The sequence below is a fragment of the Pieris brassicae genome, chromosome 12 (assembly GCF_905147105.1).
Source record: "Pieris brassicae chromosome 12, ilPieBrab1.1, whole genome shotgun sequence".
In the NCBI taxonomy this organism is placed as follows: domain Eukaryota; kingdom Metazoa; phylum Arthropoda; class Insecta; order Lepidoptera; family Pieridae; genus Pieris; species Pieris brassicae.
Window position 1 is genome coordinate 5,086,240 of NC_059676.1, and position 111,035 is coordinate 5,197,274.

Genomic DNA, 111,035 nt, shown 5'->3' on the forward strand with positions numbered 1-111,035 from the left:
ATATATGAAAAACGTTTTCTTAAAAGCTTAATTATAAACTTACATTAATAGGTTAATAGCTTCAGTATGACGCATATTAAAGCTGAGTATTTGGCATAACTTGGCTACTACTCGTCCAAGTTGTGTAACGTATGGGATATACTTACTGACCCAAAATTACTTGGCAGAGAACGTCTAGACGCATCCTAAGAACGCTAATCAATATTAATAATAGCTGGCTTGCTTATAAATTATTAATATATTATTTACAGCATTTTTTGTTCAAAACACTACTATGTATGAGAAGCTACCCAGCTGTCTGTTCCTGTATTTCCTAATTAATACGACGATAATACGACGGAAACGCACACGCTAATTGTTTAGCAGTGTCTTTTAGTTGTTATCTTTATTTTCCTTAATTGTTCTTTTTAATGATCCACAATATGTATTTATAATGGCTGATATTGTTGGTAATTTCTGTGCCTTTATTGTAGGGTATAGAGGTAACTGAATCACATATATAGTAAAAGTAAGCGCTTTGAGCTTCTCATCAGACAGAGAAACAATGAGCATGTATACACTTGTATTTCCTTTGTATATAATATCATTCAAGTACATTCCATATTTAAATAAATCTATTTTAGAAATTTATCTCTTTTACGGTGACAATTCCTTTTTAACCCGATGACCTTATACACATTAAATTAAACCAGACTTAATTTACTTGAGTTAGACGCATGCGCGTCAAAGGTCGAGCGTTTGCGAATGGAATGATGACGGTAGTTGAACGAAGAGGTCCCTAGATGAAAGTCGCATTGGCACTCCTCTATATCGCGTAAAACTTTCGCCCACGAAAGTATAACTAAGTTATAGTGACCTGACGAAAAGTTTGTAAAATGCGGTGGACGGCGGTAGCGTTCTTCCTGAATGTAATTTATTCAGGTAAGTCTTATGAAAGTACTAGTACTTTTAGTTAATTAAGTCTAGGTTAGGAGCATTTCAAATTTCTGTCGCTCTTCTTTTGTTAAGAACAAATGATATGAGCGCTAATTATTCCATTATTAAATAATTTAACAATAATTTTATTCGTGTGGCCTATTCATTCATATGAAAATAGTGATACGTGTTTGAAGGTTACCGAGATAGTGAAAGATTGTTTTAATAAAACTATCTCCTTGAGCCAAAACGTTTAAGTGTGGTAAGTTTTCAAGTCACGTACGTCTGTCTGAAATAAGCTTACACCAGTTGGGCACTTATCCAGAAATATTTTTGAGATGGTTTCTTATTACGAGAGTTTTGCTACTCATTTTCTCTTTACATGACCTCAATTTTGAATGAATTTTTTCTTATGTTATACATATAATACTTGATCAATGATCATAGCTGTATATGGTTATTTTGAGCTTTCACCGAATGAAAACCTCCTTTTTATTTTTAGGAGGCCCTTATAAATGATCTAAATAATATATTCTTAAGTATTTCAAGGAAGAAATCGAACAAAATACGATATAACACTTCAAATAAAGATGAAAAAAATCTGTAAAGCCAGTTGTATAAATTACAATATTAATCTATATTAAGTATAAATACGCGCTAATCGATTAGAAAACGTTTTTTGCGTAATCCAATTAAGAGCGGATTAATATCGCTCTTTTATCTATTATCAAATAATCGAACATTCAGGAAAATGTAATAATCATTTCATACGAATTGTCAGGTCAGTCGGTATGTCAATTACGGTTCGTTCAACTAATGAAGTTACTCACCAATAAAATAAAATTTCATATGACGCAATAGATCTTTTTTAATTGTACAGTAGATACACGATAAATTGTATACACATAACTTGTTGTATATATTTTCCTTTTTTTACTTATAAATATAGACTTCATACAAACTGAATATTTTATAATTAATACACTACGACGCCTAAGCAATTGCAACAATAATACTATAACTTGATAATAAAGAGATTAATTATAAATTACGGATTAATACTATAGAGTGCTACAAGCGGTCCTTTTTAATATAACAGGGGCCAGACCGGAGGCTCCCGATATTCAGATTACCAGAGCACTTGCAAGTACGTTGCCGGCCTTTTAAGAATCGGTACATTCTTTACTTGAAGGAAATTGTATCAAATTGGTTCATAAATACTTCACGGACAGCTGGTCCTATCGCTAACAAGCGATCTCGTCAATGCAACGTATAGTAAGGAATGAGCGAAGCAAAGGCTAGATAATAAAAAAAATATACAAAAACAGATAATAACTAACTAGCTGACCCGGGCAACGTTGTTTTGCCATGTTTATTATTTCCAGGATGTTTATTATTTCTTAGGGGTTTGAAAGATAGATAGTAAATGTAGATAGATAGATTCTAACACTAACTGAATATGCATAAGAAATTCATAAGCATCGGTCGAGGCGTTTCGGAGGAGTATGGGAACGAACATTGTGACACGAGAATTTTATATATAGAGATGATCTAAGTTAAACATCATAATTCATCATTAGAGTCCAAAAATATTTACAATACTAAGACATATAAAATACTTCTATATTAAATAAAAAGCTTGATTTTAAGTTAAATATCTTGCGATAAGTCCACTGCGTATAAAATCTTAATATCGAAAGTGGATGCTGTTGAAAAAGAAAGTGCCACTTATTCAGAGACATTTGAATATTCTTAAACATGCCAAGAGTTTGTTTTTATAGGAAGTTTAATTTTTTTAACACAACCAATAGTCTAAAACTTTCGTAAAATATTATGAGTATTTAAAATTTTTGAAATATGTAGAATTCTTCGCCCCTTTCAGCTCGAAATTGAGGTCGGATTCAAACAGAGAGTTTAGTATCACTTAAGGTAGGTCTTCGATGGCAATATATAAAGTATACAGAGGTGTGCCTTTTGATAGAAAGAAAATACAACACTGAAAGCAAAACTTGGGATCTTGGGATGTATTAGATTTTGACTCCTTACAAACGTTGTGTAAAACAAAAAACTTGGCGATTAAAAAGAGTGGCGGAGAGTTTATTGCTAGTTTTTCTCTTCCATTCTATGTCCTTGATTTGAGAACTGTCAATAAATGTAAAATTAGAAGCATTTTTTTTTGTCGTTCATTGTATTACTATTACTACATATTTTGAAAGTCTATAATTAATGTCTAAGGTATTTAAGTATATATAAATGACTAAGGTTATTACGACTCCTTAACCTGAGGTCGTATTTGCAAAAGATTAGATAGATAAAGCGTGCTGCTGTCAAGGACAGCACCACGTCCAAGACCCCGTTTTAATGAACAAACTGACACTAGCCTATATAGGATTGATCAAGAAATTGGAAGTCAAAATCAGATAAGGTCACTACATTTCTTCAATTAAATTTAAATAAATAATCTGTAGCCTACAATCAGCGGAGCCTGCCTTTTTCTATGTTTACTTGTGTAATAATGGCGTATATTTTTTCTTTAGCCACTTATCTACTATCCTATATAAGTTTCAAATTATTCGTTAAATTGTTGCTAAACATATTTTAACGTAAGGCAACATCTGTCACGGCGCGGGCGGTCCAGACTCAAGTGCAAACAGTAATAAGATCAGCACACGCTGATAACATGAATATAATTTATAACGTGTTATGTGTTCAACTATAATGTATGCCTCTTGTAATACATAAACTGAAACCACTATTTGTGTCAATAATTCGTATATTTCCTAACGGAAACTGTATTCCTTTTATCGGTATACGTTAAAATGACACATAGAGAATTGCTTTAAAATAATAAAGTCGTAAATAGTTCAGTCGTTAAAAAATAAGTAAGTAAATAGTATTTGTATACTATTTAGTAGTAATCATAGGTAAAAAAAAGAAAAAGTATAAAAATAACTTCTATTATTGTCTTTGGTTATCATAGCTTTTACACATTGAAAGAAAACAATTTTTTTTAACCGCGAAAATAGAGGACACCGTGAGTCATTTCTGCAAAAACCCGTCATCTTTTAGTCGATACCAACTCCGGGGAAATAAATACAGATAACACAATTTTCTCTACAGCTGTGATACTTTTGACATTCAACACCTTTTGTCGAAACGACGGAAAAAAATAAATTTAGAATTATGTCATAATTATTTTATAATAATACAAATAGCTTTAATCCGGTTAACAAAAAAAAAATGTTAACTTCTATTATTGTTATGATAATTCTTTAATTTAATGCCGTGGATTAACTGAAACATGTTATTTGTTTTGTCGTTTAACATTAGACGTCACGTTTGATTATCTTTTATTGAAAAGCTATGGTGTTGGTGTTTGAAATACTTTATACCGTTATTTAAACAAAACAAACTCTTTGGAACTTTTCTTACACCTACATATATTATTACACCTTAAGTCCTTTCTAACCTGTTATCTGAAAGTTTGGACGGGATTAGCATCCAGAAAGGGTCACGCTTCTATCGTGGCAGAATCAAATAAAATACCACTTACCCATAATAAATCGAATTGATGATAAACGTGATAATTGCACAGCAATAAAAATTAACGACAACATTGCAATGGTCACGGCGTTGTGCTATTTTAATTTCCCTCATATCCGTCGCAAACAATGGCCATTGACCCACTTTGGCCTTTATTTTATTGTGCACTTAATCATTTTGCTTCATATAGGGTTTCCCGGAAGGAATTCTGGGAAACGAGAATATTGTATAGCAAAGGGGGCGAAAAATGCACTCCTGAATTATTTAATAGGAATTTGTTTAGCCATCCAAAGCAACTTGATAGCAGGTTATCTTATGTAATTAATTTTTTAAGTAAAACTTCTTTGAAAGAAAACACTTTTTTACCGTATTATTATAAGTTTATAATAATACACTTGAATATGAAACTTTGTTTATCGACGTTGAAAAAAAAATACCGCCACATTTTCCGTTACGCGTTATCTTTTTCTTTTCCCTACCACGGTTGATTCGAAGAGATTCAAAGCCTAAGAAAAATATATTATAACGATAACAATGATAGTAATAAGTCTATTACAATTAATTAAATTCTGTAATAAACTTATTAGTAATAAGGTAAAATGAAATAATTGTATTATATTCATGTCAATGATAATAAAAGCCTTTTGTTAAACTTTATATTATTAAACCAATTTCTGTAAATTTGCATATAGTACATCATTTTTCGAAAAATAAGGTCATAAAGAAGTTTTACTTCTTACGTGTATACACTAGTACACGCACACATTTTGAAGCGTTTGTAGTTAATATAAAAACATACATTTATGAATGATAATTTTATCAAAGTGGTTTAAGAAATCGATGCAATAAAATTAATAAGTTAGATAAAGTTATATTTTAAAGATTTTAATAAGTCAAATTTAAACACGTCAAATCAATATATGATATTTTTGTTTTACTTACCACAATGCTAAAAAAAATATAAACACAAACAATTGGTGTAGATTTCCGATAAAAGCAATTGTCTAAGTCCAAATTTCCTGTTTGTTCTAAATTTGAATTTCCGATTTAACAAACTTTACACGTAAAAAAGATGAACTACACAAAGTATTGGCATTTATGTATAAAAGTTCAATGTACCAGGGCTCGGCTGCCGCTCCCATAGTCCCACTTACGTTTGATGAAAAACTATTAGGCTTGCGAAATCGTGACACGAACAATAAATCTAAATTACTTTGTATTTACTTTAAATTATGTACTAGGTTATTTTTAGAATCAAGTAATATAATACAGTTCATAGCGTAAAATACAGTTCTATTGTTTTGATAGTAATTGTATATACATATAAACTTTATATAGGTATACACCCGTTATACTAAATATATAATCGTTGTCTAGACTTTAATAGATTCTAACGACACCCCAAACATAAATAATAAACTCATTTACCGTCGCGTAATAAGACAGAGTAGCAGCTAGTAGTAGGAACTCTCAAGGGAAGCCAAAACCGATTCGTCATTTGCAAAATTAGTTAGTCACACAAATTTTTCCGTAAACACATAGAAATGTGTTTATTATTTACGGTTCCAATCATGGGTTTGAAGATTAATATAACAGAAAGGCTGTTATAAAATTATTGTGAAACGAGCATGTCACAAGACATTGTAAAAAAACAATCATAAATATCATCAGAAAGAAAAAAAACTATATTGAAAGGAGCTATTTTTGCGCTGATATTCTATCTATAAAGTTCCAAGTACTATATCCGCGCCTATGGGATGGGGTTTATAGAAAGCTTTTATTTTCTAGAAAAGAAATTGCAAATAGTACAATACTTGTTACGTTTCAATCCATTAACGATTCGATCGTATGCAATTTTGTTTTTTTCGAACCTTAGAGCTTTGTAACTGTTTTTTAACTGAATTTTTAAAGTTTCCACCTAGTAGTGGCACTTTAACGATTTCTGCTTCCAATTTCTGTGTCTATTATAATGAACACGTGCTATGCTTTATGGTTTCACGCACGTCGGAGTGGTTCTGTGTTATATATGCCCCGATGCTATATACCTATAGGAAAGGGCCTTTCATAATGGACTTTCAATTAGTTCCTGAGGCTCCGGCGTCTAACCAAACTTTTAATATTTTTAATATTAGTATAAGTATTGGCCTAATGGATTCAGGACGCGACTCTTTCTCCTGAGGTCATTGGTGCACAAGTGGAATTTCTGTTTACGTGTGCATTTAAACTCATACGGTAAGGGTAAATCAAACTAAGCCCCAACAGTCGTCGGCGTGTATCAGTCATCATCTTATTACCTACTTGCCTATTAGGAAACACAAATTGTGTCGACACAGGTACAAAACCGAGGCCCAGACTTAAAAGGAAGCGGTACTGCTATTACAAAATATAGGTATAAATAATTTTTCATCTCTTTTATTGTAGTTTTCTTTCATACTGTGTTTATATTCGATAGGTTCTGTGAACAGTTTTGCATAACTAAAGATGTTTTTAAATCAATATATGGAAACATGATGGGCTGTGTATTATGGAAACTAAAGAATATTTATTGTGAGTGAATTTTAAGAATTTTTACGTTACATCCTATACATATATTGTATTATTACACCCAATACTGAATCGGACATTTGCTACTTTCATCATCATCAGCCTCTATTTGGACGGCGGTCTTTTCACGAATAGTCTCATTTACTACTTTACTGTTGTTTTAATTGTCGCTATTGTGTTTGCCTCGTTCTTTATAGCTATAAAAATTTAATAATGTTGTATAGATTAGGTGGTATTAGATAAATAAAATAACTCTTGGAAGATTGGAATTTTGACACGACTTTATATGGTGACAATATCACTTGTACATTTTTGTATATTCTAAATTATACATGTTTCTATTAAATTAATATAAAAATCAAACTATGTTATTATTATTAGTATTCCAAAGTAATGCCATTCCAATATTCATAATATAATGACAAATCATAATATACTTACAATATACATTGAGTTGGTGAGTTATCTCTCAGTCTGCTGTTATGTATTATGTGTACCCCAATGTATAATCTCCGAGCACTCAAGCCGAGTTAACGACGTGCTTATGTTCTAAGTGATCATTATCAGCGGACGACAAGGCCTATTCCATAATCCACCCTTTGACTTACGTAATCTTCATTTAGACTTATAAAATATATTTCGAGAAAAACTTTTACAAATGTAAGGTTTTAACCAGGAACGAAAGTTTTTTTTTTAAAGAAGGCTCACCGGATGTGATACTGCCGCCGCCGGTGGACATTGGATATTCTTAATGCCAGAGGGCTCACTAGTGCGTTGCCGGCCTTTTAGGATTTGGTACGCTATTTTCTTGGAGGTGCCAAATTGGTAATGCTGTAACGCTCACTATAATTCATACTTTGTCAATCTCATTTCTATTTGGAAGTGAGATTATATTCCGAAAATGCGATATTAACATTAGTACAATATTAACAATTATTACAAACAAATTAACAATCGAAAAATACATTTAAGTTAATTGTATTATTATTCAACAACAATAAGCATAAAACCGATACAATTTAATTAAAAACGACGCAATTATTAGCAGCCATGAATGTTTACATTTAATTATCCAGACGTTACGTAGCTCATGGGTTTCTGCTCTTAATGGGGATTACGAAGCCGTAGTTGTAAAGTAGCTTTTACTCAATTTATCGACGAGTGCATCGAAGGCTGCGTATCCACTTGGAGACTCTGCCTTATACAGGTGACTACGTTCCACGGACGTATAAATAAACTTCGGAATATTATGCATGATTTGGTAAATTATTTTCTACATATTTTCATCACTCGGCAAGGGTGTGCCATGCATTTATGTGGTGGCGCATGCTCTTTATCATGATCTGTGAAACGAATGGTCTGCTCTGTATATAATCTGGTCAATATATTCTTGAAGCCTTGTTGTATGTACAAAAGAATATAAACGATTTTAAAACAAATGGTGTCTTTCACCACTATAATACTTGAAATAGAACTAATTTGAGTGTACGACTTACCTGACTTCAGAAGATAAAGCACTATTTATATGGAAATTGAATTCGTTTTTACAACAAAGTGCCAAGCGAAATTAGAGAATTATCACTAAATAAATTCAAAGCCCTCATTAAAGTAAATTAATCAATAAAGCTTTTTATAAATTTGACGAATATTTAAATGATCCTAATCCTTGGGATTGATTTGCTCCAGTTTAAACAATTTGTATGACTCAAAACTATGCGATTAAAAGACGGCAAATTTCATGCCTGTTCTTCTTGCCTGCTCTACGCCCTTGACTGTAGTAAATGTAAATTTACAATTAATTCAAGTTCTTTTCCAATGTTCATAAGTGGACTTGTTTACCTATATGAATAAAGTTATCTTGAGTTTGAATGAATGAAGGTAAAAACTTTTGGCTTTAACCAAAAACGCCACTTAGATAAGAAAAAACCTAACCTAACGTTATGCACTCGTAACTGAGACAAATATCATTTACAGCATGCATGTAGTATCAGTTTTTTTTCTAAAAAACCGCTTCCTTAATATTACTTGGGATACTACATATAAGTCGTAAAAATGATAGAAAAAAAATTGAAGTTGTTTTAAGGTAGATCCGTGAATTAAATTCGGTGGCGGTTGTTGTATGGCTATCTTCAAATACAACACTTTGTTTCAAGCTAGGTAAGAACTGGCTTGAATTGTTTAAAACATGAACTTATAATTAAGATATTAACATTAGAGGTAGTTGGGTTTCGACGCTGGAGTAACAAAAAACTAACTTGTCCCTTTATGTATTTCCCTATGTTATAGGGCTGCAGGGGTGTCCAATTCAATGTAATTTAATATTCAATGTCAATGTAGAAGTAACCTTATTTATTCATTTTACGTACTCTCGATATTTCTAACGCGGCAAGGAGTCTAGTTCACAGCAATAATTTTCTAGCTCTTTTGTGTGCCCGCCACATTCAGTTTCGGCTGTCGGTCGCCAGTCTCTGAAAACTTATGAATTAAAAACCGCATAAATTTTCCCTCAAATTAACTGAATGTATCAAAATAAATTGGAATATTTATCGACGACCCATAAATTAACCATGTATTGAGAATGTATGTAGTATTCTCTCCACGTTTGCATGTAATCATTTTGCCCTAAAAATATCAGGACGAGTGTACGAGTACGATAGAGCTCGCCGAGTGAAGCGGTTAGACCAAGGATTTCCCATAGGGTCTACCTTGGCTTAAGCTGTCACTTTTGGGGATATTTCAGTATACATACATTGGTAAACGTGTTAAAAATTTAAATAAGGAACACGATTGTGTCTATTTAAACTCAAATACAACGTCATTAGGAACCTTTTTGTTGGTAAATATGTAGATTTGTTTATGTCAATTTATCCCTTGTCCCCCATTATTCAAAACAAGGGAGATTCTCTTCAGAGTTGATAGCTTTTTGAAATATTCATTCTATACGAAGTCTGAAGGGTCGTGGAATTCGTAAACAGTTGTAGGTTTTCGGATGGATTACAAAGACATTTCAACATATGTTACCGATTTCGTGAATTCAATGACAACAAAAACAGTTTGAGAACGTGATCCGACTTTTACTTTTAATATTCATGGAATATCGACTGGCAATATAGAATGTCTCATTAGGAACTTCAATCGGCTTTAGCAAAAGAATTTGTTACATTAATTTTAATGACGTGTTCCCAAAATAATTTTTTGTATTTGAATTCAATATATTACACACATTCTGTGATAAAAGGAACATTTAGCGTTATTTTTTGGACGATATCTTAATAAGAATCGTGAAGAAGCCTTCAAACTATTAAAATCTAATTAATTTTTTGTTATATCATTTGGTTGTTTCGTAGGCATAAACAACTATAAAAATAGTATTCAGTTTGGAGGTGTCGCAATATTTCCAGCTTTCATACAACAAAGTGCACTTTTGACAGTTAAGTTTGTGTCAAAAATATTGACAGCTACCCCTGTGACGTTACAAACAGTACTTGGAAACCATTTTAGTAGATGCTTCTTGCACATTTTGAATGCATTTTATATTACTGTTATGTTTCATAGAACTCTCAAACTCACTCACTCGACTCCAATAAAACATTAACGATTTGAAATTTCAGCTGATAAGTAGAAGTGTAAAAACTAATGAAATACACTCCTTTCAGCAGCAATTAAACAGTCTCAAATAGTGCTTACATTGTGTTGAAAAGTAACATCAGAATTTCTATACGGCGTATATTGATTTAGGTTTTCTTCTCGTGTCACAATGTTCGTTCCCATCCTCCTCCGAAACGGCTCGACCGATTCTTATGAAATTTTTCATGCATCATATTCAGTAAGCCTGAAAATCGGCTACTATCTTTCAAACCCCTATGTGACAACAGGTGTCCACCCTTAAAAATATTTTTATTTTTTGGATACAATTTTTTACTATATTATGATACACCATACAAAAATACATACAACCTTTAAATTTTCACCTATCTACTATCAACCCGTATATTTTATTTGTTAATAAAAAATATGACTTGAACTGTGAGGTTTATATAGAGAAATATTCACAGAAAATTCGAAAAACTTTTCATTTGGAAAACCGAACAGTCTCTGAAGATTCATACCAAAATTGAAAAAAAAATTTAAAAATATGTATGTTTCATTAAATGCGATTTTTATTCTGTAAATTTTCAATACAGCCCTTAGCTCTAAAACCATAATTTAACTAAAGGCAACATAAGAAACGTCTGTATGGTTATGTTATAATAATGTTTATTTTGCTTATGGCCATAACCTTACCGTCGGTTGGATTAATCCTCTCGAAATGGATTGACAAACCCCGATGTTATTACGCAATAAAATTAAAATAGGTCACATACAAAGTAATTTATGATTAAGACACACAATAAATTTGCTACTATGTTTAAGAACAATATGAACAAATAAGCCATCGGCCATACACTATAAGTTAGTCGTTGATTTTTACTTTTTTGTCAGTCTGACGAATTGGTTTCCCTACTATGTATCCTTCACCGTAAGAGTGTTAACTGCGGATATATGGAGGGAAGACCACTCACCAGTGCAAGGCGTTTGTCCGCACCGCAGCATTGCGATTAGCACGTGTAACCACTACGTTGTCTAATATTTGTTTAGTGCCGGATTTATAAACAAAATGTGTTATGTCAGTTTGAATCATATTATGATATGTTTTAGTATTGATATTTTTTTATTTACTTTTTAATAATTGCATTTACACTACTTCAGAGGTCTTTACAATCACTAGAGATCACAATTTCTAGAGATACTTCATTAACGTTTAATTAGCTATGCTCTTACTTACTTACCTCAATAGTCAATAAACTAGATTTCATTAACGAGCCTCAGTACTTACAAAGGAACCTATTATAAATGTAATTAATTATCTTGTTATAAGAAACGATAAAATACAAAGGAAGAAACTCCAAAAAATGACGTTTGATTTAATTTTAATGTTAAGGAGTAACCTCTTTATAATTATAATAAATCTCCTCTTCACGATTTGAACTTCCGTAACACAAAAAAAGGACGTATAATAAAATATTCTTATCATGTCGTCAGTCACTGCAACATATGCGACCTATCATTACCACATTTTTGAAACGTATATACCTGACTATATAATTTCTATATAAGTATTTAATAATATACAAATAAAGAGTATTTACAATATTCTTAACTTACTTAAAAAAGGATAAAATTAAAACGTGTTTTAAAAGTTTGGTCCCTGTGGCAGTGTACCTTTAATGCTGGCAGATATTCCTCGCTGTATTCCGATACTTATTCATTGAGTGAGTAAAACACGAGCTCAGTCATCGGTACTATCTCCCTACTGAAATCTTTAGTTAGCCTGTCACTTTACTCCAAATTTGAGGAAAGACGCTTTAATTGTATTTTTATATTTTAATAATAAATTGAACAGTAATGAGCGTCTCTCAACCGTGCGGTTGTGAGAACAAGAGACTTATCTGACGTTAAATGAAATCTCCGCCCAAAGACACTTCCTAATTCATCTTTACAAATTCTTAAAAGGCCGGCAACGCACTCGCGAGCCCCTCTGGCATTGAGAGTGTGCATTGGTGGCGGTATCACTTAACATCAGGTGAGCCTCCTGCCCGTTTGCCCCCTATTTTATAAAAAAAGGCTGCCAGCCTTTTAAAAATGGTTACACTATCATCTTGAAGGACTAAGACTGGTTCGGAAACACTTCACTGAATAGCTTTTCCGCATAACAGTGGTGGTTGGTGCACGGCAAAAAGTACCTTACGCTAGCCATAGGCGGACCACATCTTGCGGCCAAGACCGCACGGCGATCTGCAGTTTCCATATGAAATTCATATCCGCAATAGATGGACCGCTCGAGCAGTTCCTGAGCGCTCCGAGCAGTCGCCGTGCGGTCGACTCCTTAAAGCTGCCGGACCCACCATACACGGGCCGCTAAGCGGTTGCTACCAACCGCGCGCTACCCCCTCCCCGCTCCCCGCTGAGTACCAATCCCTTACTTACAAATTCATAAAATGAAACCACGGACATTCTAAAGTAGTTGAAAAACTTTTTAGTGTCTTCTCTCAGTACATACAAAGTATGAAATATTCCAAGCTGTTGTAGTATTGGAGTATTGGACGACCACATACTACGGTGTCTTCTACGCCTACGCTTGCGTAATAGTAGTACAAGAAGCAGTGTTTCTTCATCGAAATCAGTATTATTTTGCGGTCGAACACAACTGCTCGAAGTCGTGTACGACTTCAACGCGACCTCTCTACAGCAGTCGATCTCGACTGCAACATCTGGTCTGTCTGTGGCCAGCCTTATTAACTCTCAGTTGTAGAACGTCGGACGTCGAGGTGATCTGTGAATCGTATTCTGCCTTGACGTCCGATGATGAAACTCAGCTGCTCAGCTAATCCGAATAACTCCTCCGAAAACGCTGGGTTTAGTTTTTTTTAGGATCAACATTGTATCTATGCTTGCTAATTTGTAATATAGACATGCCCAGCTAACGAGGAATGTACTTAATTATTATGAAACGTCCTTTCATTGTATTCACATGTTATAATTATGATATGCTTCAAAGAATATAAAACGAAAGCATCCAAGAAGTAACATGCTAATTAAATCCGTCTTTTGTATATTTCATTCTACACATTCCTTTATTTAATATTATCCTACCTGAGTGGAATCTCGGAGATTTTCCTATTAGCTTCTTTAATATACAAGATCAATAGAATTCTAATGTTGGTTTATAAATATATTGGATTTTTGAAATTTTACCTTGCTTTGATCTCGAATCCAGTCAAACTCTGTTATAACGACATCGAAGGGACTAATCATATTTGGTCGAAAAACCGATAGTCGTAATAGCCGATGACGTTGTTATTAAGTACATACTACATATAATTCAGCCGGGACTTTTGATTTTGATCAATATAACCGGTATGTTGTTCTAAACGATGTCTGCGTAAACGGTTTTACTGTCTTACTGTATACAGTGACCTAGTGGCGACTTTTAAACCTAAGTTAACGCGTTCAGATCAGAGCTCGACTTAGGGTAATTCAAAAAAGAGCGTATCAATTCTTAAAAGTGGCAACGCACTCGCGAGCCCTTTGCCATTGAGAGTGTCCATGCGGCGAAATTACTTAAAATCAGATGAGCCTCCTGGCCATTTGCCTCCTGTAACATAAAAATAGTAAAATTAAACAATGTAAGAAAAGATCGACACGTGACAAGCAAAAAAGGCTGATCATATATTTCCCTATAATAGAAAAATCTAAAAAATATATCATATGTAAGGTTAACTCGTGGCGCTATCATCTCGTTTTGATGCCTAATTATCTAATTTATAAATAATTTCAATACCTTATGAAATCCGATTGAAAGAAAAACTTAAAAAAAAGTTCCTTAAATCAATATTTATTCCATTTCACTTGAAAGAGTTTCAATATAATATTAAAAATAAATACTAGAAAACTATATTCCAAGTATAGCTAGATGATAAATGCAGAATTTATAGTAAACGGTAGGTTTATGTACGGAAATTCAGCTTTATATTTTTAATGCGTAATTGTTTATATTGGGGAATTTGCGTAATAGAAAAAAACCTCGGTAAATAAACGTTTCTCCTTCGTGGCTTTAAAGCAAAATTCAATTAGCGGGGAAACAATAATAGTTTGGGTTAAAGTTTGAAGGTGTCCTAATTGCTATCAAGCTGTAACCAATAGTAGGTATTTATTAGTCGCTTGGTTGATAAAATAAAGTATTTATAAAGTTACCAGTGTCTTGGTCTGAATGAAAGATTTCAGACTTCTTTTGTTATAGCCATGCAGTAGACCACAATCAATTTATCTTTATCAAAGTGACTGAATTGTTTAAAACAAATTTCATTTGTCGGATGCAATCTTTCCGTTTAAAAGACAAATGAAGTTTTAAAGATACACTTAAGCGTTCAGTTGGCATGACATGCAAAATAGAGAAATGAGTTAGCATTGCATCTCAAGTTGCATTGCAACTTAAGTATTTGCACGCAAACATGTTCTATGATGCAACGACGCAAACACTTGAAAAGCTTATTAAAAATGTAACGTGCGGAATACATTTATAGCGTTCTCAAGATACTATTGAAATACTTAAGTGTATTTGTATCTATAAAGTTGTTTATATAAAGTTTGTCTTATGCGAAGGAAGTTGCGTAATATGATGCAGCCGTGTCCAGGATAACATTTAGAGACGAACAATTAACTAATGAAAACATACGTTATAATATTAATTTTACAAATTTATTGCTGTTTAAAAATGGAACAGAATATAATTATAACGTAATCAAGATATTCAACAACTAAGTTCATTTGTATGCATTAAATTGTTTATATTCTAATTTATTTATTATTAAGGCAATTAAGTAATGGCCAGCGGTGAATCCCAAAAAAAAAAAAATATATATATATATATATATATATATATAAATAAATTACTACAATACTCGTAATATAACTATTTAATCGGCCAGCTATGAGGTGCACGACAAATAATCTATATTATAGACTTATTGGTAATTGCGAATTTGACTAGTCCGATGTGAGTTATACGATCAAAGCGGTTGTATCTGTAGTCCGCTTCCTTATATAACAGTGTTGCGTCAGAGGGATTCAGGTACTGCTTATGCGAGGCAAAGGGAGTGCAATGTATGTAACAAGGCTTTCTTGTGCGAATGGTGTAATGAAAATAAGGAGTTAGTATATTTTATAATACATATATAAAATTCGTATGTTATACATATAAATTTATTTCGCAAAATACACTGAGTTTTAGTTACATTAAAAACACCTTTACCTATTACGTTTATCTTTAGAAGATTTGTTTAATCGATTAAAGTTATTATGCAATTATGGTGAATCTACGGGATACGGAATGCATGAATAATTTTACAAACCCAATTACAGTTATGTTTTAAGAGTCCTTAATTCTTTAACTATTGTGCAAAGTTCCTAGATCTGGTTCATTGGGGAGCAATTATTTATATAATGGTTGAAGTTTCGCTCTAGAAAATAATTCTGCCTTCGAGAATAGCATTCTACAATACATTATTTTAATTTCATGAGCAGTGCTTACGATAAAATGTTCACTGAATTTTATGCATTAGGTTTAAAATGTTGGAATGAAACAGTTTTAAATGCATGTAAGTATTATGAATAATGTTATTTTCGTATCTGTTACATTTTTTTAAATTTATTTATTTTAAAAGCTTATCTAGTGATTAAGAAGGCTTAAAAAATGACAATGTTGGTGAATCTTTAGACATTACTTTAAAAGTTTACTAATTAATGAGTATTTTTATAATATTCAGTTCTAAGGTTCAATGATATTATGTAACTAACAAATCTATCACTATATTCGGCAGTGAACTTTGAACTTAATATTTGATGGAGAAAGAAGAGAAAGTAACTTTTATGTAACCATTTTTATGTCATGAATCAAAACTCTTTCAAACACTTTAGTTAAATACTTATCTCTTACGATATTAATATACATATATTCTTATATCAATAAATGAATAGTGATCTACTAAAATTTGGAAAAGTTATGTGTTAGCGTATTTTTAGGTAACCTGGGTTGTCACAATAGGCCCCTAATTCATGAATTAATTTAGTATAAATACGGAGAAAATCTTTTATTTACACGGGTATCCCAAATTTATATAATTCACTCATGTGTCTTATGTCAGAACGCCTACATTTTTTACGTAAAATACAATGCTGTTTTGCTTACAAGTGTATAGTTTAATAAAGGCTCCAATTTCAAGCAACAACACAAAAGTTGTACGTAAAATATTGATCATTTACTTATATTGTATAAAAGGCACGATCTTTTACCGTTTATTACATTTGCTGCTTTATTAACAAATCATTTTAAAACAAAGCTCTTTGAACAGTAGGATTTAAAATTTCAGCTCTATTGATGGGCTACGCTACAACATATGAATAAAAAATATCGTACTGGAGAAGTGGCCTCAAATAAATGCGGGAGGGTATTTTAATGGCTCCCTTTATCTCTTTGTTCCAACGTGAATTTAAAAAAGATATATATTTCAATTTCTACTGAGTGAACATATTTGTAAATGCAATGAGCGGACTTAGAAGAACTGTACGTACACATTATACGCTTATGAACGTCAGTAAAAAATTGTCTATAGGCGGCATTTATGTCTATGCTCGTATTTCGAATTGATAGGAATTATAGTACGGATCGATACGATATTTTTTCTTAATTAGGTTTGAATTTGTAAAATAATTCGATACTAAATCATTTGTTCGTGTCTAAATCTGGTGTTTATGGACATTACCATTTTGATAACGAAGAAAATCAGATATCCAGGTCTCTGCATCTTCACAGGAGGTTGATGTAAAAATCTACTAAAACATTTGCTCCTACCCTCAGAATACAAAAAAAAAAGCGGAAACATTTTATTAACATTACAGCTATTGGACATAGACAAAAAAGATCAGTATGAGTCAGAGCTTAAAAAATCACTGAAAAAATTATTCCAATGACTTGATTTTGTCTGAAATTAATTATTAAAATGAAATACCGCATGAACTAACCTAGCCATACTTTATTTATGCAAATCCTTTTTCCTTATACCTACTAGGTATTTTATAAGAGCCCCTTTAATGCTATTAGTGAATCAACGTCTGCCTCAGGCGACGCCTTGCCGAGGTTCGGCGTTGAAAAAGAATATAATAAATAATATGCAGCTGGGTTCCAATATATACTAGCAGTGTACCTATATTTGTTTTATCGGAAATAATATACACGTCCTCCTCTGTGTTCACTTTAATGTTTGTGTGTGACAAATGTAACCGAAGAACATTTGGGGTTTACATAAATCCCGGTTATATAAAATCTATGATATGATATAATAAAACAAACAGGACCTATATATCCAAGAAAAATATTTCGTATTTAGAACTTTTATTACGCAATAAAATCCACCTCTTGAGTTGTGGAAGTCCTGTTGAGTTGCGGGGAACTAAGCAAAAACTAATATCGAAGTAAACAGATGCTGCCAAATTACTTATAAGAATACCCATATAAATCCCGCTTAAGAGAATGGGAAAAATTAACAAGAACGATAAAGTTCTTAATTTAAAATTATTCAATCTTCATTCGATTCGTAATTTAAACCATTCAAAACTCTTGTGTAATACGACATCCGATTAAAATGATGCTGTTCTAAATTTAAAATAATTGTAACTCTATTCAATTCGAAATTTAAAATAATTACTGTAAAACTGGGTGATTAAACAAAACGTAAAACGCTGATGCTAAGTTGTAAAATAAACATTAAACAATCGGATCTGTCAATCATTAAAACACGACATATTTCGCCAAACAACATTGGCATGTAAGTGAAACACCTTTATTTAACCGGGCATCAAACCTCGATCTTTCGTATAAATATGAAATTGGGAGTGTAAATATTATATTTCAAAATACTGTAAATTCATGTTATTTTTAAGTAAAGCTTTGTTTAATGCAGACCACTAAGCCGATAACGAGCACTCAGAGATTTATCGCGATTTAAACTTACCTACATTTTGTTATAGCCAGTTTAATTGGAGCATTTAAACTTTGATGAAAAAACCATTATTACTTTTAGTTTTATAATACCCTGAAATTAACGGATTTATAAACAGAATATTCCTTTCCCAACTACGTGTACGTAAAATTATAATATATAGCTTTTTATTATTCTTAGAATTGTTAAATATCAATTTAAATTTCGCGCCTTCTAAATGACACTCACTCATAATTCAATATTGTCTTTGATGTTCTAAATTACTCTACTCTGTGACATTACGAGATACCAATTTTGTTAATATAGAATAGTATAACTAGTCTAGCCATAAATACTATTACTTAAAAACTTTTCTTTTTTTCCACTTTTTAATTATTTGGAATTTGGAATTATACGTATATTATATTAAAAACTTATTTCGATTTTGCGCCATTTCACATTTTTTTTTGTGTTCATTATCAAATTACAGTATGGAATGGGGTGTTAAAGAAAATAGGATTGCAGTGATCGCCTTATACAAAGTGGGTATGTCGTCGGTCATTTTCAGACACTTCAAAAGCTTGGTATCAGACGTTCGTATATTTTACTATCAACAGATCTGGCTGTCGAAGACCAGAAAATATCGGGGCGGCCGCGTACTTGTTAGAACTACAAAGGCTGTTAATACTGTAAAAGCCAGAATTCGTCGAAACCCCATTAGGAAGCAAAAAATATTTTCGCTAGAAATGAACTTTCCCGCTAAGACTCTGTCGCATGTTATAAAACAAAACCTGAAGCTCTGTACGTACTGCCGATACACAGAATGAATATATATACGGATCAAAACGGCCTCTGTCGTGATACGCAGGTGAAAAGCACAGAAATATCCCCTTTACCGATAAAAAAGGTTTCACGATTGAAGAACACTACTATAGGCAAAATGCTGAATTGTACGCTCACAGTTCTAAAGAAGTGGGAAAGGTAAAACGTGGTCATAATTCTGTGTCAGTGATGGTTTTGTGGGGCGTGTCTTATTAAGGAGTCACAAAACTACATAATTATGAAAAAGGAGTGAAAACTTTAGCCAAAGTGTATCAAGATACAGTCTTGGATCATGTTGTGAAACCTCTCAGCAAAACACTTTTTAAAAATATACCGTGGACTTTCCAGCAGGATTCTGCACCTGATCACGAACTACCCAAGCTTGAAACCAACATTCCGGACTTTATAAGAGCTAAAAACTCTAGCCCGGAACTCTCTTAGATCTTTTAGACTTCAAATCTAATCCAAAAATCTTTGGAGCCATCAGTGGAGAAATTTCCCTTGGAAACAGTCCGTAAACCCATACATTTGTAGCCAAACAGATTAAAGGCATGTATAAAAGCTAAAGGTGGCCATTTCGTATGAAATATGTTTTTATTTTTTGCTGAGATTTTAATAAATATGAAGGTATAAATTTTATAATAATATTACATTACTACATTAAAAAAATGCATTTTCATTTGTAACAGAACTTGGCTCGTCTAGATAGTGTGACTATGAATCTATATTTAATAAATTAGTTAATATTCGTCAAGCTAAGTCCATCAATAAATTTTTTGTCGTGACTTGTAGGCGCAGGAGTTGTTATGGTGCAAAAGTGTGTGCACGAATACACACATGTACATCTCTATTCCATATATATGATGGGACATAGCGTTTACGCACTCATAACGAGGCATTGTAACTAACATCCAGATTTAGGCTTCCATCTAAACTTTAGAAATTATGAGGAAGGATGAACCTATCAGCCTAACAGTGGATACCTTAGCCGTAAAGCTATAGCAATGCTGTGTGTAATGAAATTGTTTATTTGTTTTTTGTCATTAATTAATTGTTTTGTTTTATTTGCAAGCTAACAGTGAGGTTCGGTTTACTGCCCTTTAGCTAATTAAATAGCGATTTGTGCAAACATACTTTCATATTAAATTCGGCTGGGGATATTAATAAAATCAAATATTGGCGAAGGGAAATTTTGTTCAATACATAGAGAGTTCTGCTTTTGTTGATGTTGTGGTTAATTTATAAAATATATTACGAGAAAAGCTTAACATTAAATTTATTAAGTTAATATTCAAACTATAAATAGCCATTTGATGTGGTTTGTTAATTAAAATTTTTGCATTCAGTTATAAATGAACAAAAATTTTGTGATACTACTTATAAAGAAGTACAACTCTAGTTATTCTTTTGGCATTATTTTACAATGCAGAGCAACGATCATGATATGTAAGAATTAGCTCCCAAGTAATATTGTTTTGAATTTTAATAGTTACATTTGTTAGGTACCATGTACGTACAAGTGACCTACTGAAAGTCTAAGTGTCTAAACAGGTACCATGTTTGGGCATACGATATTTTATTAAATGAATAAAACAATAATGGCCTATACATAAATAATACATTCAAAATTAAAACAGTTTTTTAACAATGCAAAGTGTAACTGTCCCTGTGCTTATCAGTTACAGGACTAAGAACTATAACAAACATTTTCAGCTCGTCTCAAATATTTTACTTTTATATTTTTAAACAGATATAAATAAGCAATGAGTTTATGGATTACTTGTGTTCGGTTCTATAGTAAAGGTCAAATCAAAAGCTACTAACGAAAATCTATTTCTCAAAAGCTTTGATACAAACTTACGAATATCATAGGCACTCGTAAATGCTTCAGCCTATCAGCAACTATCAGAACTTAGCAATTGTGGCAGCTGTTGTAGAACTTTATAACAATTTAACATACCACAACCTGTACGAGGTTCAAACTTACCCAATAATTAATTTGAAGCTCATGATATAAAACATTATAGGATTACTTTTGTATTCGGGGTGGTTGCAGAAAACAGATGCTTAGAATTAATTGTTTTTAGTATTATAATTTCAATTGGTATTGTTAATTGTTTTTTGAGTATAATGGTCATTAGTTCGGACAAATGAATACCGATAAATTGATAAATTTTTAATAAAAATGTTTTGTCTAATCCGGTTCGTTATGAAGACTTAGAAGAAATTTCTAGAAACATACACCTGTTTTATATACGTACTAAACGTTGCTCACAATGTATTTCTTTTATCTAGCATTTTAATTAGACACAGACAATAGTTTCGCACAGCTATTATCCGAACGTATGACCTCAGGGTTAAGAGTTGCCTAAATTCTAGAAATAAAGTCAGCTAATACTATTAAAATATGGAATATATGTATCGATAAAATACCTATTTGTACAAATAATTTCCGGAACGGTCGACGTTTATTTATTTTCCGGTCAGGCGGTTTCATTAAAATGTTTTGATAGAATAGTAATAAAGGACGCCAAATATATCGAGCAATAAATTAAATATTATGAGCGTAAACTCGAAATTTTCGACCAAACAACTCACGCTAAACCACAAGTAAAATTATCACGTGAATAAGCTGCCAAAGTTATTTATTAAATATTCTATTTTACAACTGTAAATGAAAACCAAATGGATATTTAATGTTAATTAAACAGTTATTTGTTCTGTAATAGTTAAAATTATTTATCTTTGAAATAGGAGTTAGCAATACCTAATTTGTATGAATTACTGTAATTCAATAGAACTATTTATTGATCGTTATTTACGTGGAACTCAAATCAACGACGTAGAACGAACGAGAAGAATTACGATTATACTTTCCGCCACCACTTTTAATCGTCATATGTATTTGTGTTTTAAATAGTGTTTATAAGGGATAAAGACAAAGAAAAGTTGAAGCGTTGTTATAATTAAAAAAAAATACAAAAAAACGTTTACCTTTATCAGAATGACACAAATTAAAGTTCCACATGTTAACACACTTAGCTTTAACTTAACTTAACCTATGACGTAGTTTTAACCACGAGGTAGAAGATTATAATAAATGCAAAATAAATCACACTTAGCGATCTAAAATAACGAACTGACGTTATGTTATATTGAAACAATTAAAGGCATTCCTTGCTCCAAGCTGAACATTGGGACGTAGCGTCGTAGCAATGTAGCACATAGCGTAATCCGTAGAAGCTCGTACGTAGAGCCTTAATCGCATAGCATTCATTTGGAAATCGTCTCTGAATAGCATCTACGACAATCATATTACATTTGCAGTGTGCTGAATCCATTCCGTGGTTTATACTGTAAAATTATGGCTCTGTATTAATAGTTGTACATAAAATGTTTTATACAAAACAAAAGAAAATTATGAAAAGTACACCCTTTTACATAAAATTTGCACAAACGTAAACGTAATATTTAATAAGAAATACTGGCCCTATTTTATTTTGAAAGAACTCGGTCGGTACTAAGTCGGTCTTTGGCTCGAAGTCTGTTATGATCATCTGTTGGCATCGACCGTCCTGTGACGTAGTGGCGCCGTAGCGTCCCGCCAGGATGTCGCCGATACAGCCTTCGGGATGAAATCTGGCCCCGATCATAATGTAAATTTTGTCTTATTTGAATTTTAAAATTTCTACAAATTACGTATTTAGATTTTCTGAATGTATTTGATTGATTTTAAGCTTTTAATAAAAATAAGAGTGGGTATATGTTTTTGAAGGACATTTATATCCCTAGAGATGTATGACAAACACGCAGCTTGTACATGCAAAACATTGTAACGATAAAATAAAGTATTACAGAATTTTCAATGCAAAGAAATCACATCATTCTTGATGGTATCATAATATTTTTTAATAAAATCACATGACTTTGTGCTGTCCATCCTTATTATGTAGGTGACAGTTGACACCTTAGCCTTCTACTTGTTTATATAGCCTTGAATCCCGGGATAGACTTTTCCCCGTTCCACTGACCTACAGAGGCGTGACGTCATCGGCTCCGTTCCGTCGCGACATGGGGACGGCATTTAGTACCCTCATAAAGAAGTTTATAGTTCAAAACTGTTAAATATATGTTTATACGCAAATAATCTTGTATGTAAACTGCCTTTCTTTTGTATATCTCCCTAGATTTTTATTTATATTACTTTTAATTAACAGAATATACGCCAATATGATTACGTTATCTGAAATAAAATATTAAACATATCTACAACATTTTCGTTCTGTGTGTAATAATGAAATCCTGATGATCTGAAATTAATAATGTATTTTAATTCGAGAATATTAAAAACAATTATTATACATAATTACTTGTATGACTAGCCTCATTAACAATGTATTGGACGTTATCTGAGTTTATAGTGCCTGCTGAGTATTACTGTAGCCTCGCCGGCTAACGATCTTCTAATGATATTACCGTGTAGTGGATGCATTAATTTATATATTTCTTAAGTGTCTAATATTTAAAAAAAAATACGTTCTTTGTTATACAGAATATTTTGCAAATATTGATTATGAAGGAAAAAAACTTCAAAACGCACTCTTTCTGGTTTTTTGTAATCTTAACTACTAATGAACTCTTTTTATGAAACAGTGTCAGCCTACTGGAGGTCTTTATCCCTGAGGTTCGAACCCTGGCTATGCACCAATAGACTTTCTCTATGAGCGCATTTAATACGATGATATATGTATATCTGATTTCACTGATATATAAATCATTGCCGCTACAACCTTTTCAGGTCTGAGCCTCAGACTATAGCTGTTTCATGATGGTTTTTTAATGGAATAGGCAAGTAGGTGACCAACCTCTTTTGCTTAACACATGCTGACGACTTTTTGAGTCTAAGGCAAGCTAATACCCTCACGATGTTTTCCTTCAATGTTCGAGCGAATGCTAAATGCACATTTAGCATTTTATAGAAAGAAAGTCCATTGGTGCACAGCCGGGATCAAACCTACGACATCAGGGATGAGAGTCGCACGCTGGAGCCACTAGGCCAACAGTTCTCTATACTTATATATACATAGTTATATACAAATATGTTTAAGAAGGAACATAATAATAATAAAACATTTACTAGCTTTTTTACATATGACGAATACAATTTGTTTTGCAAGTTGAATTTCTCACATATTGATTATAATGTTTAAAGAACTTTATTTCTCATTATAAAATTATATTTTATTTACTTGAATCTGTCAAAGACGCTAATATTGCGAATTTTAGATGGCAACTGATTAAACAGTTGCACACCCTCATACCCAATCGATTTTTTTGTGACAACCCATTGAAAATGTGACTTATCTATAGAAACGATAAACACTTTAATAAAGTAACATTAATTAATTAGAAATTCACTAACCGTGCTCTTTCCAAGAAAAATATGCAACACTACCTTGCATTCATCGCTTTTAACATAAATTTGCATTTTCTACACGTTATATGTACAGCGTACACACTGAAGTAGATTATTAACTAAAATAACGATAACCTCGCATATGAATATCTTAAAGGCGTAAATTGTAAGTCGAATTTAATCATCATCAAGTGTTCAATTACCACATCAAGGACGAATCTTTTTTTGAATTAAAGGAGAAATGTATCGATTGTGTTATTTTATGAGGATCTGACATTTGCAAATACATAAATACAGATAAGAGGTTTCAGATTTCAGTGTTAAAGTTTACGTAAAATGGAACAATGGATTGTATTGTCTGTGATTCGAATAAAGACCGTATTCACCCAACACGAAAGCACGAAATCATTTCGTTTCATATTGGCCTATCTATCACCCCCATAATCAAGTTCTTCTATAAACCTGTTTTAAACTGTTTGGCAAGCCAAAATATTACTTATTTGTCCTTTTCTAGATAAAAGTGACAAAATATTCCATAAGTCCCTTATCTATTTTCATTACTGTGTAATCACAATATAAGTGTTATTAATAAATATTCATATAAGGCAGAAAGTGTTCAAGCTAAGAGAGTGCAATTAGACTAATTAATTATCTGAGGAATCTTGCATCAGCTACTATGGAGCGTCGATGTTTATCATTCGTCTTAGTATGTAGTTAACAATATGTTCGACGTCCGTGGATAGAGATACTGTGTCCAGTTTGTGTTTCCACCACCCGTTGTTAACTTTTATGTCTGATTATGTATACAATAAATAAAAGTTAATAAGTACAAGTTTTTTTAATATAAATTTTTTAGTATTAGCCCATTATCATCGTTACGTTTGAAAGTATATGCAAATACTTACATTTCAAAAGTACCAGGGCATCATAGAGCGTGAACGGTGCTTGGAATTCCACAACGTCCGGTACGAAACTATCCAAACATTTCAGAGTAATAAAAGCTCAACTTATACCGTTGTCCTAACTGGGAATATATTGCGTGAAACTCTAGGTTAAATGTATGAGAAACTACAAACTATCATTGTGGGGCTTCCTTTAAAAGACGTTGACTCTCTAAAGCTTTCATTGTTAAACCTTAATTATCAAATTGCTTACGATTACATTTCAAGACAAATGTTTTTGCTTAAAACGGTATCAAGTAAGTAAGTCATAAGAGACAAGACAAAAGTACAATTACCTCCAAACTAAGAAGATTTAAATGCCGATGGACTGGGCACATGAGTAGAGGAAAAGACAAATGGAGTAAAAAATTTGACATGGTACCCTGGGGAAGGGCAAAAAAGATGGGCAGACGTCATCAGACAAGTGGCAGGACTGATGTGGATCAGAGTGGTCCAAGTAAGACATGAATGCAATGGTTGGAGGACTTTGCCTGGCAAACAGATCTGCAGAATAGTATTGTCTTTTGTTAATATAGATTTTACACATTAAGGAAACACTTTTTAAACGGATTGAAGCTGTATATTATTATTAAAAACTTATAATTATTTACATAATTTTAATTTTTTTCCGACGTTTAGATATAATAAATGCCTAGACTACAATGTCGGGCCAATGGATGACCACGTTGAGATGCAAATGTAGGACTAGAACTATTGTTGAAGCCAAACTTATTCAGATTCCCCGCTACGTCTATATTTTTTATTTCGAGTGCTTTTTCGTATGAAAGCAATAGACCCAGATATTTCCGAGGTTGAGGCAACTTCCACCCGCGTAAAATGTAGTTTTATTAACTGGTGTTAATTGAATAGTCATCTGATAAATAGGAAATGATTTTGCAACAAAGTCTTAGTAAGACTAATTCATAAATAATCAGTTCCTCTCTCTATTAAACTGCGTTTCTGCTGTGATGAAAAGAGACGTGAATATTGTGTTATCGTAAATATACTTACGTATACAACCACGGCACTAGTTAAGAGCTTAGTTAATTAAATGAGATGCGAAGGACCACCGGATTCCTAGCAAAACAATAATTGTTTCTCATACCATCTTGGCACATAATACTGTTAATTCATTGTGTAATTAAATCTAATATAACATAAATGATCATGCAATATTGCCCTTTACTCTAATAAGTTTGAGGGACTTTCACATCCGGCCATCAAACGCGTTTAATCTCACGTTCTTCGTGGTTTAAAGTGTATGTTTCTATTTGGGTTATTGCTCGTCAATATTCTGGTCATATCCGCTTAAAATTGCTATTTTAGCGTCCAATATCGAGCGCAATTCACTCTCAGGAATATCCAGTAGGCCACAGTTATTCGGCAGCAATGCTGTCAAAACGTGCTGATGCATCCTTGCGCTGAATATGCATTGATTATGCACTGATGAGGCCGCACATGAAGCGTGGAACTTGTTATGTGCATTGTTATTGGATTTACCGAGAAAATCCAAGAGTATCTATTGGAATTGGTCGTGAAAAGCCTCATTACTCGGACTGAAACGGTCTTAATTGACTGTAACTATATCCTAACTGGCTTGTTCATTGAAATATGTATATGTTAGACCAAACTTCATAACTATTATTACTCTCAGTTAAATAAAGTTAATTAACCAATGTAACACAAAATAATTATTAATAAGAAACCTTTTCTTGGCATATGGTTGCATATTTAAAAGCTGAAAACAATTCAATTATAATCAATAATCAATAGTCATCTTAAAATCTGTTTTCCCGTCATTGCAAAAGTGTTATATTGCTTTAGAAAAGGAAGTAATTAAAACAATTAATCAATTATTAATAATTAATGAAATGCTATTCTATCAACCGTTAATATCTTAGCAATCTTCAAATCACGTAATGAGAAACAAAATCGTACAACGACCCCGATTCTGTGAAGCATTCCTCCGTAGCTTACATTAAGTCCAAATGAACAGATCTCAATTTTCTCACAAATTAAGCGCCAAGTACCTTCTAAGGAAAATGGTAATGAAATAAATATATATCCTTGGCTTTTAAATGAGATTTCATTTCCGTGTGATATTGATTAATATCCAATTTAAAAAAGAGAAACGTCTGAGTACGTACGGTTCTGAACCCTACTTGTTTTCGTCCAAATCTGCTGGTTCATTTCAAACTATGCTCAAAATACTTAGTAGTATTGTAAATCTAATATATTATTTATTTAACTATATATATAAATAAATCCCTATTTCCCTTGGTCACACGCGTCACACATGAACGGCTGGACCGATTTTGGTAATTATTTTTTTGTTGTGTTTGTTATAAGAAAACATTAAGAAAATTGCGCGGGCAATTGGAAAATATAGGAATACTTTTGTTACTATTCAAAACTTTTTTTATGTAACCTTATGGCGTTTGACATATCATTGAAATTCATAGTTAAGACAGGACAACGTCTGTCGGGTCCGCTAGTAATAGAAAGAAAGAAAATATTATAATATTTTCTTTCTTCTGCAATTATTTGCAACAAGCCCTTGGGCTATGAGCTAGTTGTTATAATTTAACAAACAATTAGAAAGCTTTGTTATCGCATTTAATTCATGTGTATTATACGAAAAAGTTTTCAATCTTCGAGCAAATTTTTTTCATCTTTTCATTTATAATATTCGCTTTAAATCATTGTATAAAGCAGAGGAAAACCTTTTTCAAAAGTTAATACAATGTTTTTAGAAATAAATCGTCATGACAAACTAGTCAATTGTCAGCTGTCACATACCAACAATGATGCGAAATAACGGCATCAATGTAGTATTTAGTATAATACAAATAAATTTGCTATATTATATATAATATAATATATCAAAGGTGGTTTTAATATTGAAATTAATTATTGAATAGCCCTTTACGTCTCTGTTACATATCTACATAAATCACAGTAAATGGGTTATAAAGGTTATTACGTCGATAGGTTTATGTCAAAGGCAACGATCGCGATTGAGTAGGGTCACATCATAGTTAATGTGACTGATTCGAATTGTATTCGACCTCTTCATTAACGCACCTTACCAGACTATTATATTTTATTATACAGCATTGATCATATCAATTTCTTATAATTTCTGTTTAAGTAAGCGCAATGTAAGCAACTGTCTGATCTCTATATGCTTGACGATGAGTATAACATAGAGGAGTAATTTAGTGAATTAAAATAAAAAAGGGGTGATGTGGGAATAAAATAAATTCTAATCAAACTAAGATAAAATATTACTCTCAATAGACGTTTTCTTAGGGTTCCTAGTACAACGTCCTAGCAACACTTCTATATTTAACAAACAAACAAATACTAAGTTTTTTAAGGACATAACTTTGTTTGTAGCTTAGTAGTTAATTTTTTTTTTGCAACAGCGATAAATTTAAATCGCATATTTAGAGTATAAATTTAATTAATAAAGTGATAATGCTGTAAAACGCCGACGCGCTGTAGTTTTAAATTTCCTTAACACGTAGTTTGAAGCTACAGATTTTGTAATTGTATACTTCCAAAATCGTTATGAACTAAAAACATTTCAAAAATAAAGTTTACAATTATATTCATATAACGTGAGTTACAAAAGTAGCATAGTAGTAACGTTGTATAGTAGAATGAATTCTTTTAATAGTCTTAAAATGTATAATGGATAATGATACTCTAGGAATATAGGGCCATTGTCGGTGTAAACTGGCTTCAATGTATAATGGTTTAATCTTTCATAGTGTCGTTTAGAAAGCGAAAGAATAGACATTCATTTGTTTGCTCTCAATATGCTTAATATAATTAATGACTGTAATAATGTAGAAGGATGTGAATTCATATAGAAGTATTAATAATAATAATAAGCCTTATCAACATACATTAAACAAAAATATATATAAATACAACTTTAACTAAGAAGAGGCCCTGTCGGGGAAAGGCCTTCTCCAATTTGTTTCAGTATTACAGTGTAAAAAATTATTGTTTTGAGGTGATTTTAATAGCATGCTTTCATTTATAAAAGTTATTTAACCACCTCGTAAAGTTATTGTCTATTATGTATAGACATCGTATCACCGTGTCCTAAAATAAAATTATTTTACAGCAAAAGACTTAAAAGAACTCTAGAAAATATATGATACTGACGCCCGCCGCTGTCTGCCCAATACATCATCAGCTAACAAAACTTCATCTTAAAACACGTCACTTATATACTATTACAATCAAATGTAATTGTAAATGCAAATGATTTGTAGTTTTTAAATACCAAATTGCGCAAATAAAGAGCAACATTGGCCCGCGTTCAAGTATTCTAAGAAGCTAGAAGGTAAAGGGGAATTACTGCCACCCCAAGGCGATAGGTGGATCAGTTGTCTTTTACCCTCAGCGGGACAAGACAGACCTTTTTTTGTATTGTTTCGTTAACTATTTCATTTGCGATCCTTATATGAATAACATATCGCCGTAGAACTGTTATTAAGGCGTGATAAACCTTATGATATATCAACCAAATCTACATATTCATTTTATATTATTATCATTATGAATGTGTTCGTAATTAACGTTCTATACCTGACAACTGTTCTATACAAAGAGTATGTTCTTTTTACGTCTGTTTTATCCTATTCAATTTTGTAGCAATGTTTCATATTACATTTAGATGGAAAAACTTAACGCACAACCATAATCACGACCTCAGGCTAGTGAACGTGTAACCACTATCCTAGTAGTGCAGTGTGAATTACGTTTTTGAACAAAACCGAAAGATTAATGGAACTACTCAGGAAATAACGTACCTAGCTGGCTCTAAAGGCGTACGCTGTTTGGACTAAATCCTTTTTTATTTGGCTCGATGTTTTTCGAATAAATTAGAACTAATTCCGCGTGCGGTCGCAGACTTGGCTATAATTTAACTAAAATCCCTGATGCTCGTATGCACGTGATAGCGTTATTTATATACCTCGGTGTATTTAACGTATTTCGTTTGACATTTTTTTAGATTATTAAATCTTTTGGGACTTCTAATCCGGAGCAATGCAGTAACGAATTCTTACCCTTTAGCTTATTTTGACAGATTTAGTAGTGGAAAATTAATTTCCGTATTTTGAAAGCGATTGACATTCATACGTATTACAAATTATTGAGACAAATAAATAAAAAAATATTAATCTGCGTTACACTAATTGTAATTTATAATTGTACCATTTACTATAATTTACCTTATGGCAGAAAAGTTGCGTGTGAAGTGATCGAATATGTAATTAGGAAATATATCCACCAATGTCCAAAGCAATGCCTACAACTCGATGTAGCTGCTGGTATTGATTTCTGAGGAGTAATTATAACTTTGAGGTGTAAGGGTTCAACTAGAATAATTTAACAATTACAAGTAATGTCTTTGGCTTCATGTTTGGTATAGTATTGGCTTCCAAGAAAATGGCTTTGGTCCTAGACAATCACATACAATTTCTATTTAATCACTTGGGAAATACGCTCTAGAAAATCTATTTAAAGTAGACTAAATGAAAACGTAAAACCAACAAGTTTTAGTTTGAACATTCCACGATTTGAGAAGTAAATATTTCAAAGCCACTTTGTGCGAAGCCAATTTCGTTAGAGTCACCATCTCCATTATACGCCTTTGGTAAATATTTAATCAAATCTAAGTTATTTTTGATCCTGCAAGTCAGCGTCTAACTTTCACAGATCTACCAATTCGTCTAAGATCTCGCTTACAAGTGAATATTTTATCGATCAAGCTAAGATTAACTGCTTTGTTTAAACTTCCCATCGATTGAGTGATTTGGTTTAATATTTATTTCCTTATTTTCACTGTAACTTTATACGAATACAATAGTAAACTTATTCATATAAAAAATATATACTTAAACAAGAAAACCTAAACCTTTATAACTAATTATAAATAATGCAATTCTGATGGATTCAGCCAGTGTGCAACTAAGTATATCCGTCCGCATGAAATAATATTCAGGGTGCGCAAATATCTGTTTTATATCGAACACTGTATTAGACTTTATCGTAATATATTTATAGAAACCTTAATACATATTGATTATAAAATATATATTATATTTAAGCTCTTACGTATATAATAAAACAATACTGAAGTACTAATTAAATATGTATATATAAACAAAAAAAACAACTATTTGTTCTGGACCTCAGACTGTACAGATACAGTTTGTAAATGAATCCCGAAACGGATTTTTTTTATAAGAAGCAAATAGGCGCCTTCAGTGATTGACACGCTCGCCGACTTTTTGGGTATATGCCATGCCACAACGCGTGTAAAAATATTAACTATATACAAAATATATCATTTTGTAGTTTGTAATTTATTTTAATAGCTCATCAAAATACGATTAATTGTTTTAAGAGATCATAAAATTTTAATTGTATACATGTTTTATAAAGGGGCTTAATATGTACCTTCTAACTTTTTAAAAGGTCAAATGTATTTAATAACAGTATTAAATAAATGCTTCAATATATTTAACGTCAATAATTCTTATCCATAAATCATTTTATGTCACGGTGCCCGTCACCTCATAATGAATTATTATAATTCAACCTAAGACTAGAAAGAAAAGTATTAGGTATTACAAAAAATTCTTTAGGCGTTCCGGCTTTAATTAAGTAATAATGTACTATACTTTGTTCTATATAAAATGAGTTTTCATTCAAGAAATAGATTTCGCCGTTGTGAGAATGATTGTGAAGAATGAACAAAATTGTATCCTACAACTATGGATGTCTTTACTCATTTTGACACTTCTTGACATTGACAATTGCATAAGTATGTTCTGTATGTAGTATTCTCTATGTAGTCAAGATTCCTAAAATTTAGTAGGAACGTTTATGGCTATGATTAAATATTTCCACAGGGCATTGGAACGGTAACGCAGATGAACTTAAATATGTACAAAATTTTCATCATTTACTGACGTCACTTGTATTCAATGGAAATGGAACATTAACACCTGTCACTGAACACGCATGACGTCAGATTTAATTAAAGCCGCTATAATATTGCGGAACGTTCAGCTTGATACCAAGTTCACATCAAATATATTTTATTACAGATCGCCCCTCATCGAAACTTTTGAGATTAAAATAAATATTGGTAGGTTTTACGATGAGTATTTAATATCTTTGTATGAGATGTGACAAGTAATAAAGTCTAATTTAAAACTACATCGTACTTGCCCAAATTTCGGTCCTTATCGATCTATAGAGAAGGTAAAAACATTACCATATTGTTTGTGAGGTTTAAACGTGAGAGTTAATAGATTTAAACATTGAATTGGCTTCATCGGATTGTCGTGAAAACGTGTTCGGCAAAATACAACGCAGTAACCTTTTGCCTTCATTTTATTTATAGAATAAGGATCAATGGATCTTGAATTGTATTATATGTGATAGTTCAAAGATAATTTTATTCAAATTTTTTTTTTTTGGAAATGGAAAGAAGTTTCTACTCACTACAGCTACTTAGGTTTTCAAAACTATGGATTTCAGGGCACGCAATAATGGAATTATTTTTTGTAGGTTAGAAGATTTGCCAACAAAACACGATGCTTAGTTAGATCGTTTTATCATGTTTTTCATAGTTGATTTAGTGTAACAGGTTTACGTGTAAATATATAACGTGTAAATATGTAACAGAAATATATATTTTTTTTAAGTTAAACGTTGTTACTGAAAATGATGTAGATGAATAAATCGGTACGTCCTTAATACTGGGCATCACACCACTCTCCTCACGAAGTTGTGGACAAAATAAAAACTCATATAGTGGAAGTAGTGATAGAATATGTACTCCGCCATTTTGTAGCGGCGGCCATTTTGGATTGAATTGAATTATGTTGTCATCAGAGCTAAAGGTGCGTACCAAATTTCAGATCAATCCGTCAACAGAAAGGGGGTCAAATTTTAATTAAAATATTTGACCCAAACAGGGTAAGCTAAATATAACCGTTTAAATCTGGAGTCAAGAAAAATAGGACAATAAATTAGTGAAAAGAAAAGAAATAGGAAAGATGTATGTAGATGATTTTGAAACAAATATTGTTCAGATGCGTAATAGATAATTAAAACGTAATAAATAAGCATTTACTAAATAAGGAAATTTGAATTATTCGATTCTATATTTGAAAACAAGATAATTTCTATCAAATTAAAAGGAATTTCAAAGGTAAAAAGACATAAATATATTTCTAGAGTTTACAAAGTTAAAGGTTAAAGCGTATCGAACGTTACGTAGTTACGATAGCAAATTCGATTCGACTTATACTGTATCACAACAAAGAAAAACAAACAAGCTGTAGAAGGATTTCAGACTTTGAAATTGTTTACTAAAAATGTATCACTTTATATCATTGTAATTTAGTACGTTATAATTTAATTACGCAATTCGTGTTCATCACACATTAAACATTCACACATAATTAGGACAATATAGTGAGATAATTACACCAATTAGAACCCGTTTCAGCGGTATAGTGTACTACTGAAACGGTCCAGTACACTAAAGGTCCTGCGACGGACTTTTGAATGCTCAAGAGGACGTTATCGCGCCTTCGCACCTTCTAATAACCAACGTGTCGACAAAAGATTATTTTTTCAGATCTCAACCACAAAATCTATTTTTAGAAATCATGCTTTGTATTGGCTTATTATTTTTTTTATTCCTACATAATTATGTATTTACATTGTACATTCGCGGATGCTTGGCGTGACTTCTTCAATAAAAAGAGGCCATAATGCGATACTGCGGGCTGCTCGATTGTGAGGAAGTTGGCCAGATCTGGTAAGTTAGCACTGCACCTTATTAAGTTCTCATGTCAGATGACCTCACACGTGTATAATCTTTCTTTAACATATTGTTATAAGTATCTAAATGCCCTGATTTTATCATGAAGAATGAATGAATAAAAGGTGGTTGTAATATCTTGTGTTTCCCAACCTTCCACAGATAATCAAACAGCACCATGTTACTAAATTTTTACCAGCTATTGAACATTGACGATGGCGCCTTCACATTTGACCTTTGAACTTTTATCGTCCCACATAAAATCTGATTTTAAATCGAGCTCTTTACAGTCATATAAGACAAAGATTTCTGCGGATTCCCACTCGGCAAGAAGTAATAACCGTCTTAACGACTAAGCCAGATGGCGCAGCCGACTGGTGCATAATGTGCCTTTTTTCAATTCCAACTATTAAATAAATCGCGGGCCGCTATACTTCCAACCACATCTTTCGAGGCTCCATATATAAATGTAAAACAGTATTTTCCCTCGATGCATGGGTATTTCCGCGCGCAGTCTATATTCATACAGATTCACAAAGTTACTTTAAAAAAATTAACAATTTGTTGTAAGGAGGTCGCACCATTGGATCGCCTCTGGCTGGCTGAGATATAAAATATAATATATCGTATAATGTACTTTTTTATAACAATTACGCGTAATTAATGAAAAGTTTAATTAGGAATTTGGCCTACTATGACCCAAAATGTAGTGAAACCATTTTTTTTAAGTTCCGTTAACCTATCTAATAAAGCTGCCATAATATATATAGCTGATTATTTAGATAGAGAAAAAAATGCTTTAATCTCTGTGAAGATTAAAAGTTAATGATTACTTATCGCATATAGGAAATAAAAATAACTTCAGGGATACAGTTGTTAACCTGGACCATTAATAGTATAAGTACGTACCATTATCGTTAATATTATGAATTTAATATAATTATTTTGGTTTTCCAACTTTGATTTTGCTCCCTTTGGAGTAGAGACTGTTGGCCACGGGGTTCAAGTACACAGGCGTTAATTATATACTTAAGTTTAGATCTGGATAATAGTAACGGTGACTCCATAGGTAGTAGATGCTTTGCTAGCTCAACGAATAAGTATCGCAATACAGGGAAGAAATGCTGCCAGCAATAAAGAAACACTGTCACAGAGACCAACAATATTGAATTTGTTTTAATTTTCTATTTATCCATTTTTATGATTATTATTACTTTGTAGGTTAAGAATATTGTAAAGATTATATTAGTTAGTAAAATACTTTTTAATTAATAAAACAGAGCAGCTATTTCTTCTATCGGACATCATGTCTACGAAATTCACCTTATAAACAAGGAACGAAATTTTCCAATAAACGAAATATGTATGAAAACAAACAAGCACGAAGATTATAGTGTACATTGATATGAAGGAATCAATTTCCCGTAAAGTCCAGTTTCAACGATGTAAATATTTATGCATTTCCATGAAATATCTAGTGTACCTATGAATTTGATGTTTCATGCCGTTCCGATGGAGTTATTTCCAGTCAAAAACCCTCACGAGCTCTGAAAAACGTTTTAAAAATAAATGCATTGAGGTGTACACACGAAACGAAAAATGTGTAGTGGAGGTTGAAAAGTGATTTCCCGTCCGTTTTGCTTTAGGGATTCAGTTTTTATGTTGTTGTTAATTAAGTTTTGAGAAACTATACAGTGTCTTTTAAGGAAACTGAGAACAGAATGCAAAAAAAAGTTGTACGCCTATTTTATTATGTTTTGTCATTGTTGTTTTATTGAACTGATTAGTATTTCAACGTATACGTATATATAAGTTTATACTTTATAAGATTTTTTTTGAGGATTTGACGTTATGTTAGTTATAGTTAGTGTTGCATTTTAGTTTGTGTTCTTTATTGTTATTGTTATGAACTTCTGTTGTTCCATTTAGGTTTTCCTGGAAGAAATGCCGTTGCCTAATTACTTGATTTGTTATATGTATGTTTTTTATAAGGTAACGAAGTGTGAATAAAATTAAAATAAATAAATGAGTTATAGCCTTAGTTTCTCAATTATGATCATGACATGATGAAGAAATCGAAGGAGTCGAACGCTAAATTTTAGGCGATTGCCTTAAAGTTATTCCTTTTTTGTTTGTGCTATGAAAGCACAATTTACTGAAGTCAAACTGATTACTATCTGTGGTGTGGTCATCAGTTTAACTACTATTGAGTACAATAGTAACACATTTTGAATTATCATATTAAGCGCTTATCTATATATTACGTAAAGGCAAAAATTACAGCTTTAAAAGAATTGCGGAGATCTAAAATTGTACATAGAAATAAGGTGCTTGAAGCTGTGTTTTATATATAATTTAATAAAATCCTCGGAAATACATAGATGTATATTTTTAATTCCTCATTTTACATTCAAAAGACAAAAGCGCTGTTACTATGACCAAATAACCCTAATACTGTTCAAAATTTAAATCCATTTAATTTATTTTAGTATGACCAAGTTGTCAAACATAAAATGGATTTTAAATTTCGAATGCAATTGACTTGAGTACATTACGATGCAATATCGGTGCGGAATGGCGCCTCCGAATATACCAATGTAAAAATATTAAATTTACCGTGTCATAGGAAAAATTGAACATGCCGTTATTAAATCAGACCAGGTGTGGCATCAATATTGCTTGAATATTTTTAATATACACAATACGTATATTTCAAGTTTTGAGTATGCAAAGCACGGAACTGTTAGAACTGTAATGTAAAACTAAAACTTGGCGGAGTTTATTAAAGTATACGAACAATGAACATAGTTGTAGCTATTATATTTGCAGTATATAATTTTGATAATTTAGATGTTGATTCAGTTGTCTGGGCTAAACGACTTTTTGTTTTGTTTACGTGCATTTGTCATTTACTTTACATTACTTTTTCTCTTATTTTGTTATGGAAACAAAGTGTTTTTTTTTTGGTTAAGTGTGAAAATAGTCTTTATAAACATATTTAAATGAAGCTCGTAAGTTTATGAACGTGATAAACGAAAAAATATCGATTTTTATTCACACATATACTTTGTGGCGAGTAGTATTGGCCTAGTGGTTTCAGTTGCCATTCTCATCTCTGAAGTTGTAGGTACACCAATGGACTTTTTGTATATGTGCGCATTTTAATTTTGCTGTGATGAAAATCATCGTGAGGTAACGGGCATGCCTTAGTTAGGCATAATCACCTTCCTTATTAAGAAAATAATCGCGAAACAATAACAGAAATTTGAGTATCAGACGCAAACGTGGTGCTATCCACTTTAATTTATTTTCATAAACATACAAAGCAATACATTTACTTTAAAAGAACAACCGTTATTTTTCCTGTTTTTCCATTTTCATTAATTCAACGCAAGAAAACCAAAATCACTGCTATCAATCGTTTAGCCCATAGCAATAAATCTGAGAAACCGTAATGTCTATTGTACCTGCGAGAAATTTTAATGGAAATCAGTCAAGTTGAAGAAAATTAGACCGAAATTTCGATCATACTTTGTGGCTTCCTTACGTTATCTCTGCGTAATTAACCTCTCCAAAAGGTACAATAACGTTCAATAATTTAAAAGTATTTTCAATTGTCTGTAAACAATTCCTTTCAATGGAGCCAAATATCATATAAAACATGTAATGAATTTGTTTTTATATGGTATCATGTATTAGTATGTAATAGTACTTGGTGCGCAGGCGGCTTCGAGGGTCTTAGTTTCTGAATCATACCCGCGCTAAATATGACTTTTGTGAAAATAGTTTTTGATTTTCGTTCGTGCTAACCTCTAAAGCTTAGGATCAGTCTTGATTCTGAAGACACGGTATTTCATTTCTGAGACCCTCGAAATCGCCTCCGCATTCTAATCATATCGTATATTGCATTTGTCATAGCCTTAATACCCGAGATGATTATTGTTAAGTCACGGGGATATAGCAGATCTTTGATGGCGCCTGGATGGAGGGAGGTGGTGGGATACACCAACATTCCATCTTCGCTACAAAGTATAATATCTTAATGTAATGAAATAATCCTCTAAACTCTTTATAAACTATTTTAAAACTATTTTTTAATCGACAGCACATACGCCATTTTTAGCTAAATGGTTTTGGACATAAAAATAATGCAGTCATGGCTATAACTCCTGAGACTCGGAACGGATTCTCTACGGTGGACCTGTGTCCAGATCGAATATTCGCTTCTAGTGAATAAAAAGCGAGATTTAAATATCAATAATGTTTCTATCTATACATATTTAGCTGGTTCCTTTTTAGTTGTTTTGGTGAGTCATTTCGTTTTTTAAAAATAATATTAGCTTTCATTGATTTTCTGTTTTTAAATTAAGATTCGTATTGCGAGTTGTCTTGGCTGAGTTGTTACTATCTTTAATTAGAGTAAGTACGAGACAACAGCGGTAAGTATCAGGCCCGTTGCACTATGTTTTTCCTTATTTAGTTTCTAAGGTTTAATATTTAATTCTTGTGCAAATAGTGCAAATAAATAAATAATAATAACAAATACTTTTGTACGTTTGTTAGTATATGAAAGCTGCATAGGATTCTTATTCGTAGTAAATACAACTTTTACCCATAATCCCAGGTGCCCGGGGAGGATTATGGGCGCGTAACAGCTACTACAAAATAAAAGGCTGGCTCGTTAGAACTGGCTTAGGTTTTGTTTTATGTGAACCAACCCAGATGAAGCGATGATTGATTTTCGAAGAATTTTTTAAATACTGTACGCGTATATAGTAGGTATAATTCATGTACATTAGTGATGCATAAATAAAATTGTAGCTAACATTTAACCACACGAGTGTTTTAATACGTACTTAAACATAATTTCGTTTACCGTTTTATCTAATCTTTTAATTGGGATTGAATCGATAACATGAAACTGTATGTGAGTTAGAAAATATAACCGTAAAAGTGTTAATTAGAAAACATAAAATTACTCAAATATCTCTCTCGACAACTCCGCATCTTCATATGACTTTTAGTCTCCGAAAAATTCATGGCCAATTCGCCATGCATACTTATATATAGCCTCCTATTTTGACGTCGGAAAAAACTTGAATAGTGACTCATTCTCCATTTCCTTCCAATGACAGATGACATTGAAAGTAAATAGTGGTAAGTACCTAAGATGGGCTTCTCTCTAAAAACTATAATTGAAACTGTTAAAGTAATTTAATAGAAATAATGAAACATTTCCTAAACCATTGATGACGTTGTAGTGTATTGTACATTTAAGGGTAAATAAAAAGCTGATTATAGACTATAGATTATAGACACAGATTATAGAATAGAAATAAGAGAGAACTATGTTACAAAGCATGATTAAAATTGAACATGATTATGTTACAAAGTATGCAAATCTCTGCAAACTTAATCAAAATGAAAAAAATGCAATAATTGCTTTACAACATAGCTCAAAAACGCCATTTCCCATTTTAAGCTAATAAAATTGATAGAGATATATCTTATACAGGGTAGTATTCATCTTTATTAAAATAAATTAATTTTAATGATCATCACAAATAATTCAGATTGGTTGGACCATAAACTATTCTGAATCTGCCCATAATACAACAATAAGTAGTTTAATGCGTTTAAAAAGTAGATTAGATAGGCGTCCAGACACCGACGAAATACGCCCCACTACTATAACTATATCCTCACTATATACTATAACTAACTAATAACATATGGCAAAGGTTATTTCAACAGCGCAATCAGTCTGCCTATTTCTAGTGGGAATGTTTTCTTGCTTCAGCCAACACGTGAGCTTCATACCCATTTGCCCCTTATTGTATACAATAAGGGGCAAATGTATATAAACCGTATCCTTAAAGGATAGCAAATTGTATATTGCAATATATATGTAATTTATTTACAAATTAACTAGGTACCCGTGCATTTGTTCATACTTTAAAATTCTAAAAATCAAGTTTTTCTTACATTCTTTAAATGCGTGGTTTCCTTAGTCGAGATTCTTGTTAGCTACTTCCATTGTTATCCTTACTTAATTGCTACTTGAATGCACGGTGAACTTATAAACGTAATTATAAGATATAATAAGTGGAAAGTATTATAAAGAAACTTCATATTTTCTTTTCTACCTGTGCGATTACAAAATATATCAGTGTGTCGTCATGTAACCTAACCCTAGCAATTTTTATCCCTTATTGTATGTTAGTTACTTTTTGTTTTAGTTATTAAGAAGATTTACAGCTAACTACATGATGTACTAAATATATATAGATGTACGATAATAAAAACATAACTTATAGACAAGTACTTATGAAAAGGGTGGTTTGCTACAAATAAAATCATTTTAATTCCAAATGGTACAAAGTAAATAACAAAATAAATTAGTTGATAAACTTTTAGAACTTAAAGCTTAAGGTCTCATGAACCAGTAAAGCAGTTGACACTTATCTTCGAACAAAGTGTTTCATTTATTTTACCTCTACCATCCGCCACCAAACTTACTCGTGCCAACACCAAGTTGTCATCTGCTTACAATATTAATTGACACGTCATTAAAATGAGTCCATGGTTATAAAAAATTGTTACTTTAAAGAGTTATAGAAAATAGGATAAGAGTTATACGAGGATATAACCTCGTCAACAAATATATGGATGTAAACATATGCCCATGCTTTATGTTTGATACAATTAAAACAATCAATGGCACAAAAGGTTGTATATTTTTAGGCCTAGACTTATATATATACCTCACCAGTCTGTATATGTTTAATAATTAAAAATCTTTATCCATGACATACTCAAGAAGAAATAAGAAAGTTATACAAGGCTATGAACTTAAAAAATCTGTATGAAATAATGTCAACGTAATTAAAGATCTTGGATTATTACATGATAGCAAAATTCTATTTGATACTCATATTGATAGCATTGTTCGCAAAGCTTATAGAATATTAGGGTTTATCTTAAGGACATCGACAAACTTCACTCAAGTCAAGACACTTAAAACTCTGTACTTTGCCTATTTTAGACCCAACGTTGAATACGCCTCGCAAGTCTGGAACCCACAATATGCCGTTTATAGCAATCGTATAGAACTCATACAAAATAAATTTATCAGACACCTCAAATATAAAGCTAAGACTTTCCTGACTGACTACTTAGCAAGACCATTTTCACATTCTTACTCTCTCAGTTAGGCGCGAGATGGCAGATGTTACATTTTTAATAAATTTAGCTACAGGTAAAATTGACTGCCCTGAGCTACTAAGTAAGGTCTGTCTCCGTATGTATAACAGGACACTAAAAATATGCACCTATTGCACCCACCTAGTTAAAGTTAACACCAATTACAGAGGGAACAGCTTTATGGTTAGGTTAGTGTAGTAAGTTTAACAGTTTAACTTGTAATATTGACCAATTTGCCTCAAGTGTGGTATCGGCAAGGGGAGCTATGACATCTGAGCTCCTCAGTAGAAAAAAATAGTAAATCATAAGTTCTTATATATATTCTTATATAAGTTATACTAAACTGTTAAGAGTTACTTAACCAATTTTACTTAGTTTATTACTTACTCTTAGATATATATTTATTTAGTTTAAATTAATCATTTTATTGTTACCAATCCAGTTAATATTATTAGTACTTAACTATTTGTAAAGATTTATGTAGTGGCGTAAAAATAATATTATATTTAGAAAGTAAGTTAGTAATAAGTTGTAAATCTTTCTCAATAAATAAAATAAATAATCATTTGTTAATCGAATAGGCAAGTAGGCTATCGACTTTTGAGTTTTAGGCAAGCTCACGATGTTTTCCTCCACCGTTCGAGAAAATGTTAAATGCGCCGGGGATGGAACCTGCGATATCAGGGATGAGAGTTGCACGCTGAAGCCACTACGCTAACCCTATGATACAATAAGTTAAATGTAAAACTAATCTTCGAGCTCGGCTTCGTTACAAATATATTAAAACCATGACCAACTGAGCTACGCAAACTTTTATATGAATATTAATGTTATATTATATAACTTCCATCTTCTTCGTCTAAGCAAAAGTTTATGATGGACGAGGGAACGTGCTTTATATAAACTTAATTTAGCCCAGTTAATTCTATTTAAATGTATTATAAATAATATATTATTTAGTTTGGGAACTCCCTATTTATTACAGATTAATTATATTCCAATCCCACATATAGCGTAAATGGGTCTTGGACATATTTAAGTAAGTACTCAGATCAGGATTATAGGAATGTACGAAAGATGTAAGACGATGACGTGCGATGTACTTGGCCAATGGGATGTCGCATATTGGACAGCAACGTTCTAGATAATACTGGTTTGGCATTTTCTTTTAATAAATGTTGCTGCTGACCATCAATGATATACATGTCTAACTTTAGGATTGAGTCCAAATCTATCACGATGGTTGAATTTACTCTAAGATAAATCGGATTGAACACGCAGGATGAATTCAACACGCAGAAGCCACTAGGCCGAAATCCTTAAATAAAGTATTGTGCTTTTCATTGTCATAGACAAACGGGCAGGAGGCCGACCTTATGTTAAATAATACTACTCATCAAAGAGTATGTCCTCGATCATGCTTAATTGTCAAAGGCCCTAAAATCTATAGAAGCTATAGAAAAGCAGGAATTGATAACTTAATCAGTCGGGATTGTTGTCACCTAAATCTATTATTTCTTGTCTCATAGTTAAATTGATTCAGTTTCTTCACAACTTACTAAAAACGGCGTGTGAAACGATATTTGAAGAGACTTAGAAGAAATATTATATAGCAAAAGTTCAAACATTTTATAGGTGTATTTGTTATGCAAATAAAACAATACAATTCCATTTGATACAGAAATGCGAAGTGATCGAATTGCTCCAAGCGGTTTACAGACTAAAATAGTAATATTAGATCATGTACATATCGTAACCAAATAGTTTTAGAAATTTGAAGACACTTTGTTTATTTAAATAAACGTATTATGTAATAGAATATTATTGATATTGATAATCAAACCACAATTATTTTTTCAATAATTTAAAGCGAATTTAAAAAGTATTTAAGTATATTTAAACCAATCAAGGACCTTGACACAATATTTTGTGTATTTATCAAATAAAAACGGCCTTGGTTGTGGGTGTTGTTTGCAAATTGCCGTATCAGTTTCTATTGAGTTCATGACTAAAAAACTATCATTATCTATACATAAAAATGTTGTCCTCGGCGGCTTATATCTATTGCCACTTATACGATACGCGAGTGTATTCGTAGGGACACTAATTGTATAAAATAAAAATAATTTATTGCATGAATATGGTATGTTATGGCGGTACAATCGTAAGTTCGGATATTCTGCCACACATGCGTGCAAAAGAATTCTACATGTTACATTATGAATCATATCAATTAGTCAATTCTTATATTATTTGTATCATACGTTATAAAAATTATATTAATTATATTGTTTCACGCAAATAATTGTTTGTTGAATAATATTTCTTTCCTAAAGTAGTACATTAAGTCGATTTAAAAAAAACTCCAGTTGGAAGATCTTTTAATGATTTTGGTAAATTATTATAAACCTTGATTGATGTTCTTTTACAGTTCCAGATAAATTTTTGGCACAGCCAATTCTCCCCATGTCTACTTTATTCCCGCTGACGTAAAAATATGTAAGTTTTTTGTGGGCGAATAAGGAGAGAAACGTTGACATTCCCGCAGTACAAACGTAGGCGACCCACCACCAGCTTGACGAGCTAATTCAAGGCTCAAGGGTGTTCATGGTAAAGTCCAAACTTAAAGCTGCAAATGAACATATATTAAAATTACAACCCCCAATCTTGGGCCCACCAATCAATCCCGAGACCGAATGATTGAGGCATGATGCTTAATAAACCATTGAGAATGTTAAGTAAAAAACAACGTCGTTTTGTTAAGAACACATATGAACGAATCCCAAAAATATATTTCCTCCAGTGAGACGGTATTTCATTTCAAATTAATTTCGTCAACCGTATACAGGCTGTACTCGTCACGTTTCATATTAACACAGCGTGATGTTTACAACATTAATGCGTTCACATGGTTCCCGCTGTAGGCACTTTGTACATTATGCTTAGCACCAATTTAGCGATGTATGAAGATATTTTCGTGAATCGGGTAACTTAATGGGCTTCCAAAGTAAGTAACCGTAAACTTATCAAAATAAATAAAGAAATTCGACGAAGAGCGATTCGAATCTTCGACGACCAGTCACTTTCGGAGCGGCTTGATCCCTAGGCGTGCGTAAAGATGTGGAATCTCTCTGCATCCTCCAAGAAAAGAGCGTACCAATTCTTCTTTTGCCAGTCCGAGTGTCCAGGGTCGGCGGTATCACTTAACATCAGGTGAGTCTGAACTTGGGCCGAAGACCGTTTGTCTGCAGTCACATAAAAAAATCATGAATATGAGTATAAAATAAGTCAAAACTTTCTTTTTATCAGGAGATAGGTGTTAATATATGAATGTGTGGTGTAGTTTGAGCCTTGCGTGATTTTTTCATGAAAGATGGAACAAAACAAAAGAAAATATTGCTTGAATCTTAAACAAAGAGTCAAACAAACTTTAACCAGCATATAGCTAGCAGCATATAGCATGGATACATTTAATCCAAACATTAATATTTCCATAGTTTAGGTAAGATCTCTACTACTACTACTATATATAACTTCTCAAGTGAGTAGCTTTGACAACCAGAGTTATTCCTCTGATAGGGTTTAAACCGGAACACTTTTTTACAAAATCAATAGATGTAAATGGTTGGCGTCTGGAACATTATGCTCAAAAAATATATGACTTAAACTATTTTGCTTGGATTGAAATCTTTTAAATGCTTTAGATTTCTGTATATTTTTGAAGTTTTAATGCTAAGGTGGTTTGCTCGCAATGTTATCTTTCGTTACATCACATAGTATGATCAGAATATCCGTTAAAATTTATATTTCTATAATTGAACCTTTGAGATATAGCCGTGCGTATTTATTGACATTTTATATGCTTAAATAGTTTAATAAACATATGTTTCTTATTCAGAAAAACTAAATTAGTCTAATTGCCGCGTTCTAATAAAAACATTGATTGAGCTTTTCTATTTCCATCATGAAGTAAATATAATTTGACAAAAAGATACAAAACAATATTAAAGTGAAACTGTGGAGTTTTTATTCATTAAAATATATATATATATTTATTTCATAATTTCATATGATCTCCACTTGCTGCGGTTCTGACATACCTCTCTCGCTTCATCCGCTTTCATGACATGCACCATGCATGCTCGTCGCTTATGGGTAATTGATACCTTGATCTGGTCCAATGTGTACGGTAACGCCTCCAAATGATTACACCTAAGCATTCCCTTTCGTACCCTAGTCACTACGTCCTCGATTAACCCACACGAATCTCACAATTACTTATCGTATCACGCAATTTTACACAACACTACTTCTAATAGTATTTAAATAGTATATAATAATAGGATATAGATATTTATTTCTAAGGTTATATCATCGTGTTTATGGTCCAGTGGAAATTAGTATATTTTTGATATCCTTTAGAACAGATAAAGAGCATATAAGTGTGATTACTAATGCATAACAAACTTCAGAAAATAGATTCTTTAAAGGACTCTACTAAAGTTTTAAAGCCATTGTTTCCGTTTTCCTTTGTTAAATCGTGTTCCTTGTAAAGTAAGAAGTTTCCTTCAATATCTCTGAACTCTGTTATATTTCATTGAAACTAGAATTAAAATAATAAAGTTGTAATCTGAATGAAAAATTAATTTAAAGCGTCTTTACTTCCCTTCTCAAACAGTTCTTTTATAGAATAGGGCGGGCAGGAGGGTCACCTGATGTTTGCTGACCGCCAACATAGGAAACTCGCAATGCCAGAGGGCTCGCAAGGGCGTTGCTGGATTTTTAAGTTTAACACAAATCTGTTTCTTCTCCAAGACTGTAATTTATAACGATAGACTTATTTATCTAACGAGTTAATGAACAGAAACTTTCTTGCTCAGTAAATGATTAACCCGAAAATACTTGAATTCTAAAATTACACTGACCTAGAACTCTTTTAAATTTCCAAGCTAATTAGTATGTATGGTTTTTACTTTTTACATTACCAACTATCAGTATTTTCGCATCAGGAACTTGTATGTAATGTACTTATTGTTCCTGATATATCGCATTTAATCAAACAAACATGCAGTTCACTATCTTTCATTCAAACTTAATATTCTGATAGTTAACTTACACAAGGAGAAAGACTACACGTACAACGAGACTACGTTCATCTACTGACTTGAACTTATTAAACTTTAACATAGAATACGTTGTAGTTCATCGGAGTTTCAACTTTCTAACACTCATACAAACATACTTTGCTCCAATCGGATTTAGCAAGAACATCATGACCCCAAATTTAACTAAATGTTCATTAAATATGAATAAAAAAAACAACTCTATTCACCGTGTCCATCTTTTACTCATTTGTGGTAAATGGGTCATAATTATATACAGATTACAACTTATTATAATAGATTTACAGATAAAATAGTAATGTTATCAGATTTGATATGATTAACGTATATTCATGTCCCACAAAACTACACATTGAATCAATGTTTATGTAGAAACGAAATTATAAACAATCTGCGTTTTTTTTGTCAACATATATCAACAACAACTCGAACTCAATGAAAATATACTAGGTACTTACCCTAAGTTAAGTCGCTTAAAACAGGTAGCTTTTTATATGATGAACTACCTGTTTGTTTAGTGTCATGTAGATACGTGAGAATTGCTTTGCTTCGCTTCACTGAAAGCAATTAACCCGACTCCAAGAAGCACGTAGAACGTACGCGATGGGGGAATTTATATAATAAATTCACTTCAGATATTAACAAGTCTACCATCATTTGCATTTTCAGTTTATTTTAATTTCGTTTAAAATACAAGAAAACTAATATTTGCTTTAATGAATGTATGTAAAAGAAGCTTTCCAAGATGCATTAAACATAAACAATAACTAGTTAAGATAATACAATCGTAACAAGAATCAAATAATGATAAGCTTAATTATGTATTTTCATATTTTAAATCGAGTTATTTAAGTCTATATTCCTCGCCTTTTCATCTATTATAGTTTTTCTCTTTAGACGAGAAGTTAACAGCTATCTCACATACTACGAATTGTTCTACGACGCACCGGCATCACCATGATGTCAAAGTTGAAATTAATAAATGCAATTAAAATTTAAAAAATGCAAATTAATAAAGGCAGTAAATGTTGTAAATAAGATCAATACTGTCATGCCTTCACTAGGAATGAAAACATCGTGAGTAGAACCACGCCCGTTTCACAATACATTTTGAAAATCAGACAGAAAGCTGATCTTTTTAAGAAAAAATAATGATGACGAAATACATACAAATAAGCCAACAATTTTTATGTTATAAATAGATTTAAGAACAATCTTTATCTAGCTAGCTAGTAGTTTCACTTGAGACAATAAACTTATAAGCTCGTCGTAATGTGTTGTCGATAGAGAGTTGACACTTGACAAGGTATTAACTATAACAGAGCTAAGTACTTTACAACCTCTTGAGATTATATTGATGGGATGCGTTCCGAATTGCATGTGCTTAAACTATCTAAAACTAGAGTTCAAAACTGATTTCGAAATGAAAAGAAAACATCAATAGTTAAAAGTTACACCCCGCTTCACTAGATAATATCAGAAACATAAGCATAGATTGTTCTAATGCATCTTACTTATCTTACTTGTCCTGATAAAACCTAGATTTACAAGACCAACGAGCTTGTCGACAAAGATTGTTCTACTTAATGGAGATGTGATCATGTTGAATTCTTGAAAGTATAATCTTGATATGAGATTTTTATTACATCCAACTGTAATATATAAATACAGAGGCGCTTCTTTTAAATATAATCTTGGATGTTAACAATCAGCTATGTCTGAGTGGCGATGGACAACAGTAGCAATTCGAGATGGGTGGTACTAATCCAATTAGTTAAGCGATCTTATAAGTATAATGTATGTTGTTTGGTTAAAGCAGTGTTATTAGGACACTGTGTTTGTACCTGACTCTTAATTTTGTACAATGTTCTTAACAAAAAATAAAAAGCGAACCACACTAACAATAATTTATCTTTTAAAATATAATAATCATTTAAGAAAGGAATAAAGGTGTACAATTTTTTTTCATACGTTGGGTTAAAATTATTTACATAGCATTGACGACTGTGGCTGACATCGAATTAGAAACAATTCATTGTCAGGACAACCTTTTAATTTTACACTATTCTTAGTCCAATATACAATGCAATTATAATATATAAAACACAGAATTTCACTTTAACCTTTCAAAAATAGTTAACGAAATTTTAACATCAAAATTTAGTTGTAAAATCATCCTCTCCATAATAGTGTATTTTAATCTCATGCCTGTGTCGTGAAACCGCGTAATAAACCTTATTATATGAAAGCCACGTAGTTCTCCGAATAATAAATTCATAGCATTAACCAAAATGTCGCAGGAAGCGTGTAAATAAGATATATTATGAGGTTTGAAAGTTATCAGTTTCAGATGTTCCTCAAAATTGTAATAGGGGTTTATTTTACTTAGTTTAGTTAGTACTTTTTTTCAGTTCATTTGTTATGGTATACAATATATAATAATATCTAGTAGCGCTACAATCCTTATATGTGTTCTTAGACATTATCTGTTTTTTTTAATATTTGTATATACAGTTAGGTGGCGTGACATACGTCATGAATTTTTGGGTCAAACTCATGCCGGATTCCACACGTTGTTTGTCTTCGCCGTATGATCATGCATTAATTGCATACATAGAAAAATCCATTGAAGTATAAGGGTTTTTATTATGTGCCTAATGTTATATGTATTGTGATTATGTTTTGCAATAATTACAAGACAATTAATGTGTCTTAATTTAACTAACAAAAAAGGGCTCATGCCTTAAATATAATATATAGATAAAGATAACGAGAATTACGTAACAGCACATCAAAACTGTCGAGGCTAATAAATTTACATAACCTAGTTAGGCCAGCTGTCTCACATTTATCTTAAACTACTATGTAGTCTTGAGTAATAAGTAAATGAATAAACGAATGAACAAGGAAACACTAAAATAACATAATTCTAAAATATAAATCGTAGCTTCTAATTGCTAGAATTCACAGGAAAACTATTGTTTTTAGACAGAAAAGGTTTCATCGCAACGAACAATTGACGGTCGTGGGTCTGTAGTCAATCCAACACTTTGGTCTCTCAAAGTCCATTGTTCTGTGATATTGTCTTGCTTCCATGTGGAAACCAAACCTTAAAAAAGAAATACATTGGATTTTACACAACACTTTTTAAAACAAATTACTAGGTATTGCTTTTATATTTATTTATTTTAACTATTACTAATAATTTATTCTTGGGTAGTTTTCGCCCAGTATTCTTGCTATGTGGGACATGGAACATTACATAAAGTCACGGAAAACATCGTGAGGTAACCAGCATACCTAATACCCAACCACCCGATGACGTGTGTCATGCACTGAAGGATGATCACCTATTAATATATAAAAGATCACAAAACAGATATAGTAAACAGGCCCACTAGTTCTTTGTATAATGAACTCTTTATGAAATTAAACAATTCTATACATAACCAGAACATGGTATTACTATTTCTACACATATCTATATGTGTATATATGTATTAGACATCGCAATCGCAGGTACCATCGCAGGTGCAAATTCTTTATACAGTAAGCTTCGATATCAAATACTTTTACGTTTCTAATATTACCAAGTATTTTACTTCCATAAAAATGTCTAAGAGGGGTATGCACTGTGCACCCTGATTAAATAGCTTCTTTAACATCCCTCCAAACCTCGAAAATTGCGAATGTGTACGTACTTGGCCTAATCTTGTAGTGTTCTTGACTTCTCCACACAGATTATTTCCCTTTTTTTCATTAAAAAAGTTGTAGTTGCTTGAAGTAGTAGTTAGAGAAACGAAAGTAATTGTCTGTCTCGTTTCATCTCAATGTAAATAAAATTTGACTAAAAGAGTGCTTTAGTTCAGAGTAAATTTATAAATAAAATGTTCGTTGTTCAATTACTTCAACAGGTAAAAGGTTATAGTTGACACGCTCACTGGTAAACACGTATGCGGCATTGCTAATGCATCGTTGCCGTGCAAACCGCAACAAGGGACGTTACCCTGAATACAGAATATGTCTCTAGGGAAGTGGAAGTAGAACTTAAAAGCTTTTATTTTAAAATACGAATACTTACTTTGTAAACGACTGTAGCCTATGTAAGCCTGTTTTGTATTCTAATTTCATGTTAAAAACAAAAAGACACAAGATTATGACCACCTTCATTTTTACACCACCACCTACTGACGCCTTTTTAAAAAGTCTAGTCTTACCAATACGATACAATAATTGCCATGTCATATCATAATCCTGTTAGATTTGTTCATGATATTAAGATATATGACGAGTTTAGGGCCTGGATCCGAGCTCATTATTTTCATTATAATTTATTCCTACATGATCGGGGACCTTTCGATGTATTACTCAAAAAGCCTATAAAGTACCTTACTTAATACAAAGCAAAACATAATAATAATATGTTTCCATTGAAAGACTTCAAAATATACCGATAATTTATGTGCACATTATCCGTGTAAATTAGTTATTCACTTGGTTAATTAGTCGTTAACAATTAGCTCTGAGCAATATGCAATATCGTATGATACGTACATAATTGGTAAAGTTAATGAGTGTTAATATAGATTTGAAATATAAATTGTCCTGTCCTTTTCTCTGTGCTAGAGTGGTTAATATAACTACATAAATACTGTTACGTAAAAACTTTTCTTCTTTTCAACTTTTTAATTATTTGAATTTGGAACACGTATATGATTTTAAGAACGTGTTCATTAACAAATTACAATATGGAAGTGGGTGTTAAAGAAAATTGGATTGCAGTGATTGCCTTACACAAAGTGGGTATTCAGCCGTCGGTCATATTCCAGTCACTTCAAAATCTTCGTATCAGCCGTATCTCATATCGTACTATCAACATATACTACAGCACTTCGTCTGTCGAAGACTTGAAAAGATCAGGGCGCCCCCGTGCTGTGAGAGTTACAAAGGATATTAATGCTATTAAAGCCAGAATATGTCGTAACCCCATTGAGAAGCAAAAAATCTTATCGCAAGACATGAAGATTCTCGCTGGGACTCTGTCGCATATTATAAAACAAGACCTGAAGCTCGGTGCTTATCGTTGATATACAGGACATGCCCTGAATCAATCTTTACAACTAAAGGGAGTGAATCGATCAAAACGCCTTCTGTCACGATACGCAGGTGAAATATCCTAAAACACAAAACTACATAATTGTGAAAACTTCCAAACTCTATCAAGATATAGTCTTGGTGTTGTGAAACCTCTTAGTAATACAATTTAAAAAAAATATACCGTGGACTTTCTAGCAGGATTCTGCACCTGGTCACAAGCCACAAACTACCCAAGCCACGCTTGAAACCAACGTTTCAAAACTCTTTAGAATTCAAATTATGGTCAGTTTTAGAGGACATGGCCCGGCGACAATGAGTCTCTAAAAAAATCTTTGGCCGAAATTTTCCTTGGAAACAGTGCGTAAATCCATAGATTCGAACTTATTAAAGGCCTGTATATAAGCCAAAGGTTGCCATTTCGCTAAAAATAAATATTTCGATATAGATTTGAATAATATTACATTTAAAAAAAACCTTTTCATTTGTAACATAACTTATGACTGGTATGTTATATTTAAACTGACTATAACGTAGTAAGTGATTTTAAACATCGAAAAACAAATGAAAGATTGTAAATCCACATCGGCATCCTGTAACTTGCATCTTTATCTTTTTCTAATCTGAAAATTTTTAATGCAGTTTTTGACGCGCAGCACCAATTCGGCTTAGGATCGTTTAAGGAAAGAGCGAACAAATTCTTGCCGCACGCACTTGCGAGAACTCTTGGAATGTGAGCCTCCTGCATCCTGTTATATAAAAAAAAACAACAACTTTGTCATCTAGTGGAACTAATCATAATTTTACAGCTAAGCTACTATAATAAGATATAGCATGGTCATATTGAATGAAAGAAAGCATAAACATACATTGCTCGAAAGGTTTATTAGTTAGTAAATTATATGAAAACTCGCCAATTAAAAGAAATAAATTTTTTAACCGGAGTAAAGCTATTTGTATTATTATAAACTTATAATTATTTTACATAATTTTAAATTTAAATTTTCCGACGTTTCGCGTGCTTTACAGCGTACGTGGCGGTTTAAGATAGTTTTCTTTCAATGTGTAAAAGCTATGTTAACCAAAGACAATATAACTCGCCAAATAACGACATAGCCGCCTTAATGTATACGAATACTTGACAAAATCTATTATTAGTGAGTGACAACTTCACCTTAGCAAATTAAGAATTTTATCAAAATGCGACGACAAAATTTTAGTTGCAAAACTTTCACATTCTGATCTGTTTAAAAAATCCGTTGTAAATCGACTTTTATGTTCAGGTTTTTAACAAACCTGATTTGTGTTTTGTCTCAGATAAAATTCGTAGAAACAAAATGAAAGTTTTAAATTTGGCTGCTGTAGCTTGTTAGCGAGTGTGACTTTTCTAGGTAAAGTTATTTCCTGTGGCGTAGAAATAACAAGCCACTCAGTCACATTGGATTTAAGGTATGCATTTTTTAGTCTTAACATTAACTTTGAATTTTAAAAGTAATATTTTGACCCGTATTTTTGTGATATCTTTTATAACTTTGTGAGAAGAAAATCAGGAACATTGTTTGTGTAGTGTTGAAATTCTTAACCCAATCGATTTTACTATATTCATTAACTCACTCTAGGGCTGATATGTCTGTGTTTAAACTCAGAAACAGTATGTGAGATCAAGACAAAGAATCGTACACCGTTGTTATTAATTTTAGGACGAATAAAGGAAATCGAATATTACTCAAAGTTATTACCGAACAAAATTAATTGACATGGGCTTTACTGAATAATTGATGGGAACATTTATCTTAAAGGCAATAAATTTTTGAATAAACTTTTGTCAATTATTAACAAAAGCTTTACGTTTCGTTTTTATTATTTTATTGCTAGGTAACAATTTGAACAATTATATGTATTGGTACTTTATCAGATTATTATTTATTTTGTTTTTGCTAATTAACTTTTGATTCATTGAACACGCTCAAATATTAGGCATCTTTAAAGATGCAAACGCGGCATACAAACAAGTCAAGACAAGGCCCACCGAACGAACACGAGGCTTTTGGATACTTTTTACAAAGATTCCATCTGATGACGAGCCCTGCGTGCAACAATGACGAAATAACCAACTAAATGGTTCTTTATTTATTTGTTGACAAAATTAGAATGAGGGTATCTCACAGGTAGGCATAGATCGCAATTGGAATAATCCTACAATAGGATGATCAAATACGTCACAAAGATTAACAGCACAAGAGGTAACACGGGTCCCGCCGGCTAGTGGGCTCCGACTCACCCATAAATATCATGAGGATATTTCCGGAGTAGTTGTCGCCCGGGCCCGGCGGGAGACGCCAAGCAAACCAGACCTAAGTTTAAGAAAATAAAGTCCCTTTTTAAGAAAGGGGAGATTTGATATACCTGCTGCCCTACTTGCCTTCTATGTAGAGGACCTATGTATTAAAAAAAATGTGTGTGTGTTAGCTACGACGCACGATTGGAGTTTACTCCTTACTAGAAAAAAAGGGTAAATTAACGCATCTGCTAAAATGATAAGAGAAACAGACATATATCTGTAATTATTCGGATTATTTATATTACCTCAATAAAGCGTATTACATAAAGTATGTTACAAAACAATATAAATAATAATAATAATTGTATTCAATTTATACAAATCCAATTTTAGAGAGAGAATGAGATGGAATCATTCTTTTACACGTTCAATCCTACAGATATATATGTTTGTCTTTTTCTACGTAACGCCTCAACTTTTCGTGTTACACTTGATTTTACTCCTCATAAAATTTCCGTACCGGGCCTTATAACTTAAATCGTTTCTTAAGGAGTAAACTCCAAAAAGTATGTAATAAAACCTAACCTAATAGTATTCCTTTATTTATTTATGATATACTTAGCTCGCGGACACAACGATCCGAAGTGAGTTTATTTCCAACGATTCGACCGTCGGAATTCGGTATTTGTGCCTTAAATATGTCATAAATGTTTATAACAACTAGTTGCCATTCGAAACAATTCCCAGTGTGATATGTAGAAAAATAACATGTCATCATCGAAATTAATTTTCAAAGTGATGTTACGCATTTACAATTATTTACGAAGTTTAATTTTCACTATTATATCGCTACAACAACAAAAACAAAGATCTCTCAATCTCGTAGCTCATCAATAAACACAATTAAATTTTCCATGAAATTTGATAAATTAACGGAAACCAAATGTAAATTTTAAATTGAACGTTGAAAATTGTACTGGAAATTGAATTATATATTATGAAATGTTCTCTTATTTTTCTTTTGGCTACCATAGAGAGTGTGCATTCACCGAATGTCTTTCGTACATTTCTCAAGCAATACATTTTATTAAAATACTGAAATGGTAAAAGCACCCAAGTACCTAATAGTTATTTATTTAATAAATAAGCTTATATAAATAGTTTCTTAAATATTATTGAATTGTTTTAAAGATAGTAAATTTTTTCTCGACTAATATTAGTAATATATTATTTATAAACATTATTCTTGACGGCATAAAAATCCACTCTCTATCTTAGGTCATTTCATTCAATTACTCTTAAATAGATGATGTCAAGGATAACACGCTTTCGCGCTTTTCCTGTAATTATTTCTCCATCATCTTCCTAATTAAAGCCCGCACAAAGTCTTATAACACGTAATGACATAATTCCAAATGATAACGCAAAGGACAAACTTTAATACGAAGTTCTCTGTTATATGAAATATTTTGTACGATTTTCCAGCACTCATTGTTGTTCCATTATTAACAGTCACTTGTTTTGAGACTATTTATAACGCTTTGTGGATTAAGAACATGAAACATTTTTGCCGTAAATATTTTTATTAAAGCTCGGTAATATATTCGCGAGCTAACTTACGTGACACTTATGAGATGAGCCATCAGACTCCATTTACCCTGACGTTTTCGTGCTACCTTTAAACGTGTTTAAATCGAAAGATTTCATTAAAATTATACAGCGGAATAAAGTAAAAGTGATAAGAATTTGTAAGTAATATAATAAATTTTCGTTCATTTCTATTAAATGAGTTTCAGTTTCATTTGTTACACAAAATTGTTTTTAGTGAAGGAAGCTGTTATTATTATCACGTATCCATATTCATTCGATGTATCAGACCCAATTCCCTACGGGTCAGTCATAGACGCACTTAACTATTACCGACGTGTTTCATTAGGAAGGTGGTTTATCATCACGGTTAATTTTAATCGCCATTTTATATATATAATCCGGATCAAATGCATTCCGTAATGTAAATATTCATATTGATTTGAGATCATATTTTTTAGAAGAGTGGACTTGCAGGGAATAAGATATGATGACTACAAATACCATTTGAAGACAAAATTTTAAAATGCTCTGATTTTCTAAATAAAAATAATAACGTATATTTTTCTTTTAATCTTACTCAAAGTCTAACTCAAAATAACTTTATTCATATAGGTAAACAAGTACACTCAAGAAGAAAATAAGTTAAATTAATTCTAAATTATTATTGTTTAATGTGTTCCAAACCTATTAAAGTTCGACATAGTGAATAAAAACTATAGGTTATATATACTATAGGTATAACTACAACAAATCGTCTGCCTGATGGTTTTGACATATTTTAATAGAAGAAGGAACAAAAGCTCGTCAAAAGACGTTGTACTGGTGAGAGTTTTGTACGATTGTGGTGGCACTAGAGATGCTGTTGCTAAATCGAATAAAGTGCGCTATGTTTTTGGCATGTAAATTTTTCTCAAGTTCATTATAAAGTTGTGATTTTTTCAGAATAACATATGTTGACTGTGTTTCATACGAGCGAAGCACGTCATCACTCGTGTCGTCTTTTGTTTTTTCATTTTTCCACGCCTGATGTACACGCCTATGTGTAATACACGGACATTAATGCATTTTGAGCAGTGTTGGGCTTCAGCTACGACTCACATCTGATCGGTCGGTCGGCTAAATTCGATCTCAGGCTGTGCACCAATGGACTTCCTTTCTATGTGCGAATTTAGAACGAACGGTGAAGACCGTAAGGAAACCGGCTTGCCTTAGACCCAAAAAGTCAACGGCGTGTGTCAGGCACTGTAAACTAATCACCTACTTGCTTATCAGATTGATAAATGGTCTTAAAACAAATGCAGAAATATTGAAAGCACACTGATTTATTTTATTATAATGTTTCGTTACATTTATGAGTTACATATCTCTTAACTACGGAGTGTGAGCCCTATATCTCATATACCACGAAGGACATGCTTTAGAATATGCCAGTAGCACAAAGCAGGCAGAGCGCAGTAATTATTCTGATACAGGTGCTTGTGGCTTGTCTTTGTATACAATTTGACACTTGAGAAACTGTTGCCTACTTCCTCAAGAACTTAGTTACATTCGTAAGTAATTCATTAAACTAACTTGAAACTAGGAAACTCGGAAATAAAATTTGAATGTGCAGAATTTTGTATTGATCAATGTATTTATGAATTAATTGTATGAATTTATAGTAAATTTTTTGTGGTATGTTTATAGTTAAGATGCATTAACAGCACACTTTAAGTACAATTTCCTATCGCTATTCCAACAATGTATAGATGCAGTGGGCTGAATTGTAGCAGAACTTTCTGGAATGGCCAAAGCAGCGGTGGAAGTTTTTTGTTTCGGAAACCATGGAACATTATGTGCCGCAGAGTATGTGAGGCTGAAGTCAAAAATGCATTTATTTTATTTTTGAAGTGAAACTTCTCGTTATATAAAAATTTACCGTCTCATTTTTCGGTTACGCGTCACATTTTTCCGTTACGCGCCATCTTGGACCACGGTTGATTCGAAGAGATTTGAAGCCATTTATAACAAAAATATATAATAACGATTATAATTCTATTATAATTAATGAAATTGAGTAATAATCTAATACGTCATCGTTGAAACGCCGCGGGGCTGGTTCCTGGTTTAACAATGATATAGTTTAAAAAAGGAAATTTGATCCTGCCTTTGTAAGACTTTAATATCAAAATATTGTATTAGCTCGCTATTCATAATGAATGTATATCTACAACCTTTGTTTGTTGAGCACAGATCCTTTGAAGCTTATTTTATGTTAATAGAATTAACGCTTTGCGAGATTCAAATAGCTAATTGTTTGAGGATGGTTTGTACGGTGTTAACCACATGATATTCTTTTAACAAAAAACGTATATATTTCTCGCCAGGCGTTTAATATTTCGAACAATCTGGAAGATAATACTAGAAGGTTCGTTAAACGTTGTATTAATTAAAACTATAAGCGGGCAATCTATGCGCCATTATTATAATTCTGTACTGAACCTCAAATCAACAGTAGTAAAAGAAAAAATATATAAATCTATTGATACAATTCCACTACAGTAAACCACAAATATAGTTGATGTTTTGTCCTTCTCATTATTATAAATACATAAACGGGACGAAGCATTCTTATACCAATCTAGGCATTTGATTAAGACTGTAAAAATGTAAGGCATAGGTTACCATACTAAAATAGATATTACAGTCTTTAAGACATAATTTATGTCAAAACAGGTCCATTACTTAAAATGTTAGTATCGTAACTTTCTTCTGGAAAGTAATAAAGATTTAATTGTCCACTTTAACTGGGATATTTTATGATAACTGTTTATATTATATGTAGAAAACATGAGATATTTGGAGTAGTATATATAGATTTGAATATTTAATAATATTATCAGATATATAGATCACTTTAAAATTATTTTAATTATCTTTGTGATTCTATGAGAAGTAATTAAAAATACAAATCATCGCGTTTATGTTTGTAAACGCAGCCAATTTTTAAAGCTAATATAATTAATTGTATAATTGTCTTAAATTATTAAGAAGATAATAATGGAAGTAGGAAGTATACAATTAATTAATTTGAACCAAATTTTATAGCCTACTATGAAAATTGCGAACATATATGGCCATAGTATATTTGAACTGTAATTTATGCACGACATTCATTGCTGCGTCAGAGCTGTGTTTATATTATCACTAGTGGCTGAGCGGCAATACGACTGTAGTAAGATTTACTGCCTTAATGGTATTTTTGTTATTATAACACTTAGGTACCATGGCTTCTTCGTTGAGTGATATATTCTAAGTAGCAATTTCAGTCGAGTACGTTTTTTACAATATAGGTATATTGTATACATAAGATAAGAACTATCTATACAGGGACCTACCTGTATAGATAGCATATATTTTAAACTGGAGTGATTTGAATCTCTCGCTCGACTCTGGATTCAAAAACATAATTGCCTTAAAAATACTTGTTTACTTCCTTGTCAAACAATCTTTTAAATTTGATAGTAGATCTCACCTCAAGTATAATTTACCCTCAGTATTAAAAAAACCAAATCATTCATCAGTACAAAATCGTACTTTTAACCTCGTTAATTAAATGAACATAAAATAAGAATATTAAAATAATTACCGGTGTTCTGTTGAATTTAAGTTATAAACTCATTATAAGTCTGTTGAAGTTAGCGCAACTTTGAACTTAAAGGTGAGTAAAAGTATTTTCAAAAGAAATTTTAATTATGTAGCCAATTCATTTGTAAAATTCATGGTGTTAACGAAAATATATTTTTGTAGCCTGTCTCAGTAAATGGATTGATTGAGTTGATCAAACACGGCTTTTGTGTTTAAATAAAAAAATATATATATAATATTAATAGACTGACAGATTTCCTACTTACAACAATTTTCATCGGACAATCTATCACTCATTGAATAGGACACATTCCTGTGTTTTTGTAAAAAAAATAGATCACTTAGTAAAATTATGACGCATGTCTTTAGGAATGAGGTTCACATTTGAACTGCGCAAAAAATAAGTTAGTATACACGAAAAATTAACTTTGCATCGTTAATAGAAATTTTACTCAGACCAAAAACAGCGACGACCAATAGTGCTAACTATTCCAGTAAACATTGTAATTAACATTAAACTGCTAACATAAATTAATATAACAAAAAACAATAACTAGCCTTAAAATATAATAACTAAAATATGTTATTAAAAGGAGTCCCTTTAGGCAGGATTCCGAAGGGATTGGCAGCGTTCCCCCATTGAATTGCTAGACTAACTCTTTGTCTGACGTGGCTGCGAGCTACTCGTTCTACTGTGATTTCGACTAACCTATTTGCTATCTCCTTAAAAAGCCATATAGCAGTAGGACCCCACATACCAATATCTCGACACCGAATAAAATCATATTCGGAGCCTAAATCCCTGTATTTGCATGCTTTAGCTTTTTCAGCGGCATCAAAAGCTGCAACAGCTCTGTTGTTGGTTCTAATTAGATGGGAAGGCGCCAAGGTGTGGAACACCCTGAATAGGTTGCATCCCATACCAGCACCCGGCCCATCTTCTATAGAATCAAACTCATACCGTCCGGTCTCTTGCCATTGTCTCTTGGAATTCCAGTCGGCTCAAGTAGACTTGGCACGTTGACGATGGCAAGGGACCGGCGTATGATATCAAGAACCGGCCTGGACTTAACTTACGTAGACAAACAATAATGATTTAACATTTCATGCTATAAATTTATATCTTTTATAAAGGTCAAAAGATATCTAGGACAGTTTTACTGTAGTCTATATTTGGCGAGACAGTGCGTCGCCAGCCTGACCTACGAGATTTGGCTGGTATTGAGATAAATTACATTTCTTCCATTTCATGAACTCGAATATACAAAATAACATACATTATAGGGCTGAAATTTAGTACACTAGTTATATAATTTTAAGGTTACATAAAAATAATCTGATCTAGATGTTAAAAATATTTTAGAGACATTTTTTCAAAATTCATTTTTACAATAATGTAAATGTGTTTGTGCGTGCGATGTGGTGTGCGAAGTTTGTATGATTGTAAGAAATAAATAGAAAGATCATAGGCTAATTATATGGAATATACGCTAAGTAATGTGGTATAAAACAATTTTTATTTATTTTATTAAATCAGTAATTTCTTCGAAATTTTTAATTCGATTCTTGCTTGTAATATGACAACTTATTTTATTGAACTGCCTTTTATTTTAGTCTTTGTTTGTTATTGTACTTTCCGCATTTTAGCACTCGAAACGTACAGTAAATAGAATTAACATAAACATTTACATTCGTTAAATAAGTTATATTTTAACTATTTAAAGAAAAATGAAATTTTAATTTAGACTTGTGTTGGTTACTCAGGACCGTCAGAAACCGTCTCCAGGACTCTCTTACTATGAAAATTAAGTGAGAATTGAGACTTCAACATTCTGACAAAATAATGAAGGTAACCGATTAGAGAAGGCAACATAACACTACGACTGACATAAGGCATATACAGTGTAGTATACAGTGAGTTCAAAATAAAGTGTATAACATAACGCAACACCTGTGATGTTGTAAATCATACAGGATTTATGTGCTATGTTCGACAGGTCAGTTTGTTAAAGCCACAGATGTTTTCATCCATTTTCAATACAATATTGGTCTACCACATTATATAGGTTGCGTTTTTTAATTTTCAGGTATTTTAAATATCAATCCTCATATGAATTTGTAAGACCTAAATTCCTTAAATATTCTAAATTTGATATTTTTGAAACAAAATGTTTCTTACAGAATGGTTCGTCTACCGTCCATGCGTCGGGTTGTCCCTCTTCGTTGCGATATGTGCACATATACGTAGTAATTATAAATACATACATGTAAATTGACTGGTGTGTACAACCAGTCAATTTACACGTTTTAACATTGACCGACTACGTTTTTGTGTTTTAATCCCTAGAGGGTTTCATGTTAGTACTCGCTCGCTCTACGCCCTAGATTTGGGAACTAGTAAACGTAAATTATTCCTTGAATATACAAGTGTAGGTACACAGTTAGGAATATGATACCATATAATTTTTTTAGATTATATATATATATTTGTGTAATTGCATATCGATGACGTAATTCGATAAAAAATCCAGTAAAACTTCCTTCTCTTTTGTCATTCGATTATACATTTATATCCCATCAACTATGGGTTAACTTGTACGCATTGTTTTAAACCAGTATTAAAACACAGACACACAAATAAAACAACAAGTAGATGCTATCACTACTGTTTGGTTGTTCCACATTTTTATCAATTTCATTTTGTGTTTTTAAATAAATTAGAATCTAGCTTCAATGAGCTTAACTCAAGGGTAATTTGGATTTCTTTTTCTTTCTTTCTCATACTATTGGGAGGATTGTGTGTAACCCCATGTTATATCATATTACTTTTGCTAGAAGTAAGCGCTTGGGTGGTAAGGAGTTAGCTATGGATGGATTTGTGACTTCAACTTAAGGTGAGGTTGGTGAATGGTGACCTACCAAACAATAAACTATTCATGATAAATATATATTGATTAATTGTGAAATTGGAGTATAGACAATAAGTTAATACACTATAAAGATTTAAATGCTGGAAACGTGATGCTGCTTTTAATAGTGAAAATGTTTAACTGGACTTCAACAATTGTCAAATTGGAAACACGACGCTAATCAATCGATACTGTGCATATAAATGAGTGATTTGCATAATCTTTGTAACAGATTGGTTCCTTCCAATGTTGTATCGTTTAAAACAGCTGTACCATTTCCTTTTGCATAAAACGCCGGGGTTTTTTTTTAATTTTACAAGTTATTGGAAATATAAATATATTTAAATTAAGAACGGCAAAAGTACAAGGTTTTATGTAAATATCATTATTATGGAAAATAAAATTGTGACCTCTGTGTATAGAATCCATAAATATGTATTATACAAAAGGTTTCCTTTTTTATAAATAAGTATTTTGTCAACAAAGCAGATATACAAATTTTGATATTGTTACTACGAGCAATTCCAATATTTTTCAAATTTACAAACTTTAATACAATATCCCGCCCGCTTAAACTCAAACTCAAAATATCTGTATTCATATAGGTAAGATATGAACAACAAGTACACTTATGAACCTCCGCACTCCGCGTGATATTTGATACATCATGTCATTAGCGCGCAGAAGCACAAGCCTCTTGCGCAGTTCTCTTCAACCCCTTTCTCTAGAACTGCGAAGGCCCGTGCGCAATTAGGTAATTAAATTTGCCACGCGAAAATGAGTTGTGAGTACGATGTATCTAAATCATATTTATACTATGTATCCCATGACCAATAAAAAATATATAAATTCCTTGTGTGTGTTGTAATAAGAATTATGAAGGCATAATACTATGTATTTGTAATAAATAAGAGTTCACGTTTAAAGTAGTGTTCGCAGCAGTGCTTCGTTCCGGGGAATTTTAAATAAAACATTATGATACATGTCAGTTGATTATTTTTAATTTAAATATTCCCGAAAGCTATGTTTTTTTCTGTTGTAGATTATTGTCATCTTCTAGTTTATGAGAGATAAAGTCAAGTCAAAGTCAAAGTCAAAAATCATTTAAATCTAATCTAATCTAATCTTACATTTACTGCACAGTTCTCAAATCAAGGGCGTAGAACGGAAGAGAAGAACTGACAATAAACTCTCCGCCACTCTTTTTAATCGACAAGTTTTTTTTTCGAAGTAAAAAAAGTGGGAAGAAAGAAATTTAGTTCAGTTCACTTTCTTATAAGCTTCATATTCAATCGACCATCATTTATTTATTGACACTATTTTCACCTATTTTGTTCCATTTCAAAAACGACTGAAACCACAGTTTATAAAGAAATCTGTTGCGCTACAACCTTTTTATGTCTGAGCCACAGATTTATGACTGTTTCACGATCATTTGTCAATCTAATAGGCAAATAGATGATCAACCTCCTTTGCCTGACACACGCCGTCGACTTTTTGCTGCTCTCACAGTCTATATCTATAGTAATATTCTCAGGAAAGATTTGCATATTCGTGGAATTTTTAAACTAGTTGTAAGGTCTGTAGGAGTAATCTGTGAACAGTATTAGTAAACTTATATTTGTAAGTTTGTCTGTCCCTTGGAAATTAGTTGCTTATTATCTATTAAATATTAGCATAGATAAGAAAGGTATTTCATTCTAAATCATTATAATATGTTTCAAAATATAATAGATATTATATAACACCCCTGTGGCCTCTAACCCTTGAATTGAATAATAGTAACTATGTCACATCGTCTTAATGGATGATTTGTTATTTTGTGCTTAATAATGGCTTATGTTCCAAGACTAGAATATATATTCATTATAAATTAGAAGTATTGGAATATATACGGAAGTAATTAGGGATGCACCCGATAACGATTCCGATACCGATATATCGGCGATAGTTATGGTTTGCCCATATATGGGTGGGTATGGGATAATTAAAACATTTGCGATACAAGGATACAAAATTTGCGCTATAAAAAAGTAATGTAAAAAAATCCAATTTTATCTAGTGCGTTGCAAACGAGGCACGGACTATCTATGCCCCTCTCACCCGGTTTGTCCCCCGTATTCCATTTTGCTAGACACTTTAGTTGGCTTTTAACTGCTATCGCGCGTAGTATTCTTTCGATACAGAATAAAATAAGATACAGAATTACAGAAATCTTATCAATGTTAATTTTAACTATTACTCTTAATTCTTAATTTTAATAACTAAACCTTTTGTGACTGTTTATTTTAACTAAACATTAACCAAACTGTATATTTCTTACCTTTATTTAATTTTAATTCAATAAGCGTTGGTATCGTCGATATTTCTATAAGATAAATCAACCCTAGAAATAATCTTCGTTACTAATTCAGTTATGATATTATTTTATTTATCAATTTTAATTGTTATTATTCACTATGTGGCTTAATAATATTGTAAATACTCTTATTAAAATAGGTATGTTAATGTTCAAATATTTTGTAAATTTATTTTACTACGCAATGTCAGTGGTGGCTTATGTAGGCTTAGCCCATGAAGCCAGATAAATTGCCAAAGCTACCTTGTAGGTATAAAGTAAAGCAAGAGACGAAACGATGACGCGTCATATGGTCTGGGTGTAGCTAATGCGAGTCCCTAGCATTTCACAAAAAAAAGTATTTTTTTATATAGTAAATGTAAGAGGCACCTCCGATACGAAATCTTAAAGACCGCTAAACCGATTTTTGTTGATATCACGACAGTTTTTTATTGAGTCATAAAAAAACTCGCTCATTTGTTTCAAAAACTTCGATATAGCAACTCGACTTAGCATCTGGAAATTTGAGGACGGTGTACGTACACTCACGAAATATAACTAGGAGTTAGAAGAAATAGATCATAATCATTTATTCCAAAAAAACAAAAATATGAACATACAAACATACAGGTCAAATTCATAATCTTTTTGAAGTTGGTTATTAAATATTGATGATGAATCTTAAGACAACTTAGAAATCCTTTACACACCGATGGAATACTTTAAGAATAAATAAACTTTTAACGAGAACAATCATGTACTAGGTCATGCTCTAAAACTATACATATTATATGGTAATGGCAATACATTAATAGAACTTCTACCCTGGTGCCTCTATGTATGGGCGGATCGTAAAGTTGAAGGGCTCTAGGCTATTACGGGGTAGTCCCCCGTAATAGACGCACAAACGACAGGGAATTCCCCGTTCCGTACGATATACCCGCATTACACATGGGTTGATTAATCACAGGATTTTTTTAAAATTCAGATACTTTTTAATTAAAAATAACGCCTATTTTTTACTGGGGACTGGGGTTCTTTTGTTTCCACGGGGTCCTGGACTGTAGCCCAAACAGCTCTTAAGTATATTCGCCCTTAGCTTTATGCAATGAACTGCGAATGTTTTACTAGCCTCACAACATTCTTTTAAAAATATACTTTTTCTAACATACATAATGATTTGCTGTTTAGTTAATAATATAAATCGACATGAAGTCGTAGACAATAGCATCTGCTGCAAACATGCGACAATACAGAATTGTATGGGAATGACGTTTGCTTATCACGTGTTTGTCGCAAAGTTTTAGACGATATAAAGACGCGTTATTTTTCAAATATTTAAATAAGATATTGCTATCATAGAGTTTCAAAATATTTTTAGAGGTACCTAAATTTTTTTCGCTTTAATAAAAACTAGATTATTTCTTTTTTGTCTATAAATAAAATAATATTGGAAATACATAATGAGACCGAAGTATATAACTTTATGTTCATATTATTTCTTTCGTACACAAACAAAAACCTCTAGGGCGTCAGAGTAATTAGAATTTATGATATTGTTACTATAAACTATTTTATAGTTATCGTAATAAGAACCTATTCAAACCAAATTCCTATAAACAAAATTTATATGGATCGATTAAACATGAAATCGCTTTTACTTCTTAGAATTCCATTTTTAAATTTGGCCATATAAGATAGGTATTTGCGTAGGTGTTCAAGTAACAGCCGCCTTTTATTAGGTTTGAAACAATGACCTTGGTGACCTTCCAAAAGGTTAACGTAACATTGCATACAATTTTCATCACTAAGATTCTTTTAAAATATTATTAAGATGAAATAATTTACATCTCATACGATATATAAATAAAAAATCACAAAAACAGTTTGCGAACTCAATTTTTATATCGGACCATTTCACTTATTTTGAATTAAGAACTGTACCTATTATGTTTTTAAATAAAACTTCTTCACTAATAACACGAGAGAACATATCCGATTTCCCCTCTCAATAAAATTTAAAGCATTAGATATAAGTTGTCCGCGGGTAAAGTATTCCTATCCGATAGGAGTTAATGTCACAGACGCCAGTATACTATCTGCCACTGAATCGTTAGACACTATTTTTACTCTATTTTTCTTCGGAACGCAGAGAACAATTTTTCCTCTTTGTCCCTCGGGATAATTGAATTCCGTTCGGAATAAGTACGTTTTGTGGTAAGCCGTAACTCTTCGCCTTTGAATTTCTTAGCTCCGTCTGACATTTGCATAAGTTGAGTACACTTTAAAATGTTTTAGAACAATAGGGAAAATGTTTACGTCAATAGAACCTTAGAAATTTATATATTAATTGTAAATTCGTTTGCGTCAGTCCTGTGTAATAAGACATTATTTAATATAATCTCATCTTTTTAGGAAAGCTCTGATTCATTAATTCATATTTATTAATTTTTAACCTAAACCTTTTAATTAATTATTTCATTTAAAATTAATTGTCCTAAATAAATGATAATTATTAACAATTGTATAATACGTCTTAATGAAAAATATATAAATAAAAATATAATATATTATTATATATTGTTAGGTTAGATATACAAAGAAATAAAAACGAATAAAAAATACATTATTTACTGGAGAAAATGACTACTTACGAAGTAAATAATAACAAGGGTGAGAAATTAGAGTTAATCCGACGCACGCGAAAGTCATACTAAATATATATATCGTACTATATCGCAATTCTAGCAAACATAAAGGCATAAAAAAATACATAATGCAGTGTAAAATCCGTAACCTAAATCTCTCTATTTTTTGTCCTAAAATATGACTTTTCCGGAAAAATATAAAACTCGCGTGGGCGAAATTCTAAATTTCCGCGTTATTAAATCAAAATATTCAGTCGTATAAAGGTAAAATATTCTCTTTTAAACCGGCTCTCAACGTTTTCCACCATTTTCCGGGAAACTGGAGATTTGTAACTTCATACCCGACCGAACAACGAAGTACATGTCGGATTATATATCGTTTGATTTTGATGTTTTGCACAGCTTAATCAACATTCATATCTCCATACTCGAGGTCCGGTATAATAGTTGGGCTCATGTGTAAAATGATATCGCTCTCTTGAATAATTATATCATTAGTATATGCATATTAATGCAATAACTTTCTTTGATACTCATCAAAGTTGAACGTTGCGTATAATTTTTTTTAATGTTATTTTTGCTTAAACAAGCTATGTTCTATGTTAATTTGGATACTCACTACCGCTAACTCCAAAGCAACGACTTAAAGGTACCTTTGTTGCTATTACACGTATCATTGTAATAACTGTATGTCAAAAATAAAAGCACACACTTGCCTCCTAAAATTCCTACTACTTACCAATATGTGAAATATAAGGTTCTGTTAATAAAGAATATTAACAGAACCTAGTATATATATATAGAGATATAATATGAATATCTCTAGTGGTACTAGAGATATTCATATTCCGTTGAATATTAGTGCAATTTTTGTATACGAAATAGGTAATGAGGTTCTCATACTTATAATTCTTCTTATTACACTCCTTCTTACACTCTTCTGAAGGTTGGTGTTGCATATGTTCCTCCATTGCCCCTAGTCTTTGGCAATCCTCAGCGCCTATGTAGGGGCTGAAGGGACCTTATTTTGGTCGGTCTGTCGGTCGGAGAAACAGTCTCGGCTATTTGTTAAATCACTTGCTCTGTGTAATTTACAACAATTTAAAAAAACTTGTATCCATTTTAAAATTAAGAACATTCGTCTATGTGACAATACAAAGAACGAAGAAATATTAAATCAGTTGTAAACCTCACAATACATAATAAACCATTTCGCACAAAAAAAAATAACGGGACCTGGCTCCAAAGAAGCTCACGCCCTGTTGATAACAAAGGTTAGTGTTTCAGCACTAACCAGAAAATGAGGGATTTTATCAAGCTTTATATGTTACCTTTCAATATTAATCTAATGTATATTTCAGGTCACGTATAACGTAAATTTTTCTAATATGGAGATTTGCTTACAAAGTAACTTTTTAAAACTCATGTCAGATCCAACCTTGCTTATCCTTTTTAGAAGGGTGAGGAATCTTAAAAATTACTTGGAAATTTAAAAGATAAACTATTATTTTCTACATTTATTTATTACTATTTTGTGTTGTTTAATATCAAAAATTAATAAGCAGTAACCCGTGATCTTTCACACAACGCACAAGAAAGTTACAAGATCTATTGTAAAATTTAACAAAGCATTTCAATATTATATTCTGCGGATTAACTATAAATTGCTTTCAATCTCACCTCACCCCAATTTTAATGAATATTCAATCAAATTTCAGAAGCATTAAAATGTCTACTTCTAGGAAAATTTAATAAATCCTATTCGGAAACATGAAGCCAATTAAAATCTTTATTTAGTAGCTAAATTGACTTCGCTTATTAAGTCGAGCTGAGGATCTTAACCAAGAATGGGTTGAGCAATTTCAATAAACGAAGACCTTTCATGACCTTAATACTGTGTGTAATGTAAGTGGTAATTTTATATGATATTTAAGAATATTTCACGGGTATATGATGCTTAAAAGTTACAGATATGTTTTCGGCTCGGTCGTCACTATATTATTTTTGGTTATTGCTAAAAACATTATAAATGAAGTAACGCACAAAAGAAACTAAATTAACTACTCAGAGGCTTAACCTTGGTCTGAGAGTTATATCACTGTAAAAAAATCCTTTATTTTCCTTATAAACTAAAAAGATTACAACAAACAGAAGAAAAAAAGTTTTTATACCTTATACATCATCATCAATGGTCATACAGCCCCTTGTGGGCCTTAGCCTCCTCAAGTACACTTCGCCATAGCAATAAATCCAGTGCTTCCCGCTCCCAACTGCAAACCCCTATTGTTTCGAGGTCCTTCACAACTCCATCCCATCAACGCAGCCTCGGTCTACCGGGTTTCCTCTTACCACCGGGTTGTGAGTTCAGTAAGGACCTTGGGGTTCTGTCGTTCGCCATTCAGTGCACATGTCCCGGCCACTTGAGCCTATTGCATTTTATGAATTGTACGATGTTGGCGCCGTCTATACATCTATTTTAAATATATGGAGCACAATCACAACTAAAAAATACCTTTATGGCCATAAACTCACAAATTTCACTCTTTTCAAAAATAGTACCTCATAAATGTTCGATTATTGACCCCTTATAAAAACTAAATTAGAAATTCAGTTTTCAATCTTTTTGTCACAGCGTTAACATTATTTGACAGAAAGGGACAAAAGAGAATTTTAGGAGTTCATTAATATATGAATAAGGTTCTTGAGTACAATAGTTAATAATGCACTTAGGGAAGCTTTATGTGAAACTTGCTAATTATCTTCCAAGGCCCCTATGATAAGTTATTTAATTTGACAAAATCCTGAATATTTTCTTGAAACTCACAGAAATGTATAAATTATACTTTTAAATCTGAACCTAAAGAACCGGATTAAAATGAAAAATATTTTTTAGTCACTTCAGTATTGCTAATCTTCTATAATTTTTTATAAGCGTACCACCTCGTACGTTGTAAGAAGACATTGTCAGGTATGTCTCACACCTCAAAAATGAAAGAGGTGGCATGTTCATACAAAAATTTTCCCGTTTTTTTTTTAAATTAATACATTAAACCGAACACGTTCTTTATATCACTATTCCGTTTATACCTAAAATATCAAGAGTAATTAGTTACACTCAAAAAATTTAGCCGAGTCTTATAGTAACGCGACAACAATTTGTGTCACTGTCATAGTTTGAAGAAGAAATGCCCCAAAGAAATCTATAAGTTTACTTCGTTCAAAATTACTGTCAATTTTTACAATAGCAATAATTGTTCCTAAAGCATAAAAAAGTGATAATAATAACATCATTATTCACGCATAATAAACCTAGAAAATACATTTGAGCGCCATTTGTTTTTCTATTCATATAGAATCCGGCTATCTAATTTACCTTTACTTTACTCAACCACTCTTAATCTTGATTAAATTGTAATATATGTTCACCGCATTTTACAAATAATTTTACAGAAAAAATAGCGTCTGCTAAGCCTTGCTTTAATCTCTTTTATAATGAGTTTTTCTTTGGAGTATTACGATGCGCTGTAATAAAATAGATTTTAAATGAAATTATTTCTTGCTACTATCCTGCACTAGCTGTACCAAATTTACTTGTTTACTTCAAGGGGTTCCATACTTTAATATTAGTTTTAAAATTTTAAATTATTCTTATTTAGTTTACTCAACACTGAAGTGTAAGAAGTTGTGCTAGTAAATAATTATGAAAAAAATAATTTTACCCTAAACTAATAAATGTGTTTATTTAAATCTGATTCCTGTCTAAGTAACTCCGATAATCCCAAAGGTTTTACCAAGATAATACTCGAAAAATTCACCTAAATTTATTTTACAGATAAAAAGTTCATGACTATTATGAATTCTTTTACTTATTATTTACGCTACTAAAATATCTCAATAGTATTGAAGATGTACATCAAGTATAATCCAATTATACTATCGAAAGGAAGGATTTTCCCGAATATAGGCCATCTTTCGAAGAAGGCTTTGGAAATTTCGATTGAAACAAGTTGGCTTTTAATTCTCATCGAAACTTTTGAATTAAAACTTGATAAGTCGTTTGCGCTGGTTTAATTCAATCATCTGATTGATACTTGAGCTTTCACCACAAATTAACAAAAATACCAAGTATGTTACAAAATAACTCTTTAATGACTTAAATTATTATTTAATACTTAAAGCCTTTAATTATATTAAAAAAATTGTTATATTTTTCACATTCTTCGAGCAATCGATAATATACCTAGACAATTCGACGCTTATTTTTTATGTGTTTATAGATATATATGTCGGAGAATGAATATTTTAAAATTTCCGCTTCCCGCCACTCTGAAGTTAGTCGTAGGATGCGGTGTGGTATGGTAAGGTAGACTGTCAACGTTGACAATTGACAATGCATAGTCTGTGTGATCTACCAAATGTCAGTGGCGCGACTGTTTCGTGGCAGTAAGTGAATTCTTTAGTCACTTGAGTTTCGAACGTCGCTTGCGCCGGACGTGCGCACTGACTGTATTGTAATGTCGGACGACGGTAGTAACACCAATTTTGCAAATATTAATCGCGTTGAATCTGCGACATCAGAAGTGGGATCGCTCCCAAACTCATCCTCCGTGACTGCAGCAACGGCCAGTACGTTGAGTAATGGATATTTCACGCCTAATGCAACTCCGGACCAAGTGGCTAACGATCCGTCCACGTCAAGCCGCAATGAACGTGGCACGCTATCATTACCCGAGGCGTGGTCATTATTCCTCAAGAATATGATGACCAGCTTCCAGGATCCTATCCCGCAGCCATCTACATCTGCCGCAGCTGCTAGGAAACTGCGCTCGAGTGAAATATTTCTGCCATGTTTTGATCCGGATGAGTGTCAATTCATTGCGTCACAATGGTGTGAAGAGATTGAACATCATATGAAAATAATTCCTGGAGCGACTACGAAACAAGAAGCGCAGCGTTCACGCACCTACAAGGCCGCATTAAAAGGTGGGCTACGCGTTCATATCCACTGTGCAAAACTTGGACTGAACTGAAGAATCGGCTGACTAGCCAGTTTGTTACGCCGAGAAGATTTCACGATTTGTTTCGTGATATGGTGGAGTACACGAGTGACCAGGCCGTGACGTACATCGAGTATTCTACAAACAAATTGGCGCTCATAGACCGACTAGATACTGGATGGGGTGAGTCCAGCAAAATTGAAGTTGTGATCTATGGCATTACTGATGTCCAGGTACGTACAGATTTGCTGAAAAATACACCAATTGACAATATCTGTGTGATCTACCAAATGTCAGTAGCGCGACTGTTTCGTGGCAGTAAGTGAATTCTTTAGTCACTTGAGTTTCGAACATCGCCTGCGCCGGACGTGCGCACTGACTGTATTATAATGTCGGACGACGGTAGTAACACCAATTTTGCAAATATTAATCGCGTTGAATCTGCGACATATATATTTATATATATACTTTCTTTGGCTTATTCCATGACTGTATTATCGCCATGATTAAAATTTTAGGAATGTGTATCTTCAAAATTTGTTTAACAATACTTCTTTGAAGTTTGTTAATGTTTTGTTCATTCCTACAATTTGTTGGACAGGCAGTAAAGACAAGTAAGTTCTCACGTCTCTTCAGCTGTATTGCTGAAGCGACAGGCTGCACTTTGTTTAACTTTATGTGTTTATATTATACTTTTTAACGACAAAACTGTATTTTGAGCGTCTTTTGAAAATATAAATAATAAGTCTGATACGTGAACTTAATTATCATCTATTAACTAATGCTAACAGAAGTTGAATAATGATAATAAAGCACACAGTGGCTTAGTTAATTCAAACTCCAAGTTATACATGGAAGGAACATGTCAAATAGTTGTTAAGATTTACATAATTTCAGGATTTCTCTGTACAATACAGCTCCTGAAATATGTAAAATAACAATGTAGAACGATTTTTATTTTGTAATAAAAAACGCATGTACCTGGAAAAAACCGACGTGAAAATTATTGTGCAACAGATAGTATAAAACTTGTATCGATAAAAACGTATCACAGATTAGACAATGTCTAAACATGACAATTAACATACGCTCGTACGGTGTAACCATCTTATCTTACACTGGCTATAGACGGACCGTATGTTGCAGTCGTGTACGACTTCAACGAAACCGCAACACAGCAATCAGTCTATGGCCAGCGTTAGACACCGAAGTCGACGGCGTGTCAAGTACCTAATCACCTGCTTTCTTATTAAAATAACATCATAGAACAGATACAGAAATTTGAGGGCAAGACAAAGGGATGTAGTACTGTACTGTGCTAGTTCTCGTGCTGTTTTTACCTAGACAAAACAGATGCTATTATTAAAAACTTATTTTCGTCCTGAATACTCCATTTAACGAATAATCAGAAATAATTTTTCACGATTTGTTCGTACATTTAACGAATCGGAATAAAATTCCTTATCTGCAGCTTTACATTTATATTCTGTGGACGTACGATTGGAGTGTACCTCGCAGCTGTCATAGAGGCAATATTTCAACGTTTAAATGTATTGAGAAGAAGAACATAATATTCAAATGAACCTCTCTAAAATCTCTCCAGGTCTATTCAATACATTCAGAGGATTTTCTTGCCAGTTTGAAGTGCTATTAAGCATTAATTGCATATAATAGTAGCAGAGTTCTATTAGTTTTGGTCATAAGCAGAGATATTTTTGTATCTAGTTTGTTTAAAATTGGAAGTATTTAGTCCAAAATTAGCAGCCAGTTTTGTATTTGCCTACAATTCGTTTTGAATAAAACCACTTTCGGTTTGGTTTCCGGGTCCTATACGCAAATAGATAAGTGTTTACAACTTTGCCACAAAGACAATTAAGACATAATCCTTTCTAAATTGACATATATCATACTTTAGCAAACAATATTATACTCCACATAATATGAAGATCTCGTTTAATGAGCTTATTTATCAGTAAGGCGATTCCGTCTTATGCTCACGACATTGATGAACACAGCAAAGTGAGTGTGCAAAATACTCCTTTATTTATTCACTGCAGGCATATGGGAGTGACGTGTTTTATGAAATTTCACGCTAAGTCCCGCTCGTTATATTACTTCACATTCATAAATTATTTAAGTAAATCGACAAACGCCCGCGTCTTTACCTGTATTATCTTTATAAAGTTACTTTGCAAAGGTACTTGTCATAAAATTCGTATGACCTTCGCGATACTTGCGAGCCCTCTGGTATTGAGTGTCCATCGGTGACGATATCACTTTACATCAGGTGAGCTTCCGTTTATCACCTTCTCTAAAAAAAAAGTTTCGCCAAAAGTTTTACTATGTGAATAAATACAATGGAAATAATTTTACGGATCTAATATTTATATTTATTTTAATAATGTTCATGAAAGTCAACCTTATACAATTAATATAATATTGTATATACATTTAAGTTTATATTTCTCATGAGAAATGCATATAAAATATGTAATACACCATTAGTAAGGGGACAGGCAAGCAACAGCAATTGCTTTCTTAACGTAGAACTTCAAAACTGCAAACAAAAACAAACTTCTTGGTTTTGGCCTATAATTTTTCTCTCTTTCTTTGATACTGAATTATACGTTTCAAATAAAATAAGGGATAAACATAACCGTTGTAGGGTTATTAATCATCTCGACAGGTATTACTGCGCACCTTACGGCGTTAATTACGACAGTTCCCCGATACTTATTCAAAATAAACAAGAAATTCAGTTTAATGGAGTTCATCTATCACTGGATCAGTATTCAGCAAAAATATCAATAATGTTATGATTGATGTGATTCAAGCCTGGCTTTCTATATTTAACGCCGTGATTTCTCGTTGTGAAATGCCGATGTCTTAAACCACAGTATGAATACGGAGAGATAAAGGATGATACTTCAAAGACTTTACAAATGTGATATTTATGCCACAACGGTGAAATTCATCCTAGCCCAAATAAGCTTTTATGCTTTAAGAATATAAAGCCTGTAATTGAATATAACAAATTGAAAAAAAAAATATTATTAGAATTTTATTTTTTTCATACTAATATTATGTTACTTTTAATATTAATTTTAGAGTATTTACCGCTACAGAAATGTGTATAAAGAAAGATGGGGTTATAAGTAAAATAATTTTAAAAAATCTAAATGCGTTTCAGTAGACTTAAGGAGTCGGCAACGCCCTTGCGAGTCCTTTGGCAGTGCGAGTGTCCTTGTGCGGCTGTTTAACTTAACACCAGGTTCTGCTCATTTGGCAATAGTAGATGATGGCTGCATTATGCCTAAGGTGATGACAAACTATTCAATAGTTTGTCATCATCTTAGGTAAATTTAATATAACAAATTTTAAATTTTGTTAAAATTCCTTGCAGTGATCGTTGAATCAAAATATCGTCACTCAATATTTATTATTTACGATTCAACAACGTTGTCAACAAAGACTTTCCAAGAAACTGTAAAAGCGGAACTTACATTTAAAATACAATTTTTTTAAGCCTTCCGTTTCAAGAGCAAGAATATTATTTGAATCTCAGAAATTGCATCTTTCCGTGAATAGAAATGTTTGAAAAGATTGAACTTGTGAAACATACGTAATATTTAGCTAGGATTACCTGGTTTCAGAATTACCCTTTATACAAAGGATATATTAGGCATTTTTGACAGAAATGTTATCCCCTGGACCCTGCGATTGCTCGCTTTTCTAATTAGTTCCTGAGCTTTTAAATAGTATAGATATATTTATCAAAAAAGTAAAAGATTAATTAAGTATTGAGATTAAAATAAATGTAAATACTGTAGTAAATATATGTATTTAATATTGAATCTTTTACATACATAGTGGTATGGTTTCAGTGGTCGTATAATTAGAAGCACTACCAACGATCCTTAAGATACATCACCGCAATCATTTTTATTTTTAAATTAAACAATAAATAGTACAACAATATGTTTGGTTAAAATCCGGACTATTTGCCTGGATTGTCTAAAACGAAATATTTGACGCTATTTGCTGTGTGTTTAGATCCAGGTTTCAGGCAAATGATCGTCCGAGTATAGTGTGTCATTGTGTGCTCTAACATATTTTTGTATTGCCATTGAATAAAATAAAACTTTAATATTATCGCCACCGTATTTATAATTAAAAGCATTGTTTATAGGGCGTGTAACATATCGCTTTCCATCGGAATTCACCATATTTATTTTTGGTTCGTCTGAAAATAACACTTCTTTCTATTCTCATACCGTCAATTAACATATTTTTTAGCGAATAATAATCGTTTCTTTTGGTGTTGCTTGGTAAGAAGTGGTACTTTTGAGACATTCTTCCAAACAATTTAGCATCCACAAATCTTCGGCGTATTAGTCTTGACAATATGTTTCTCGGGATATCAGGCGAAAAAACCTCATCTTTTGGGTCTTTTTTAACAACACAAACTATTAGCGTATCTTCTCTGGGAGAGGTTTTTCTTAGCCATGCCTTTCTTAGAACATTTCTTTTCAACAGTTTCATGTGTTTTAATAATAATTAATTGCATTAAAACCCTATTTAACAGAACAATTTAAATGCTCGACTATTTTGTACGCCCACTTTTGATCTATATGTAAATTAACAATTATTTGCGCATCACAATTTTCATTTTTGCCTATTTTAAACAAAATAAGACTATAAAACAAAATACAGATTAAATTTTGAATTGGCGCCAAAATAATAGAAAACTCCAAGCAAGAAATGTTTTCTAAAAAAGAACGAGCTATGGATCCTTTTTTAAAATGTTTCTAATTAGGCATCCAAACGGCCAGTAACAGAAAATAAACTCCTACATATAAGACTCATTTTGTAATTAAAAGTAAGATTTATATTATATGCATTTAATTAGATTATTAGTGTGGCTACATTATTGCATGATTATTAATTATTGAATGCATACATTTTTTACGAACATTTGTACGTTGAATTTATACTTTCTTTATTCATAGTTTTCTAATTATATGACCACCACTGTAAATATTTATGTATGGTTTGCACATAAAACACATTTTGGTTGGCGAAGAATTACTTATGGTTTTTTGGCTTATTTTATTAAGAGAAAATAACTAGTTTCTCAGCCCTGAGGTCGTGACTCGTTGCGCCAACGAAGAAGTTCTAGAAAAATCTTGAGGAAACTAGCGAACTATTATTTTGCTAAATAGACAGAATTAAAAACTTCATTCCATCCATACACGCCTGTGTAGGAGGCCACTGGTTTTTGAATTAGATGCAATAGACTTGTAAATTAAGCTAATAATAGTCAACCTTTCTGGCTAGACAATAGCCCGAAACAATACGGGTGGCCTATTAAAATTCTTTATCATGCTTGTCGTGAAAATACACAAGTGTATTCAGTAAAATAAACAAGAGCACGCATGCATGAAGTATAAAGGGGTTTTGCCGTGTTTTACTCAATTTCGAGTACAGTAACCACAGTCATTTGTTCGGCCCAGCACCGAAACAAGTTTAAACAAATTTCAACGCGCCAACCGCCCTGTTTAACATTCTTTGTATAATCAATTTTGGACGCGATGAATGCTAAATAGTTGAGGAATTTATTGGTAAGGCTTTTCATTGGATATTTTAATGTTTTATAGACTGGAATTTATAATTTATATATGGCATATCAGAGACCGCAAAATAATATGTGTTAGCGGTGATAATGTGTTTATTTAGTTAGTAATTGGTTATAATTTTTTAAGTATTTAAGAATCCGAATTTTTTGTTTTTTCAAAAACGCATTGTGGTGACAATGATGTTAGTTCTTGAGGCAGCAGGTTAGAACCTTGAGGGGGTGCAGAAAAACATATCTGCTATGTCCTTAGATCGTACAAATTTAGATTTACACAATGTACCCTCCTACTTGCCCATAACGTCTATGAATCATGACCCATAAAGGGTAATTCCTTTATAAAATAAAAATCCTTTTCCCTATAAAACACTGTGCTAATTACCAGCCGTGCGCTGTCCTCAATAAATGCCAGACTAGACTGTGGAACGAAAAATACATTTGTAATGCTTTGAGCAGACCATTTTTATGTACAGTATTTTTATATATAGGACATTTACGACATGTGTTGCAGGCCGCAACTTTGGATCGGGAACATTTTGTCATTATGTTCTCTATGTATTTTAAACTAGCATCGGTCTCTTTAAAGTGTCAGTACATGTTAAGTCGTATGGTAATGCTATTATTGACATTTACATTATAGCAACACAGCAAAAAAATATCCAAGTGTTTTAAGTTGTTCAGGCAACTTATTATCGCTTACGATCTTGTAATATAATGGTAGCCAATTAAATTAATAATTAAAAACATTTCTTCATCCAACCAAAGCCCATGTTTTCTTTGAATTACACGAATCTTATATACCTAGCTATAAACAGTTTCACGTTGTGTACTTAAATGTTTAAAATGGAGATCGAACTAAATAACTAATAACGTAAATGTATTGTAACATATAGGCATAAAATGACTACTATAGACATGTGAAATAATAATACCACATATCTATAGTAGTCATAGACTATAGATATACTTGGTGGAATAAACTATAGTGATAAAATTCGTAATTTAAATATGATAGGCAACACTTACATAAACCGGTAATTTGATTAGAACATAAGATTGAGAAATGTCTTTGATTATAATCTACATAAAAGTTTTAGTGACAGTTATAAAAACTTTTTTGTGTAAGTTGCAGTTTGCAGTTACTGCAGTGTCCTCCGGAGTCTAGTTCGAATATTAAAGATCGCGACATTTATAATTTTGTATTCGCCTGAAATAATAACAGCTTTTTGTTAAATATCTGTTGAAATATATTATTATTTGTAGCTCAGGATTGTTCCTCAGTTGATTTGACATTCAAATACATTGCGGGTTTTTTATAATCTTATAATGACACTTTCTAAGCTAGTAATTATATATAAAAATCCTACTTGTATCATTTTTAAAGAGCTATTTTAACTCTGGATAAACGACTAATGAAAAATATAAAAATACGATCCATACAAAAAATATATAGATAATAAATTTCTTTTTAAACAAATAATTTATCTGATAAGAAAATTCTTATTCAAATCCAAATCATTTGACACATTGTTGATCGGTGCAAGAACGGCAGAACTATGCTTAAAATAAAAATCAACGTCGAATTAACAAGTTCCTCTTTTGGTTTTTTTAATCTGTTAAAAAAATAACCTCTTACACGTTATAACTTTGTAAAACGTGCAAGGAAATTTTCTAAGATTAACCGACAAAGTTACTGTATCATCAAAAAGAATGTGATGGGAATAAAAATTGGAGTAATTTCATAATTTCAATTCTGTTTCGTACATATTTGTATGTCATATGCCGATTTCGTTATATAATAATTCCGTATGTGTGCTTTTTATTCCTGAGAGAACTTACGACTCTTATGGCTTAATATATTCAAAGATATTGAGTGTTTCTGGTTCAGATACACAAAACAATAATTTCAAGTGGCTAGACCCAACCCAACCCAAGACAACGAGAAGAAATAATGGCGGAGAGTTTATTCCAAGTTCTTCTCTTCCGTTCTACGCTATTGATGTGAGAAATGGCAGTAATTGTATATTTAGAAGCATTTCATATATATTTATTTTTTAACGTTCATAAGTATAGTGTGTTACATATATAAATAAATGATTTTGAGTTTCGAATTTAGAAGGATACATTTAGGTGTTTGTGGACTTCACATAAATGTTAGAAAAAGAAAATAATGTTAGAAGTATTAACTAATTAGAATGATTATAGAATAGATAGTGTTTCATCAGACAACCATGAACCTTCTTACGAAATATAAATTAATTAAGAATTAATATAAAACAAGAAACGGTTGTCCTACATTTGACACTACATGAAATTGGTAAATAAAAACGATTAATATATTAAAATATATATGTAAAAATTATTTAACTCCCTTCTATATAATAGCAGTATTTACCCGTACACAGAATAAAGATGTCATTTTCCGTTTCATTTCATCACTGCATGTGCCACAGAGGAAATTAAATTCCTCATTATACAGCTTGCTGCACTGTGCAATTTTAACATGTGTGACGTCTCTTCAATTAAATCATATTTCTTTTGGAACACGTATATTTTAAAAGTTTATTCGCGTTTTAAATATGCAGGCATATTTATTATATATGCAAATCAGGTACAGCAATACATTTTATGACAAAAAATGTTTTGCAAAAATTCATTCCAATCTATTGCGATTTATTTACGCTAGCACATGAGAATAAAACTTTGACAGCAAATAATTAAACATTATTTACAAATCTTAACGTTTTGGTGTTCTACAAAAGGACACAATTAGTCATTATTGTAAATTGCATTCAGAAATCGAAAATCACAGCAAATCTGTGAACTTGATGTGGCAATCCGTCGCTAACCATGATTGCTTAGAAGAAAGAATTCAATGAATTAACTTTCATTCATCTTTATTTAAGAAAATATGTTTCTATGTTCTATGAACGTACCTACCTCATAGCAGGAAACGAAATACACCCATATCACGTAATAATACAGGAATTTCGTGTTTGTCTTCCACAAGTGGGGGGTGAGATTGTAAAACAAAAGAAACCTGTTTCGTTCCATTATTATTGGTCAAACGGAAAGTGTCGTGTCACGTGTATTGATTAGACTAGAGATGTTGTTGAAAATTTTCAAAACCAATTAAAAGCACTTCTCACTTATTATACTAAGAGTCATGCAAAACTTCTAAAAAGCAATTAATATTTTTCCACGGATGGCAACTACTATCAGTTGAACATGTTCGTTTAAAGACAACAAAAATAAACAATATTATATAGACATTGTAAACGTTTAACTTCATAGAAATTACTTAATTAATAACTAAAGAAGGTTTTTCAACAAACTCTACCCCAGTTCCCAAAAAAAGAGAATTAATTAATATTCAATCAACATGCTTTTATTTTCAGTATTATCAACAAGCCCAAATGATGGAGAACCATACCTGCACGTGATGGCGAGACCCTCCGTATACAACGCAGGGGTCAAACGAGCTATTTATTGCAAGGGACAAAATATGCCCGAGGTATATAGTACACAATTATGATTTTTCTAAATATATGTTGTAGAGGTAGTATTCGTCCTCATCTAATAACAATTGAAACAAAAACGCGGAATTGATGCTATTTTGTAATTATTTATGATTATTAAATTCGTTTTGATTCAGTGATCATTACCATTTAAAATTTGTGGTTTGTCATAAAACAACAAGGAGCATTGTAAAACAAGTAATTCTTTTTATAAAGTACTAGCTGACGCGGCAAATGTCGTTTTGATATGTATATTATGTATAGGAAACAATTTTTTGTTTAATATTTTTTATTATATATATATTTTATATATTTTTATTATATTTTATTATATATATATATATATATAGGCTATAGGATATTATATATATAATAAAAATAGGGGTTAGGTAGGGGTGAGAATTAAGGGTTGTATGTATTTTTTGTATGTTGTATCATAAAAAGTAAAACATTTTTTTTGTCTAAAAATAAAATTTTGTGTGGACTTAGGGGTTTGAAATATAGGTAGTAGCCGAGTATAGCCGTAGTTCAGACTAACTGAATATGCAAAAAAAATTCATAAGAATCGGTCGAGCCGTTTTGGAAGAGTATGGGAACAAACATTGTTACGAGAATTTTATATTAGAGATTTACTTAGTAGATCAATTTTGCAGTATTTATTATATTTAGTTGAGAGTATTAATTATAGCGTAAGCCAAAAACAATCTTCGTGTTAATTAAGCTGATATATGTAAATAAAAGAATGATTCCTTTCCAGTTAATAGACTGGCTGTCACCAAACGGAGATGTCGTAGAAGGCCGCTCAACCAAAAACACCAGAGTGTACGTGGAGAGGTCTAAGAACGATTCGCTCGTGAGCAGCTTAGTAGCTCTTATCATTCAAGAGACAATGATTGAAGATACTGGCAACTGGACCTGTAGAGCTGGCTCTTTGAATGAAACTATTGAAATAACAGTTGGGGGTAAGACAATTAATATTTATTACCCTGTCTCGAACAAGTTATGTATATAAAAAATAATCTATTTGAAACATAAAACCATTAAGCTTATCTTGCAAAGATGCATCGGAATTGAACGAACACTATAGATTCTTAAGTGTGTTTAGGGATTGTAAAAGTCCATTTACAAGTAACATAAAGCTTAAAAGGCCTCAAATAATTATGTCGGAACGCGAATTAATTACATTATTTAGGTAACCTTTCGAGTGCCCTTCATCATCGTTTCAACGTAACGCTTTTAACACCCACGTAGATTTTCTGTTTTCTAAATCGCAAACTATATTTATGAAGATATGAGCAATGTTGGCCTAGTGGCTACAGCGTGCGATTCTCATCCCTGAGGTCGTAAGTTCGATCCCAGGCTGTGCACCAATGGATTTTCTTTCTTTGTGCGCATTTAACATTAGCTCGAACGGTGAAGGAAAATATCGTGAGGAAATCTGCTTGCCTTAGACTCAAAAAGTCGACGGTCAGGCACAGGCGGCTGATCACCTACTTGCCTATTAGATTAACAAATGATTATGAAACAGATACAGAAATCTGAGGCCCAGACGTAAATAGGTTGTAGCGCCCTTGATTTATTTTATTTAGGTATAAGATTATAGATTGTTTATCTTGATAATCGATACAATAATTCGGTTTTAATTTTAACACAATAAATATATACTTAATTAATTAAAATTTCGTAGGCTAGTGGGCTTCCTCGAGGTTCCGCCCGTTCCGCAAAGGATAACTCCAACAAACTTTTGTCTCATTTCTTGTACTAAACAAATTAGAACAAAGTTATTTAATAAATTACCCAGTAACATTCCTGAAGATTACTCTTGAAAAGAGCTAATTAATATTTGGAAAGTTTCAACTGCTTAACTTCAATTTATGTTATGAATAAAACGAGTCGTGTTCTCTTGGTAACAATTACGAATCGCAGTAATGTATATGTTTTTGATGGAAATTTTTGATTTTTTTCCAATTAGATGTTTTATTATTAAATTAAAATTGATAGAAATTAATTGTTAATATAAGATTGAAAAGTGAGTCTTCTGCTAGTGTGATTATCTATGGGCGGCTCGGTGGTATCACATACCATCGTTAGACTCTTGTCCATTTAAATATATAAAAAATATTTTTTGGTGGAGTGGTGAATTTCACTTCTTATATAAAACTGTAGATTTACTAATTAACATATTTAAAATTACGTTGAAGAATCTTTGATGTATTTTTGAGGTCGGTTGAAACCACTATGTATTAAGTGATTTTTACTCTTTTTCAGTGAAAGCAATGATACCCAATAAATATGAAATCATCGAAGGTGAAGAAGGAAAATCAGTCAAGTTCGATTGTGTTGCGAAAGGGCACCCAGCACCCATAGTTCAGTGGTACATTGAAAACGATCCTATTACTAGTGAGTATTTGCTGTGAATATATATAGCTGATGTAAGTTTGTCTTCTTTGAGAAATGGTCTAAATGGTCGATTTGTATGTAAGTGATGTAAATGGGAAGAACACACAATAATGAGACCCGCATAAGACCGCTTATATTAAACAAACACAAATACTTTTAGCTTTTGTAACCTTTGAACTTTGCAACTATGCTTAGTCAACTTATTGCCGTTATTGTCAAATTGAGGGTTATGTCCCCAAATTTAGAGGGAATCATGTAGGGAGGGACATTTATTTACTAAACACATTTTTTTTAACAACGCACGATTCTGTTTAATTCATATTAAGCCTTAAGCTTAGACCTCAACCAACAAACTAAACCAAATATACACAAAAAGCGTAGCTATCTATTAATATCAAAAAGCTATAATACTCCATGATCGGAATGTTATACTATTGTATTTTTGATGCATATTTCAAATGAGTGTACAACAATTTTAAGGGATTTTAAATCGATATTTTGGGGTATTTGAAGTTGGTTCTACGGTGAACATTCTGTACTAGTTGTCATTACTGAATCTATCCTTTAGTATTCTTGCTAACTACGAACTACGCATGCGCTATTGCCCGCCGCCCAGCGGTGGCGTTTGCGCAGAGGCCTCGCCGGCCACCGCTCGCGACACATTTTCAAATGACAATACAGTTGGCAACCCCCGCAAGAGTGGGCGTGCTTTGTATTCGCGCACGCTATTATGTTCTTTCATTGGTTTTATTACATATAATTTCAACCCACACGGCGAAATAAGCGAAAACTAGTCAAATTGGGGCCAATCAGGTTAAACTTTTTATTTTTGTGCTGAGTGTTAACTTTGAATCATGCTATCACGGGCGCTTCTGTAGATACTTACAATTGCGCAAAACGTGGGGACTGTACCGATAATTTAACTTCCAATAGCAATACCAATAGCGTTTTTGTATGAAATCTCACGTAACCGAACTCATAAACATCGCGTTTCGAGTTTCCTATCGCCATCGGGTGTGATACAGCACAGATGCAGCAATGCGCAATGAATCTTTAAAATTAATTATTATACAATTTATAATAACTAATTGTATTTATCACATAATATGTATAATGTCACATACGATCTCACGTGGCGATCTCCGGGAGCACCATTTTCTTCATAGCAACGAGGATTTAAAACAGTTTTCGTTTCTCTTCTAGATGATCCCAAAAAGTACATAATACGGGTGAAGGCGGACAACCATCAGCTTGAAATAAGGAACTTGACGCATCGGGACACCAATGAGTACGTGTGCAGAGTGACTCAGAAGGCACTGTCTCACTTCGCTGATAAACGGGTGCAACTGAACGTCAACCGTAAGTATCGAGTGATAATGATACAAACAAGTTACTCGAGGAGGTGAGAATGTTAAACAAAAGACGTAAAATTAAAATTTGACGATAGTCAAAGCGTAATTAATATTATATTATTTTGATTAATATTACTTGAAGTTTGAATAGAATGTTATATATTCTCTTGATATTATTGTTATCAATAAAATCTTGGTATTGTTTTTAAATGCTTGCCTGCATGTCGCCGCAATGAATATAAAAGGAAAAGGGAATAAGCTATCCATACACAGTGCATTCCTAGTATAGTTATATGTATAGTGACCAATGTATATTTATTAAATAAAACATGTTTTATGTAGTTATTCACAATAATACATACATTATCCTTACAGTACTAAACTAATCCGATAATCTCGAACTAAACATTAAATACAAATAAAATCAACCTTATTAGGTCTGGGGCTCAGATTTATGTATCTGTTTCATGATCATTTGTTAGTAAATATGGATGTAGGTGACTTATTCGGTAGCCGGTTTCCTCACGATGTTTTCCTTCACCGTTCGAGCGAATGAGCGCACATAGAAAGAAAGTCCATTGGTGCACAGCCGGGGATTAATGCGGGGAGGGGATAAGGGCCGCACACTGAAGCCACTGTGCTACAGGTATCGCAAACAACCTTGGCCTTTGCCGTCACACAGGTACAAAGAAACAGAGAACTTGGAGAACACTTGCCAACTACTGCTCACTAGACTTTAAGTAGATAGTACGCTAACTTTACGCTGTAAATAAACGTTTGGTATAAATTATTCCAGACAAACCCTTCTTGGTGGACGAAAACAATGAAGTGTCCTACTCCAAATATAAGGCGGAAGAGGTTTACGCGATCATCAATGAAACGTAAGTAATATTTTAATAAAAATAAGGATGAAAAGTATTTGTAGAAACTACAGCACACTACTAGGAAATCCCTTATATTTATAAACACTTCGTTACCTTATACATACATATAAAAAAGCAGGTTATATAAGCTATTAGGCAACGGGCGGCCTTATCACTAACAAGCGAGTTTATCCAGGCAACACTAATATGGAACAATAAAGAAAAATAAACACCTACACAGGGTAAAGGCTAATATTAATATAATATTGCCAAAAACGTGCATAAATATTTCTTATCTAGGATTAATTGTGCAGTTGTTATACAAAATTTATTTTTAAGTATAGGCTTGTATAGCGACAAAACATTATTTTCTATGGGCTTCCAACAGACTTGACAATCCATATTTACAAATACATAATTTTAAAAAATCAATACTATATACAGTATAGGCTTCCTCTAAGTGGGTCCATCACTCTTTAGCATTTCTATCCCAATTATCCCCGCTATTCTTTAAACTTGTCAGTCCATGGTGCATGGTGCCATTGGTCATTCGAGCGGTGTGGCACATATAAGTTTTTTGCAATTGAAAATAAATTATCTTATTATTATTTATTAATTACTATTTTATTATTAAAAGTGAAACTTCTTTATCGGCGTTGGAAAAAAAATACCCTCACATTTTTCGTTTGTTTTAATTTTTAAGGCATGACGGAATACAATGAGTGTCTCGCTTGAGCACTAGATGGCAGTTCTAGCAGTTCTTATAGCTAGAACTTCGTAGATCGTAAATAAGGATTGTCTGAAAAAATCTATACAATTTATTGAAGTACTAAACTAAATTATGTTTCCAATAATTTTTAATATTGCTGATTTTTTCAGCAAAAATATAACCTGCATCGTTATTGCCAACCCTCTTCCCACATTCCGTTGGTACAGAACTGAAAATGGCTTTGACGAACTAATCACTGATCCTGATACGGTAAGTGACAGAACTTATGGTATTTTTGATGATTAATATATTATTGATAAACATAAAGCAGCTATACTGAGATATTTATTTAAACTTTATATTACAAATAAAAACAAGTAACATAAATTATTCAAGGCAATCCTACTGAGGAAAAAAAGTTTAAAAAAAGAAATACTAAGCGTAAAGTGCAAAAAGAGCAAAATTAAATCAATAGAAACAATCACCAAACAACCTAAAATAAAAATATTAATAAATTACTAAGTTTCGCAATAATAATAAGATTAAATAACGTTTAAGTATTTCTTTGGTATAAGAAAGTTCAACAATTTCAATTGTTTCATTGACTATCAGAGTACCAATAGTAACGAAAGTGATTCCGATAAATAGGTACAAATACCGGCAAGTATCTTGAATGTCCTGCGATTTTTAGTTATCACTGGGCGGGAGAGTGACGTGTCGATCGCGTGATTGGTAAATCATTTGACGTTTGTGTCCCGCGCTGTCTACGATGCGCAAACTTTCCCCCACTCCCTTGTTCAATGCTGAAGAACTTTGCCGGTATCTATAATGAGTTTTTGTATATCGCAATCCCAAGGCGAAAAGCGCTAAAATCCAAGAACAAAATCGATATCGATGTCGCCAAGTTTCTTAGTTAACTCAGTTTCCGTTCTCATTACTTTTACCTTAATTACGCATTGGTAGAAAACATTAAAAAAGAATCATGAATCATAACAAAACAATTTATACAATTAAGGGACGCAAGGTTGCGACATCAGCGCTATGGATAGTGAGAAAAATATCGGAATAATTATCGCTGTCACTATTGAGAGTTAAAAGTAAGGATTCTCAAATCAAGGCAATACGAGCGATAGGAACTCTCAAGCCTTATTCTTACATTGCTAAATAAACTATTTATTTCATTTTCCAATTAAATTTATAACGCATTGTATTTATGTCATTAAATGTGGAATAAGGATCTATGTGTTTGTAGGTTATGACCTCCGAGGATGGCAATAGCTCAGTGTTCATTTTGAGAACATTTGACGAGACTGCGTTCGGCCAATATAAATGTTCAGCGAACAACAGTAAGGGACAAGTCACTATTTTGTATGATGTTTCGCCTGGAAATAAACCAAATTCTCCTGATTTTGTAAGTATCATAAATTGTTTAAACACTACGCTAATATTTATATTATTTTAATTAATATCCGTGTAAAAATATCGGACTAGTCCTTTGAACGGATTTTAATGTAGTTTAGTTTAGTCATCCATATACGAGTAGTGTTGGCCTAAAGGCTTCAGTGTGGGACTCTCATCTCTGAGGTCGTAGGTTCGATCCCCGGCTGTGCACCAATGTGATACATAGTGAGGAAATCGGATTGGCCCAAAAAGTCGACAGCGTGCGTCAGGCATAGAAGGCTGATCACCTACTTGCCTATTCGTTTAACAAATGATCATGAAACAGATACAGAAATCTGAGGCCCAGACCTAAAAAGGTCGTAGCACTATTGATTTATTTCTATTTCAGATTTCAGATTTATTTTTTCAGTGTGTGCATTTATTTATAAATTAGCACCAGTATTGCATAATGCAGCATTCTAATGGTATTTTCTTATACTACTCGTACACAAACATACAAAATATAAAGCGTTTCTTTTTATAAAATTATTATGGATATGATCGTGTATACGAGTATATCATAATATGCTATGCTATGCTATGCCTGTATGCTATCCCAATCCCGATAAAGTAAAATATAATAATACAATACACGAAAAATAAAAACATTGTATTTGTTTTTCAGGTGGAGTTAGTATCTAAGTCGAAAACTGAGCTTACATTCAATGTGACTTGTTCCACCTGTAATATGGCCACAACGGAGGAAGACATGTCTGAGGACCCAAAAAATCTTACAGTTCTAGGTAACTTAACTATACCATTACAATAGTTCTTCATTGCTCGGTTTAAAAGACTCTTAAAGACCTTTTGTAATATTGATAAGCGGACATTCTTAAGAAAGCAATAAGAGTGACACAGAAAGGTTTTAAAGTTTAAAAGATATAATAAACTTAAAGTGCTTCAATGCTTAGATGTTTAAACAAGCAAAAACAAAAGTCACGTTTATTTATACTGACTTGACTAAACCCTTTATTATAATAGTCATAAAGTTTACGTTACTATAAAGCCGACATTGAGTTCAGTATAACTGGATTCAAACTGTGTTAGACAAAATTGACATCGACTATAGGCGAACCAAACTAACTATACCGTTACGTTCTCTTTGTTTATGTTGTCTTTATTTTAGCAAATTTCTATTCTATGAACTCCATTACAATTTCAATATATTTATTAAACGTTACATTTCAGGCTATTCATTCCAAGTAGTGGCTGAACAAGAAGGATTTCTAGCTGATTGGGATGCAGCTGTCGAGTTTATTAAAGATATAAAGGAATTTAATGGTTAGTGTTTTTAAATAGTATAGCTAAATAAATATGGCTTCCATACAATACTATCGAAATGTTATTTTTTATAAAAGTAAACCTGGAGGAGAATAATACACACATACAATTATAAATAAATATATAAGATAAGAATCATGGATTTAAACAAAAACGTACTTAAATTAAAATCATATAAACAAGATTTCTATTATCATGATAGGCATTGGAATGTGCCTATGTGTAGATATCTTAAGTAGGGATTTTCCTAGCGAGTACATCTCATCAGCTTAGTGATAGATAATTTGTTAGCATTGGCCCAAACTCTTATGAAACCATCGAACGGTGAATCCCGATTTGAGTGAAGTTCTTCTAAGTAGAGCCAAGAAGAGAAAGCATGATTCGATAAGGGCGACCGTATGTTGTAAAAGATTGTTATTGAAGTTATACTTCTTTTAGCGCGTTAGGAAATAATTATGAGAGTATTTTTTTACGATGCACGCGTCACAAACAACCGACACCCCGAAGTTAGCTGTAGTCAACAATTTAGTTTTTTTGAAGTTATACATCTTTTGGCACGTTAGGGAAAATGCTGAGAGTATTTTTTTCTATTGTTAGTGTCGTTTTATCTACAAACATATAAAAAAACACTTTTTAAACGGATTCAAGCTATGTATTATTATTATAAACTTATAATTATTTACATAAATTTAAATTTGCACGCGAAACACCAAAAAAAAAATTTAGAATTATGTGTATTATTGTAATGTGTAAAAGCAAAAACTTAGTTAACAAAAGACAATACTATGTACAAACATATAACAGGCGAAAGATAACATTTTTGAAAAAAAATATATCTTGTAACGCCAAACAAGTATAAATTCTAACGCATGTACATAAGTGTTTTATGCATACACGTGTCTTTTTTATATCTGTAGACTATTTCAAGCTTTTTGCTTATATTATACTTATAATATATATAATTAAGATTATACTTATAATATGTATAATTAAGAATTTATCTAAATATCTGCTTACTTTAAAATTGGAAATTGAAATGGATACTCCATTGAATTGAATATATTTAAATTTTAATATTTCCAGATAATAATTAAGAATGTATCTATCTGTATATCTGCTTATAGTAAATTCGACATTGAAATAGAGTCTTCCATTGAATTAAATATATTTAAATTTTAATATTTCCAGATACATTGTTCACATTAGGCCCACTTGCAAATGACACAACATACCACGTACGAGTACGCACGCGCAACGCAGCTGGATTTTCTGAGTGGGTAAAAGTCACTCCCAATCCTACAACAGACTTCGCAAACAGACTTGCTATTTCGTCCATACTTCTTATTATATGTTTCTTGTACCCTTTAATCAATTAAATATTTAGTTCCATATATCTTTAGTCGAACTACATATTTTCAATTGTTAAATCAGTCAACTGCGTTGTCTTAATCGGGCTTGTTTACATTTATTTTTAATTATTAATTGTAAAAAGATAATTAGACATTCCATTTTCATAAAGCTAGGGAGGTGTTTTATTTGGCTGTTGTTAAAATAAGTGTTCATTGATGTTAATTGTCAGTATACTATATAATCTATAAATGTTAGCTATTTCGACTGCAATTATAAAAAATCATTATAAGGTAATGTTAAGAATATAAATTATATATTTATTTGGAAATTTTGTGCGTAATTATGTTAATGTTAAAGTGTGATTTAGCGGTATAATTTGCTTATTATATAATACATTTTAATTGTAGTTTCCGGAATCATTTTGGAAAATTATTTTGCTAGAGACTTCCGATCAGATTGTCCGATTAATAAAATCTTTTTTCATAAAAATAAATAAGTCTTTACAGTTTGTGTCCATTGACTCACATTAGGATCACTCTGGAGGTTCATTCTTGGGTTGCAGACATCCGAAAGAACTGAATTGCGCGGTTCGGATTGATGAACCTTGTTAAAACCTTGCAAACCAATCTTATTAGAAACTTTATCATGGCTTCATTTAGCCAACGGCACTTTTCACGGTTCTTAAGTTTTTTCAAGGAATAATGGAAAAGATTGTGTAAATCTAAAGTAAAGATTGTCTCTCCTTGTATAATAACTTATTATGTTTCTAAACAAATTTGACCAATTTCACGCAATTTCGCCTTTATAAGATCATGTTAAAACATGAATATTGGTTAGTTTCAGATATTCTAGCGTCCGTTTTGATATTAATTTTTCGTACTTTATTCTGTCAACTTTCTACTGACATATATTATGACAATAACCTTTAGATAGCTATAGTGATTATCCTATTTACTTCAATACCTGTCTACGAAAATTTATATGTATAATTTCTCTTACAGAACAAAGTTCTTTAAAGTTAGCTGCAGTAGATACAATTGTATAAAATACAAAATGAAAATATCAAATAAAAATTAGATGTAGGATTTGGTCCCTGCCTATTTTTTGCTGTGTAAATATTTTGTTTAATAATTATTTTATCCAAAGCAATTATTTTTTAAGTATTGTAAAGTGATATACTCTTAGTATATAAATTTAATTGTAGTTTATGAAAATATAGTTTATTTAAGTTAATACTCTTGGTTTAGATTAAGTAAAGTAGGTATCTATAAAAGATTGCTTTGTTTTTTCAAAGTACTGTGTATTATTAGTGGCCTAGCATAACTTATCGTTTTACCTTAAGTCAATTATTGAATTCGAGTTTACCTTTTTATTTACATAAGTGTTTAATTTGACTATTTTAATTATTAAAAAACCCTGTTTTAGAGACTCATATTTGTCTAATATCTTTGATTGGTTTAATGTATCATTTGATTACGTCCCCTGGCACTTATCTTATTTAGTTAATCTCTCAAGACTCCGAAAGTAAGTTATCCTAGGCTTTATATAAATAATATATATGTATTTCTGTACATTCCCATTTACGTGAATTAATTTTATTATAGGACTGTACTAGATGCTGCTATAAAATTCTAAGTGTGCAATTTCCAGAAGTATCGTTGCCCTATACACTGTTTCAGCGTCCTTTCGCCCGCCCCGTACAAGGTCGGCTAACCACTGGCCTTGGGCTTTCATTGTAAAACCATTTTGTGCCAAAGCGGTGCTTTTACAAGCTCCTGCAGCCCAGTATAGTACTGGCTTGTTTGGCTAAACTTGTCCTAATTTACATCCAGCCAACCAGGCCAAAATAAATATTTTTTTCCAAAATAAATAAAGATGTGCGCTTGTGGACTCGTTTTATATTAGAAATGTTTTATGAATTACCAAAATACACTGCCACTGGTGTCTTACTATTTTACCATTGTCAGTGCCTACAGAATCCGAATGGGCAAAAGATCAAACGTTAGTTTTCCACTGTATAACATGACGTATCCCAAATATTCCACGGAGATGAAACTGGAAGCCTGTTATCTTCGATGCATAATATAAGATGATCAGATCTAATGATAAGATCAAAGATCCAGAATAATAAGGAGTAAGTTTCAGGAGCATTCTAACTGATTGCGTGTTACACAAACAATAGATCAGTCTAATTTAATAAAACCCAAGCCAAGACCGACTTGCTAGCAAGATAATTTGATTTGTTTATAACTTAATGTGAATTTATTTCCACTCTTCAATATTAAGATAAATTATTGTATTTGTAAAACGTCCGTCAATTGTATTTGCATGGGCTTTTCAATTACCTAGTTATATTCTACTTCAGGAAGACTGAATTTCCTACTCCAATGTTCTTCTCCATTCATTAAATGTTTTTAAGTATTTCATAGTTATTGTGATCGCTTGTAAAGCACCTTAATCGGAGCATTAATTATGAGCTACTTGTTTACTTTATATGTTCATTTATTATTTTGTACAGCATACAAATGGACTTTGACTTAGGCTATATAAAAGCCTAAGACTATGACGGACGTTAGTCGGCCAAGAGTCTCAGTGGTATATGGGCTAGTTCTTTAAAAATTTCGTTCATATATTTTTGAAACTCATATTTTATTGTATTGCTTGCAACGCCTGTATGAATGTATCTGTTTGTATATAAATAAATTCATAGCATTCTCACATTTACGGTATTGTTGGTTGCAGATGTTATGTTACACAGGATGCCTATAATAAAGGTGATTTATAAATCGATTTTTATTCCATATTCCTAATCTTTCGTTAGTTGAGTGGTTTCCCTACCATGATGCGTGTTCAAAGTTTACAACTGTACTTGTACCACAAATAAAATTATCGCTCTTTATATAATAATTTAACAAGCAAGACCAGTGTTTTTCAACGTGGCTCTCACGCCCCACAGAGGGCGTGATTGTTAAGGGGGCTATTATTAAAAAAAGGGGGCGAAAATTTATTCAAACTACTTGGAAGTTGAATTTCAAGTTTTTATTATATGGTTTGATAATTTACTTACTGATTTGATTTAATAACTTCCTAGTAATTTCTAATGTTGAACAGTGTTGGCCTAGTGGCTTCAGCGTGCGACTTTCATCCCTGAGGTCGTAGGTTCGATTCCCGGCTGTGCATCAATGGATTTTCTTTCTATGAGCGCATTTAACATTAGCTTGAAAGGTGAAGGAAAACATCGTGAGGAAACCGGCTTGCCTTAGACCCAAAAAGTCGACGGCGTGTGTCGGGCACAGAAGGCTGATCACCTATTTGCCCATTCGATTTACAAATGATCATGAAATAGATACAGAAATCTGAGGCCCAGACCTAAAACCATCATTTCTAAAACCTATCATTTAAGCTTCTTAAGAGAACAATTAAAAATGTTTTTTATTAAAAATTATGTATATTACATTGCTTAAGAATTTTAGAAAGGTTAGGTTGGGGCACGGCACAAAAAAGTTTGGGAAATACTAAGCCAGACAAAAAAATATGTAAAAGTCAAAATAGATATTTAAACATTTTACCTAGACTATTGTTTTGAATTTAATAAAATAACTTTATGAAAAGACTATGACTATCATAAAAATATAAATAGTTTAAGCTTCCCATATCCATAGCAGCTTGCGCTACAGGGCCGAGGCTCTACGGGTCGATACTCTTCTTCCAGATAGAAAGAGTTTCTTTTAGTATCTAACTTTATAAAATTATTTATTCTACCTTTGCGGCCTGTATATGTAATTAACTGGTTTCTGGCTTTCATGCAGTCCTTTTAAACCGTTATATGTCACTTTAATAATAATCTGCACTTCTACTTGATAACTTGGGAAATCCGTCAACATCTTGGTAGTTCTAAATGTAAATACTTGTTTAATTTTTGCAAGGGCACTACTCAATACGTATCAATATTAAAAAGGAAATTGTAACAACTTAATTTATTAAAACAATAAAATGAAAATAATCCTTGTATAATACTTTAATATCGTGACTCTAAATAATTAAACTAATCTCACAATAAACATAGATCCGAAAGCTATGACCAACACTCCCCCGGCGAATAGTAGGCCGTATACACGCGCCAAAGAATCATGACTTTCTGATTTCATTTTTATAGGGCTTTCCTCAATATCCTCAATTTCCGGTTTAAGCTCTGTAGCAACTTTGACTGGTGTGGACCAAGAAGACCAGCCGGCTTCATTGATTGCGCGAATACGCAGCCAATATGACGTGTCCTCCTCTAGCTTTGGCAATGATATAAGAGCAACTGTAGAGACACAAATAATATTTAAAGAAATAATGTATTATAAAATATTTATAAGTAAGTAAATCATACGTTTGTTATTGTTATCTATAATGGAATAAAACAGAATAGCTAAATATTTTGCGAAGTGCAAAACTCGTAGGTGGCAATTCTAGTATTTTTTAAGTTTCAAAAAAGAAAAACTTAAAAACCAGTTTTAATTGCGGTAAAGGAACAGTCTCATGTTGGTATGTAGCTACTAAAGAGGTAGGCTAAGTAAAAATCTTAATAAGGCTAAACGAAGTTCCCGGGGGTAGCTATCTTATATGTATTATAAACATATTTGTTGTGGATATTTGTTCTTATATAAACTTTAAACTTTTTTAGATGAAATTAAATTTGCTAGATAAAACTCAATTTTTTACAGAGATTTTTAGTCATCTAGCTAGTCTAGCCATAAATACTGTTACATAAAATCTTATCTTGTTTTCAACTTTTTAATTATTTTGAATTTGGAACGTAATAAATATACGTATATTATTTAAAAACCTTTTTTCAATTTTGCGCCATTTCACATGTTTTTTCGTGTTGATTATAAAAATTACAATATGGAATAGGATTAACAATTGCAGTGATCGCCATGAACAAAGTGGGTAAGGCCGTCGCGTCGGCCAAATTCCAGACACTACAAAAGTTTGTTATCAGCCGTATGTTCTTATATCGTACTATCAACAGATATTCGTTTGTCGTAGACGAAAAAAGATCCAGGCGGCCGTGTGCTGTTAGAACTACAAAAGCTGTTAAAGCCAGAAATCGTCGAAACCCCATTAGGAGCAAAAAATCTTATCTCAAGAAATGAAGATTCCCTAGAGCTAGGGGCTCTGTCACATATTATAAAACAAGACCTGAAGCTAGGTGTTTTTTGTCGATACACAGGACACTCATATATACGGATAAAAATGCCTTCTGTCGTAAATATCCTCTTCATCGTTGACAAAAAATCACGATTGAAGAAGACTAGGTAGGTATAAATTTAAAGAATATTATATTACTTCATTAATAAAAATACATTTTCACTTGTTCAGTATATAAATATAGTTTTAACAGTCTCCTTGTATGATTTAACGATTGATTTAGTATATTATTAAATCTTGGATTTGATTATTGATTTAACTGCTTGACTTTAGTGCTTAAGAATTTTTTGTTGTAAAATCATGCGAAATCCTGGCGACTACTGGACTTACGTACCACTACTTTCACTCTCTATACCATCAAACTCTTCTGACTTTACTTCTATTTCAGTTGCTTTTCTCCAATCATAATGTCCTTTTCTTTTTAATCCACTTGCTTGCACGTATTGAATTTCAACTCCTTAAAGAAATAACAAGCAAATATTTAAATACGTTAAAAACTTTTTTCTTATAAATTATTTTATACCTGCCACTTGATAAAACGCCTCCTCCTCCCAAGTTACCCGTAATTGTACTGAATTGTATGAAGAATTGTTTATATTTAGCTGAAATAATAATTTTCATTAATTGGCAATTTAAAAATATTTATTTTCCCTAGGGTTATGTTTAGTCAAGAAATATTTTTAGTTTAGATAAATCAGTTGTCATACTAACTATTAAACGCTAAATATCAAAACATACCTCGATTGGTGCTTGTGGCTTTTCCAGTTTTTGAATTGCAAATACTTTATCAACATTCCCATACTGATTTGTCGCACGGCAGACAAATCTTTGACCAAAAAGTGACTTCTCCACTTTTAAAATTATAACAGCCTTGCTGCTATCCTCTGCTACCCTTATTTCAGTTTGAGGTATTTCAGATAGATCACTACCAACTTCTTTGAACCAACGATATGTCGGCTCCGGATACGCCTCAACGGAACAAGTTAGTTCTGTACTGGAATAAAAATTTTGTAGGTTAACTACAGATTATAGATATCGCTGCGTATATATTATATTATTATGTACAAATATTGGTACCTCAGAAGACGTCGACTGGACTAATTAGTTTAAACGGTGATTGTTATCCATAGGTACAACTATTAATAATTCTTAATTATTACTTCTAAAATTCTATATATTTTTATACAGAACTGGACAGACGTTTGACCATAATCCCATCTGATATTAAGTGAGATGTGGCCTATTACGCCTGTCTAGGAGATGGCTATTTAATTGCCGCTTAAATGAACCCATGTTATCCTGTCTAGGGATACGATAGGGACAATTACGGGCCATTGTCTCCTCGAAAAACATCTTTTTGCGACAGACAGCCCCTTGTGCAGAGGCTATTTCAGCGCTGAGGAATCAGTCACCCACGTAGTCCTGGAATGCGAGGCTGTTTATAAACAATGTACAGAAATCCTCGGAGCAGTGAGGTCACTCCGTGAAGCCTGTGAAGTGCCCAGGAGACTTCTGAAAGGAGCAAGGCTGGCTAAATTAGCCAGTACTTTACGCACAACGGACCAATTATAAGTCTAAGTGCCGAAAATGAGTCCACCAACCAATACCAATACTGTGTAAGGAAGATAGAACAAGGAAATCCTTTGCTGTTTTTCTAAGAAATGACGAACCAAATCCTGCAGCTTCGGGCGGATGTCAACAACGAAGGGGTGAAACTCCAGCGTGCTTCTAAATGAGCGTTGTGAAATTGTTATTCATGAAATATTTCTTGTAACTGAATGACATAGAGATTTTAAACTTTATCATCAGATACTTACTTTTCATTTTCCTTGACGAAAACTACATTTGTATCATTGCCATCAGAGAATACAGGTGCATCTAAAATCAGTATTATAAAAAAAACATGAAACGAAATTAAACAGTGAGCTCAACTCATAATTTCATAATAAACGAGTAAATGATCTTCGTTTATTTAAATACTTACAGTTTATGTTAAGTGTAATGTTAGTACTCTTGCTTGCGGTACAGTCTTCATCGTGAGGGCTGGCCTGTATCGCTGTGCAAGTATAGATACCACTATCCTCTCTTTCAAGCGATCTGATTGTAAGGAGGCCTTCAAATCCTTGACTGTTAAATTTTGTAGTCACTACATATTTAGAAGAGGCGCTATCTTCTGCAAAAGAAATCGACTATCAGTAATGGGGAAAAAATATATGGTTTATAATTCTTCTTTTAAAATATATTCTTTTTTTTTATAGGATGCAAACGAGCCTATGTGACGTCCAAAAAGGGTGGTCATCGCAGCCCATGGACTCCCATGTCAGTGGGTGAGTTGCCAGCCTTTTTTTTTAAACAGTTATGTCGTAGCTGTACTTAAAAAGTGATACTATAACATGCATTATATTTACTTTTAAGGTATTCGTAATTGTGTATTTTATAAGTGCTCAACCTGCGCGGAAATGCTTTTAATTGTTTTTGTGAAAATCGGACGAATTAATGGAGTAACCATTAAACATGTGCTGATGATTGAGCTTTAATTTAGATGTCGTATTTAAAATTACCAAGCTATTAAACGTACATTAAATAAGCTAAATGAGAACTGTAAAAGAGAAAACAATAATTAATTTTAAATTATCGTATTATTATAGTCACAGGTTTAGTATTCAGATAAAAATTTAAAATGCACAGAAATTAGTAAGGCACTGTTATTTTGGAAGTAATCTTTAACCCCTTACCTCATTACTACGCAGAAATCAGCACGAGGCTAGTATAATATCGAAATTAATTTAAATATTGAATTGTTACGACGAAAAGAGAAAAATATTTATTACCGACAACAATTTCTCCATTTCTATACCACACGAGTGTGGGTTCTGGGCCACCTCGCGCTTGACAGGTAAGTGTTATGGACCTGCCCAAGTCCACGGTGACTTCTGTTGGCATATCCACGAACTCCACTGGATCTTTAAGTAAAAAAATATTCACCCTTTGTTTAGGTTAAAACTGAAATATAGTTTCTTAATACTGTGTTCATGAAAGTTAAATTACAAAATGAATGCCTCGAGAAACCAACAACTAAAATATACATTAGATTCACCACACCACCTTGATGGCTGAAAATCTTCCGGTAGGGAACCGAAGGCATTTCTAAAATGTGGAATTGGATCTATCCTGAAGTGAATATCTTCCCAAAAAATATACCCTCAGCTATAAATACAGAGCGTACCTACTTTCTTAAACTACGGCAACGCATCTACTTTGTAAATGGTTGATGGAATGCGGTAGACTCTTCCCCCTAAAGAGAAGGCACTTCCCCCGGCTTGTGTAGAGTTTCACACCGCTCTCTAAGCATAATCATCATAAGCATAAGCATCATAATAAGTAAATAAATATTACGGACTTTTTAAGTAGTAATATATACAAGTTTTTTTTATTGTCGAATCTACAATTACCTTTATGCAGTTTATAATAGTGGAAGATAATCTTAATCCTGACGTTATAACTGATAATTGATACACAATTTTATCATTATTGCCGAGATGCATTATGAACCCAACGTTTTTCTCGGAAATTTTCATACGCATATATATTTCTTAGATTTTTCCAAGACCACGAGTGTAGAATAAATTTAAATAATAAGAATAAATAAATACTTCAAACATATTAATGGATTCTTGTTAGGGGAGTTCAGACTGTTCCGAGTTCCAAAAATGTGGTCCCTCCCAACAGCTAAACAGATATTTAATACCAAAGACAATTGAAGTATGTCCTTAATACGTGCCGTTGTTTAGTAAATTAATTCTTGTTAATATATCTAGTACCTTAATATTGTTTTTTGGTGGATACATGTATGTATATGTAAGAAAACACGATTTCTATGTAAGTATCTGACCTAAGTGCAAATACGTCAACGTCACATAGAATTTCTGGTTTTCATAAAAAAGCATTCGAAGTATTTGTATTTCCATTTTGTAAAAACACAGGTTGTTAATTCCGTATTGTAATATTTTTTGCTCAATACATTACATATTTCAATTTTATGGGAAATACCTGTACATAGTAACGTCATGGTCATACACTATAAACTTGAATTTGTTTAGATTGATTATATAAATAAGAAAACATTTAATAGATATTACAGTACCGACAGAGTAAATAACCAAAGAAATAAAAAAACTTAGCAAATATCACCCACTCAAAACCGAAGGCAACCGTTTAGCAAATACATAAACTAATGTATTTAACTTTATTTATAAGTACATCTGAAATAGTAGCTAAAATCACTAAGCTTTTCGAGTTAGATGGTTTTTTAGTCATTACATTCTCTAAAAATAGGCAGATATTCACACTTTGACCATAGTCAATACTGGCTTGTAGATATCGTATTTTTAAATCGATCTTCGACACCACAGAACACCACTAATAAATCGAATCTTTTTTCGTAATAGTTGTATGTTGTGATGTTTTCTTTTAGATACTTATATTTTCAAACATTTTGCTACTTTGAAAATTAAACATGGTTTAATTATTAAATAAATATGGTTTCTATAATAAAAAGCCTGAAACCGGTCTTAGACATATTTAAGGCTTGTATAAGTCGAGTAAACTTGTAGTAAATCGCAGTCTTCGTCAAAGACCGTCATCAACTTTATATTAACTACGTATATTTAAACGTACATAACAGTATATACGTGGGTAACATTGAAAATGTTATAAAACGGGCCAGTTAGAAATATTGCTAACGAAAACTTTTTTGAATTTCAATTTAAGAACTCTTTGGTAACCTAATGTAGTATATTGCATTCATTTATCATTTGTTTTTAGGAATTGGTGACAAATCTAAAACTCTTGTTACACTTGAAAATGAACCTAACGCGAGAAAATTTTCGGTCTGATTTATCATGACTTTCGTTGTGGGCTTCCTCGACAACAAAGCTATGATAGGCTGCGATTAGCATTTTTTAATGACGCCCCATCTTGTGCCACTATTTACAATTGGTTTAACGAGTTTAAGCGTGGACGTAGCAATCTCAATGATCTTCCTCGTGAAGTCCTTTAACAGCTACTACTGAAGATAACATCAGTGCTGCGCGAAGCATAATAGAGGAAGATAAGAGAGTGACCTATCCGCAGATACAGACAAGCCTAGGCAATGGTATGAGTGAAGTTTAAAAAATGTTAGATAAGTTCAATGGCGGTGACTCAAATGCTGTATTTGACATCGTCACAGGTGATGAAAGCTGGATATATTGCTATGAATCAGAGGATGTTTCCTTCCGAGGATCGGCCAACTGAGGTAAACAAAGGTCAAAGTCAAGAAAAAAAGATGATTCTGAAAAAGATGAGCCTCATTCTTTGGTCGGAAAGATCATTTCGCGACAGTTGTGCTAGAAGAAACTGCTGGTATGTCAATCACTGGATGTCTGTCGTCGGAACGGAGATTACTTCGACACACAATAAAAGTATTGGCAACTTTCTACATTAAACCGTTTTTCATTTTCTAAACATTTTCATGATTACCTAGTTATAGCATAATAACACAAACAAACAAGTATTGTATGACATGAAACTTTAAAAATCTAACTTGCAGATACTTTTAACTTTTTCCCAACAGCATGGAGGCAACGGGGCAACGATTTAGAGTGACCCCACTGGGCACAACATTAAAAGAATCAGTTATAATTCTACTATGGTTTGCGCATCACAAAGATAAGATATGCTAAAAGACTTACAAAAACCTCGTTATCATATAACGTATAGCTTGTGGCTTCACGATTATTAGTGCAATCAAGACTTTATACAATGCGTTAGTCATAATACGCGTCACTCACGCGAGCGATAAACGTCATAAACAAGATTTCTATCAACGTAGACCTATATGTCTGTACGAGTACTTTGACTGAGTTAACAAGAGCTGCTTGTTATAATATTAGTTATTAGATCAAGGTTAATTTGTTTTATACATTATCATATTATCAGTATAAGTATTATTGAGTAATTGTTAATGTTAAGTTATAATAATTATGTGGAAAATAAATAAAAAATACATTATGAAGTCTTACCAATTATACACAGCGAGAGTTCTCTTTTCTTTCCTCCCGAACGGCATTCCCATACACCACTATCTTCCACTGTTACTCGGGTGAAAACCAGCACGGCTGCTGGTACCCTAGCCCTGTAGGAGGGGACAAAGTGCTCCTGTACAAACACTCGGTTGGTTGAAACCCGAGGAACAACCACTCCTGAGGGATCTATCCATTCAACCTGAGGATTAGGAGATTTTTGATCTTAGATATCACAATCTGTATAAAAAAAAATTAACTAACAATTCGTAATGTTTATTGAACTGCCGCGAGATATCGCTTTAAAAATCACTCCTACGCATTGCCTGTGCAGGCGAAGTCGTCAATCTTTGAATAGCGACATCTTAAGGTTATAGGATACGGTACTTACATTAAATTTTTCAAAAGCAAACGCAATGTTTTGGTTTGGGTTTTTTGGTCAATTAATGATTGATATAAGTTACCTTATACAGATTATCCTAAAAACACTTTATTACTAACACTAATTAACAGCCTATTATTTTAGGTTGGCTAAAGCTGTTCGTTCACACACTTGCCTCAAAATCAGCGTAATACAAAAATGAGACTTTCCTATATTATTTTAAGAGCAGTGAGAAGGGCTAACTTTATTATTTCTAACATCCTTGTTCTGTTCGTTAGTAGTTATTACTTCTAACATTGAATTGTAAAATCAGTAGGTAACGAAGTTAATATTGTAATTAATAGTCTCTATACATATTAATAATACATAGTGCATAGTAATTTTACTTAAATAGAAGGAAGTTCTAGTATTACTAGAATTTTGTATGATATTAACTGAGACCTTATGTTTGATTTAAGCGATGTCTTAGCAATTAACAATTGTAATTCATTTAAGACATCAAAAAATTTTGGAGTTATACTTCTTTAGGCGCGTTAGTGAAAAATTATGAGGGTAAATTAGCTATAGTCAACATTTTATAGTGTGATATTTAAATAACCTTTATTTAATTAGATAATAAAACTTACAATGTATTAAATAAGTAGTCACATGTTTTTTTTAAGTATCTCTTTATGAGATATAAGTCGTTCAATCCTGCTTAGAAAAAAGTGTTATTTTTTATATTGAGATTTAATTTTTGTGTAAATTAATTAAACATTTGCCTGCACGCCAAAATAAAGGAGACATTGAGTTATATCGTCATACATACACATAAACAACAACCAGTAGCCCTACAACCTTTTAGATCTGGCCTTCTGTATTCGTACGTAATAAATTATTTTTCGTCAGGCATACGTGTATAACGTAGGTGATCATCCTTCTGTGTCTGACACACGCCGTCTTAGGTCCGTTTTATCCATGATACATCGAATGTGCCGATCGTTGGCAAGCACGTTGGTAAATAAAATAAGCCTAAGCGAGTCTTGAATGCGCATTTAAAAAGTTAAATATACACAGCCGGGGTTCGAACCGAGGAATGAGAGATAGACACTGAAGCCGCTAGGCCAACACTGCACAACACTTACCTTTTGATTTTTATCACCACCCTTACAAATGATTGATTTTCTTATTCCAGCGTTGTAGTAATTTCTATCTGCTCCATATTCTATTGGTTCCACTGATATTGTATTAAAATAACCCTTTTGAATGGTCTTCAGTCCATGAACTAAACAAAGATTAAAACAACACTAAGGTACTACACCTTACAACGGTGATTATGTTATGCTAAGTTTTGTTAAAAAGATCAATGGCGCTACTACCTTTTTAGGTCTGGGTCTCAGATTTCTGTATCTGTTTCATGATCATTAGTTAATCGGATAGGTAAGTAGGTGATCAGCCTTCTGTGCCAGACGCACGCCGTCGACTTTTTGGGTCTAAGGCAAGCCAATTTCGAGCTAATGTTAAATACGCTCATAGAAAGAAAATCGTTCATAGAAATAGGATCGAACCTATGACCTCAGGGATAAGAGTCGCACGCTGAAGCCACTAGGCCAACACTGCTAAGTATTATACATCAATATAAAATAAAAAAGTATTGTCCTCTATTGCTGAAATTCGTATATTTTAATTAGTGGAATCAGCGTGTTTCAGTACAACTAAGTCAAATATCGCCATTAAAAAGACTTCCATATATTAAGTGATATATTGTACAAAAAAATACATACACGTAGAAAATAAATTGTCTTAAAAAATAAAATAGGTTCAGAGACGTATATACCTGCCTCATACCATATTGAAATTAAATGTTTTAATATAAATACAGTTTAGGTAACAATATCTGTCATATATTATAGTAATATTATGAAAATACCTGTATAAAACGCCAAAATTGTAATAAAAATAACGCACTTCATATTTTTTTAACACACCTCAATAGTATTAACGGTCGAAATGAAATGGCAGTTATGTAGAACGAGAGTTCCCGCTAATTAATATCAATTAGGAGTTATTATTGTACCAACAATGTCATTCCGGAAGTAACACTTAGGCCATACAATTAAAAAGGTCAGATGAAATGGTGTAACAAGTGCCGAATAAGGTCACAAAATCTTGTTTTATATATTTAGGAATAAAGACAGATGTACAGTCGATCACTAATATTGCACAAAGTTTTTTATGCAATATATCAGAGACGAAAGATGGATTGCAAATAATTTATTTATAACATAGTAAATGCGTGTTTGGGTAGTTTTCTGGAATAACAACGATGAAGAGACGACTCTTATTACGTTGTTGTATCCAGACGTGTTACAGACGAACCTAAATATATACAGACACATATTCCAAATAACACAGTTGCTCCTCAAAATATAGTTGTGTAACCTTTTAATTTAACTTACAAACGTACGCTCACCTACCTACTTATCCAATATCTATAAAGAAACGGTAAAAGTCTCTACATTTGCTGACCATATGTGTCACACGTACGGCCGTCTCCGTTAAGGGAATTTCTTACAAATAATTTATTAAAAACATCCAAAGTCGCTATACTCACTATATTGTAAACATGAATTTTGTACTAAAGTCGTAACAATTGGAAATATATTTACCTACGATTTAAAAATTCTAAACATCTTATATTCGTCTTTCAGTCTTCCCAACAACAGAAGGAGGAAAAACATAAATGAGAAAACCGTTAAAAGACAAGATCATATGCGGAATTGGTGACTGATGCATTTACAGTCTAAGCAATGCTGGAAGAAATGATTAAGCGCAGGCTAAAAGAAGGCGAGACCCGAAAATATATAGAAGAGATTTCATACATTGAACACAACTGCCAAAAGACAATTACGCCCAAAGTTTATTAGTTTCAAAAGAGATTTCAATATTTAGTTTATATACTATGCAATTCATTGCAACATTAGAGCTACTAATTAGTTAGGGATATTATTTTAAACTACATAGTAGTGGTTCATGCATTTAGGAATGCCCGTTGTTTGTGTCCATTCCAAAAATCGTCACCTCCTAGACCCAAAGAGGAGAAGCCTGATCACAATTCTTAAAAAAAAATTCAACCAGACAAATGCAATCTGATCAATATAGTATAGAAGCGCAACTATTATTATTAATAATATCAAGATTGTTATCATTTTAAGGCGAGTTTCTATGATCTGTAACAAGTCTGACAAAACATTCCGAGACTGATATGCGTTTAAAATTACCAAAAAATTATATTAGAAAGGACACCGTCGAATTCCGGAAATAGTGGAAATCCAAAGATACAGGAAAATTGGAATTCGTAGGAATACGTCAAATCAATGTCAATTATATCATGACTTCACTCGACCTTTCATAAGGCACATTTGCAACAACACAATGGACATGTAATTGGATAGTAATTACGCATTGTTTAAAAGATTTACAATGTCTTAAATGTTATTGACACATAGCACGTCTGAACCATTATTTTAGTTAATAAACATAAATGTATTTTAACAAAATAAAAATATTATTCATGACTAGTTTTGACAGGAAATTATCAAAATGTATACGCGAGTATCGCATAACCGGATCAAAAATCGTTTTTAAAATTAATAAACTGTCTTGGTTCGTAAATTTAACAACGAGCGTGTTCAATGTTCATGACAATTTGTTTGGAGTTCAATTAATAAAAAGCCTTTCCTCTGCAAGGAAGCATGTTGTGCATTTTTGTTCAACGAATAAGTATCGGAATATAAGGAAATTATTATTAGTAAAACTATGGTTAAGATTTTATTTAATATTAATTTATTAATAAATGTTCTCTCACATGTCAATATTTTTTAAACAGATGTTGGGAATGTACATAACGACGGAATATAATACAAAAAACATTGATATGGTCGAAGTCATTACGAAAAGTACTTTTAACGCTTTGTCATCCAGCAGTTCACACATATCTAAAATGTATGAAATACGCCTTGCAATACCTTGGTTATGAACACGTCCATAGCGTATTATGTCGCGCAATCAGTTACGATAGATCGTAGTCTAGATACAAATATGTAAACAAATTAAGTCGATTTTTTTTTATAACAATTATACCGTGCTATAAAAGTTTACCACCAAAATGAGACAATTTTTCACCTACGATATAATACCTACCTCAAGCTCCGTCCTTATCGGGATAAACTAAACCTTACTTATGTACAAGATTATGTGCCGCGGTCGCGGACGCTTACTCAGAGATGCACCATTTACGAGTGCATTGTACACACTTAATAATGTTACCGTAAAGTCTGAAATATTCAGTTTCCGATATTTCTATTATGGTACATAAATTAATTCATTAATCTACATCTATACGAAAAAAGACCCATTTTTATAGGCAAGTATGTCTTATACGCCTGACACATGTTGTTTTGTACCGCTTTATAAGAGACGCCGCTTATTCCACGACGAATTCTATTACGAGCAAGTTAACTTCGCACATGGATATAAATATCCATTGTTGCAGTAGTGAATGACCTCACGGTTGTGAGTGCTACATCAACAACAATTATTTCAAATTGTATATCCCCCGTGTTATTCCTACAAAACTTTCCAACCGCTATCAACGTGGAATATTTACTATTTACATGAACATTTACATATTTTTTAACCAATATTAATATTAGGCTAATTATTGTTTTGCGAGTAAACATCGCGTATAGATTCAAGATAGTAAAAATGTAAGCGGATGCGTTTAGCATATGTAGTACAATCTTTATACGGTAAGAAGGGCAGCGATGACAAGCTATTAGCATACCTAACAATTCTAAGTCTCATTTCTGAATCTAAATATAATCATACGAAGATGAATTACCTGTATAATTCGCCAATGTTTCGGGTTTTAACTAATTATGAGGATGTTGATATTTTTCACCTCACCAAAGAGGACGTGAGTAAATATTAAAATAGGCGGGAATATACCTTTTTTGAGCAGTAACAATTTAGTTTTTTCTTTGTAATAAGTATTAATTGTCGATTGTTTAATGTTAAATTTCAGTTTTCTTTTAATTTTTTTTGTTTTTGTCTATGAATGTACTTATGTTTTCTGCTTCATATATATTGTTTATCTGTGTAATCTGTTTTGGCTTTGTATATTGTCTAAGTGTTTTTTTTAATAATATATATGTTAGGTGTAAGATTAATAATAAATAAATCTCTGGGTCAGCTTCAGCACTGTAAAAAATGTCAATACTTGAAACTAGATTGTTTATACTAAAAGTATGAAAGAACAATATCCTGCTTGGTAACAATTCTATACACCTTGAAGCTCGTGAAAAATCCCCTTAAGTTTTAATGATAGATTAATTACAGGCAGTCTGGTTGTATTAGATTCTTTATCTAGTGCTTATGTCATAAGTATGGTTCATTAGTAAACCATTAAATTCAGAGTCCTGTGCCTTATCAGCGCGTCGCTGTTGGCTGCAAATAAACTAGACACTAACTAACTTACAGATAACTGTAAGAAAAATATATAATCTGCCTTCTTAAACGTGTGATTGAAAAAAAAATGATTTTTCCTTGAACCTAATATTCAATTGTTAGACAAAAAAATTTATACAGAAATCGTAAACGCGGTAGTGTTTTGTTTGTATTGTTGAATTTGTTACGCGTAACATAAACATTTATTTTAATGTCAAACCTTATAATATAAATTTATTACAATGATTGGGACCTTTTGACCTGCGAGATTTACGATTTTTTTATAAGATTTATCAACAAGCTTTAGTAAAAATCGGAACACAAAATGTGGACCAGATCCACCAGAACAGATTGTAAATTTATTACAATATGCTTACATACTTAACAATTACCTATTTTACGTAAAGAAAATATCGTAACCAATGATAGATATATTCAAAGTGCCATTATTTCAAGATGAAAACTTATACTGTTGAAAAGAAAATAATGTAGGTTTATTAGTAAAGATAGCCATTTTATATGATCATAGTTATTTGTATAAACTTAAAATGTAATAGTAATTAATTTTCTTTAATTAAATATTTATACCAAAAATAGCATTACATATTTCAGTATTGCTAATTAAATTCCATATAATTAAAATCGAAAATGAATTGATAATTTGAAATTTTGGGGATTACCAAATAATATTATAAATATTAGCATATGACAACGTTATATGAAAACATAAATCTATTTTTTTCTATTCTCTATTGTATTAAAATTACGAGATTTTTTGTAAAACTATCTTTTTCGTTTAATTTAGGGTTTCCCAAAATTAAGCTACTTAAATAACAAGAAATTCCGTTATACAATTCCGTTACAATGCTTGAAGCAGACAGTTTCACCGATGTTTAAAATCCTATCTATACATTTCTGGTAGCTGTTTATCAACGCAATCATACCATAGCTTAGTTATATATAATAATTGCTTCAACAATGGCTGCAATTTTATTACAACTCTATTTGCGTAATACAAAATAAGCAATGAATCTGACGTAGAAATGTGTTTTTCCTATGCGTCTTAAACTCGAGACTTCAAACATCCAAATATCCTAAATATATGGAATATTCATACCGGAAGTTTACTTAAATGATTCACTTAACAAGCAGTCGACGCTCACAATCAGTCATAGGCCAAGGTCAAAATATCATGACGTGATCAAACCTTATCACAGCGTTATCGTAAAGGGCGTATATTTTTTGTCCCACTATTATTTATTCGTTGCCTGTTGTTTATGTATTTTGACTTATTATTATTAGGACACAAAATTAATAAAAATATTTTTATTGGCTTACTATTATAAATTAGTCAAATTGCACTTCTTTAATAAGAAGCCCTTTCGTGATGAAATTAATACTTTAGTTAAATCGGTGCTATTTGACGTTTTTTATTTGTTCTGAAAAAAGGCATAGAAAATAACGTAACATTTTTATTGATTTTTTACTGCCCGTAAGCTCAGAATAGACCCTGGCTACTAGATGAATGTATAAGACGGATTAAACAAAATTAACTAATAAATACTGTATGGCATATTTTGAATGACAAATAGGTGATACACACATACTTACAATTTTTTAAGATTTTTTACTATTTTTTTTTTTTTAGTACAAGAAAGTATTTCTATTATTAAAAGGTGAATATGTATTAAAGTTTTTATTTATTAATTTTTTTCATAAACTCAGAGCTAACAAACATTATATATAAAAACTGAAAATATAACCAGAGATGGAATACATATTATTTAACTACAAAAAGATTCAAAGATTTACAAAAGGAAACGAACAATACAAATTATTCAATACATTTAATTAAGTGGTACCTAATTTGGCTGTTTTGTGTGATGGTGTAGACGTGAATTACGTGAAGGTATTCCTAAAGGCTCATTTGGATGGAGAGCGTTTCTCGTATCACCAGCAATAATCGCCACAGCATTATCGTATCAAAATGTTTACATACAGGCATACTAAATTCAAGCCTATTTCTGTGTCTGAATTTCCTGCGTCTGTTTGTAAACAGATGAATATGTGTATGACATTTTAGTAAGAAAATTCTTACTTACGAGAAACTCGACTAGTTTAAACACGATCTCGTATGACATTTTATTATGTACATGCGAGTATCGTACAAATCGGTTAGAACCGTTTTGAGTGCGAGTGAGTTTCATTCGAGTTTAGAGATTAATAGGATTTCAAAAATTGTTGGAGTTTGAATATTTTGATGAATAATATGTTAATTGTCAGGCAGCACTTGTCACATGTGAAGAAAAAGTTTTCGTTTAGAATATTAGAATTCCTGTTTAAATTTTAAATAAAAATATTGTTTTCTGTTATTTGCTAGTACTTCTCTATTCTAAGAAAAGATGATGATGATGATGATGGGGTGATGATGATAATGGTGATGATAATGATGATGGTAATTATGATGGTGATGATGATGATGGTGATGATGATGATTCCGGAAATAGAAATAAAGCTAGTTTTAATTTTCTGGCTTTCATAATCCATATTCCATATGGTACAAATGGCATGACAATAAACTCTTTCGAGTAAATTCTACACACCTAGTCATAAAAAAATCTGTCTCGTTCGTATTTTAACCATTTCTGAGGATTCACTCCTGGTAATGAATTACTTCAATAGCGATTCAATCTCAAATTAACTCATTTAATAGCTGTGGATCTGATGTGGTACAGCTTGATATAGAAACTCGACTTTGAAATGGGGATGGCTAGTAACACATAAGAGTTACAAAGTATCGGAGCAGATCTTTGGTGACGCCGGATAATAGGGGTTAAGCTAACTTGACATTTAATTTTTTTTAAACGATAGTACATGTCACATGTTAAGAAAAAGTTTTAGTTAAATTTTATATTAAAAAAATGTTTTTT

The 111,035-nt window shown here is 32.2% G+C and overlaps 2 protein-coding genes across 2 annotated transcripts; one reads left to right on the plus strand and one right to left on the minus strand.

Annotated features, from left to right (window-relative positions):
- Positions 1–762: 762 nt before the first annotated feature.
- Positions 763–93,764, plus strand: LOC123717356 (neural cell adhesion molecule 1). The gene is made up of 11 exons (XM_045673299.1): positions 763–921; positions 81,464–81,579; positions 82,341–82,545; positions 83,852–83,983; positions 85,187–85,342; positions 86,132–86,216; positions 87,078–87,177; positions 88,160–88,318; positions 88,973–89,090; positions 89,536–89,628; positions 90,817–93,764. Exons 1-11 carry the CDS (start codon positions 876–878, stop codon positions 91,002–91,004), a joined length of 1,398 nt encoding a protein of 465 aa, XP_045529255.1. The 5' UTR covers positions 763–875; the 3' UTR covers positions 91,005–93,764.
- A 1,214-nt stretch (positions 93,765–94,978) lies between these two features.
- LOC123717207 (neural cell adhesion molecule 1) lies at positions 94,979–104,606 on the minus strand. The gene is made up of 10 exons (XM_045673091.1): positions 104,528–104,606; positions 103,743–103,882; positions 102,237–102,438; positions 99,006–99,137; positions 98,159–98,347; positions 97,992–98,052; positions 96,913–97,168; positions 96,698–96,776; positions 96,509–96,631; positions 94,979–95,284 (listed from the first exon to the last, which is right to left on the minus strand). Exons 1-10 carry the CDS (start codon positions 104,568–104,570, stop codon positions 95,019–95,021), a joined length of 1,491 nt encoding a protein of 496 aa, XP_045529047.1. The 5' UTR covers positions 104,571–104,606; the 3' UTR covers positions 94,979–95,018.
- Between the last annotated feature and the right edge of the window lie 6,429 nt (positions 104,607–111,035).

Bases quoted from the DNA above. Each gene is read 5' to 3' on its own strand.
- LOC123717356 (XM_045673299.1), top strand. From the start codon at position 876: ATGCGGTGGACGGCGGTAGCGTTCTTCCTGAATGTAATTTATTCAG. The intron at 83,984-85,186 runs GTGAGTATTTGC...TTTCTCTTCTAG, and splicing joins TGAAAACGATCCTATTACTA to ATGATCCCAAAAAGTACATA. The intron at 87,178-88,159 runs GTAAGTGACAGA...ATGTGTTTGTAG, and splicing joins TAATCACTGATCCTGATACG to GTTATGACCTCCGAGGATGG.
- LOC123717207 (XM_045673091.1), bottom strand. From the start codon at position 104,570: ATGAAGTGCGTTATTTTTATTACAATTTTGGCGTTTTATACAG. The intron at 103,883-104,527 runs GTATTTTCATAA...ATCTTTGTTTAG, and splicing joins AATTTTGGCGTTTTATACAG to TTCATGGACTGAAGACCATT. The intron at 96,632-96,697 runs GTATAAAATAAT...TATTTCTTTAAG, and splicing joins GGCGTTTTATCAAGTGGCAG to GAGTTGAAATTCAATACGTG.